Genomic DNA, 135,837 nt, shown 5'->3' with positions numbered 1-135,837 from the left:
ATTATAGTAGTATGACCTTTTTAGCCATTTTGGAGCTAAATTAACAAATTATTTTTAACAGAAAAATTCTTCACTGTTTGTGGCTGTCTTTGGGTAGAGCGTGTGTACCAGCCACTACAGAGGGCGGAGGTAGGTAGGCATTTAGCTCGTGCCAGTGAAAGGAAATCACGGAGGAGCAAAAGCTACTTGTCAAGAAAAGCCTGTCAATGACAAGGTGCTCAATGTTGTAAAGAAAATAAATAATTGTTAATTTCAGTGCTTTAGACTAATCTCAAGAGCATTGACAGTGAGAAACACCAAAGGTCCTGGCACTGCATGTAATAGCAGGGGTGCAGCGGGTGCCGGTGGGCAATGCAGAGGGAGGCTGGCACAGGCGTAGCAGAGGTGGGTGCCAGTTTCTTGTCTGGGTGCGAGTGCCAGAGCACCGGGGCGAAGCACACGGGTGGGAGCTGCCGGAGCAGAGCAGCCAGCTGCCAGAAGTGGATGGCTTCAGGTCTGGTGTGCCTTGGCGGTGGCTTGTGGTCTTGCTGCTGGAGAGTTGTGTGGACGTGCAGGATGACTGCTGGGCAGTGGCACTGCTGCCTCGCAGGGTCAGCAGGACTTAAAATCCAGACTTTCTCTCCACTGTACCTGGCCACTGGGATTTAACTACTGAGAAAGAAAAAGAAAAATGTGATCAGAGAAGGAGGAAAACAAGAAGCATGGATATGCGTCACTGAGCTATGCTACAGCGGTTAAATTTGATGCGAAGAAGTATTAAACCTGTTTAGGGTCTTCCTTAACCATGTGTGAAGGGTGATGCTGCCACACGGGATTGCCAACAAAACCAAGTTTGCCGTTGTACGGGATGGTGGCAGCAGCAGCAGCATGGGGGAGAGAAGCAGGGGAGGGGGCAGGGGAGGAGGAGAGGGTAAATCTGCCAGGGAGGCCTGAGACCAGCTGACGGGAAAAAGCAGGAAACCAAAATAATTTCCTGCTACCATAAAATAACATGGAAAAGGTCCGGGGAGAGCATGCTTCCAGCTTCCCTTGGCAGAAACAGCCAGGGGACGTTCCCCCCCAGCACCCAGGGCGGGGACATGGCCCCAGGCCCCAAGGCAGGCGGTGGGAGGGAGGGAGGCCATCTCTGTGGGGTGACACAGGCAGCACTGCGGGGCTGGTGCAGTGGTGAGACCAAGGGGTGGCTGAGGCCCAGGGGGTGGCCGCAGGAGAGGCAACGAGAGAGGCTGAGGCAGAGACCCAGGTGGGCAGCGAGTGCTGCTGGAGGGGCTCAGGGCCACCACGGTGCCACCGCCCCACGAGGCAACGGCCTCTGCCATCCCACCCAGCCGCCCCCCGCCGTGGATGGGCAAGGAGCACGCGGAGGCAGTGGGCTGCCCGGCGGGGCCGCGCTGGCTCCAGGGAGGCATTGCCGGAGCACCCCAAGGCGTGAAGCTCCGTGCTGGCTGCAAAATGGTGGCAGCTGTGTGGGGCGCGGAGGAGGCCAAGCGCTTGGGCCAGGCCTGGGGCAGCCCCGGGGCTTGGGGCAGTGCAGGGCATGTGCCTCCGGGACCAGAGAGTGAAACATGGCTTTGTCCTTCCGAGGTTCTTGTGGCTCATACGCTTTTTTTCCCCTCTGCCACATTGCTCACCTGAGCCTGAAACACTTTCTGTGGGGTTTTCATGACACTGTGATGCCACCATAGTGGTGGCCATTGTTGGCGTAGCCAGGTTAAACGGTTGTTCAGTCTTTTGAAAACTCTTGATCAGTGACAATGTTTAGTAGATTTAGTAGTGCATGAGCTCTGTCAACAAGTGTATTTTTTGTGCACGTGTGAGATGTGTTTGCTTTCCTCAAGGAAAAATGCAGCCATGGATAACCTGTTGCTGGATGAAATAGCAGAAACAGGGTTTCCTTGATCAGTATACCAGCATACAGCAATGGGAGATAAACCATGACTGGTTTTGTAATGAATTAGATCTGTGGAAATATTTCCTCCTGTTCTGACTCTCCATGAATAATGACAATAAATCAACGTTGCTTCTAGGGAACGGAACTCATGGGTTTTTAGTTAACTTCTTGAAAAGTTAAATCATTCTCTCAGATCGCTTATGAAGGTCACTTCATAATTTCTTTATTCACAAAACGTTTGTTTCTCATTAGCAGAATCTTTAGTAATTTATACACATTTTAGAGGTGCCCAGTATTAAGAACAACAAAACAAGTCTGATGAATCTCTTCAAACAACTTCTACTTACTCTATACCACAAACTAGTAACTTTAGATACTTTTTTCTGAAATGCAGTCATTTATGGATTGTGAGAATTACATCAACTGTTCTTGAAAGTTTCTTAAGTTCCCCTTCAAGGTATCACTTTTGGGTGGTGTCTATCTTGCTAACACGGGTGTGCAATGTACAATAGAATTCAGGTCACGCTTGACACAATTATACATGTGCTTAATGATCTGCCTTCGTGTTTGCATAGAATCATAGGTAAGTAATCAAATAGGTTGCACAGAAATACAAATGGCAAGGTGTCTGCACCGAGTTTCAGAAAACAAGGTGTTCTGAGCTTACACTGGATATCAGATCTGCAACATTCATTGATTATATTCATTAAAGTTACTGCTAGTACAACACCTGTTTGTCTAAAAACATATTTGAGACCAGCAATTAGAAATCCAAAGTGTGTCAAAACCACAAAACTCTGCATATAAGGGCATTGTGAAAAAAACTATTTTCAGGCTGCATCATGATGCTGGCTTTAGTGTTTCTAACTTTGAATTTACAGTTCAGTTATATATACTCCGTAACAATGCTGCTGTGTTAAAGTGCTTGTTCCAGATGAATGTGATCACTTCCATGAGGGCAATGTATCTCAGATTTAAACATAGAATTTTATGTTTTTCAAACAAGTTAGAATTTATGATGAAAAACTCTAAACTCTGGTTATTTTTAAAATGTTTCCTGCATCTATAGACTTTCCTAGATACCTACGGACAGACAGCTATGCATGTTATATAATCTTGTAGAAACTAAACAAAATATTTCCATTTGCCACATTTCCTTGAAGGATTAATTTTCCTCTTTGGTTTGCAAGCGAGCAAACTTTAAAACACTCTGTGTTGCCTGTAACAGGTGAAATGTAATATCAATACTTTTTAGCTCTAAGTAGGTGGAATAGATCTAGGATGCAACGTCTAAAACCTGGGGGGGGGGGGGAACCCATAACCAAATCCTTCTATGAATTATTAAGCACTTCTCCATTCAATATAATCAAGATGTGTAGAGCTGAAAGCAGTTTGTATAGAGTGTTTAGTGTGATACTGCTTTAATTAATTAGTTGCAGTGGAACACACCTGTCAGCAGTTCAGCAGCTTCTCACCAAGAAGGTTACACAGCACAGGACGACAACTAACAGAACTGGCAGCAGACTGCAGAACTTTGCAAGGCAACCAGTTTGGGGTTTGCAGAGGGCTGCAGCAAAAAAGCTAAGATTTCTCTCGTCATATTGTCCAAAACTTTGGGACTAAAATACAAATCTATACAGCTGAAAATTCAATAGTGGCTTGTCAGGGAGTAGCTGCAGTCTAGACCAAAGGGTTGGTTTTTTTCCATTCCTGACAGAAAACCCTGACTCCCTCAGGCCTTCTCTCATCACCTCCCGGAGGTCAGGCTGAGAGCTGGTGGGATGCTGCTGCGGACCTCGTGTCTATTAGTCTGCCACAAGTGGTACAGGTGAGAAGTGTCATTCGAAGGAGTGCCAAGCTGCATGCAGATGGTTGGTCATAGTGCTGCTGCAGAGGAGTCCCGGCACAGTGTTTGTTCCTACATGAACCTTCCTGCTGTCCCAGGGGTGCCCTGAGCTCTGCACTCCAGGTGGGGATATTCTTTTACTGAGACTTGCAAACATCACCATTTTCATGAATGCCAAGTTTATATGCACCTGTATTATGTTAGAGACATAGTGTGCTAAGAATGCGAACAAAAAGTTTGTAGGAAGATATCCTTTGTTAGAGTGGTTAGTGTAGCAGAAAAAGTTGGAAATTTTTCTGGCACTTAGCTCTTTCTTCATGTATCCTCAAAAGCACACCTCTTTTCTCCAACTATGGTAGTTGGTTTTATAGAAGTTATTTCTCCCCACATAAAATCCCCTGTTTGTTGAAACGCAGATTCAGCATTTTGGGGTATGTTGTTGAAAGCCAGATTCAGCTCACTGGAGCTAACAGATATACAGATAACAGAAATTTTCTAGAAAAAGACCAAAGAAAAAAAGTAAGTGATAATTGCTGAGAAGTGTTTTCGCATGCACTATATCCCAAATTGGTTTGTTCTTTATGCAGGACTCTTGCAGAATTCCAGCAGACCTATTGCTAGATTTGAGGTCATCTGAAAATATGGGTAGCGCAACAGAAGTGGACTTTGTTGGTCAAATAAATTAAGTATCCTGTTTTATTTCATATTCCTTGTGCTCATTCTGAAACATGTTTCTGATAGCAAAAGAAAACTGTTTTCCTTACTTTAGCTAACTCAAAATATCAGCAAAGAGTGTTTCATGCCTGGAAAGAAAACACATAATGAAGGCAATATTGCTGTGAGCAGGTAAAATAATGTTTTAATAATTATATCAATTTAAATTGAGTAGTTAATGTCATAACCAGCCAGCCAGGCTGAACAGGTGAGAGCAATGCATGCAAAGACATGTTAGCAGTCTGTGGAATTAAATCTCAACAGGTAATTTTCAGCTTATATAGTTCTAATTGAAGCACTCAAAGGGCTTTTATTAACTAATGTAGATTTATTTTCATTAAAGTTAAGGAAGGGCACCTGGGAGGTAACAAACAGTAGTTTCAAGTAAAAGCCTTTTGTCTTCTAGAAGATGTTATTTTGTATCATAGTTACACCCTAAGGATGCTTGTAGATATCTAAGCATACAATTCATTAACTCTATTATTAGCATAATTTCTTCAGTATATTCTCTGTATACTCTGATGTTTGTTTTCATTATTAAAGGAGTAGTGTACAGCAGAGAAGGAGATTTTTGTTCGGCTATTTTTGTTTTATTGGTACTAGGCTTTCTCTTCCACTTTAATTAAGACCCTAGAACTGTAAGAGCCACTTCAGTAGTTTTGATTACAAACAACATTTCTTATACACCACATGTTCTAATGCATAGGAAATACTTATGCAGACTGAAAACTTCAACCTGAACCTTGAATAATTCACTTACCTCATTTTCCCTAAATGTATCTGTAAAAAACATGATGGTATCTCCAGTTTGTATCCTTCACAATAGTATATGTTCACCTTAATCAACCTTTTGTGGTGTGTAGGGTTTCGTAATTTTCAGCCGGTAAAACATCTATTGCAGGTGTATTTTTTACCTGGCATTTTAGATAAAAGTAGTATAACTAATCTCACAGATATGAAACAAGGAAATCTTTACCTATGGATATGAAGGTTAGTTTAAAAAACTGTAAAAGATTTGCATAGATAAAAATAATTCAGAAATTAAAGTACTTACAGAAATTCCATGCCGTTTCTAACAGCATACCTAAAAGAAGATAAACAATCTGTAAGTTGTGACAAGTTGCATTGTTTGAAGGGATGTTTTTGCTGTCTCACAGCACTGCTAAATATTGTTCTATTTCTTTTTGACATTTAAAGTTATTAGATTTGAGTAATGTTTTAAAACTTTAAAAAGAAGTATCTAAGCAACAAGAGGCAGAAGCTAACTTCTGATCATGTTGTTCCATTAGCTCTGATCTTCTGAATATGTGTGATTTGAATGTGAGAAGAAAGCATTACATTATAAAATAGGTGGCTAACACCAGGTTTTAAGATCATCTTGGTGAGTTGGATTGTTCATAATCAACAGGCTGAATTTCAATAAAGAGAAGCACCTTTCCACTTCTACTACTACAGCTGAATTGTCTTTTGACAATTGTACTGATGACTAGATTATCTTCTAGTGATGCTGAAACTAGATACGCCAAGAACTGACATAATTGCTCTAAAATGGTTACCTCAGAACTATTTCAATAGTGATTATCTTATTTTAGCAAAACCTTAAGTATTTTCACTGATCTGCCCATAAAGGGTCAACAAATTCTGTCATATGATTCTGCTGACGATACAGAGCTGGGAGGAGCGGCTGATCCACCCGAAGGCTGCGCTGCCATTCAGCGAGGCCTGGGCAGGCCGGAGAGCTGGCGGAGAGGGACCTCATGGGGTTCAGCAAAGGCCCGTGCAGGGTCCTGCCCTGGGGAGGGACAGCCCCGCGCACCAGCACGGGCTGGGGCTGAGGGCTGGGAGGCAGCTCTGCGGGGAAGGGCCTGGCAGTGCTGGTGGGCAGCCAGTTGCCCGTGGGCCAGCAGTGTGCCCTGGTGGCCAAGAAGGCCCACGGGACCCTGGGGTGCGTGAGGAGGAGCGTGGCCAGCAGGTCGAGGGAGGTGATCCTGCCCCTCTGCTCGGCCCTGCTGAGGCCGCACCTGGAGTGCTGGGTCCAGTGCTGGGCTCCCCAGTTCAGGGGAGACTGGGAACTGCTGGGGAGGGGCCAGCGGAGGGCCATGGCGATGGTGAGGGGGCTAAGTGCTATGCGCAGAGCATAGTGGGGAATTGTCCCAGGTTTTGCTACTCTGTGCTGTAGCTAGCAGAGAGCACACTGGTGTGTGTTTGAATGGTTTCATATGCAAATGCATTTTTCTTGATCCCTTCGGCAGCAGAGTGCAGGCTACAGTTTGCCTTCACTTGGAAGGGCATCCAATACACCTGGAATCGACTGCCCCAGGGGTGGAAACACAGCCCTACCATCTGCCACGGACTGATCCAAGCTGTGCTGGAACAGGGTGAAGCTCCAGAACATCTGCAATACATTGATGACATCATTGTATGGGGTAATACAGCACAAGTTTTTGAGAAAGGGGAGAAAATAATCCAAATCCTTCTAAAAGCTGGTTTTGCCATTAAAAAAGCCAAGGGATTCACACAGGAGATCCAGTTTTGTGGAATAAAATGTCACAATGGACATTGTGAGATCCCAATGGATGCGATCAACAAAGTAACAGCTTTGTCCCCACCAACTAATGAGAAAACTCTGACTTCCTGAGGACTTTTGGAGAATGCACATTCCAAACCACAGTCACAGTGCCGGAGCCCTGGGACAGGCTGCCCAGAGAGCCTGTGGGGTCTCCTGCTCTGGGGACATTCAAACCCGCCTGGATGTGACTGTGCAGCCCTAGGAGACCCTGCTTCAGCAGGGGTTGGGTAGATGCTCTCCAGACCTTCCAACCCTGACTGTTCTGTTGATACAGGAAAGAATCCAAAATACATGCAAAACCCCTTCTGTTAAGCACTTCCCAAGCCCTCCACTTCCTTCATATTTTTTTTGTCTCTAAGAATGTGCTCTTCCTTTGTGCTTCTTGGAAAATAAAAGTGAGAATAATGGTGTAGAGTGGGGAATTGTCCCAGGTTTTGCTACTCTGTGCTGTAGCTAGCAGAGAGCACACTGGTGTGTGTTTGAATGGTTTTTCATATGCTTTTGTAAGTTTTTTGTAAACTAGGTACTTCAAAAGATTTAGGGAGAATCTCTGTGGGATTACACTTCCTGTTACAGGACATTCCTGTAGCAGTTGTGTCATCTGCCTCTATAGGAAGTTAGGGAAAAAATGAAGATATGCTTGATTGTCTCTGCTGGGAGCCAACTGGAAACTGGCTTCTGCCAATCTCTCTTTCCCTACTCCATAAAACCTTGTGGATGGTCAGTGGCTTAAGCAGTGCTCAGTGAAGGCAGTTAATACTTTACTTCTGTAATGGCTAGTAAACCAAGGAATGACTTAAACTTTTAAAAACAGCTTTCACTTGCATTTGGTGTGAAATCAGGTTGAAACAAACCAGTTTCCCTTGTGCCTTTCAAGCTTCATTTTCTTTTACCATTCCTATTGCAGATAAACACAGGGATACTGCTTTATTTTCTTCTTCTGGACAGTATCTAAATACAAGTATTCATCACATGGGCTTCTCCTGGTTATTGGGACAAAGGAGATTGGAGCTAGAATACTTTTTTAAACCAAACCCAGACTACTCTGTTTTTTGTTATTATTGCCCAGTATCTAGCTGCGTTAAGGCAGTTTTTGGGTAGTTTTCCATTCGTCATGTTGCAACACATACTCTGAACAAGGATGTGCTTTGCCACAGTAGGATTCCTTTCATGGAGGGTCAGCTGGAAAGAAGGAGGGAAGCCTAGAAGGTGGTACATTGGCGTAGTTTGGTACCTATGTTTGGATGTCTTGGTCTGTGCTAGTGTTCGCTTTGTTCTGTAACGGGTCTATTAGAAAAGCAAAAATACATACTGTGTTGTGAAGCCAGTAGGAACAGTACGTAAAAGGCCCTTTGCCTCCCCCAGCCTCCCCCCGGCCCGAGGAGCGTAAGGAGCTAAACTGGGGGTGCGCCGTCTTTGGGAGTCGGGAAGAAACTTGCAAGTCTGTTCCACAGGATCGGTTTCAGTCTCTGGGGCTGAACACCACTCATGCAGACTGCAAGAACGCATGTTCCTTTTGGGAGCGCCCGTTTTCATGTAGAAGATAAAGAACACAGGATTACTTTTTTAAAAATAAAAATTCACATTACATTTTTTGACAATAGAATGGATGAGTTGCAAGCTGAATATGTAATACCCTGAAGAGAAAAGCAGAAGACAGGGAACGCAGCAGGATGTTCAGCTTTTGATATTTTCATAAAAATAGCAACCTTGCATTTATCCTTGAGTGAGGGAAGTAGAGTTGGTTTTTAGTTGCTTGTAGGCATTGAAAAACAGTTTGAGCAGTTAGCCCACATTTATTATACGCTTAAATCAAAATAGCAGCAAATTCCAAATGAATCTAGTGGAGTACTGCTTTCCTCCTTGTGACACACACCCTTAGCATACAGAGTATAACGAAGGCCAAGGTCTTTACTGGATTCAGCAGTAAAAAAAACCACTATTGCAGTTCTAGTGTATTTTCCTCCTCTAAATGGAATCTCCAGTTTATTTTGGTCTTTTTTTCCTTCCTTGGACACACCCGTAAGCCTCCAGTGGAAACTCCAGCTCACATGATAACTTTTAAACTTCTTTGCTGCTAATCATGCAGTGGGAGGTAACGTGAATGAATATTTAACAGCATCTTACAACAATTTTCAGCAGACACCAATAGTAATCTGCTGGGCAAAAGGAGACTGGGATATTTTTTCAGTACTGGAACCGAAGCTGTTATTTCTGACTTTGAGCCTGCTGGTGAATGCAGTACTGAAGATCCCCTCTCTGTTTCCAAATGTAATTTTGGGTTACAAAATAGTTACACAGAGGACAGACTTTTTATGGAAGAAACTAGTGCATCTGAGAATGAAAAGACAAATGATGGTTTGCCTAAATATTTCAAAGGCATAAAGATAAAGCTATAAGCAATAGAAAACAACCAAGGAACTAATAGCCAGACATGAAAACAAAATATTCCTTTCTCTTCCCTTCCCTGCCATTCATTAGGCTTTACTAAAGGCAGTCTTTTCAAAATAGGATGACCACAAGTTAGGTTTTGATGTGTCCCTGGAAGGCTCTGATGTGACACTGTTCTCTCATCTTCTAAAATGGAAGGAATGAAGTCCTTGACTACATTCCAGGAGAAGACCAAGACCTCACAGCTTCTCCCTGATGGTTGTCAGCAATCGACCTATTTCTTCAAAGTCCATGCATCAGTCAGCCAGGGCTATTTCATTCTCCCTGTCTTCAGGCGGCTTTTGATCCAGAAAAAAATGCAGCTGCTCTACATGTGAGCAGAGCTGTTCCAGATGTGTTTGCCAGTGCTGTGGGCCAGGCAGGTGCAGAGTGGAACACCCGCCGCTGGGAGTTCGGCTGCGAAGGCAGTTAGAGCATCACGCAATTCTCCAGAGAGCTCTGAGACGCCCACCACGTTAAACTCAAACCATACACCGGTGAGATCTTCCTCTTGCTCTGTTGCTGAACCAAGCTCTCATTCGGCTGTTGTAGCGCTTTCAAAGTTCCAGCCACCAAATACAGCTGCCTCCAACCCTTTCTGTATCATTCTGCATGAGTAATACAGGACAAAATGTTCTTCAGAAAGAGCTCAGTAGCGAGTAAACTTTTGCCTCGTGAAAAAGGTAGAATCTCAAGCTTGCTGTGGCAAAACTGAAATACATTAGTACTGAAAAATATTAATTTCTTGGATTCCTACTTGTTGTGAGTGAGTCCCGTTCAGCACTGCTGGTTTAGCACGGTTTATAAATTAAGCCAGCAAGTGTTTTCTTACTGTTCAGAAGTGATGGGTAATACCTCATCAGAATTGAACACAACTGTGTTATTAAAAAAAAATAAAATCAAATTTAATTCATTTCATGTGCCAGAATCTTGAGACACTTTCTAAGACCTGTTTATAATACTGTCTTCCAAAGGGAGGATGCCTCGCTACAACTACAGCTTATTTCAAATATTTGTAAAACAGTAATAAAATGTAGCGTACAGACTGCATGTTAATTACAGATGTATTACTTAAATACATTGAAACAGTGTAAATGTGGTGATACGACTTAGATAGTCTCTGGGCCACATTCCAACTGCCTAAAACTGGTGTGGGCTGAAAGTGTTTCAGACTCCAGTGGAATTAATTACTTGTATTTACCTTGGTATGAATAGAATAATCTGTAAAATAGCTTACTGAGAGCTTGACTGTTGCCCGAGACCAAATAATGGGTGGCCTTGTAAATAAAATACATACGTGAGTTCTGTAAATACATTTACCCCCTCTCAGAATCTAGGACCAGAACATGTTCCTGTGCGCTCCTGGATTTTGGAAAACTATGATAATTATTCCAAGAAAACCACCTTCAACTTTGAAGAGTAAATTGCATACTTTGTTTCATCTTTTTTTTGCTATAAAAGAGTTATTGCCATTAAGTATGTGTTTAGACTGCATTCATTTCTCTGTCTGTGTACAGGAGCCTCCCACACATGAATTTTGCTAGTTTTTGTTACTTTACAATTCAGCTGTTTCTTCAGGTTTGCAGATCTTCTTTGAGATGTCTTAAATTGCTCTTAATCACATACATGCAATACTGTGTAATGTACTACATGGAAAGAGAATTTCTGCATTATTTTTAAAGAAGAAAAACCTTAAGAAAGAAGCATGTTGACCTAGGCATTACTTCAGACTCTCGTAAACATAGCTGAGTTTTTCACTAAGCCTTTATGAACAGAAATGGATCAATTACTTGCAAATAGGAACGGATTTACTATATTAGATTTAATGAGCTAGCAGAGCAATTTGAGACAGGTTGTGAAATCACCCATTTCCTATCCTGTCAGACTGCCTGGATGTTCTGTAAAAGAGGCAGGGAACTCTGCACCTAGATTTGTCCTGGCAGATTTATTTAATTTAAGCCTCCTAGGGGAGGAAAACAGATAGGCATTGTGCATGTGCACATTGCAGATTTAAGTTCCTTTAAAATTCCCCCAAGGAGTGGCTAAACTGCCATTTTCCCGTGTGCAGGAGACCGTTCAAAGGAGGAGTGATTGCTGGCACTCCTCCTGCTCAGCCGTGATGAACCATCTTCCTTCAAGAAGCTGAAGGGAACGGTGCCTTTACCTGCTTCAGCCAGCTGGCTTATTTTGTCCGGATATTAAATCCAGACTAAATTTTGTAAAATTGTTTATGGAGTTCTGTGCATTCCCTTTCAGATGTCTAGTAGATACACAAGTAAACAAGGTCATCTTGGTTTTAGTTGAGCAGAACTTTGTTCTTTCCCCTGGCAAGGCTGCAGCCCAAATGTAGAGCTGTTCTACACCGAGTATCTCATCCGGATAATGTTTTTAGGATGAGCTTTATTTTAACATAGGAGATAGATTTGTAGAATGTCAGAGCTCTAGGTGTATTTAGATAAGGTAAAGCTCCTTTTATAGGTAGCATGTGAGGTTCAGCTTCCTCATTTGAGAACAGGGTTTAAGGGCAGAAAGAATACAGATAAATTGAGACCGGTGAATGTGACAGCTCAAAGCCACTGTCAAGAGTATTTGCAGGAGAAAATTGTTCTTGTCACAAATCACAAACATTAGTTCTGCTGCTCCTGCTTGTAATGCGCTCAGCAGCATAATTGCTCTTTGCTGGAGTTCAGCTCACATTCAATCAACTGCAGGAAGAATATTCTCCCATTTATTCTGAGGTTTTTAAACACTGAGTGAGAATTGTGGTAACAGTGAGGTATAGGACTCATAAAAGGATAAGACTTCAACATTTGTGTTACTTTAGAACCAAAACCTCTGCAATTCATTGCAAGGAACTCAGCATAAAAATCAACGCTGCTAGTAAATAAACCTTTGCAAACGACAGAAAAAAAATCCCAAATCATAGCAGTCCTCTCTAAGCTGTAGGTCATTTGGTCTGGCCCCATGCTTGAAATAAGGCCAGCTGCAGAGGGAAATCACATTCCTCGGCACCACACCTTGTTCACTGCCGGCTTCCCATGACACCACCACAATTTCCAGCAGCCTACCAGGCAGGCTGCTTCCCTGAGTTACTTCCCCATCTGCAGCAGCAGCTGCACCATTTAGACCCTTATACTCCAGTCAGGATGCAAGTAACGAAGTGGCCAGGTTTCCAGCTTGTGCAAACTGAAAAACACCCACATGTAGCCAGGGTGGTTCGCAAGTGGTAGAGTTAAGAGTGGCCATGGACTGTTAGAAATGTGGACACGCAGAATGTCAACACCAGACAATTACCATTTATTCTGCTTAGACAGCAGATGACTTACAGTGGTTATGTCTTTCCATCAATGCAGAAATTCACCTGCATCCTCTCCTGAAGAAATTGTACTTCTGCCAGATAATCTACCAGATTCTGTGACAAATCTACCTACCCCAAGGAACAGGTCAGCTGCAGCTGCAGGTCTAAAGAGGCCTTCAAAGACTCATAGAACATGGCAGAGACAGTTTTACTATGAAAAGATCCATTTCCGGTAACAATACAGGATTAGTGGTTCTGACACGTTACTGAAACCACAGTGCTTACTTTTTGGAGGAGGAGGATTGGTTTGCCCCTTGTGAATGCAGCGAGGGCTGGGTATGGGGGTGCCACGGGCTCCAGGTGGGGCATTCTGTCCTTGCTCTTAACGGGACCTCCGAGAGAAAGCGGCCCCCCAGAAACACCAGGCACCCTGCACACACAGCGCGTGGCAGGGCAGATGAGTCAAGAGTTTTCTTCATTCTGCAGACTGCAGATTCCTGTGCCCAGTATCCTCCTTTACCAGCTCATGCTCGTTTTTAAAGCCATACAGACTTTCTTTGCTTATTATTCTTGATAGCAACTATCAGCCCGATTCTTATAATGGGGTGTATTGTGGTTGTCCCCAGTTACCCTCTCCCGTTTCTGTTTTACAAGAACACAAAGCCACATTTGTTGCATTCCCACTTGAAAAGTAACAGTTTTAAGACCAAACCAGGAACAGTTATAGACAGTGACTGTATCAGTATCCACCTTCCAGGTTATGACCTATTTATTTCTTATCTGTAGCTTTACATTATTTCTCATTAACTTAAACCGAACGCTTAATCTTTCTAAATATTCTCCCTGTGCTTTCACTATTTTATGAATAATTAGCTCATACCTACTTTATAGAAAGATCTGGGCCACAACCATCAAAATCGGTGTTTATAAGGGAATAATCGAGACAATGAAGAATTCAAAAGGTATAGCATGGAAGGAAGGGCCAAGTTTTTCATTTAGAGAAAGTAATTTAATTTGTTACAAGTTTATATTAAGTTTTAGTTATTTAAGTATTTGGATGAAAAAAACCCCAAGATGTGAAAGCCTAGGAGGTATATTTGGTAGTTTCACTTCTGTACCCACGTAATGAGTACAATGAAAATACACATTCCATCCCACTTTACCATGCTGCTTCTCCCATTTGATTAGCCTCAATTTTTTTCTTACAAAGATTAATCTATAAATACACATGGCTTCCCTTCACTGTAATACAATTAAATTCTTTCATCTCCCAACTCATACAGGGTGGTAGTACTTCCCTATAAAATATTAAAAAAAGGCGTGGGAAAATCAAAGTGAAATCCACATGAATTCTTTGGCACTGACAGGGCTTCCAAAAACCAGGAGATGAAGACAACAGCTCCATTCTACACACATTCAGGAAGACTTTTTCACAGATTCTGTAGTACCTCCGATACCTACGCAGACAACTCCGTTCAAAGAACTACACTGGTTTTAGTGTGTTTAAAAATTGTTCATATATTTAGCAGCTTTCCAGTATGACATTTGTAAACACAACAGAAGACAGGATGCAACTAAGTTTTAAGCATCCTTTATTAATTTCAAACAACTGCCACTTCCCAACACCTTCCACCCGAGTTACAATTTTACACGTACTGTAGAAGATTGCTCTATCTCCAGCAGTGTCACAGACTGGTCTGCCTTCTGTGTACAGGTCAATATACAGATAAAGGCTCTTCAGAGGTTTAAGGCCACTTACCCTATGTATGGAGATAAAGTATTATTAAAAAGGTTTTAAATGAATCATTCTATCAAAAACACTTAAACAGTTTTTAATTTTTAAATTATATCAGTATACACCAAGGTAATAAAAGCACATTCTAACTGCATAGGGCTGGTATCTTGTTTTTTTTCTGAATGCCTAGCAAACTAGGGATGTTAAATGCGAAGCTCCTTGTCACCATGAGGGAGAAGGGAACAGAAATCAGCACAGTAGATTTAGCCAAACTTTCTATTTGTAGGACCTCAGGTGAAGATACAAATTACATCTTCATGTACAGGAGAAAAAGAGCAATTATCCTCCCTCTCAGATCAGCTGAGAAACATTCAACATGAAAACTCTTGTTGCACAGCTCTTCTGTTTGCGCCAAGCTGCAACCATGGGAATTCAGCTGACTGCAGCAGCTCTACTCAGAGCACAGGCTACCGGGACAGGTACTGCCTAAAACTGGAGAGGTTCCTCAAGACTGTCAGTTAAGTCCTTGATTCCAGAGGCTTTTGAAGCCAGAACTAAAGATTTTCTATTATTGTGAACAAGAAGTATCAGCTGAAGCTGATACTGGACGGAGGACTGAAATCCACTTGTTTTGAATAACCCATCAGCTATTCTCTGTATCAACAGTAGTTGGAAAGAATTAAAATAAATAATGAACCTGCTGAAGTTAAAGAAGAAAGTGCATCACCTGTTTCAGTATTTACTAGTTAAAACAGACATATTTTAACCAAATATAATGGGAGATTTTTTCCTAAATTTCACAGGTTTTGTACTGATCATTCTACCATTTTAAGAAAACTACATTTAAACAGTAATACCTATTTACCTACATTTAATCACAATAAATAAATAAATCTCTTCAACCAGAAATGAAAAAACCCACATCTACATAGCAAATTCTAATACAGTAAACAGTCTATTTCAGGAATTATCAGTACTGCAGCAGTGTTAATCAATTCTACATTGGAATGCTGGAAACCAAAAGATTAAGACAGAACTACATGAAGAGTATTTTTCATATCTTATAGGACAGAAACCTTTGTTCATGTCTTCCGGTAGCCATCATCTTCTTTTGAGCTGCACCTACAACACAAAGAACAAGTAAACGAGCAACTTTATGCTTCTCCAGAATAGCTTAAAACAGTTCTGTAGGCATTAAGGGGCATCTTTTCTACTGCTTTGTTCCTGTATCACCACCTCATTTCATTGTTTTATACTCCTATTTTAAGAATAAGGTACAAAGCAACAGAAAGAATAAGCTACTACTACATCTGTGTAAAACTGCCCTCAGAGGTGCTGCCTACGTTTAAAAGTGCAAGGTACTTTCTGTATTTAGCTAGCAAGCAACTAGTGTTTCATTAAACGTGAAAGCTAATTTTTTTCATTTCCTGTATGAACAAGATACCTTAATATGTTGAAATAAGGAGAGATTATTTTTTATTAAATATTTTACAATATAAATTGAGAAGAGACAGGCTGAAGGTTCCAAATAGGCATACAAAACCACCCATCTCCTGCTTGTTTTCGTAGTTAGTTCATTACATCTCCTCGGTGGGGTATTCCCCACCAGCAGAATGACTGCTTTGTGTCATTTTTCCATTCTTGAGTGCACTAAGAGTGCATGATTGCTGCCATTATGTACCTAGATGGATACAAAAACCCTTCTTAGTTCAAAGAAGTATCATAAAGTACGTGAAACCAGTGGGGTTTTCACAGCTTGTCAGGATATGTTAATAAAAACGAAAAGGTGACTTCTTAACATTGTCAAACAGAACATTAGAACAGCAGTATAGACCTGAAAAGTTGGTTCTGTTTTCCTCACCCTGTATAACCAACTCAAATGTTTCAAGCTCTTTTAATTTGTTGCTAAATGTTTATCTACACATGCTGTCAGAAATAACCTTGTTAGGAAGGTGAAGTTGGTGTCTCAGCAAATCAGACCCATGGAGTAGGCGTTGAGTGGCCTGTGACTCGCTTTCCTTTTTCTCTTTCAGCACCATCAAAAGGAAAAGTGAGAAAAACAGCACAAACATTAGTTAAAGCCTGAATTTAATCCCATGTCCTACAGGAATAATTTCATTACAATGAAAGCAGACAGACAGTATCTGTAGGGCTTTTTGCTTTGTTTTCGTTTAAGCAGTGATAATTATATATCTAATTAACATAGCCTATAGCTCTCCCAAAGATCATAATGTTTAATAATCCCTTTAATTAAATGATTAATAGGAAATGCAGGGGTGGTTCTTACGGATTACCTGATTTACCATCACTGAAGACAGATTCTTTTAAAAATGGCTACAAATGCCTTGTTCACAAAAGACTTTATTATCTAATGATGCATACTGAAAACATACAGAAATCTGCATGGTCCACTTTACATGCAGCAGAACAATCTTCACTTTACAATAAGTAAGTGTCAACTGTTTTATGCAAGAGACAACACTTTAAAGTCACATTTCTTAAAGAAAAGCTTCATTTACAAAAGAAATAAAAGGTAAAGAAGCAATTACCGCTTTTAAAAAGCAGCTGCTTTGTTCAAGAGTGGAAGGTTTATGCCTGTATTGAAAGACAACATGATCACAAATAATGAAAACAATGAACAAATGAAACACTTTTAGCATAAAGCAGTACACTTTCAAAATGACATACAAATAGTTAAAAATTTCCTTATGTTGTCTATCTATCCTTTAGATATAAGGTCTTTCGAATGAGATCCCAACATACGTAATTACTAAATGAAAACTCTTCTGTAAGTATTGGTTCTATGTCATAGTGAACTGTATTTAACAAAATGTATACAAAGTCTATAGCAAGTTGATTAAAAAAATTAAAGTAATAAGAAACAGTACACTGAAGGCGCTCTATCCATCAAGTGCGCACTTTCAAAGTTTTAAATGTGATGAACAGAACAGAAGTTGTAACTATGCCACGGTTGCAATGCCAGAAAATAAAACAAGATCATTTATCAAACATGCAGGGAATTCTGCCACAATGCTATTGTCTCTCATTTGTCAGTTCTTCCAGTAAAATAACAGCTTAAACACCGGTGATGTTGATGGGTTAGCTTACCTTCAGTGTACTGAAAGTTGTACACAACCTGCTTTAAAAGAGGAGACCATCCCTGCGGGCAGGCTCAAGAAGGAACAGACCCCCTTCGGCACTGACTACACCAAGGGCATGCTGCTGTGGCCTGCACACACACACCTAGGAAAATGTGAATATAAACAGCATTTATGCTGGCCATTTTTTAAAGACAAAAATGAAGCCAAGTCTGCTAAAAACAAATCAACCACCCAGTATTACTGCTCTTTTTTTTTCTTCCTTTTTTTTTTTTTATAACAGATGCTTTTTTCTTTTTATAATATATACGAACTGCAACCATATACATTAGCATTGTACTTCTGTGCAGTCTTGGCAATTAAAAGAGTTCTACAGTGAAAATTTTCACATAAGACACAAAACAGAATTACTCTAACATTTCTAAAAGAAATATCAGCCTTGATGTTAATTCAAATGTATCATCTCTTCCTCAACTTTGCAGGGGAAATATTTATGTTTATATACATTAATAACTGCTGTGAAATTTCTTCAGTCTTTGTATCTTAATTACTCAAACCCTTTGAACTTCTTCATCTGGTTTAAATTTTTTCCTGGATGAAGGCGTGCTGCAGAGCCTGGTTGATGCTAATTCGTTTAGCTGGGTCTAACATTAGAATCTGGTCCAACAAGTCCTTTAGCTGGTGCACTTTTTTACGCTGGTCTTCAGGGAGTCGTTGGCACCCAATCAAGTCTGCTAACAGGTCCTTGGTTGGATTTATGGTGCTCATAACAGTAACTTTCTCCTACAAATACAAAAATGGCAACCTTGTAGAACGGAAGTAACACACAAAACCCCCTATCCCTGTTACAGAGCTTCAGCAGCAACTTCTCTGCAGGGTTCTCTCAGATCTGATTAGCAATGCCCTTCCTCATCATACGGCCTCATAAATCCCCATGTGGGCAAAGGAAAAGTAGAAATAATACTGTCAGGGGCAGGCCAGGCTGCATCCTTCACCAACAGCCAGTGCATACACGAACCTAACATCCCGGTTAATGGAAAACATCAAAATTTCATGTGGAAAAGTCCCCTAATTCTGTGATTCGCAATAAATATACTATGTTAAAATGATACAGAAAGTAATAGTGATCTTGTGAAATATCTGTGATTATGTGAAATCCCCTAATTCTGTGATTCGCAATAAATATACTATGTTAAAATGATACAGAAAGTAATAGTGATCTTCTACAACATAAGCACATCATACTGGAATTGGACGTCCTTCTCCAAAATAAAGGCAGAATTTCTTTTATTAGTAATTTAAGGTTAAGATTATGTGGAGGTACCCTGTGCACCTACCAAGATAAAACTCAGCTTTCTCTTAAACGTGTTCCTAAATAGTAGGGGGGGGAAATTAAAAATCTCTGTTGCCAGTTTACAACTATGTATCTTATCCATACCACCACGAAAGGACATTCTAACAGTTTGTAAAAATCTTATCTTTAATTAAGAGGACAAGATACATTTGAAAGGTCATAATAGTAAGAAAGCTTGGAAAAAATGAATGTTAGTCAACACATTAAGGACTTACCCTCTCTGTCACTTTATCTACTTCTATATACATAAAGTTGAGATTTTGATCAAAGTGCTGATCTTTGAACACACCTTTTCGAATCATCTGGAAAATGAGGGAAAGGCAAGAGTTTCAGGCAAGTTCTCTGTGTTTTACAAATTCCACAATTAGCATTGATGTCTACTAACTTATTGGAACATGAATAATTCGAAACTAATGAAAAATATATCAAAAGGACAGCAAGAAATATTTAGATTGAATTAAAGAAAAAATACAGTTCAAACCAGTTGAAAAAGACACAGTATCTTACATTGACTTACGTATTTTTTTTCAGGTCAGTGCTTAGAAGTTTTCTGCTTTCACTTTATACTTAGTCTATGAAAAAGAAGCTGTATACTTTCACTTCATAAGATTTTAAATCAATATAAATTATACAGTCAGAATGAAGTCTGATATTTACTTGCTGTTAAGAGAAGATGTACACGATAAGAAACAGAATGCAGATTGAAAAAAGGAAGTATGTTCTACTGTTCATTTTAGCAGTTTCAGATATTAATTAGAAATCATATACTTATTTTCCTTACCTTGTTTGGCATCTTTCCTTTGAGATCCATGGCTAGTTTCAACATATGGTTATTGGTTTTGCCAGGAAAGAGTATTTTTCCTGTATAAAGTTCATATAATGTGCAGCCTACAGACCACATATCTATACCATAGTCATAGATTTTTCCTATAACTGAAACAGAGCAATTCCAGTTAATTCCATAAAGGAGCCTTAAACAGTATAATATCACAAAACCAGACAGATGACCAGTTTCCAATTTGTAAATTATATTGGTGCTCCTCCTCTTAGGAATAAGAAGTTACCCTAAAAGGACGCAGACTTAACTTTTACAGTATCCCTATTTTAGAAAGGGAGGTGTTTACCTAACACCCAAACTAATCAGCATGAATTAAGTTAGTAAAAAAACAAGAAGTCAGAACAATACCTCTAAATTAAAACATAACTATAACCAATCAGAATGACTTCTCCCTGTCCTCACTGAGCTGACCACCAACATACATGAAGAGTCACACAAGCATGCTTTCAAAGTCTGAATTTTTGACTGCCATCATATTTCCAGAGTGGTGTTTTGCTAAGACCAAACAGAGAGTAAATTCAAGTCAAATTCTCATTTGCTAGTACTGGTATGGTATATAGCTACGTTAAGTATACTGCTTATGATACATGTAGCCAGTACAAAGGTACTTACTGATTTCTGGAGCGCGATAAAATCTACTAACTAGATACGGTGTGATGTCATTATCTGCGACATGTGAAGCTGATCCAAAATCACAAAGCTTTAATATCGTTTTAGACTCATTCACCTGAAAGTTAAATGTAAATATCCATTAGCACTATTTGTAGACAGAATTGCCAATAGCACTGTGAAAGTGACAATACATAAAGTCTGAGATAAGAAAAGCATTCAGCCTTTAAATTGGAAGTTCCTCCCATATTTTAATCCTTCCTCTCTGTATTCTGAGGAAATTGTGAAACTTTCTTAATTGAAAGTGACAGTTAATGTCTTGAGATCCTACAAAACACAAAAAGGTCAGTTTCACATACTTTTCCTTTACCAAAATATCCTTGGTGGATCCAGATTTCATTCAAGATACTGAAATTGTATCAGTTTAGACTTCTAATTCTAGTATCTGGAGTACCACTCATAAAACAGCATATTATTTACATAACCCATGCTTACATAGTAAATTTTACTGCTGTGGTGGCAAGAAGAGAACATTTTAAATCAAATAAAAATACGAGTTTGTCACAGGGATGACACCAAGAAAATCAAAGGAAATGTGTTTGATTCCTCTGTTGTAGATCTCACACCCTGCTAACCCGCAGAATGTTTAATGGAAACAGAAGAGGAAAAAGGCATCAAGGACTTTCTGCCATTATCTCATTCACACAAACAAAATCTCCATCCAGACTCAAACCACCTACTTCCATTTTACAGAAAGCAAGAACATTTTTCAACTACTGATGGAAAAAGTCCCAAGATTTCTCCTGAGAAAGAACACTGGAAGGTATGCTTTCTATAAAGAAATGCATGGATGCAGGTTTGTTTGAGAAAGACTGTATTGAATAAAAGATTTTATTTAGATGCTGTATACTTCTTTCTATTTATACCACAATAGCATCTTGTATCAAAACATGAATCCCTAACATTTTCAGATAAAGTGAAATTTGACTTCATCTAAATTAAAAGAATTATATTAATTGTAAATATTTAATTTTCCAATATAGACTCTGCAAAATAAGTTTCAATTATTTATTACTTACCAAAATATTATCTGGTTTAATATCTGCATGTAGGATATTGCATCTTTTAAGAAGTTTTAAAGCCAGGAACAACTGCTGGCTGTAGGAACGCACAGCTTTAATATGGAGGCCAACATCTTTCCCATACTTCTTCAACACCTCTCGTAAATTCATACTATTAAAAGAAAGGAAGAGAGAAAGAACAGAAAAGCTTACCAAAGACAAACATAGTGGCTTCCTGAACTGTAAGACAAACTTCCTATATTGTATAATTACTTACTAGACTGGACTGGCTTAATTCACAACACATTCTTAATCAAGACTAATTTGAGTGGATTTATTTGCACATGAACAGCATTTTCTTAATAACTGTAAAGCCTTTGTACTTGCTTTCTTCAGAAATAAATAAGGAAGGAAGTATGCAAAAGATACAAGTTGAGAAGGTGATTTTTTGGTGACTTAAACAGCAGATAAAAAGAGCATAATTCCAGGACAAAAACCATCACTGGATATAAATAATGTTCAAGTGTGTTATAAAGAGATAGTGCAGCACAAAAATAATAATTTGTTGTATGGCTTATTTATGAAAATATAATAGCAATTTCATAAAGTTTGCATTGCTTCAGCATACAACTTATCTTCACCTGAAATATGGCAAAAATTAAAATGACATACACAGAAAACTCAGGATAAGAACAACTGATGTCTCTAAGTGGGAATGGGAACTAAGGCAATTAATATATCCACATCTACCATAAAATAGTGTCTGCCATTAACCTGTCATAAGACCTTAATTATTTAAAGGAAAACTGAGCATGCAAAGAAACCACCGTAACAATTTTCTTCCTTAGAGCGTTGTTATATATGTACTCTTCACAGAATATACAGCGCTTGCTGAACTTCTCTGCGAATTAATTATGAAAACTAACAAGAATATTGTGACATACACACAAGCCCCCCTGTGCCCTGCAAACCAAAGAAAAAAAGAGCAGCATTGGTGAGATGCCCCATTTTTAATAATACATTATTTTATTTCAAATATTGTCCAGGCAGAAAATTCACAATGATGCTTTAAGTACATCAGCAATACTTCAGCATTCTGTTCGTCAATTTGTGCCTCCAGATAATATTTTTTTAAAGGTCCATGCGTTTTTGAATCTTGGCAATAGAACAAGGTATCAAAACAATAGCCAAAATCAAAAAGTAAAGATCACTCAATAGTACTTTACTTTTTACAGAGAACCCCAAACATTTGTCATCTTACCTGAGTGGCTCAAATACCAGACAGAGATGTTGTTTATGGTAGAAATGCCTGAACAACCGTAGACAATGAAACTTGTCATCAGGATCTGCATCATTGAGCTTCTTCAAAAATTCCAGTTCTTTTAGGCCAGTTTTTTGCCTGAAAACAAAGAAATATGATTATAAAGGAAAACCAGTGAAATTCTAATACCTTTTTAAAAATCCAGACATTCACTAGTGCGGTTATAATTATCCAGAAATGAGAAGTGTCTTGTCACTACTTAATGCACCACGTCTTGAAAAAAAATCACAACAGTCTTTTGCTGTCAGAGTCGACACATTGGGTAAGTTTGTTTAATTCCCTGATCCTCATTGTGCCTTTGTATTCTGGTTAACCTTTTCCTCCTCCCTCCTGGTTGCATGTAAAGCTAAAATTAAGATTTCCTCCTGTGATATGACATTTTAGTTTCAAACAGCACTCGCTCGAGAAGTTTAGTTTTTTAAAGAAGTACTTAACCACATACATTATTACAAAAAGTTTTCAGCTTAAGACTTTTAAGAGTCAAGTACACACCCAAACTTAATGATACAACACACCAAACTGAAATAGCTTATCACCCCCCTCCTTTTTTAAAACTTTTCCAGATACCTATTCATATAACTCAAAATAACACAGTTATACACACAGCAAGTCAACTTTTAAAACCTCCAAGGTAAAACGCATGGAAAATATTTTTATTTAAGTTGTCTTTAACGGAAGAGAACATAATATACAACTGCAGAAATACAGCAGCAGTTACTTAATACAGCATTATAGGTAAGTCCTCACATAAAGTATGATCTATTAAACTGTGTTATTCTGAAAGATCTCAAAAAAAATTTTTTGCCAACAGAGAGTCCCATTCCTTTTCATATATCTTATATACATGTAAACATATAGACTATACAAAAATAAATAATGTACACAGGTCTTTTTGTAAGTTACAGGTGATCAGTTAGGATCCAACCCATACGTCTGACAAATCGATTTGGTCCATCAAAACAAAGTTTTTTTTACAGTCCACAACTCCCATCTCAATAATTTTAGGGCTGGGCTGGCCTCGTATTGCTACCACTGTTCCCTGCAGTTTTGCAAATGAGAAAGTGCTTGATGAAAATGCAAGTACCCTTCTTCTTCCTGTGATAGCTGTAAAGAAGTGTGGATACATAGTCCTCAAGCGCTTCCCATTATCTGGCTCATATTAGCAGAAAAGGCAGGAAATCACAGCTGTAATCTGTTACTTCACTTGAAACAAAGGGAGATTCAAATCACAACATGGAAATCGTCCAACTGTTACATACACTGTATTATTATCAGTGAACAAAAACATTACTTACATAAGTTCATTGTTCCTGATGATTTTAACCGCTACTTCTTGGTTTGCTCTTGCCATGTCCCTGGCTCGCACTACGTTACTGAAGACTCCCTGACCAGTGTAACCATAGACATTGTAACGTTTATCTAGAACTTCACCTATATTAACACCTGAAGGATAAAATCAAGCAATTTAAAGTTAAGTGACATATATAATGAAATTTTAACACTCTCTAAATTTCAGAAGAAGAGGGTAATGGTATAATCACTTCATTTCATAATGTGCAATGTCTTCTATCACCTAGCTTTACGGAAATTATGGGGAACAAACTGATTCTGGAAGTCTGGAGTCTTTTTGTAAGCGAGGTTAAAACCTGCATGATCATTTCAGCCAGTACATTACACAGTCAGTCAGGGCACGCGTGGTACATCTACACTAGAGTAACATTTCAGTACTTTTACATGAGGACCTTTTCCATTCAGCATCCTCATTCTAGCTGTCCCTGCCAATCAACAGATAGAACTTACGGTAATAGCCTTCTGCATCAGTCCAGTTATCCCTGAGGTTGGGGTTTTCTTTGAAGTCTTTTCCAAACCCAGCAGCCCTTAGACGAGCACTCTGAAATAAACAGAAAAGTAACAGCTTTGCTTGTATGCTCTATGTTCTTCCTTGATGTTTACTTATCAAACCCCCTTTTTTCCTACTGAAACACTGTTCCTCTCCACAGCACAAACACACTTATCTTGTAGGAGAGAGAAACTACTGAACACAAAATGCTATTTACATACCAGTATCTATACACTGATACAAGGGAAGATGATGAGGTCCAACCAATAGAACTATTATTAAAAATTAATGGGCAAAGTTTCAGTTAGTACTCAGGAGGAATTTATACAAGTCATGTTAGAATGCACATTTTGGACCATCTGAAGAAGATTTTTTACTTACAGTATGTTTGTAGTAAAGAAGTTTAGCAATTTGCAAGGAAAATGTAACTGTTTAAGCCTTGAATTTCTGTTCATTCAATGCCACTTCACAGATTTCATACTATTACACTTACAATCATAATATTACTAAAATTGCTATTGACATCTCTGAACAAATTTAGCAATATATTATCACAAATTAAAATCTGTAAAGTAATGAAAATCTTCAACTGAACAACAGTTTCTGGAAGGGGGATTGCATACTTACAAGCCATATATATCTCTACTTGTAACTTTCAAATCTTTAAAATGACACACACACTCTTCACTATCCTTCAAGTATCTATCTTTTTCCAGGTCAAAGTGGTTTTGATTTATTTTATTATTATTACCAGTGTTACTAGAGTGCCACCATGGCAGCCTTTTGTCACCAATGCTTCTGCCATAGCAAATAGGTTTTACCTGTCATCACCGAAAAATAACTAGAGAATTTCTAACTTGAGGAAAGTTGTTGTCTTGAGACTGTTGTCTCAAGTGTTGTACATCAGCAACGATGAGGTAGATTTACAGAGAATGGCAAGAAAAGTCTCAAAACTGGTCACTGGACTGCCCATATTCACAGGCCACTTCAGCACATTTAGAGAAAAACTGGTGGAATAGGGCAAAGTAAAACCAGGAAATGTATCTCTTAAAAAACAGCCCCAACCAAAACCAACCAACCAACAAACCCCACCAAACAAATCACCACATTACTCCAACACAGCATCATCAGGAAATTAAGATACCTTACATACACTTTTTAATTAACCATACATGAATCTCTGAAAAAAAGCACCTATTTAGAACAGTGCAGCATGGTAATATTAACATAAAGCTTAACTTAGAAATAGGTTTATTACTGTTTGCCACTATAGGCCCTATCCAAACAGCAGGTGAATTCCCCAATTGCTTACTCTGGCCAAACTCCCACTAATTTCAGCAGGTTTTCTTTCACTGAAATACTAATTAAGAGCTACTTTGCCTTGGCTGATCAAAAGATTCAGAACATATTATCCACTCAGTTACACATCCTCTTACAAATCAAAGTTCCCACAAACCTCAAGTGACAGTAATTCTCTAATAAAAAATGAAGCAAAAAAGTCATATATTTCATCTCCAAGAATTACCTACATCAAAGTATGCAGCGAACATATCATCTGATTCTGTGAACATATCAGGAGCTAGCAGCTTCTTCTGCGCTGAACCTTAAAAATGAAATCTAGATTACTCAACATGAAAAAGATGACAAACCACTAACTCTGTTACCAGTATAATTCGTGACTTGGTATCTTTACAATATAATCTTAGGTCAGTATGTTGGCAAACAGGTGGCTCTACTAATGTTTCTAGCAAATACCATTTTACAGTCTAGAAATACAAAGCTCAAGATTGGTTAAGTTCTTCAAAGCACTCAAAAATTTGTATCTCCTTGAAAAATTAAGTACAATAGCTTTCAAATAATTCATGTAGTAGCAAAAGTAGTACATACTTATGTGATCCCTACAGATAATTACTATATCTATATAGTATATATTATAAATATACTCTCTCTATATATCTATTTATATATGTTTATGTATAAAAAGAAACCTAGAATGAATGTCTATGTATAAAAACCAATACAGACATGGTTTCAATATAAAATTTCAGGCTTTTCTGCTGACAAAGTATTTTACTCAAAAACAAAGCTGTAAAGCCCAAAAGATGTGTCTTTGGAAAATGTTTTCTTCAACCCTGCCAAAACGGACCTCACGCATAGCTTTTAGTCAAAGACAATGTTTACTCTTACATTTAAGAGAAACATTTTTAACGTGGGCAAGATAATCCCTTTCTCACCTTTTTATCATCTCTAAAGTTCCAAAGACATTTTACTTGGTTGATAAAAGCAGAGAAATATAGATTAAGTACACATTAGTGAAAACAAGTAAACTTCAAACTATCTCGTAACACGCATTATGGTAGCATCCCCTCATGACCATGGTAAATCACAGGCACTCCCTCGAGGGTATTAAGCAATGGAGAAAAATAAATGGTTAATCTCAGGTGCTTCAGGTCTCAGGATGTATATAGCCAACCACATGCATACAAAATAACCAGACTGAAATCTTTCAACAGCATCAAAAACTCTCATCCATCACACTGACACAGTTGTTTCAAGGTATAGACCTGTCACCTGACACTATGGGGAGACAGGTTACACCATCATTTCACAGACAGACCCTTCCAGCAACTTCCTCAAATGTCTTTTTTAGTTCCAGTTACTCACACTTGCACTGGGCTACAATGAGTTATTAACTAGTTCTGTAGGAACTTACTATCCTGGCTCTGTATGAGGTCAGGATAGAAATAAAAAATAGCTCGTACAAAGAAAGATGATCCACTGCTTCCATCTGTTATAGCCACCTCCAACCCCGAATCTTACCCATACGTGAAAATTGCCAGATTTTAGAGTAACTGCTCTGTTTTCAAAACCAACCCTTTTTCATATCTTAAAAATATCTACATAGTTAACAGCTATATTTTCATATGCTTTGGTGGACAAAATTATAAAGCAGTACATGCCTTGACAAAAAAGTAAAAAGACATACAAGAAGACTAAGTCTAAATTTGCAGTATGTAAATCAAGAAAAAGTGCGTAAGGTAGTTCCTTTCTACCTCCATTGCAGGAGAACAATCTGAACACACACTGCTCAAGGGTAGACCAGTACAAACTACAGGGCAGTACACCGGTCCCAAAGAGATGCAGCTTTATTACTTCGAAGAGAAGCATCCACTAGAGGATAGTGTATTGAGCCCCCAGGGATACATTTAGTGCATGACACGAAATACAAACCAACCGTCCAACTATTTCCTGAGGGGTTGGGCAGCTTTCACAGCCCTTGTTAAACAGCATGCTGTTGCAATTAAACTGCAAAAAGAAACTGATGTAGGGAAAACGAGCTCAAAGTACGACCACACAGCAACTAGGCACACCTTTGACTACTTTAAGATGTACAGTAATCCACTTTCAAAAGACAGTGAAAAAAAATAACCACCCCCCCTGATTTTCAGTATTACAGGCTGCACTGCAAGATGCTTTATGTTCCTTTTACCACAGCAGGCACAAGGCCAGTTTTGTATCAAGATGTATTTCATTTCAGTATTGCTGTGTAATAATATATAATGATCACGTGCAGGGAGGAAGAGGAGGAAATGTCCACTTCTCCAAGAAATTATGCCACCAAAATGGACTTACTAGCATTGACTCTCAAAAGCTTTAATCATTCTATAAATGACTACAGACCCACTTACACTTGTCCGACACCGTGGTTTTGACCAAAAAAAGGGACAAAAGGGGCACAGTTCCCAACCCACCCCGAAGTAAAGACTAGGACTATATTAAGCTTCTACGAAAAGAACATGCGTAAGTGAAAAGAAAAATTTGGAAGTTAAAAGGGTAATTCTTAATTATAAAGACAGACATCGTTATTTACTCTTCCAAATGTACAGCACACATTGTATTGTGTTAAGAGTTACTAGAAATACAAAGAACGTGTTCCGTTTGCATTCTCCTCCTCCTTACAAGCAAGCTGTATTTTAACGTTGTCAGTATGTAATATTTGTGGAAATTCTCAAATTCTGTCCAAAAAGTCAATCTACTGCCAAGTCCTGAAGTATAGTAAGGAAACTAAGCAAAATGTCTGAGCTTTCATAACCTGCACTATACAGTGAGATTTCAGATTCTTACCGTTGTTCTGTTCAACTGTCATGAGGTTGTGCTTGGCTTTTACTGACGCCTCAAATGTGTCCACGTTTTCTCGTTCGTACTCCTTAACATCAGCAGCTACTCTTTCTAGGATGTCATCTGGTGAGTTCGAGCGACTACGCGTACTGCTTTGAGGACTGCTTGGTTCAGATGGTACAGATATATTACTGTCTTCTGTCTGGCCTTTGTATTTCTAAAAAGAAATCTAATTATTAATCTCACCATCACAGCTTATCACAATTTAAACATTTTTACACTCACCTTTTCAACAGTTTGTGCTAAACCTTAATCTTTGCTTTCATAATCATCTACACCTCTAAAAGCAATGGATTATTTGCAGAATGGGATAGACCTTCTGAAAATTATTCTACCACAACACACTACAACCCAGAGCATAAAACAAGACTGAAAAATTCATGTGTCTCTATTTCCTTAAAAACTGATTTTTATTGAAGATTAACTATTTTGTTGTTCGTGACAAAATGTCAGTAGAGGTAAAATAAACCATTCTAACATGTGTTGAAGTCTTTAAGGACAAATTAATGATTTTACATCTTTCATCCTAGAATCTTTCCCATTTTTATTAGTGTTATGTTACAGAAAAGTAGTTTTTAGATTCAGGGGTTTTTATTTGAATTGGAAATCCTGTTTATTCATTCATTCTTGTTGAAAAAGTTCAGATGCATTAAAAAAGTTCAAGACAACACCTGTACAAATTATTTTTTTTTAAACTTTAAGTAATATGAAAGTATACAAATGTCATTTCCTCTCCCAAAAGTTAAAAATCAAAATGAACAAATGCTGAGACCACTCACTTATCAAGGTCGAACTATTCAATAATACAAACAGAGGTTTCCCATTGTTTTTGCTTCCTGCATGGACCAACAACAGGTGTAACCTGCCTTTAAAAATAATTTACTTTATATGGTTTTGCTCAGTCATAGTTCTGGAAGGATTTTACAATGGGCTTTGCATAGCAGTCAAATCATGAATGCTATTTTTAGTGCTGCTTAAAATAAGCAGCACATTATAAACAGTGGTTTTATAACTAAATACTAAGTAAATAAGCCACAGCATTTTGCTTACTATGTTGTAGCTGTGAGCCAAATAAAAAAAAGATACCCGATTCGAGCTGTAGAATTACATCCCCTTTTGCCACAGCTCCCTTTCAGGGGTCTCAATCACATTATTACAGTCATTACTATTACCTTCTTATCAGGAATACAAAGTTCATGGGAACTCACATGTGTAACTGAATATATCATCTATATTTATGAAGGGGGAACCCATGTTAGTGGCTTTACAAAGTTTTGGAAATGGAGAAGGATAAATTCTACTTGAAATAACTGACCATTTTGCTATATTGACAGAATGGTATCAATGATACAGCTATGAAGAAAACCTACAGATTAAAATAACTGAAGAACTTTTTTTAACATCATAGGACTGTCAGAGAACGTCCAACTGTAGCACAAAAATGGCTGACAGAAGAGCTGCTTCAGTTGTAAAAGCCATGCTGTTGCAATAGAAGTGTAAAGTTTAATGGAGACCAACATTTACAATAAATTAATTGGAAAAAATACAGTAATTACTAACATAATGTAGTAACGAGCAAAGAGCCTTCCTTTATCACAACATTCTACACTAAAAACATAAAATTACTTTCTGTAGCCCACGTGATAATATAACCAGGTACCTGAACAATTGCTTGCCGCTGTAATCTTCTTTGTCTTATCTCGGCTTCTTCATCCTCTTCTTCCAAATCAAAGTCTTCAAGACTATAAAAATACATTTATTTTATAATGTAACATCATAAACATAGAATTATCTACTGAATTTTACCAAATGTCATTCTTCTATGTAGAAAGCACACAATGTATTAAACAATAGCTGTTCAACTGACTCAGAAAGCAAAGGTGTATTAAAGCCCAGTGTGTGTATTTACATCTCCTTACAGAGAAAATTTATCTTCTGGTATCTCATTGGGACTTTGTGTATCTCATTTTTAACTGCAAACAATTAATAGTAACTGTTTTTAAAGAGAAGAAAAAAACCTTCTTCATTTTCATTCCATCATTCTTCCTTAGTAATTATTTGGTTAAGAATGCATACGCTTGAGCAATTTAATTAAGTAGATATTTAGCAAATATAAAACCGATTTGCAGATAGCAATTAACCCTTTCAGCTATTACCATTTTTCCTCAAGGAATAAGCTTCAGGAAACAGACCAAATATTTTCACAAGGTATTGATCAAGTTGAATTTAGAAACTTAACACCGTATCATCCCCTCAGGTCTGCCCACTAGCCAACAGGTCTTGGTGTTTCTTGCATACTCTAAAGTTTTTCAGATCATTCCAATAGTAATTTCACAAGATCACAAGTACTAAAACATGATTAAGGTTTTAGATGACAACCACCCAAAAAATATCAATTCATTCGCAGTATCAGTGGATCTGTATTTTCAGATAATCAGTGCAAGTTAGAAATTTATTCTTACTTTTCATCTGATGAAGACTCCTGTTCAGCTTTCATACCCTCAGAAAGACTACCTTTAAATTTGTCTTCTTTAGCTTTGCTTCTGCTCCTTCGTCTGTGGCCACCACGTGACCTGGACCTCCTTCGAAGGCGAGATCTACTTCTTCGGCCTCTATCCCTGGTAACAGTAAGGAGGGTTTGGATTTTGGTTTGGTTTGTTTTTTTGAAGAGAAGGAGAAAAATCTATTCATAAAACACCAAGGTACATAATGACTCCAAGTAATAAGACAAATAAATTCATGGAGAACAAAATTAATTCAACCATGCTAGCATATATAAATGTGGGCAAAAAAATGCATCACCTTTTTGCACAAAAGATAGCCATCTTTAATCTTTTAGTAGTATTTTACAAAATATATTAAAAAATGCAGTGTGCCTTTACCTCCTCCGAGGAGACCTACTCCGCCTTCTTGGAGATCGGCTGCGTCGAAGGGGTGAACGAGACCTCCTTCTAATGGGGGACCGAGACCTTCTTCTGGATGGAGACCATCTACTGGGGGGGCTAACATCTTTTGATCTTTCACGTCTAGATAAAATATCATCTCTGGTCCGCGTTCTTAAAACAGAGGAAGAGAATGGTGGTAAAATCAGGAGCAAGCTGAAAACAAAAATCCCAATTCCCTCTAAGGCTCACTTCAAAATCTTACTGCAAGTGAAAGGCCACTAGAGGGGCTTCTGAGGGAGGGATGGGTAAGTATGCTGCAGAGCTGGCTGCCCTTCTGCACCTCTCCCCCGTACATATGTGCCTATACATAGGTCTAGTTGAGGACAACCCTGAAAAAAGAGCTTGTTAATTGCTAACACAATGCTAAGACAGGTTTTAAAACAAAACCTGTGCTTAGGTCTTACATAAATATTGACCTGTTTTTGTGTTTACCAGAAACTGTATTTTAACAATAAATAAAACCCAAAAACTAATTATTGAGAATTTTCTCAGCAACTTTACAATTCGGTATTGAAATTTAGGGCCATGCTAATCCACAGCAACGACTTTAATGTCTAGTTCAATTTGGGCACTAGAACTGGACAGCTTTAACATTTTGAATATTCTAATAAGGCAGCTGAAAACTAAAATTCTTAATTAACATGTAAACTAATCCTTCTCAAATTAAAAAACAAGTCTGACACTATATACTATTCAAAATTTGCTCATTCCTGTCTATACACATTCACAAGTATTCAAGAAGAAAAACTGTTGATAGGACAACTACATTAAAAAGCTTAATCGCATTCCACAACAGCAAGTCTTCAACCGCAAACTGTAAAAGGATATAAGTTAAAAATATTTAACTACTATTCTAATGAGGCTGCCACAGAAACTCTTGGAAAATACTTCCACACCATGGTTTAAAGAAAACGTTGCCACTCTATTTCTCCCTCCTGCTACCCCCCCCCCCTTTTTTTTTTAAACCAAACTGGGCTAAGTTATTTCAGGTGGTGTATTTCATCAATGAACAAAACCTCTGGGGTCTGAAAGATTAATCCCACCCATTCTGTAATGTTTTTTTGTTTGTTTTGAGACTACTATATCAGCTTTAGTTACCTTAACTACGTATAATGACCAGGCATACAGAACTGATGCAATATACTAAAAGTGGGACAGAAGGAAACTTTATGCATATGCAGAAGTACTGGCAGTTTCTACAAGAAATTACTGTAGACTCAAATGCTGAAGCAGGCTGATGATCCCTCTAGTCCATCTAATTTACATTATGTTCTCGTAAACAATCTTGCAAAAAGTCACAGGATGAACTGACAGTTCCAGGTTTCCTGGCTAATGAAGTGGTTGTACTGCCAAAACCCAATCAAACTACCTAAAAAAATTAAATCACTTCAGGAATCACAGGTATGAGATAAAAAGTAGAAGCTGATTAAGAATGCCTAGTAACATCATATAACGAGTAAATTCAGTCAAAAGACCTGGGAAGAATCTTACATGATTAGAACTTGCATGCCTTAGAACACTAAGACAACAAACATGAGAAATAAAATTACTGGAAATTTTTTGCTAAAACTTCTAAAGCCCCTGAAATTATCTGGCAGCCTGAGTAATTACAGGTGTTAAAGCTCCAACACAGTGGAGGTAGTTCAGGATGTCCCACAAAGATTATTACTGCTGATCTGCAAACACTTCTAGCAAAAAAGAAATTAGCAGTCCCCCATTCACATGCTGCTCACCACAGTGTTACAACATAAATTTGATAGCAAAATTCTAGACACAAGCACCACTTGAAATAGCATCTAAACAACTAATTCAAACTGGCTGCCATGCAAGCTGTCATCGGAAATGAAAACTGAAAGATTCAAAATGCTATGGAAGAAAAGTCAAATAGTATGTCAAAGAAATATAGTGGTTGTGCCAATAATCTCCTGATTCACCAGAAAGCAGACAGATAAAACTGCTAGCATTTACAATACTTGCTTAACCTGGTTAACACCACTGGGGACACCCTCCAAAATATTACTAAGGAGCAGTACAGACAAATAAGCTGATAATGTGCCTGTAGAAGACACCCCATACCTGAAACCAGAGTAACCTTCAGCTGTACAGGCAGAGAGACTTTCACATTTATTAGGCACTTATTTACCAAGCTAGTCTTTGTGGTTCTAATCCACTGTTTTAAATGAATATTTCTTTGTTCTTAATTCTCAAGAGTGGGTGAAGCTAAACCCCGTAGTAAAAAGTTTTAAATTATTCATTATCCAGAAGTAATGCTGAACTCTTCTGCCGGTTGAGCTTCCTACATTTAATGAATTAACTTCCAAAAATGTATACACTTATATTGTTCTCTGCTTGGGAACTTAGCATCCAGGCTTTACAGCTTCAGAGTAATTATTAGTAATTATTGTCTCATGGTTTATATTAAATTTCAAGGTAACAGCTTTCATAGGCTAAATTGTCTTTTTTAAAAAAATCCCAGACTAAAAATAAATGAAAAAGATTTCAGCCTTTTTCCTTTAAGTGTATGCAAAACATGGTAAGGATATATACAGACCAACAATGAAGCAACACTACTATATCCGTAGCAAATAAAAAAAAAAGAATTTTTAACAAAAAAAGTGACTGTGAGGAGGACATCTTGATAAAGATTTGCTGACATTCACACATATTGCCTATTATTAGGGTTGTTGGGGTTTTGGTTTTTTTGTTGGTTTTTTTTGTGGGGAAAAAGAGGTTAATTACCCACTTTTAGCCAACACCAATATGTAAGAGAGGAGGCAACTCTCAGTCCACAAAAATTCCTGAAAGCAACAGGACTAAGAAACAAAATAGAAGTCAGACTCTGAATCCAACCAAGTGACAAAAAGACAACTCTGAGCTAGAAAACTTGTTCCCAGTAACGGTGTGAGCAGCAGATAACTCAGCACTTTAACAACCAAAGCTGAATTTGCATGTTTAACAGCTGTGGGGAGTATTTCTTTAAAACTGAACACATACAAAGTACGATCATAACACAATGCACAATCTGACTGTCTTTTTTAATAGCTATTTTCAGAATAAAACACTGAGCTAGGAGACAGTTCATCCTGTAACACATTTTTGCGATGGTTCATGACATCTTTTAAGTTACCTGGGAGAAGACAGACGCCTCCTTTCCGATTCTCTTCTTTTCCTTTCGGCAGATCTACTCCTCACTCTTCTAACTGGAGAACGGGTTCGAGAGGGGGATTTACTCTGTTTAGATCTACGATCATTAAAGAGAGGGGATCTGCTTCTTCTTGACTTTTCTCGTTGTTTGGGAGACAAGCTTCTTCCTTTTGGGCTACGGCCAGGTCGTCTAGGGGACCTGTTTTCTTTCCCTGAAGAAGCATCTTTAGAAGGAGATTTAAGTGGCTTTTTTTCTTTGTCAGTCTCTGATCTCCTAGGTTTTCTATCTTTGGACCGTGATCTTCTATCTTTGGATTTGCTTCTTAGTTCTGTTGGGGATTTAGATTTTCTGCCACGATCTCTGCTTTTGTTTTCATTTACAACTGGAGACTTCCTGCGATCTCTTGACTTACTTTTATCATCAGCTTTATTTCTATCCTCTGGGGGAGATTTAGACTTTCTGTTTTTCTCCTGTGATCGCCTTTTAAGCATTGGAGACCTAGATTTCCTTGTCTGATCTTGAGACTTACTCCTCTTATAAGGGCTTTTGGATTTCCTCCTTTCTTTTGACTTGCTTCTAGTTGTCTTCTCTTTGATTCCATCAACTCCTACCTTGCCTTTCTTTTTGTCAGATCTGTGCCTAGTCCTTTCTTTTGATTCACTCTTACTTCCTTTCTTGGAACTAGTTTTGTTGTCCACAGGTTCCAATTTCCCCTTAGTGTTTGACTTCACTGTAGGTCTCGTTCCATTTCGCACCTTTTCGTTAATCTCCCCCTCTTCTTCAGATCCTGACTCGTAACCTTGTAATATTAATCCCATCCCAGACTGGACTTTTCCTTCCATTAACTCATTTTCAAGTTCAGCTTTTAATAATGCTCTTTGTTTCTCCAAGTCTTCCAGAGGAGCTAAAAAATCAATTTTAGTTCTTTTGGCTGGTCCATCTTCTTTGTCAGAGGTATCAGCTACCTCTTTCCATTTATGTTTCTTATGTTTGTGTCTGTGTTTATGTTTTTTGTCCTTATCTTCTTCTGAAGAATGTTTATGTTTCTTGTGTTTACTTCGGTGTTTGTGTTTCTTTTTTTTATGTCGGCTGTGCTTGTTCTGAGGTTGGTCTGCCTCTGATACTTCCCCATTTTCTTCATTTACACTTTTCTCAGATGCTTCAGCATCCTCAACCCTGCAAAAAATAAAAACTACACATCAGTACTATCAACTCACTGCAGTCCTTAATCTTGCATTGACAGCCTTTTTAATGATAAGATACTAACTGGCATCTAATTACCTACCTCTGGGAGAATTAAAAATGTACAACTAACGTAACCAAGTTATAACAGCAGATACACTTCCTCAGGAACAGACAGCTATGACCGCAAAAAGCAACACTACGGAAGGAAGATACAGTAAATGCACTAACAAAACAAAATGTGTGGATGAAATCAATGCTTGTGCTTTTAGATTTAATACTGACAATATCTGTTAATAGTACACAGCAGTGTTGCAATTTTATGCACCCTGTCAGTCCACCATCTACCTTATTTACTGCCCCATTCCAATGCCTAACCCAAGTTAAGCCTTTTAAAAGTATTTTCAAATGGCAGAACACAGCTGACTCCAAACAAAACCTATTTCAAGGGATGATGCTGATCACCTAATGAAACCATCTTGCAAAATCTCACAGAGTCAACCGATTCTCTTAACTGCAATTTCTTTCTGTAAGTATATACATCTGTTAGAAAAATCAAGAACTCTTCTTATCATGTGTTTATTATTTATGCAATACAGGGAACACTTGATAAATTAAAGAAGCCTAATTTCAAAAAAACATTCTGTTAGTATACAGCAGACTATCAGCTTCCCAAGAAAAAAGTGGTAATCTTCAGACCTGTAAAGTGGCAATGGCTGAAAAAGCAGAAAATAAGTCTACAGCAAAATAATTTAGTGTTCCTTCTAAAGAAAAAACCAAACCCACTCCCATTAGCTAGTCACAGCAACAAGCAATTTAAATAGTATACTTCAAAAATGATAAAATTCAGTCTTGATGTTAATGCATTCACTTACATTATCTTCCTCAGATGCTAAAACTGGCTTATCAATAGGGTTTTTTTTATGGTGTTTAGCAAACACCTCCTGATCTCCTTCAGAACATCAATTAAGTTACTGCCTGTGGCAAGATGGACATTTGCTTTTTGAAATCTGTCACCCAATATTATAGGTGTCAAGAGTTCACCTTTCTACTAACTCATCCCATCTAAACTACAGTTTTGAAATTTACTAGTTTAACATTTTAATAACTTAAATGTAGCTCTTTCTGTATTCCAAGCTTCATTCAGAAGTATGAGAAAATTAATTGAAAAGAAATTCTCTAAACATGACAGTCGGGGGGATGGGGGTGGGGCAGAGGGGATGTACACAGAAATGTAGAGCAACTTTTGAACTCTACTAGTTTCATACGACTTTTGTTTCTGAAGAATAATATGATCAATGATCCAATAGAATAAATGTATCAGAGGTACTCTAAGCCAGGCCTAAAGGATGGCACTTCACTATAAATCAGATTAGTGTCTTCCTAATTAAGGACAGGATCTTCAAAGAGTGTACAGTTACTGACTCTCTCATGCTTCAGTTAATGCAAATTCTAGTACTAGTAAATAATCCAGGCTTTTCTGCAACATAGACTAAAATTATTTCCAAATACTATTAACACTACAGTGGTCTGAAATGTGAAATTTCCTAAGGGAACAGACTGATTTAAAAATATGCAACACTCAGAGACCTAACTCAGAATGCTGTATGCTTTTTCTTTTACATCTTTTACTTCTGCTTACTCAAAGCATATAGAAAGAAGAGTGTTTTTCTTAATTACTTCCTCCTGACACTCCACACCATTATGACAACAGAATGTCAGAAAGAAAGAGAACAAACATAGAGCTTGCTCTATGTTGCAATTTGCATAAAAAGACATGAAAAAAAAGGAAAAAATATTAAATGTATAACTTTTTAAACTTGGACTTGCAGTCCAGAGCAAGTATGTCAGTGACATAAGTTGACTAAAGAGCAGTGAAATATCACAAGGAGAATTTTTAAGGGAACTATGCATCTTTCAAGGTTTTAGTCTCATACAGAATACTGTATATGTCCCCAACTAACACATTAATGGTACTTCAATACATTATAAAAATATTACAGAACAACAAAAATCACATCCATTCAAGCTGCTCCAGATAAGTCTTCCTTCTCTTAAGAGTAGTAAGAGGCACTGAAATCTATAGGCAAGTTATCTTGTTATCATGTGTTTTAATGTTATGTAATAACCTCACCTTACATTCCATAAAAGCAGGCTGATAGCAGAGGCGCCAGATGAGAAACATCACCGCAGTTGCATCTCAGACCACTACAGACCACTAACACAACTGCCAGCTTTCTTTGTATCCGTGCCTCAGCTAGAAAATTGCTATTAACTTCATTAATATCCATGACATATTTCAGAGTTTCTTCATGCACAGGATTGTTTATTTCAGCTAATTCCATCAAAACATGGATAAACTTTTACTTCATTTAAATGCTTCAGAGTTGTAATGACAGGGATGAGAAACCTTTCAAGAAGATTGCAGGTGATGAAGCAGATACCCATCTACACGTTTAGGTGCTTTCAATAGAGAGAACTGTGACATGATCTTGTTATAGCTTTTTTGTTCTCCCCTCCTTATTTTTGAATTCAAGAAGAATGATAGGAAGTTCATGAAGGTTTGCAAAAAGATTTCACCTGTCTTTTTCTACATTCAGGCTTCCTATCATCAGTTTTTACCTTATCACCCTCAGTTACATTTCTTTATACAGTACTGAGCTCTCTTTGCCATGGGCTGATGTGTTTCACATAGTTCACATGTACATCCACTGACTGCTTCTCCTCATCCGTTTTCTATTCCCAGGAGTAACAAACAGAACCCAGAGCCTCAAGTCGCACCTTTTTAAGGTGGAAAAAATACAGGAAGCCGTTCATACGGCTAAAACACAGGGAAGAGGAGCGGCAGGTAAGCGTTAGGCTGTCAACACTGGGCAAAAGTTACAGGGAGGAAAGCGCCCGCCAGCCCCAGCACCTCAGCCAGCCCCCCCGGCTCACGGCGCTCAGCGGGCCGCCCGCAAAGCGCCCCCCGCAGCCCCGGGCCGGCGGGGAGGCGGCAGCTCGGTCTTCGCTTCCCAACGGGAGCCGGGAGTTGCCAGTCATTTCGAGGGCTGGAAGGAGGGGCTGGCGGCAACAAATCGCTTTCTGCTTCCACCAGCGCAGGCAGTTTTTATACCGCGAGAGAGCCCGGGACTCGGGGGAGGTGGGCTCGCCGCAGGGCGGGAGCGGCTCGGCGGAGGGACAACCCCGCGGCACCCGCCGCTCGCCCGGGGAGGCCTCGCCCGGACAGGGCCCCGCGGCGGGGCGGGACCAGACCCCGGCCCGGCCTCGCCCCGGGGATGCCCGAGCTCTGCGCGCCGCCGGGCCGCCGCCCGGCCCGGGAGGGCAGCGGCCTCGCAGCCACGCGGAGGATGAGGGACCCCCCCGCCCCTCCCCCCGCCGCGGCAAACCCGCTTCCCGGGGCGGCGGAGCGGGGAGGGCCGCGCCGGGCCGGAGCCCCCCCGAGGCGGGAAGGCGCACGCGGAACTGAGGACACGCGCCCGCAGGTCCCGGCTCCGCTTCCCCTCCCCCCGCCCCCAGCGGGCCGGCTCGCGCTCTCCCGGCCTCCCCACCCCCATCCCCCCACCACGGGCCTTCCCGGCTCCCACGTCCCGGCCCCGCCGGGCAGCCTCGCGGCGGGGCGAGCGGCTCCTATAGCAACCCCCGTCCCCCGGAGCGGCCGCCTTCCCCCGCCTTCCTCCCCCTCGCTCGCCACCTCCACCCGGGCCGCTTCCCGCCCTCTCCCCTTCCCCTCGCCCGTGCTTCTCCCCCCGCCTCCCTCCTCCCCGGGGCGCCATCGCGAGGAGCCTCCTAGCCGATCTCTTACTCGGGCGCTCGCAGCTCGGGCTCCGCCGCGGCGGCCATTTTGAACTTCCAAACTCCTTCGCTGCCGCTGGGGAGACGCGGGGCCGGGGCGCACGCGCGCGGAGGCGCCGCGGGGGGGGGGCGGGCTGAAGCAGGGGGTGGGCAGCCTGGCGCCGGAAGTGAACCGCGTCCCGGGCTGGGAGCGGGCCGGAAGCCCCGCCCCCTCGTCGCTCGGCGGCGGCTGAGGGGAGGCGGCGACTTGTAAGCGGCGGGAGCGGCCTGGTGGGCGGCACGGCCGGCGCTCCCGCTCTCGGCTGCGGTGGGGCGAAGGGAAGGTGGAGCGAAGGTCGGGAGGGCTTTGGAGGATGCGCTGTCCCGACGCCCGCGTTCGTAGCGGCGTCTCCTCCCGGGGTGGCCGGGCCGCGGCCCCGGGCGTCTCCTCAGGGAACCTGACGGGGACGAGGGTGCCGCTTCCAGCCCTTCGAGTGCGGAGCGGGGCAGGCGACGGGCGGGTGCTGCCGGACGTTTCGGTACGGGCTCTCCAGAGGTTCAGCGTAGTTTGCTTTTCCAGACCCCGTCTGACTGTACCGAGCTGCGCGGAGCGGTTGGCGGGCCTTCAGCGGCGCGGTGCTAGGCTGTGTTTGGGGTGCGCTTGTAAACGGCGGTTGGGCCAGAGGGCTCCGGGCATTAGCGGGGCGGATTCCTCCTTAATTTAAGATTAATACAGCCCGTCTCTTAACAGGAGCTGTTACAAACTTCATACAAAACCGCTGTAATATTATTAACCTCTAGTTCATATTTAATTTCAACAAGGGGGTTGAGTTGTCATTTATGGCATCATTTTTCTCACAGCAAAACCCTCACTTCTTTCAGATAGTCTTAAAATCCCTAGGACTGGAATATGAATCTGGATTTCTTTGTGGCCTAGAGTTTTGATAAATGATGCTTGAAATCATAAAGTGGGTTTTAACTGTTTTGTTTATTGTCTCTTGTAGATTTGCCAACGAGCAACTACAGAAAATGAATGAATTTAAATACAAATACCAATGTGCTCTGTTAATGAACCTGCGTTGCCCCGAGGAAATCACAACATCCCAGTTGTATGGAGTTCAGATGGCCAGGCTGGTGGAAATGTTTTTGGTGGAGGTATACAGGTGCAAGCTGTGCCAGTTCACAAGCAGCATCAAAAGCAAGATTAGGACACACCTGGCTTATACGTATGAAACGGATACGGCACATCAGATTTCAGGCTGTCCTGAAATGGGCTGAGACAAAAATTATTTGTGTAGCATAGGAGATGAAGCTAATCAAGAAAATAAAGAAAACTAAGACAATCTTGCAAAAAATGTCTGTCACATTTTGAAGCATCTGAAACACAGGTAATGAGTCCTGACTGTTGTGACGTGAGCCCAAGCAGTCAGAGCAATAATCCTTATGTCTCTCAGTCCTGTGAAGTGAACAACTTGTTTGGAGAAGCAGAAACTCATTTGCAGCTTGAGGATCCCTGTTCTGCAGTGCTCACTTCTCTTTCATATTCCAGGAGCAGAGATGAAGAACACCCATCTGTGCGTCTTTGCCTCTGTCGTGTTTCCAGTGTTAGAACTTGGACCTTAGCTAGGAAGATAAAAACCCTAAGAAAGCTAGATGGGACAGTAAAGGGCTACCTCATCCTGTGAAAGATGCTTGTGCCTTAAAGCTGGGTTCAGAGAGAAAGCAGCATTCCTGCAACGCATGTAATGTAGCACTGCAGTCAAAAGATGCTCATAAAATCCATGAAAAGGGTCATGATGTGGATTGTGGCTTTAAATGTGTTTATTGTTGCGTGACTGAGTGGGACTTAATCGGAAATTATTTAAAACCACAGAAGTGGATAAAAGAAACCTACCAGTACCTCATCTGTGAAAGTCTTTTTATGTCACAAAGTGCCTGGGAAGTGCACAGAAACAGCCATCGGAGGAAACATCATCTCTCTTTGTGGACAATATATTCATCATCCCTTGAAAATGAGTGGATAAGAAATCTTCATGTAGCTTGTCATTCTCAGGATATATTTGAATGTCCACACAGTGATTTTACCAGTAAGTCAAATTTTATTCTTTTGTTCTCGTGCAGGTGCCTCGGCTGTGAACTTTTCTGTGCACATAGCTTTATTTGGTCAGTGCAGAATTTATTAGTGTGTTCTAGTGTGACTTGTAAATGCTATCATGAGAAGCTACAGTAAAACATCTTCATGCTACTTTAAACACAGAAAACACAAGAATTTCAAAAATTCTAAAAGGTCGTGTAAATGTTCACTTCTTGATGATGTTCCTTCATTCTGCAAAATCCCGTCTCATATTGTGGACTCTGAATACTTCTAGGAGTAGTTGACATCGTATTCCAATAATCTCAAAATTATTAGCTTTTTAATGGCTTTGTAACATTACTGTAAAGGTACTTCTATCAAGGTTAATGCTTGTTATCTCTTTAAGTTTTGTGACACTACTAATAGCTAAATATTCTCTCCATTTATAAATGGAGGATGTTGGCAGAGTGACATGATCTCTGCCTCTTAAATCACAAAAGCACATAATTCCGGTGTTCTAATGCTGTTCTCATTTGTATTGACTACAAAAGTTGCTTTTGTACCAATTGTAATTTATGTAAGTAAGCAGGGAAAAATGTACAAATGTTTCTGTCACTAATGGCAAGTGTTTTGGCCCAATAAAGCCATGCATTTAGTGCTTACCTTCAAGTCTGTAGGTAGAATCTTGAAAGATTTATGTGCAAAGGTAGTCTGGTCATTTTTGTTTCACTATTAGGTGTTGCAGGTGATTGCAGTGATTGATTTTACCAAGGTTTCAATGGCTGCTACTGCTAATAATATAGAGCAAATCCTTGCTGTCTGGGTTGAACTACTGGTTTGGTTCTGATTGCTCAATAGGGCCAGGTAATTACCAAAACCAGGTAATTTATGTGAAATAAGATGATGGCTTATAGGAGTGCTCTGTAGTTTGAGGGGGTGGTCAGGTGAGAAAACAGGCAACGTTAGAAACATTGTGGAATAGCAGGGCTTCCTGTGATTGTAGCCAGGCTGGGCATTGTGTCTGTTGCCCTGTAGGTTTTGAAGAGTTTAGATTAGATTGTGTTGTGCAGTCTTAATCTTGAAGTAGTCTTTGTTTTTGGGATAGGATGGGTGGTTCTGAGGTTTTACTGTTTGAAAGGGCAAGAGAGAATTTCCATAGAAAGTTACTGCAGAATTTTTGCGTGGAAAAGTAACTAAAAAAGGCGTCCCCCTTTAGAACTAAAAGCAAAGTGAGTATCTTGGATCATAGCAACGAGCAGTGTCTCCCCCTAATTGTACATGACTGTAAGCCAACAACAAGGCTGCAGTCTGGTCTAACTTTTTCTCGAAGAGGTTGGGAAGGAAGGCATGTAGAAAGCTGAAATTCAGTACTTCAAAACAGACATGACTACAACAGTGAAAAGATTTATTGGTGCTTATACAAACAACGTTTTCTTAAGTGAAAGGTGAAGTGGTTTGTATTGACAAATTATAAATTGTCTCTTAAGTGAGTAATTTCCTTCTGGAGGGGTGTGTGTGTGTGCGTGTGTAAAAAATAAAATATCTCCCTTTCCTTCATGTTTGGGAGCAATGAATTTTGAAGATTATAACTTACCACTTACTGTTGTGTTAACATATGCAGAAAGCTTACTTAATTTTAACTTTCTGTTGAAAAATTTAGTAGGTTAAATACTTACAACTTTTTAAGCTATTGGTAGTATTAGAGAATTGTAAATATTTTATGTTTGTTTTGAATATCGTTTGCATTTTTGTGATAAACGTGAGCAGAGGAAGCCTTTCTAAATATCTATTTAACATTAAAAATATTTAATTTCTATACATTTTTGAGGTGGAGAAGAAACATTAAATTGTGAGAAGCTTGCTAGTATTTTTCAGATGTTTCGCTCCATTAAATGGAGTTTTATTGTAACATTACAAAGAACTGTCTGCCAATTTGTTAGGCTTGCGAAGCTGATTCAATAAGTATTGGAGCCTTCCTGCTTGCGGTGGGGATAGTTTGTGAAGTAAGTTTTAATTGTATTTTCTTGTCACCAAGTGTGTGTTTAACTTGGCGTCAAGGTTTAGCTGTAATTGCTAACGGTATTTGCTACAGTATACTTGTTAATAGCTTCTAACATACATGAAAGCCTAACTGGTTGGCAGAAAAAGATGTACAAATTGCTGAAATACTTTAGTGGAGTATACTGAATTTTCTTCTTAATTTCTTATTTAGGACAAAGTTATCAATTTTTCATGCTGAGAGATTCTTTAAGGTGATTAGGCAATGTTATTTGTTCTTCACTTGTCTAAATTAAGAGTTGTCAATATTTGTAGAGGCTGTATGGTGATAGTTTACCATCTGCATCAGGGATAAAGGGTCAAAAGACCTGAAAGACTAATTGTGCTACCTGTCATGATATTTGGTCTTTGAATCTTAAAACTTAGAGTCCAGAAGTTGCCACAAAGTTAAGTGATTTAATATTAAAACCTTTACCAAAAGGGGTTAGTGATCTTGATTGCATTTCCCATTAAACAGTGATCCTCTATGCAAAACCCACAACCTCCAACCAGTACATTCTCCAAACCAAATTTAGACTGTAAGCAGATGTTTAGAAGAAAACGGACAAAGTATATTGTATCTTGCCACTAAAAACAATCCTTTGAAGCTTGGGTATTTCCATGCTTCCTAAGTATCTGTTCCTTCAGTATTTTTCATATGCTCCATAATTCACATCGAAATAACTCCACTGCAAACATATATTTTTGAAATATATGTTTTGCTAACTCATTTTAAATTGTGGCTTGAAAATTTTGAGAACTGCTTGTTACCCTGTTTCTTTTTTTTCTGTTTTGACACTGGGGAAGAAGAGTAAATTGAGCATCCTTAAAGCTGAGCTAGCCTTGTTTTTGCTGCCAGAGCCCATATGGTTGAATTGTGTCTTCATAATAAATAATTGTTCTTTCTTCTGAAATACTGTGTCTCAGCCAAATTCAGCCTCATATTGCTTAAATAAGCACAAAACACTTTAAAACTACATAGGAGTTAAGCTGAACTTTTATGTTAATAGTTGTTTGATATGGAAAAATGTGTGTTCTATTTTAAATTAATGTATTTAATCTGTTTTTAACCTATTATAATAAACTTAGGTTTTTATTACAGCTAAGGAATGGATGAAGGTCTACAAAGGTGCACAAACCACGGTTACAGTTTCAGACTGCATCCTTGTACTGAATGTGAGATGAGAGAGGTTTTTTCCAAAGGTAGGTGGATTTTTTGTTATTTTATTTTTATTCCCCATTCCCTCCCTTCAACAGGTCTCTTTCTTTTACTTTTTTAAACTGCTTAGTTTATAAAGTGCAACGAATGCTTTGTAAATACTATGAACATGTACTGCATTTCTGATTACATGTTTTACTCTTGTCTCTTTTATAGAGTGGACTTGAATTTCTCGGTGCTGAATGTTTGCTCTATGCAAGTGCATGTACAGGCACATTCGTTTTAATTGGTGGAAGAAGGCTTTAAAATTCATTAAGCTAGATTGAAACTGGTTTGAAGAGGGGAAAAGAGTGCTAGGGAGTTCTTCTTATTAGTTTTCTTGAAGGTACTAAGTAAGGATCCCCATCTTCAAAGGCCAGTGGGTGGCGGTGGGATGTAACAGCTGTATTGAGCTTGCAGCTAGGCAGCTATTCAGTAGGTAGAGGAGAAAAGACAACAATGATGCTCAGTGCAGGGCATCTGGATGCAGGACGTGATGAGATGCTTGGGTTTTGGATACTTTCTGTGTTGAGTTTCTGGTAGGCTTATTTGGCAATTGATAATTGCTTGGCTGGATAATCACTTGTGTGTTATTTTAAAAGGAAATTCTTCAAGTTAGTAGCAGCAAGTTTTGTCTTCCTTCATCAGTCTTATTCCATGTATACTCGGTGAGAGCTTTATTTCCATCTACAGTAGGTAGAGATCCTTGCTTAATACAAGGAAGACTATATTACCTCACAATTATTTTTTTTTTTTGTTTTGTTGTTAAACTGGGCTCTTCACCCTGGGGGGTGGTGGTGTGTGTCTGTGTAATACTGTACTTAAAATGTCAAAGCTGTGAAGGATGCTTCATGTCTGAAGCTTTTCTGACTTTAGCTTTGTGTCAATGTGACTGGAGTAACACCAGGATTGTAATACTTTGAATGACAGTCAGCCAGTTTCAATCTGCAATTTAGGTCTTTTTTTGACCAGGAGTTTGGTTTCTTTCTCTTGTTTTTGGACATTTAATGATGCCAGGTGTGCATGTTGCAGTTCATGCTGTTAGCAGTTCCAGTTCCTCAGACCTTGACCCACAAAGTCCTAGAGCTGTGGTTAGAACAGAGCTATGTGGAAAACTTGTCCCTGCATGCCTGATTTCTGACTTTGTTTAATCTCATTAACTGAGGCAGGGTGTATCTGATGAGAAAATGTATAGCAGCCTATAAATTGGTATCTATTTCCTTTAGTTCCATCAAAAGAGCAATAATTAGGGCTAACCTCAAAGCTTCTTAAATCCTAACGCAACTTTCAAAGGATTCTGTCCAGCTTTGTCTCTTCCAGGATGAACAAAAGTTGGAGGGACCTGTGCATTTTTACACTTTAAAATTTGATTTTGTAATTTATATTTTATAATAGTTGTAGAGGCTATACATCCCTAGCAGCAGTTCTTCTATGTTAAAGAAACTCCCTTCCTCTAATTAATTTAATTTTTGTTTTCAGGACATATGCCTGCATCTCTCACATTTCTTCTGTATTTTAACTGCATACTTCATATTTAGTGTTATAAAACCGTACTGCATTTTTTTTACTACTCCAGATGCTCTGCTTTGTTACCAGGGGTGGTGTTTGCCTAAAAATTACTGTTTTCACCTGCTCTCCTGCCTTGCTTTTTTGTTTGTTCAAACTGTTGGCTGAAATTTCTCATGTTGTTCTTTGCCTCCAATTGATAATTTTCTTTTAAAAACAGACCAACCAAAAGGATTAAACTAATTTTCTAGAATGCGTAGGGGGGAGAACTTTCTGTTCATAATGTTTTCAAGTGGAACCAGTAGGACTGTGGGTACCTTTTATTTGTAAAGCCCTAATAGTCCATGGCTTGCAGGAAAGATGTAAGCATTTTTCAAATTATATCTTCCGTTAGAATAGATGAAAGGCACACTCCTGATGCAAAAGTCTTTCAAAATTTGGCCTCTTCACTGCCTCTGAAAAATGCAGCGCAGATACCTTTACTGCAGGAAGCTAATTGTGAAAGACTGTTTTAGGGAGACAGGGACAGGAACTAAGAAAACTTGACAGCCCTCTTTGGTACCTGGCTGCAAAGGTTTTTAATTCTTTCATAGAGAGTGTATAAAAAAATTTGGATGCTAAAGACCAGTGGGGCTGGAAAACTTGTGAGAAGTTGCTAGAGGTCATGATGAGATGAGAACAGGAACTCAAGCAGAATTTTGACATGCTAGGAAAACTGCTACTGGGACAGGGCGTAGTAGGCAGAGAATGACATAGTTGGGTATCTCAGAGAATGAAAATAACCTTAGCAAGAGGGTGGCTTGAGGTGGACTTAGTCTCAGGCTTGCTAATGAGCATTAAAATAACAGGGTACACAATCACTTCTACTTACTGTTGCTGTCATTCAAACTGCAGTTAGTTCAAGTGTCAGAGGTTTCTGGTATATCTAAGGGTTTCAGCAATGCCAGTCAACCTAAATTTAATTCCTCGTTGTGAGATCTGGAATTTGTTTTAACTTCTAAGGTACTTTGTTTCAAAAAATAAAGCCTGTAACTTGTTAAATGTTTTTAAAAACCCACAAAAAGTTCAAGAAAACTCGCAAAAAGGTTGCAAAGTCAAACACTCCTATGTGTGAGTGGGGTACACTTGTAAAATCTTCAATTGCCTGACTTGACTGTATAGAAATCCAACCATCCACCCACCCCCAATCCTTCCAAAATTCAGTGTGTGGAATGGGTAGTGCTTCATTAGCCTTGGTTTATTGTTAAGAGTATATACACAAAAAACCCCAATTAAATTAAGGTTACCAAGGCAACTTTAATTGTGGAAATTCCTGATTTTTATTTCTTGTCTTCAACCTTAGTGAGCTGAGCTTTTGTTTGTGTTTTAGTATAGGATTTATTATGTGTTGTGGGAGATACGCTGGCAGTCTACCTTAACATACTAAAATATGTTTTTAAAAATGCCATTATCTTTAGCAGTATGTACTGTATGCTCTTAGTTACTAGGCTGTGAGATTGTGCAGTACATTACTAGATAAAAGTTCACCTATTTCTTCCTTAGGTCCTGTGACATCTAGACCCTTCAGTGTTACTTGCTTCAGCTCCATTATGACATCCTAACACACATTGCGTGGTGGTCATGTATTGACCACTGAACCACAACTGGAGAAGCTGGTGTACACTGAATGGAGGGTCACAGAAGTGTTTATTCATTATGCTGTCTTGAATATACCATCTCAAAAATATTTAAAAAAAAATTTTTTTAATTTTGTCATAAAATCGGCAATTTGTCCTCCCTTCTCCCCCAGTCACTACAAGCTCCATAATCCAGCAGCATTTGTAATCTGGTGCTTGCTGTGCCATCACATTAAAAGGAATTGGCAATTTAATAAATAAGGCTGCATGACACTGGGTGAGGAAAAAAAAAAATTATTTTTTTTTTCTTCCTGTAAACAGCAGTGGGCTGAAGTGTCCTATATTACAAAGTTCTTGTGGGGAACATTTGATACATGCTGCTTAAGTTGATGGATTTTACAAGTCACCTTCAGAGTTGGTGCAACTATTTTGAGAGTGATTCATGTATAACAAATAACATCAGGGTTTTTTTCTCATTTGTAGGCTTTGGGGAGAGAGTTGAGATTCATTCATACTTGGTTGCTAAAATAATTAACTCATACAAAAGCGGTAATACGCAAACTGTCAGGACCAAAAATATTGAGTCAAATTAAGTGATTCTGTGCCAAATTATATTTTCTATGGATGAAAGTATTCCACTATACTCTGAGACAAATTCTGGCTATGTTCTCAATCATCTAACAGGCTTATTTATTTATTTTGTAAGATAAGGGAAAAAAATATGTTATATTTTTAAATGTGTATGCAGCACTGTGTTATACAGCTTATATTTTGAGGTTGGAAATGGCTGGCATTTCACTGATCTTGATATTAGTCTTAATGTAATTAGAATTTTATGCTAGTTTAACAACACTACAAGAAAGGAAACTTAATATTTGGTTATTCCTGACAATAAAAATAAATCAATTCCTTGCAAGATGATAACTATGTTATGTAAATAAGTTGCTTGTTCTGTGTAATGATCATTGGAAGTTTAGCTGAGGAAACTTAGACAACTATTTAAAATGTGTATTGTTAGAAAAAGCTTTTGTATGATAAATACATTGTAATCTGGTAAACCCAATGGATTCAGGTCAAATGAGATACCTGAAAATCATTTTCCTTCCTGCTTTGTCACTTCAAAAAATCCAAACCAACAGGGTTAGCTATTGTGGTGGCAAGTGTGAGAAACACAGTAGTGACTTTCCAAACGCTGTCATTTTTATCATTATAATTTGTATTTATCAAATTTTGGTTTTCTCTTTCTTTGTGCTGAGCAGCACTGTGGCAATTTTATAGTGAAAGTGTGGATCCAAGAATGATAATCTGTACTTCTAGGGGGTGTATGACTGGCAGTTAAACATTGCTGTAAGTAGTCTGCCTGCCTGCTTGTGTTTACAATACATGCAGAAGTCAAATAGAGCAGTTCTTTTCTTCAGCATTACCTATATGTAACAACTTGGATCAAATTCTGCCCTACAGTTGAAAAAACAACCAACACAAAACAAACAAAAAAACCCAACACAAACAAATGGCTTATCTAGCTTTTTTGAGAAGCTGTTTTTTTTCCCTTTGTGTGTGTTTCACAAACATAACACAGAACAATCAGCAAGGGTTTTTTTTTCCTCTGTTGGTGGACTGATTTATGAGGGTTACACTATTTCAAAAGTCCTTCTACAACTTTTACCTGAAAGTGTCTTAACTCAGATTCTAGAGTCTTTCAGTCATTGATGGCAATGTAAAATATTGGTTGATACTGTATTTTGGATTTCTTTTTTAATTAGTTTACTTAACATTTCTTAATTGGCAATCCAGGGAAGAGTTGAAAGAGCATATGGAAAGTCACAAAACTTCTGCAGCCCTTCTGTCTTCATTTTGAGATCAAATATTCAAAACCAGATGTCAGATGAACAGACATCAAACAAATCCATCAGAAAACAAACAAAACAAACCAACCAAAAAAAAAAAACAAATGAAAGAGGAAGAGAAGAAAGCAGGCTGAAGATAATCCTTTGTGCTCCAACATAAAAGCAAATAGAAGGATTCAAGTTAATTTACATGTGGTACCTACAGCAGGTGTGACCTGTGTTATAGCAAAGCTTGCCATTTTCTTTGTTACGCTTCAAGTACTTCTGTAGACCTTCACTGCAGAACAATTGATAATGTGGCACATTTATTTTAATAAGATAGTTACCCACAGATAGTCTAAATAAAAATAAGGTACCTTATTCACATAGCTGTCTTCTAATTGGTTTGCGATAGTACTGGTCTATTGCATAAAGTAAACAGGTGCTGATCAAAAGGTGCTTCTAAAGATTTTTCTCGTACATTTTGTTATAAGCAATAACAAAGGGGAGTCACTGAGATGTGCTCTTTGAAGAGCCAAGAGGTGTGCTGTGAGACTCCTTGGAATTCTGTGTGTAAACTAAATACAAAAAACTGTGACGATGTACAGCTTCTTTTGCAGCCATGGCTGCATTTCTAAGAGGGACATTTATAGAAGCACCAATTTTATCAGTTAATGCAAAATTCCACTTATCTGCAGTTTTAAGAGTTAACACTAAGACTTTGTCTGACCTCGGGTATATCCTCTTTTCCAAAGAGAACTTGAGAAGGCATTTGATGCTTTCCTGTTATTCAGAAAAGATCTTTTTTTTTTCTTTGATAGAGAAGATGGTAATCTCTGGTAGCCACTAGTCTGTGAGCTGACATCACACAATATTCTGATAGCTTTTCTGGAATTTAGGTAGAGAAGTTAGTGTACGTTTTGTTTCTCTAGGTTTCTTCTAACTATGTGAGTTTGGTTTTGGGGATTTTTTGTTGTTGTTGTTTATGGCCATACATCTGTATGTTACATTATTAGAAAATTTTCACAATGGGCACCTTCAGTTTAACTAAAGAACTTCCTGGCTTTTGAATTAATTAATTAACTATAACACACAACTGTAAACTGTCAGAGTTTTTTCCCTAAATGGTTTATCTCGCTGTTTTCTAGGACTGATAATTGTCTGTACTAGATCTAGATTTCCTGGTTTGATGTTGCTATTGCTCACATGGAAAGAAATAAATACATGGTTTAGTAGCTTGTTGAAATTGGTGTAATAGAAAGAAAGAAATTTGGGGTTGGATAGTTAAAGGCCTGGTTACTTGTAGTGAACTAGCAGCTTTGCTAGTAGGTAGGGAATGGACCAACGTGGTGGTGATGTTATCTTTCACATAGGCATTGTTGGGGTTTTTTTACGTGGGTGTTTTTTTTTTAAAGTAAATAGCAAGCCTTGTCATACTCAAAGCGCAGTTAAGTCATTACAAATACACAAAGTAGGTAGACAAGCTGCATCCATGTTCATAGTGAGATATTTTGAAATAACTTGTCTCAGCTTTAAAGAAGTTGGAGAAACATAAGGTTAAGCACTTAACTCTTGTAATGATATCATGATTTAATGTCTGAACCAGTGGAGTATGGCAATGCAAATTTAGTCTGAGGTTGTATATGAAATGTGTGATTATCAGATGAAAACATTACCTCTCTGTTTCTGAAGTAAGAAGCAGCATTTACAGACTGGGTCTCTGGAGCTCTCCCTGAACGATGCATGTGATTGCTGCCAACTTTAAGAATTGAACTTTTCATACCTAGTTCTGACTTGAGTTTTGCTGTGCTAGCTGTACAGCAAAACAAACTTTGTGTTAATACTGTTCCTTTCTTACAGCCTCTTTGAAGGGCAAACTAATTACAATAGCAATTAGCTATTGTACAATTACAATGTTGTACAATACAAGCCTTGGCTGTCTCTTACTACTTTTCACTGAAGGCCCTGACCCTGTGGCAGAACAGACTGCTGCAAATCGCAGCCAGTTCAGTGCTGTGTCCTGCAGCTTAGGCTGAATAGCTGATGGTAGGATGGCATAAAGATAATGCTGCTGTGCTGACTGTGACTCTGAGCGCGCAGTTTGTGCTGTTAGGCAGAACTCTAGAATGCCAGAGCAAGTAGCCTCATTTTCTCTTGTTCCTGGAATTATCTCTCATTAGCCTAGATTAACAGACTCATTTGGGAAATATATTTTAGAGTCTATTGATACTTTAACATTAAACACTTTTAAAAATGCCTTTACACTGGAAAACATCTGCTGTGATAAGGCTGAATTGTCAGGGGAGTGTAGGTAACTATGCAGGGAACAGCTATTTTCCTGGCCATCTTGTGGTGCTTTTTTGGTTTTGTTTTTCCCCAGAAGAGGGCAGCAAATGAACAACATCACACTGGCTTTTACTTTTCAAATGCCTTTTCAATGTTCCTCTTGGCCTATAATCCTCAGTGTAGGTTACCTACTGATGTTAAGCATTTAAAATGATGACGTCTACCTAATTTATTTGCTGTAAGGATAGCTGGAATGTATGAATTGGAAGTCTAAATTCTTTTCAGTATTAGGCAGTAGAACTTGTTTAGTAAAATTTGTTGCAAGTTTATAAAGAAGGCAGTTATATCTAAAGGTTTAAGATGTTTATGACTGCGGCATTAGGTGTATGTATATTTTAAAGGATAAAATAGCCAAACAACCACACCCCAGGACATTATTAGTTAATGTCACCTAAGTCTTGTTTAACATTTTTCAAATATTTCTTTTCTATATTTCAAGTTAAATTATTGTAACATTGCAATTGAAAATAATGCTCTCATAGCCATTTTTCTCCCATCAGAACATAAACCTGAGAATACACTAAATGTAGTGATGCTTTTAAATCACATATGATTCATGTGTTCATGTACAAGTATGGCTTGTGCATTCTTCTAACAGTGCATGTGAGCCGAAGGCCTCAATTCAGAGGGAGTACTAATCATACTAAACAATATAACCAGATTTTATTGTCTTATTTCAGCAACAAAGCACAGTTTTATAGTCTAAAACTTTATGGAGGTGTACTGTATTGCTGATATGGAGTATAGGTTTTTTTGATGACTGTATTGGGAAATGCTGATTAATACCTACCATTGTAAATTTCTTGAATGTGTGTGAGTGACCATAGTTCTGTTTAAGTTACAGATCAAGTAGTTAGCAAGAAGCCACAGAGAGAGGGCAGTCTAACCTTTTCAGTTGCTGAGTCCTACCCAATAGGTATGCAAAGAAGGGAGAATCTGGGAGAATCATAGTGGCATCTGTATCAGCTGCCTATAATCAGTGTTCAGAAGCTAACTGGGAAGAAGGAAACTGACACCTAACAAGACTGATTTGTTGATGACCTTGCCTGACTTTTTCATTAAAATCATGTTGTAATGCATGTGGGACCTTTATGAAGCCTAAAACTTGATCAAGACTACTGGAGACCCTTTGGTCTTAATGGGTCAGAATTTCACACTGTCTCAAATACACCTTATTTATATTTGAAGGATGAAAGGTTAAGTCATCCGTATTAGAATTCCAGGTTGCTTTGGACTTTCTTTTGCTTCTTAACCTTAGAAGATTGAACCAACTGTCTTAGTAACGCAGTATTCTTTCTTATTAAAGAAAAAAGGGCACATCAGTATTTGGTGAGAGTTTGCACCACATACACTACATAAGGTAGGCACTGCCAGCAACATTATGAAAATTCTGGAATCTGCGTTTAAAGCTATTAAGTATGTGGGAAATAGGCAGCTATGCCTACACTTTTCTTAAGGAGTAATTAAAATAGCTAGAAAATCCAAATAGCTCTACTTTTCTACAAAGTAATCTCTCAACAAAAGAAGGTTGTTCTGTTATGTCATTGTGAAAAAGTGTTGTTTAAATGCATAAAAAATACAGTTTTATTTCTGATTTCAATGAGTAGAAATGGTAACAAAACATTTTCCTAGTCTGTGAATTGGCATGTTATACCTTTGAACTACTGTTGTGTTGGATTCAAAAAGATATTACAGAAATTAGCCACTGCATTTTTGGTCCCTGCTTCATAGCTCTAAATTTCTCTCTGTCCTGTAGGAGTTCAGAATCTAGATCTTAAACAATTCTTTTGTGTGATGGTTTTTCCTCTTGAAAGATCATAAATGTTTAGGGAAGAGGGGAAAAGTTATTACAAATTGTTATTCAGAGTGGCGCAGCTTGCCTTTTAGAGTTGGCTTTCATCTTGAAGCTCACTGTCTAAATTCCAGATTTTTCTGTATAGCCCCTTGGTTCTACTAAGATCACTGGTTTAGCTTTCACACCTTCTATGCATCAAACGCTTCAACATCTCCCCTGTGTATTTAAGCTTCCTCATGCAAGTTAAGGGATTTTACTCTTTGAGCAGTGTCAGCTTTATTTCTCTGGTGCAAGAAAGTGTTAATCCACACAAATAACTGAGGAGTAATTCTCCTTTTGCATCTGTCTTGTTTTGAATACTGTTGCAAAATATAACAGCTGTATAGAATCATAGAGTCATTTAGGCTGGAAAAGACCTTTGAGATCATGATTCACTCTTAATTTAGAATTACCTGGAATACTTCTACCAGTAGAAGTCTTAAGTATAATATAAACTATTCATTGTTTTCTAAAATACTTTGTTTTCAAAATAGCAGGACTTTAATTACCTTCACAAATGTACCATGAACGTAGGCATGTTTTTGTTAGAATGTTTAAAGAGTGAGTAATCCTGTTTATTACATCTAACGTGAATGTAGTGCATGTATTTGGAAATAGTATTTACTTAGTAATTAATTATTTACAGGTAAGATTTGAAAAGACGTATCCTTTTGCTGAGTGCTGATCAATAATCTGGATAGAGATGTAAGCATCTTTTAAACCTGCTGTAGCTGACTTCCACAGGACAAGGATTTTAAACAACTTCTATGCTTTTATTTCTCCCTTTGAAATTACTGTGTGTTGAAGATGTGACTTCACAGCATTATAAACTTGTGTTTGAATTTTTGAACAGCCAGTGCTTCCTCTCTTGTTGCTGAGTTTTGAGGAACTTTTAAGTGCTTGAGACAGAGTTACATGGTTTTGAGGTATTCTCAGCATGGGGCAGGGAAGAATCTGGAAAAATTGAAGAATCTGGAACAGCAGATCTGTGATCTGTATAAGCCTTTTTCAAATGTTTTATGATTTTGTTTCCTAGGAATCCTCTCTTTGTATATAAGTGCACATATAATTCTCATACACATTATTTTCCCTTTTAAATAAAATCCACTTACAGGCCTGAAGGAGTAGCAGGTGGAATCTGTCTTTTCTGTCCAGACAAAAAAATTTCTAGAAAACTTACGTGGACCATTCAAACATCAAAATAAACAATCCTATATGACCATTTGCATTATGCAGTATTGGCTGGTAGTAAATTACTTTAACACAGCAAAGTATATATAATTCTGGGAATATAAATAAATAATTGAAAGATAGTAAAATAACTGAAGTATTTGATTATAGACAGGTCTGATAGGAATCTTTGTGCTCTCATCTCTCCCGCAGCGATATCTGTCTTTCCTGACTGATAGCCTTAAACGCTCATGATAAAAGGCATTAAAAGCCTGAACTAACACAGTAATTGAGAAATGTCATCCCTTTGGACCATTTACACAGGAAGAATAGCTGATGATTTTCCAGCTGTGACAAGGTTAGTTTCCTTTCTGACAGGAAGTGTTTGTATTGTTAGCTTTGCAGAAGGACATGGGAACATGTGCTGGCATCAAAGCTTTTCCACTGCCAGCACCATGAGTATGAGACAAAGCTCAAAGCCTCTCTGATACAGAAGGGGCAAATGCATACAGGTGGATTATACATGTATGTCGTCTTTATGTTACCACTTAGCTAAACTGCTTGGGGAGAGGGAAAAAAAAAAAGTATGGTACAGTTGAATATTGAATGCTGTGTAGGAGTGATGCCTTTGTGACATGAAAAGGATTTCTAGAGAAAAGGGATCTTTTTACCTATTGGTTGGTCTTCCTCTTACGCTGAATATACAAAACACAAACATTGTGATCCTGATGTAACAAAACAGGCAAATCTGTAATGGAAATGTTTTTTATTGTAGTTTACAGATATTGATCTTTAAGGTTGTGTTTGATCCTTGTTTAGGATTTATATTCAGAATACACCTATGTAAAGATGTAGATACTGCAAAGGCAAGGACAGCTTATGTCCCTGACTTGTTAACTGTAAAGGATGTGTTTGCTAGTTCAGGGGGATGTGGACTTCAATCAGTTCATAAATTTAGGGTTTTTCTGTACTGGTACTCCACGGCCAAGAAAGAATAGGAATGTCTTCTCAAAACTTTCTTAATCAACTTGCACGTGTTGGCATATTTCAGGATTTTTAGTATAATGGATTGTTGTTTATCTACCTTGGCTGTATTCCCTTTCTTTTTCTGGAAAGCTTCCTGCTTCAGTTTTCTGTTTTGAAGCTTCATGCTGAACCTCTATCAAAGGCCCAGCCTCTCTGTGACCGATGCTCTGGGGCTCTTTCTGTGTTCATCAAGTGATTTGTTTACATAGACTTTGTGTTGCCATGGTTCTGTTAAGTCCCTCGTTCTGCCAAAATAAGGCACAAAAAAGGCATTAGAATTTCTGATCTATGCAGAAGAATGTACTTTGTAGCACTGTCTGCTTGGACTGTTGGATCTGCTCCATCTTGTTGGTATTTAAAAAGTGAAGCCTTTCTACTTTCTTCTAAACTGAGTGTTTTGCAGGATTAGAAAATAAGTTTAACTGAACAACTAGGATGGGAACGTGCTATGTTGTGTTAATGGCCTTCTGAAACCTGCTACTTGATGCGTGCAGTGAGTGGGAGGACAGGACAGTGGGGAGCCAATTAGATGCTTTTGACAATATTTAAATAAATCGGCATGTGGAGAAGTTGTCCTGTAGGACCTGGCAGCTTAGTGAATAGGGAATTTCCACCTTTGTCCACACTGGCAAAATTAACTTTTCATCAAGTTGAAATTAAATACCTTGCACTGGCTTGGCAGGAGTGTGGTGCTCTGACACTGGAGTGACATGGGTGGTGCTTCATCCTGCAGCGTTGGAGCCATGGCATCACACATGGTGGCAGATGTCTGGCAGGAAACATAGGTGTGAAGGAGGCTGATAGACATCTTATGCTACTGGGACAGATGGCTCTCAATCTCTGTGGTAGCAAGTATGCCATGTCTTTAAAGACAGATGTTTGCTTTATTAAATATTCTTAGCTTATGTAGAAGGCAATTGACAGAGCTTCAAAAAGTACAGGGAAAGGAGAGTGATAGCCAAAGAAGAGATAACCGACTTCTCCTAGTAGACTGACTAGGCAGTGAGGCCAGGAACTGTTAATGATATTCAGGTGTGTATTGTAGGCAGGTGACCAAAACAATGCAGAATAAAAACTTTTGCAAAAACTGAAGATATTTTCAGTCACTGTCTAGAAGAAGGATTGCAAATCTGGAATTCTCTCCTGCTCCTTGTTCTGCTGCCGACTTGCTATGTGACCTACAAGCGAACACTTAATGAGTTTTAGGAAGCTGCTTATTACCTATGAAAATGTAATTTGTTTTCTAGATATCAAGACAGCTGCTCCTGAAAATGTCATCAGCCTCTTCCTGTTTGCTTCCCATTGACAACTGGGAGTAAACATAAAAAATGCTTTGATTTCCACATCATGCTGACTATGCAATGGTCATGCAATGTGATATCCCCTGCATTAATTCTCTAAAAATACCAGTAATAAAACTGGAGCTGGAGAGTTACTTGTAATAACATTGGTGTGAAGTGCTGTCTTGAGGAGAATTACTGCTATACCAGGGTTGGTGTTAGGGCTTAGATTCTTAAAATAAGTTAATTTTTCATTGGTTTTTAACTTAAATATACTTGTTTGGTTTGTGTTTTTACTTTTGGCTGGAAAAATGAAAATAAGTTTGCCTGTTTGGGAGTTGGACCAAATGACCTCCAGAGGTGCCATTCAATCTTGACTATTTTGTGATTCTTTTGCTTTATTTTTTCTTTTTTTCAGTCCGTGGTTTCTTTCTGGTCGGGTTCGTTTCAGGTTTTCTACTGTAAGGCTAGTATTTCAGAATTTTCATACATCAGAGAGGTATGAAGATAAATACTGTAAATTAGAAACTGTTAGTGGGAATGTAGATGAAGGGGGAGGCTAGTCCTTTAAGAATGTACCTCTCAATGTTTTTGTTATTGAAGTCATTGTTTTCCTTTCTACTTGTGACCTAAATGTTGTCCTTACTGTCTTTACAGAAAACTCTTTGTGTGTTTTCTTTATTAAATTAAAATTACTTACCCTTAATGTCATATCCTATTGCTTCTTGAAAATTTCCTGTTATGCTACATTTTCCCTTTCTGGGGGATTTTTTTGCTTGTTTTAGCATACTCTGTGTCACCAATTAAAAAGCTTGCCCTCTGAACTTTGATTCAGAAAAAAAGATCAAAACTAAATTTGGAAATGCTTCTGGCTGGTTTTTCTTGATAGACTTAGGGTAGAAGCCAAATTTAGATGCACTAGGTCTCCTACTAGTAAAACAGGCTATAACCTTTAACTGCCTAGGCCATTATCTAAGATCGTGGTTCATTAGCAACAAGATCGTGTGAAAGGTGAGGTGTGGCTTTGAGGATGTTCTGTAAATGCTAATCCACTGATACTTTTGAATTTCACACACACGCTTTTTGTTCCTGTAGAACTAGGTCCTTCATATTTGCTTTCCATTTGCTGGTAGGTGAGAAGCCGTTCAAATGTGAGATCTGCTCTTACACCTCCATTGATGTAAGCTCTCTGCAGCGACATTTCTGAACATGCACTAGTGAGAGGACCTACAAATGTTGACTCTGTTCATATAGTCGGTAAGTGTAAATAGTTGTGGTGTTGGATGGTGTTGGACAAATTCTGTAAATCTGTTGTGTTGTTTTTGTTTAAAAAAAAAAAAACAACAAAACCCCACACTTCAAGGTATGCACTCCTGCCAAAGTCAAGCGTTTAGATATATTCTTGTTTGGAGCTAGGCTCTATGAAGGTTTTTTCATTTAAGGAGATTGTTTTCTGTCCCCTCTTTACAACTCTTTCTCTATATAACTACTGCATAGACTGTGCTGGAAGACATATGGAACACTAATGTGATAAATACCAAAATACCTGGTAGAAGAAGGTGATTGTGCCTGTGTGTGAAGGGGCATTGGGACAAATGGTAGTGACTTGTATAAAAAAAAGAAAAAAAAAAAAGACATACAGTTAGTGAATGAACTTAATTTGCTGTTAGGTGTACCATGCTGCTTTTTCACACTGATTTTGCCTGCAGCTTTGCATGTACTGTTTTGATTCCACCCTCCCACCCCCACCGATTGAGGAAATGATCACATTTCTGACAGCGCTAACACATTTCATTTTGCAGTGTTGGCAGTGTGTGTCATGTGATGAGTGGGAGCATTAGCTAGTCTTAGTAAAGCCAAAGTACACGTTGAAAGCATGTACTTAGCAGCCTTAGACACTGTTTAAATGTTAAATTCTTGTGTGTTTAAACTGTACAGTAAATGATGTACTGTTTGCTTTCGTTTTTTTAACTCGAAAGGTATAAACTAAGGTAAGCTCGTGTCCTCAAGTCACTTCAGGTATGTGGTGGTTGATGGAGTGACAGCTTGATTAATTTTGGTTTGTTACTTATGTGGGAGAAAGCTTAATTTACTCAGTTTCTTTATCTGTCGGAACAAAGGTAATTCTGATTACAAAACTAGTGCTCCTTTTCCAGAGTCTTTTGATACCAGAATTAAAATCTGGACTTGCATTCATCAAATATGATAAGATACCTTGAGCTTACAATAAATTCATTCTTCACCAAGAAATTTGAAGGAAATGGTAGTGGTGAACTCCACCTGTTACTCTTTATGCATTACTGTAGTAGGCACAAGAAATCCAGTTTCCTGTCCTATCAGAAAGCTTTGGTTTATAGGATACAGCTGAGCACGACAGGGGACTGTCATTAAGTCCTGTACTACTAAATATCTGGGTTTTAATACACCATTATGTTATACCTGTCACAGTATTTTGTCTCTTTCTGCAGTATTACTTTGAAGTATATACTTTTTCCTTTATTTGTATTAAGTCAGTCCTACTTACAGGCATCAAAGATTTTCTTGCTTTCAAATTAACAACGTGCCTACTTTGCCCTGTTAGATGCACATTAGCCATCATGATGTAAACACTTGCAAGCTTAACTTTTGTTGAGGAAATAGTTCCCTTTGCAGTTAATAGAATTTTTCTTTAATGAGTTTGACTCTCATTACATAATAAGGTTTTTTTGAGATCAGGAGGTGAATGTTTGAACCAATGTCTGTAAGACTAAGTGATAACACTGTCTGAAAGTACCCTTCTCTTGTATGTAAAATCTCCACTTACAAAGTATTTAGTTCTTGTCTGCGTAGTGGTAACTGCAAATGCCTGCATAGTGTTCCAGAGCTAAATAGTTTGGATGTTTGAAATGGCCACTCAGTTTGCCTGAGTTGGGTAAATACAGTTAAGGTGTTTTTTCCTTAAGTGATCTATTTCAGGTCTGCAATAGTCTTACGAATGTTAAGCACACTAGAACATAATGCTCTCTATTTCTGAAATTGTATAAAAAATACAACAAAATGTAGGACTACAAAAGGAGGGGAAAAAAAAAAGAGGGGGAGAAAAGCCTTAAGAAACCCAACCCTTTTCCGGTTCCTAAGCATATACTTTACACCCACACAGAACCTATAGGCTGTTTCAGGGGGCTGTACTCAAAAATGAAATGTAAAGGGTAGAAATCACATGAAGATCTGAGTATAAGCAATACTAAGGATGGCATAACTGCAGTGATGAAATATACAGAAAAGTGTCATCTCTAAACTTTTTGAGTATTCTGATTTAGTTTGTGAATAAATGTAGTTTACTGCTAATCAGTTAGAAAACAGTTTCATTATTCAAGCTCTCACCTGTTAAAATTCTTTGTGCTTTGAGTTTACCAGATACATTGAATGGAAAACAATACAGTGAAATCTGCAGTGGCAACTGCTCATCAAATTTCAGGATTACAGTGAAATTTAATTTTAAAGTGCATTTCTGTGTATATTGATATGTGTGTATATATATTTGGGGGGTTTTGTGTATAGTGAACTCAAGACTTAAAATGTTTATGTAACTTATTACAATAGTTACAAAGGCTTTTGTCTTATCAAGAGCTTAGAGCTACGCAAAAGAAAAGATGTGAATATCTGCCTTAGTGACTTGGAACGGAGGTTTTGATTAGGATCAGATGATGATTCCAGTGTCTCAGGGGAAGATTTAGACCCATATTAAGTATGTACCAGACCTCACATTTTAACATAGAAATAATCCTTGACAGTATTTGTGTTAAATGATTAAGTTCTTGGTTTTGAGGTATGTCCCCCTGTCATAACGCAAAATAGGTAGTATGAAATTACAAATACAGGGTCAAAACTTAGCAGTATATTCAGACTGGTTTGCAGTTTTCCCTATGTTGAGCTGGAATTATATGCAGATGCACACACAAAAGTGTGCACCGCTGGTGTAATTGTAATCTAAGGATGTAAATGCATGTAAGTCCTATTAAGACTGAAAAGTAAATGGGGACACTTGTGCTTGTAGGAGTTTGGATTCTTATTATCTATACAGAGGTTTTATTTTCAAAGAACAGATATATTCACAGGTGCACAACTGACACTAAACCAGAAATACTGCTGAAAACATGGCACTAACTTGCTCCAGTGGTAGGAAAAAAAAAAGGTGAAAGGTGTCCTCTTGCTTGTGTAAAATGAGAGGTATTTTAGGACTAGGAACCCTCATTTGGGGACACAGCTAGCTGTAAGTGAAATCATTGAGGTGTGAGTCAGGAGAGCTGTGTTCTGGACTAGCTCTGCCACTGGACAGAGCTATGAGATCTTGCTAGGGGTGACTCATCCCCTGACCTACTGTATGGCCGCTTTGGATTTGTGAATGCTCCAGCTAGAGACTGACTGCCTGCATTTGTGCAGTGCTCACTGCTACTGGTGGTACTAATGACTGATACGTTTTTAATTTATTACAGCATTCAGAAGAAGAGCTTGGACCTTCAGATGCACTGACATCACACTTGTGAAGCATTTGGCTGTAGTTTTTGCTGCTATTCTTCCCATGACAAACAACTCCAGAAACACATTAAGAAATGTCACTTGGGTTCAGGAGCTGGTTCCCAGCCCACCTTTACCCTCAAATCACTTCCTGTGGAACATTAGGTCCTTCACTCTTAAACTTCACCAGAGCATCCCAGCAAATAAAGAAGCTGTTGGCATTGTCAGACTTTTGTGCTGAAAGCCAGGGGTTATCTGGAAGAAGAGAAGAAGTGATCCTTGTGTGCCGATTAAAAGCACTTAGGAATGGTCTTCCAAAGAACTGTGTGCGCATTATGGTGCAGGTGGTGACTCCAGTGTGCTGAGAGGAGTGTGGAGGTTTGGGTTGCGCAAAGGGTAGACATGTAGATTTGTTAGGGTTACCTCTTGCTCATACGTTCCGCTTGCTTACAAATGAAGGGTTTGACATTTCAAGGCAGAATCTGTTGAAATGTATGTACCAAAGCTGACAGTGACAAAGCTAACAGGTGGTTTCTGTACTAAGTCTCTCATTTTTAACACAGGTCTTTATATAAAACAGTAAATTACTGAAGAAAATCAACTGATGCAATAGCACTCACAATGGGGTAAAAAAAAAAATCAATTAAACTTCTTCATGGTTATTTTTTATAACAAAACGTGTTATCATAAGCTAATCCAATGTTGAAGTAAAAATACAAACTATTGAAATATGACATCAAATAAACTTGACTTGAAAATCCAGTGATTAAACACATCTGTACCTTATTTACCCCAATAGAAACTGCTTACTTTAAAAAAGATTAAATTAGAAGAATGGAATATTTTCTAATTTTAGGCTTAGAGGACTGGTTTTACTCTGACTGCACATTTATTTCTTGACTATGGTGGTTTTGTGGAGTCTGTTATTAGCTATGAATGTTACTCAAGAAATGTAACCCTTGCTAAAAATAGAAAACCTGTTATCACAACTTGCTACCAGACAGAAGCAAATAATGACTGAGCTGTGCCTACACTGTTCTCTTAAACATAATTGTAAAGAATATACTACTTCAACAGGATAAAAGTTTCCTTTCAGGTAAGTTGTGGTTTTCTTGATTTACAGTAAAATGTTAGTAAAAGAGTCATGGTGGAGAGTAGCTATTAGCAAACTGTAGTAATATCTTTATTAAAGAATTAAGGAGAAACCTTTTTCAGAAAAGAAAATTCTTACGTTCTTAGAAACTGATGAACATCACAGACCTCATCTTCCTGTTGTACAGTTGGAACAGAAAAGGTTTGAAATGCATACCAAACATAAACACTTGGTTCCTCTTTGTCTGGAAGTATAATAGTTGGACACTTGCAACTGAGCACATAATGTAATTACTAATGGGAAATATTTTCTTTCCTTAATACAATTTGTATGGCAGCATTTTAACTTGTTTGCGCAACAGTCTGTTCTTTTTAACTGGTAAGTTAAAAATGAGTGGTAAGTAGTCATTTAGGGTTCCATTGGCTTTTCACTAACTTTGCATTGGGGAAATATTTTGATCCTTGTTGATGTTAGGCCCAGGGGACGTTGACTTTAACAAGTTGGTTTTTAATAGCATTTAGCAGTAGCAAAAGATGTGAACTGCGGAGGGGATGTAGGTATGTGGAATTTAATTAACCAAACTGGAATTCAGCCAAAACTTGGATGAACAGTCCCAATCTTGCAAAAAGTGCAAGGGGACTTCTAATAGTTAGTAAGTGAACTGAGCTTTCATTTTGATGTCACCTTGACAATTGTGGTGTAAGCAATCTAGTACCTACTTTTCTAGGGAATTTTTTCAGTAATGTTGTGAACGATGGCCTATACCACTTACTAAATTACTAGTAATTACTGGAGATTACCTCTGGCAGCATTCTATCCTGTTTTCACATTTTTCATTTAAGCACCAAGCTCAACTTTAGCATTTGAGAACAGGCAAGAGTACAGCCTGGAGTAGCAGAGCTGCAGGCATAACATGGTGCAGTTGCTTGCCCACTAGAATTTTTAATGTGCTGGGTTTTTTTTTTTTTTTCTCCCATTTTTTTCCCCCACTGTTAGTGCAAGCTGTATAATAGGCTTGATAAGCTAATTAGGAATAGGATCTTGAATACAAAGTGCTTTTATTTCTTTTTTGTATATTTATTAGTCTATTTAAGTGGGCAGAAATATTCAGCATCAGCTAGTTTATTGAAAAGACTGACTATTGATAGCAGCTTTTGTATGTATAAGATATGATTCAAAGAGCCAAATTCTGATCTGTTCTTTATATCAGCCTCGGGCAGTACAGTTATTCTACAGTAAAGTGAAGAATTTTGGTATGTCCTTGTAAGTGGTCTTTCAATATGAATATGACATAGTCCATCAGAAATGCTTCCTTACTCTTTAGAAAAGGAACAAAATGTAGGTACAGAAACTAATAATCTTGACGTTTCTTTTTTGTTTTGTGAGACACCTTGGTATACTAGTCTCTTATCAAAAGTCCCTACGCCCTGGTCATTCAGAACTATCTGTTAATGGAAGACTAATGTGACTGTCATATAAAACTATAATTTATTAATATAAAATATTTTAAATGTAATTAGATCAGTAAACAGTTCTAGTTCAAATGTCACATATATTACAAATCTTCCAATCCTGCTCCCAGCTCCAAGCACAATTTTTCTAGGAATATTGAGTTATGCTTTATGTTCTTTTTGTGTAAACCAGCAGAGAGTGATGTGTCTGATTTTTTTTATTTTTTTTTTAATGTCAACTTAAGCGAGTCAGAGGGGAAACTGAGGTAGATTTTCTGTGTGACTGTTATAAAGCTGGTAACTGTGCTTCCTCTTGAGCAAACTCTCCCTTCCATTCCCTTTCCTCCTTTCTTCTACTTTGCACAGTAGTTTCCACAAAGTGCAGCCTCAGCATAGGTATGGGGCTGTAACAGAGTTGACAAAGGACTCTTTGTCTTGTTATATTCAGGCAAAGGTCCTACTGCTATAAATAATGCATGTTTTAATTGGAAACTGCAAATAGAAATATCAGTCTTTACAGGCTGGTTGATTTCAGTATAATCTCTTGGGGGCAGATTCTGCTTATATGCTGAACACGCAACACATTCCCAAAATTTGTGGTTGGTTGGTTTTATTGATAATACCTGTGCTAGTGAGTTCCTTTCTATAAATTAAGACAAATGTCATATCTAGATAATCATCTGGGAGTTTCTATCATCATATATTATGAAAGCTGCCTAAAACACTATTACAAGACTGGGTACCTGCTGATGTTAAGAGTTCTAGATTCCATTTGCCTTGGTCAATATTAATGTGATTGTGCACTATACCTACTGAAAGTAAATTCAAACTATTAGTACAGGGTGAGTTTAGAAGAAGATAGACATACTCATTTCTTGCCGGATTTCCCTGGGATTAATCACACTATGCCTGATGTTAGCCACAGGTTTAGGCTTGCATGCACAATTACTGTGGATAAGCTGATACCAGGCTAATTCATGAAGCTGGATTGCATCTAAGAGGATGAGCACAACTTCTTGTACTATTTTAATTAAATTGGTTTAAAACCACACCTTAAGGCCTCCTCTGAAAATAACTTCTACCAACTTCAGTAAAGGAGTATGACAGTTACCTAAGTGGTGCATAAGTGTGTGAAGGCTATTAGTTTGCTTTGGGCTAGGTTGGGTTTTCCTTTAATTTGGATCATTTCTGTTTGCACGCATTCATCAGTCTTTGTTTTAAATTAATTTAACATTGTCGAGATGAATTTTGCAAGGTTTTTTTTATCAGTTTGTATATACTAAAATAGATGACACACACCACAGCCCTGCAACTTGCAGAACTGTAGTAAAAAGGGGAGACAGGTTAGTGTGGCCCAATGTCATTGTATTGCTGTCCAGTTTGGGCACCCAAATCTGCTGTTTGTGAGCAGGCCTGAGAAACATATACCTAGAATCATAGAATGGCTTGTTTTGGAAGGGACCTGGAAGATCATCTGGTTCAAATCCCTTTGCCATGAATAGGGACACCTTCCACTAGACAAGGTTGCTCAAAGCCCCATCCAGCCTCGCCTTGAGCACTTTCAGGGATGGGGCAGCCACAGCTACACTGGGCAGCCTGTCCAGTGTCTCACCACCCTCATAGTGAAGAATTTCTCGCTAAAATCTAACCTAAATAACTTTCATTTTAAAGTCATTACCCCTTGTCCTATCGCCACATGCCCTTGCAAAAAGTCCCTCTCCAGCTTTCTTGTAGGCCCCGTTTAGGTACTGGAAGGCTTCCTGGAGCCTTCTCCAGGCAGAACAACCCTAACTCTCAGTCTGTCCTCATAGGAGAGGTGCTCCAGCCCTCTGATCATCCTTGTGGCCCTCCTCTGGACTTGCTCCAACAGGTCCATGTCCTCCTTATGTTGGGGGCCCCAGAGCTGAATGCGGTACTGTAGGTGGGGTCACGTGAGAGCAGAGTAGGAGGGTGAGAGTCACCTCCCTAGATCTGCTGCTCATGCATTTTTTTGATGCAGCCCAAGGTACGGTTGGCTTTCTGGGCTGTGAGTGCACATTGCTGCATCGTGCATGTTGAGCTTCTCATCAACCAAGAACCCCAAGTCTTTCTCTTTAGAGCTGCTCCCAATCCACTGTTCTGCCCAGCCTGTATCTGTGCTTGAGATTTCCCTGACCGACATGCAGGACTTTGCACTTGGCCTTGTTGGACTTGATGAGGTTTGCTTGGGCCTGCCTGTCAAGGTCCCTCTGGATGGCATCCCTTCCCTTCAGCGTGTCGACCACATGTCACAGCTTGGTGTCATTGGCAGACTCGCTGAGGATGCATTTGATCCCACTGTCCCTGTTGCTGACAAACAGTACTGGTCTCAGTACCAACCCCAAATGAACACCACTTGTCACCAGTCTTCACTTGGACATTGAGCCACTGACTACAACTCCTGAGTGTGACCATGCAGCCCAGTTCCTTATCCACTGAATGGTCTGTCCATGTGTCTCCAGTGTAGCGGCAAGGATGTCAAGTGGGACAGTGGTGAATGCTTTGCACGAGCCCAGATACGTGACATCAGTTGCTCTTCCCTCATCCACCAACACTAACTTCATTATAGAAGGCTGCCAGATTTGTCAGGCACAACTTGCCCTTAGTGAAGCAATGTTGGCTGTCACCAGTCACCTCTTTATTTTCCATGTGCCTTAGCATAGTTTCCAGGGGGATCTGCACCATGATCTTGCCAGTCACCAAGGTGAGACTGTCTGGCTTGTAGTTTTCTGGGTCATGTTATTTTCCTTTTTAAAAATGGAGGTTACAGTTTCCCTTTTTTTTAGTCAGCAGGAACTTTACTGGACTGCCATGACTTCTTAAATGCAATGGATAGTGGCTTAGCCGCTTCATCTGCCAGTTTCCTCGGGACCTGTGGATGCATCTCATGTCCCATGGACTCGTGCAGCTTCAGGTTCTTTAGATGGTGTCAAACCTGACTTTCTCCTGTAGCAGGTGGTTCTTCATTCTCCCAGTCCCTGCCTTTGCCTTCTGCAACTTGGGTGGTGTGGCTGGAGCACTTGTGGTGAATACTGAGGCAAAATAAGTCATTGAATACTTTGGCCTTCTCAGTGTCCCAGGTAACCAGGTCTCCTGTTTCCTTCTGGAGAGAGTCCATGTTTTCCCTAGTCTTCCTTTTATCACCAACATACATATAGAAGCTTTTTTTTTTGCCCTTCGTGTCCCTGGCCAGTTTTAGTTCTGTCAGAACTTTAGCTTTCCTGAACTGGTCCTTGGCTGCTCAGACAATTTCTCTGTATTCCTCCCAGGCTGCCTGCCCTTGCTTCCACCCTCTGTAGGCTTCCTTTTTGTGTTTGTCTGGGAGCACCTTCTTCACCTGTGCAGGCCTCCTGGCATTTTTGCCTGACTTGCTCTTTGCTGGGACGCATCACTCCTGAGGTTGGAGGAGGTGATCTTCCAAGAATGCTTCTAAGAAATAGAATTTAGGAATAAATTAGGATTCAAATGTATAGAACTCTCAAGTGATGTGGAATCCTTCCAGAAGGGCCTGAAGGCTGATTTCAGAAAATGCTGTAGGAGCACCAGATCCCAAGCCTTGGGTGCGTAGAGCAACCCAGTGTCCCAGCATGGGTATGTATTGAGTTACAGGTGAGCTAGGTGCCTCAGAGTCCAGTCCAGAAGGTGCTGGCATTGAGCAGGTAGCTTTCAAATTAAGAGGCAAGGCTGAATGTAGGATTGAGTCTCGCCCCTAATCTTCAGACTTAGGTACCTCTGGCTGGTCCTGATTCAGTCCTGAACTCTTACCTCCTTGTTTGATGGCTGGAGTTTGTTTTGACCAAACACAACCAGGGGAAAGTCGTGGGGCCCCTGCTTCAATTTACTTGCCTATGTGAAGATACCCCATGACAGTTCAGGTCACTCCTTTGCACAGGAGGACAGGGTTTCATATTCTGTGCTTCCCAAGAGTACAGAAGGGTAAAACCTTTTGGAAATGGGGTTTATAAAGTTCTCCTATTAAAGTGTTATTTTTGCATGGGGAGACTGGGCTTCTCATTTCAATTCCAGAGAATATTGAAATCTTCTGTATTAAATGGAACAGGCATAGTGTCTCATCATTCCAGGTAGCGTGTCTTAAATGCTATGTTGTATAGATACTCTCTTTTTCTGTTGGCTAATAATGAGTGAATTAGCCTGTGTGCGTAGCGGTGGCTTCAAATGTTCTGTTAGGAGTGGTGGGGCTGTGGGGTTGTCATCAGGCTGAAGGGTTTTGTTTGTTTTTTTTTTTATTTTTCCTTCATTGAGGTTACAAAACAAGCAGGGGGCAGAAGTTAGGCAAGGAAAAATAGTTTGGTCTCATGCATCAGTCTTTTCAAATGTGCCTGGCCTTTTTAGGACAGTAGTAAAAATAGGGAAGAAAGGTAACTTCATTCCCTTCTTCCCCTAGAAGATTCTTCTTGAAAACAAATTCAGGATAACTAATAAAACTAAAAAAGTAGGAAGGAGAAGTTTGATTTAGAAGGAATTGCTCAAACCTGATTTTTGTTGGGAGACTAATAGTTAAAGCATCAACTCTACATTTTGCAAGGCAGTGCATTGTGTTAGTAAGTTTTATTTTTTTTCTTGATCATGACTGAACAGGACTTAATGATATGTACATGACATACATTCTTGGATTGCTTTGCTTGAAAGCATCTTGAATAGTCTTTCAAGTTTGTTGAAAACCTAAATCAATGTTTTTAACTTGACATTCCTCTTTTCAAAGGTAATTCTCCATCTAACAGGACATGTAAAAGGCCAACAGAAATAAATTGGCTATGAACACAGCAGCAGTGTTGGCAGAAAATACCTCACAAACATCTATGGATTATGTTTCCTCATTTACAGTGTGTTGATTATCTTCACAATAATCAGCTGCCTCTGGACTCTTAGATACAGAAAACCTGTGCCGAGAGATGGCACGTGAAGATGAACCAACAGACATGGGGTAGGTGGAATGTTTCACGCTGAAAACTGATATTCAGCATTCTTTTGGGTTATTGCCTTCGTAACTCCACACCCAGTGAGTAATGCGGTCATACAGCAGTGACGAGCCACTGTAGCCCAGGGAGAAGGAAGCTCTTTCTGCGTTCCTAACCAGGTGTATTCAAAGGTATGCCTGTAAGCTGTTGCTGAAAGCGCTGACTGCATCTAATTGCTGTTGATTTATTCTGGTACTGAGCCGTACTGGTTAGTAGCTGTTAGTAGAGGAATTTTCCTCTTTATAGGTGGGGCTCAGAGCCTTGTCGATTCAAGTCTTGCTGGAGAACATCATGCTGCTATAATTATTGGTAATTCTTATCCCTAGGGAAAGGAATCTGTAGCACTCCTCTTTTGTGTCATGAGGAATACTTTGGCCAGAACTGTATTATTCTTGCCAGTATGGGTTGGCAAGAAATCATGGCTCCTTGTCCTGTCTGCCGCTCCAGTGGCCCTGCCGCTGAGGTTATGTGCACAAGCAGCTCTTGTCCAGAATGAGATTGCTCAGGAGGTTGTTCCCAGTTTTTTGTTACTGACGCACTTGCTGTGAGACAGTATCTCTCTTCAGCCTCTAGTTTTTAGGGATGGGTGTGTCCAGCATTAGAAAATGTCCTACAATGGTAAATTACTGCATTACTGTTGTTGTTATTGGTTCATATGCAAATACAAAGAAACAACAACCTAATATAATCCTTTTACGTACTAAGAAAACATCACTTCCTCAGTGATAGTGCAACTGGCTCAAGGCGTTTGTTGTCTGAATTTCGGAAATGATGTCTTGGTGATTGGAATGCCTTTTCTTCACTTGCCAGCTGCTGCATGGAGGTGCAGCAGTTCCATTTTTCATGTGGCAGCTTTAATTTCTGTTTCCTTAACAGAAAGTGAGCAATGCAGCACACCTTTCACAGGATGCAATTAAACCTGGCTTAGTCACTGCTGGAGGAACAGGCAGAAACAGGTCATGTAATAGAAACTGTCTCTAATAAAACTGAGACAAACATGTCCTGTTAAAGAATTGGGGAAATCTCTTCAGGCAAAAAAACTGTTTCCTAAGGATGGACTTTGCATGGCCTTCCTTCTATTGTACTTTCCTTCCTGTAGATGACATGCTGGTACCAGTCATGTTATTCAGAGTGAAGCCAGGATATCATGCACCATGTCTGCAGGCAATGGCTTTACTCCTCACCCTGCTAAAAGGGGTCATGCCGGCTACTACTGAACCTTTCTAACCTGATCTTGTATTAATTTTGAACTCTCCTGTAGCCAAATGTGTGATTACTCTTTCCAAACTTTAGTAGCCTAGGAAGTCATGCATTCCATCTAGAACTAGATTCCTTCTAGAGGCAGGATTTTTACCCTGGGAGTAATTAATCTCACCCTAATTGGGGTGGTGGAGTAGCAAGGTGGTTGCTTCCTAGGTATAGCCACAGCAGGAGGTGTTAGTCGTAGAATCACTTAGGTTGGGAAAGACCTTTGAGATCATCAAGTCTGACCGTTAACCCAGGACTGCCAAGTCCACCACTACAACATGTCCTAAGCACTGCATCTACGTGTTTTTTAAACACCTGCAAGGATGGTAATTCCATGATATCCCTGGACAGCCTGTTTCAATGCTTGACCACCCTTTCAGTGAAGAAATTTTTCCTATTATCCGATCTAAACCTCCCCTGGTGCAACTTGAGGCCGTTTCCTCTTGTCCTGTCAGTTGTTACCTGCAAAAAGAGACTGACACCCACCTGCCTACAGCCTCCTTTCAGGCAGCTGTAGAGAGCCATGAGGTTCCCCCTGAGCCTCCTTTTCTCCAGACTAAACACCCCCAGTTCCCTCAGCTTCCCCTCACAGGACTTGTGCTCCAGCCCCTTCCCCAGCTCCGTTGCCCGTCTCTGGACACGCTCCAGCACCTCAGTGTCTTTCTTATAGTGAGGGGCCCAAAACTGAACACAGTGTTCGAGCTGTAGCATCACCAGGGCCCAGCACAGGGGACAATCACTGCCCTAGTCCTGCTGGCCACACCGTTTGGATACAAGCCAGGATGCTGCTGGCCTCCTTGGCCACCTGGGCACACTCCGGCTCATGCCCAGCCGCCTGTCAGCCAGCACCCCCAGGCCCTTTCCCACCAGGCGGCTTTCAGCCACTCTGCCCCCAGCCCGCAGCGCTGCGTGGGGCTGGTGTGACCCACGTGCAGGACCCAGCACTGAGCCTGGTTGAACCTCACACCACTGGCCTCGGCCCATCGGTCCAGCCTGTTCTAACAGCCAGCACCTCTGCTGCCTGCAAACCTGATGTTGCAACAGGGTCTGCTGAGGGATCTTTTTCAGGTTATGAAATGCTGTCAATAGTCAAATTGGTTATTAAAACTCCTTTTCGGGACCTGTCTGAAAATTGCAATGGTATTTAAAAAAGACCAGTCCCTGCAGTCTAGTGCTGAATGTGGAATTCATATGAGTAAGAGAGGCAGTATTGTCCGTGGTGTTTTTCTGTACTATGTTTTAGAGACCTCCTTAGAGTAAGATCAGTGAAAGACCTCTATTATATGACAGATTTGAAGAAAAATTAATATACTAGGATAGAATTTAAGGCCAAAAAGATTATCAGAGCAAAATCTCCCAGATAACATAGAGACCATATTTGGCTCAGAAGATAAACTGTCAGTAGCCATAGCACATAGTTTTGTAATACTCTCCTGCAGTTCCATGAACAGCAAAACTAACGAAGGCTTGTTTCCAAAGCATGTGTATGCATGTCTTGCCTCTTCCCATTTAGATTCTCTGGTGTCTAACACTGTGGCCAGTTCCTCTGTGGCAACTACAAGATCCTCTCTTTTGTCTATTTTCACAAATTATTTAAGGGTTTAGTGTTTTAGAACCTCCCTACCTTTCTGTTAAAGTTGATTAAAATTTGCGACTGGGTTTCAGAATTACTAACAGGCGGTGGACAGACCCATGTCTATGTAGAGCACAAAGACGTGTTTTATTTTCACAGGAAACCTGGCTACAAATGTTAGGGTGAGGGGTGTGGTGATGTGTTAAAGAGTATTGAGAAATGACTGGTTTCAAAGTGTGGTTGGCCCCAGAACACACAGAAGCGTGCCTGTGTCAGATAACCTACCTCGCCTGTTCCCTGTATTCCATTCCATGGAACTTCTGTGTGCCAGCTCCCACTAGACAAGAGATGGCTTGTGTTTTATGAAACTACTATACCATTTAAAACCAAAAAAGAAATGTACTGCTGTAATTCTGTCTCGCAATGTCTCGCAGCTAAAATGTTGCTTATTTTATTTCTAAATTTGTGTTGTTATTTTTAGCTTGAACTTTTTACCATTGGTTCTTGCAATGCATTTCTCTGCTAGGTTAAACAACCCTATGAGACCAGGTATTTTTCACTATATGTGTGTGTGTGTGCTGTAATTGGATCATTCTTGATTTCGTTTTTGATAAATGAAGCATGTTGAACTCTTTAGTCCCCTATGGGTAGGGCATTTTCTCTAGCCTTCATATCATTCTGGCTCTTCACTCTGTAATTGCAATCAGTGTGGTCAAAAAACAATTTGTAAGTTACTTGTCAGATTCTGTCTATAGTATGCTTTCTGGCTGTCACAGAAACCTGCAGAAAGAGAGAGATCCTATGTCCTATCTGCTTTGCACAATAAAAACATGTGATAATGTAATGATGGCAACATCAACTGGATGTTTTTTCTTTTTTTCCAATGTGGCTATGAAGATGCTAGTTCAGTACAAGCTGTAAAACCAGCTAATTTATGAAGTTGCTTTTTTTTTTTTTTATATTTGTGTTTAGGTTTCCTTTTACAACTCTTGCATTCATTAGCAAGCATTTGTTGAACCACGCTGTTCCTTTGAGATCCTCAAATGCCCTGCTTAAAGCCAAGCAGCGTGTGCATTCGTGAAGATGGCCTATCGCAACATGTTTCCATTTTTCTCTCTATGAAGATCAATTTAAATTTAGTATTGCCAGCTGTTTCTTTCTGCGGTGTGTTTTTTCTCATGTGATTAGCAATCCTGATTGATTCAACTCCTTGCCCTGCACAGGGAAAGCATCAGGGCTGTTCCGTTATGTCAACTTGTGTGGGAAACTAGCATCACAAAAGATTTAAACCCGTAAGCAGAAAGAACATGTGTTCGACCAGGTTTTGCTCTTTTAAAAATGCCCTTTGAAGTGGTAATTTATTTTTTAATTAGAATAATAAATAAATGTGGTTAGGTTTACAGTTTGTCTCAGTTTTATCCAGAGTGGTGATCCTATTGTGGGGTTTTTTGGGTGAATACTTGCACCAGCTTTGTTTGCTCGTCTCTATCTGACGCATGAGAACATCATCTCATTGACTGCTGAACCCTCTTGCTCATGGAGCAGCGACTGTTCCACACAAACACAGTGATAACACTTAATCCTTAGTCTCTGAGGATGATCAATAGATTCAAGTTAACCATTTCACCTTATGGCTAAACATTAATTATGCAGAGTGTACTAATGCCCTTTTTTAACCTTATGCATTTAGTGATTAAGTGCTGGCAGGTCATTTTTTTCCTGTGCTGCTGCAGAGTAAAGTTAAACTTAGCTGGCTGCATCCATGCCTCTAGCTGGGTGACGAATTGTGTGGGTTTAAGTCGATGCTACTGACGGAATAGATGGGTTGAAAATCAGATTCTTTTGTTGTTACAAAACAGCCAGGCTAGAATGAAATGGCAGTGGTTCAAGCACATGCTAGACAGACCGTATGTTCCTTACAGTGAAGCAAAGTGGTGTTGTATATCTGTATTGCTAAGCATAAGGACAACAGCTCCAGCTTCCAGAACTGCTGGCAGGAGTCCTACATAGAAATGTACTCTTCCTCTATCCTTTAAAAGTCAATTAGGAGTGAAGCCAATGTCTGTTCCTGCCCACCTCATGCTAGAGCAAGATGTACTTGGAAAACATGCCTGATGTAAAGGAGTGGACATCGTTAATATATCTCAACTATATATACAACTAAGTTCTAAAATAGCTAAAATTGGCACAAAGCTATCACCTCTGAAATACAAGACTGCAGAGGATAACTTGGGTCATTGAGTCTCGTTCCTCTTCTCCCAAGAATTAAATGAATTCTGATTAATTTATCACATCCATTTTGAGAGATGTCATTTTCCCACCCTTTTGGAAAGCTGCTCCAGAGCTCTGATTCTCTCCTACCTTAAAGTCATTCTCTAATTCTCACCACAAATTGTAGACCTATTTTCTCTATTTTAATGTCTGTTTGCCTTTGCTCTGAGAACTCTTCCTTCTTTCTCTGGTGCTTCTTTTGAGAACACTTTTTTCTAAAGAGGGTACTCTTTTCTGCAGAGCTTGTAAGCAACCATGAGCAACAGGAACACTTCTCTGTGATGTCTGGTAAACCAGTGTTTTGAGCGAGACCTCCTTTATGAACTGTGCTTGACACCTTAAAGATGATACATTCAAGAAAAGCCCCCTCTTAAGAACATGTTTACATTAATTTTAAACACATTAGTCTGAATTGGAACTATGTGGTTTCCCTCTAGGGTTCTGAAATATTTAATTTTTTTTATATTGTCACTCTAATGGTGAGGGAAAATAGTAATGGCAACAGTCAAATCAAAAGTTGAGGATCTGCAAGAGATCTTTGGTGAAGAAGAAATGACAGATTTGTCACTGCGGGCTTATTATATCAGCCTGTGGGCTTCTGTTGGACTCTTGACTGAGTATAAACATGGGGACCAGGCCTAAGGCAGCTACTTGTAACCCTATATAAATTTAGATGCCATTAAGTGGCAGCTCATTTGGCACTTTTCTAGAACTATAAAGTCTGCACTAGAACATTTCTGGTAGTGCAGCGTCAGAAATACAGATACGACAGTTTGAGACAGCTGTTTTGAGTGCAGTGTAATTTGTTGAGGAAATTCTGGATGTAAGGTGCATTGTCTGTATCCCAGACTGTTCTTGGGTGAAACGCTGTCTGCCTGTGTTGCTGGACTTTGAAAACTTACTCTAGAAGGTGGAAACTGACCCCTGTTGTTTTACTTGAATGTTAACATTAAAACTAATGGGAGCTTAATTTTAGGCTACTCTTAAAACTGCATTTTGCTCTTTTCCAATTTAAGTCACTTAAATCTAACTCCTCAATCACGTGTTTGACCTGGGGTACAAGTATCTCAGGTGCTGTCCAGATTGCATGAGGAGGGTGAGGTGAAGTAATGTGCAATAGCAGAAGTCAAGGTGAAAAACACATTCCCTGTATTTTCTCGAGGTCAGAGATTCTGCAACGTGTTAGCTAAGGCTGAATCTTCTTCAGCATTTCTTCTTACTGTAGAGAAATCCTCAGTGAACAGCAAACGTCCTGCTGTCATCTGAGAGCTCCATTTCTGTACTTCACTGCTGGCTACTTGGGGGTGCCATTAACAGCATCTGAGATTTTTGAGGGAAATGCCCAATTACTTTGTGCCTGGGAGAGGAGTTTGAGATGACAAGTGGAGTTTGAGTAAAAGTGCGTGTTGAATACCTGGCTGTTGATGCTTTAGAGCTATGTAGTAGAAATAGTTTTCTAGTGTACAAGTGGTAAGTGAGCCAAATCATCCTCAGGTAGATTTGCTGGAAGGCTGTGGTTTTCCTCCTCATCAAGAAAAAACCCCAAATCTTTTAAAGGCATTTCGTTCTGTCTTTGCAATTTGCATGACCTTAATGAGTGGCTGTACACACCTGAATTGGTAAATTGGTGCATCTCCTTAGGAGGATAGTTGTATAATCTCACCCTTTTCACAAACCCCACTGTTTTGTATGTGATGCTCCAACTAAATCAGAACAGGGATAAAACCAAATAAGCCCTGCTGTGATTCAGGCATGGGTAAGACAATGACAATACAGTCATCTGCTGAAACAAATTGCTCAGACTGCAAGAAATGTAGCTCTACAGCCCTCAGCACTAACCCCCGCATCCCCACACCCCATCTTTCACCCTTGGGATCTTTCTCTGTTTGTTTCAGGTCATGATATTTTCAGCTCTGGTGCTGTGCTCCACATACTGCGTACTGGAATGAAGTGCATGTCCATGTCAGACGGTAAATTCACAGATTTGCTTTGGCTTTGCCTTCTGACTTACACACTCCCAGGTTTCGTCATGATGTCATTTGCTAAAAAGCAGAAAGGATTAAATCATTAGCAGTAAGTTTTTTCCTTCTTGGTTTTTTTTTTATTTTCTTTTCATGACATTTCTTTCACATTGTTAGGCAGAACATTGGCTCTGCATCAGCATTGCCTGAAATTGTGTGTTGTGCTGTCTGCCATCCAGGAAAGGAGAGGACAATTTAAACGCCTCTCCATGCAGTGACAACTGAAAAAAATTGGGAACTACAAAGCAACTGGGAAGTGTGAGGGGGAGGGGCATGTGGCTTGGTGGTTCCCTCAGTGCTGACAACAAACGTAAGGGACCAGTTTCATCCTAGCACTGTATGTATGCAGCAGAAGTAGTAGGAAGCCCGCAGAATCAGAAGAAACTAATATATACCCCAAACTTTGTCACTGCTGAGTCTCCCAAGAGAGTATGAGAAATACAGTGCTGCTACAAGGAGGCTTGGGACTGTGAGAAATGACATTGTGTTGTGCAGTTTGACTCATGCTATGTACATCAGTGTGGGTTTTTGAGGTCAGGTCTGCAGCTGGTATAAATCGTGACAGTGAAAAGAAATGTTAATGCAAATTTCCCTCATAATCTTTAATTCATTTTTCTAAATCATATGGCAACTGCAAAGCAATTTGTCTTCATTAGCATGAGGCAAAAATCCTAAACACTTGGATAATTTCAGTAAAAAAATGCAACACATCTTCAGATGAAGATATAACTTAGGTCCAGCTGCAAACCATGCAACCCAATTAGTGGAAGGTAGTTCAGAATTCAACATCACTAGCACTAAACGCTGCAGCAGCATTGGATTTAAAGCCAAGTTGTCTTCTGCTCTTGCACTGGTGTAAATTTCGGTTACATCCAAAGAAATCAGTGGGTTTGCGCTATTTCTGCAGTGCAGGTGTAAGTGAAGAGACTGATGGTCTCCGCTGGAGTGTCTGGGCCTCTTCTACAGAATCGCAATTCCCTCTCTAGTAAGGGATGGTGTCAGGTTAGGGTGGTTATTTATAAATCTCTTTATGTGCTGTAAACGTAGCCGTGCTGGTTAATATGAAGAAAGTCCCTTTGGAGAGCCACACAGCAGGGACATCTGCAGCCAAATCCATGTTGCAGACTTCTGTTGGCACAGCAGTATCAGCCAGGGATATGAAAGGGTGTGATCTCTGGCTAGCGGAGCCAGGCTACAAAAATCTCCCAATACCAATGCAGTTACACCAACGTAACAGTTATAGCTATAGGGTGACTCTCAGAAAGGTTGCCCAATGCAGTGGTTCTGCTGCTAAGTTACGTCCACGCCAGGGATGCTCTGCTGGCTGCATAGCCTGAAATAGTTACTCGAACAAAAAGTCCTATTAGTATAAATCAGATAACGTATCTTTTAAAACCTGCCTTCTTTATCATAGCAGTTAATAATTAGCAGGCTTTAGGCAAATGGGGGATCTGACTTTTTCAGCAAACTGTGGAAGACAGGTTAAAGCTGCCAAAAGCAGCTTGTGTGTCATGGCACTGGTGAAGTAGCAATTACAGTCTCCCTTTGCAAGCACAGCATGGAAGAAAAATTTGTGTTTTACTCATAAACCAGTAGGTTTCTTTTTCTTTTTCTTTTTCTTTTTTTTTTTTTTGGCTGGTGATTGTTGTCTAGTTACCAAAATACATGATATATAGTACCAAGGGAAGTAGAAATATTTTGTAGGGGTTTAAAAGCATAGCACAGTGTTTCATTTTCAGTGATGAAGGAGAAGCAATACTGCATCTTATCTGGATATAGATGATTACCCTGCAACCTAACTCCCAGTGTTTTTGGAGCTCATCTGTGAACCCGATCTCAAATCTACATACTTCCCTGGAAACAGCAGATGCTTCACATCTAACAAGAGTTCTCTTCTCCCTCCCCATTTTTATTTATGGAGCCTTTCTCCTGGTCTGGAAAAAGCACTGGTCATCTTTTGCCTAGTTAAAAATAAATAGGGTTCCAGAAATGAATAATAAACAGGACTAATAATAATATTAAATAAGCAAGCTGCTCTCTTAGAGAAAAAAAAAAAGAAAGAAAAATCTAACTTTTCCTAGCTGTTTGCTTTATTTTAGCACATGATTTGTAGTAATGCCTCCAGCACAGAGATCCTTAGTTATAACTCTTCCGCTCTGTAATTTGTTGTGGTTTTGGACAATCTAAGCACTGATACCAATGGCAGAATGGGGGGAGTGGGACAAATTTCTTCTTATGTGTACACTAGGACTTGCATTAATCTCTGATTCAATGTGCCTGGAAGGTTTCACATCCTTCCCCTCTGAGTGTGGCCTCTGTGTGTCTGGGCTTTGTTACATTCCAGTCAATGCAGCCTAAATCCATATTAGATAGGTCATAATGATTCTTACTATTCAGCTAGGGCATGTAAACGGCTACAGTCATCAGATACTAGTAGAATTTGAAACTGGATTCTACTGAAACCTGATATAAAGCAATCTTTGCATTTTTAATATTTCTTATTGCATAAGCTAGTTTTATTAATTCTGCTCTTTCACACTGACTTGTTAAGGAATCTCTCTGATTATGTTGCCGAATCAAGATACAGCAGAGAAAAATATCAGAAGAGAAGGGAAAAACCTCTAGAGCCAAAGGGCAAGAGAAAGAAGTTTCTGTATGTGTGATCTGAAATGGGGCTGAGAACTAGTGAAGCAAAGTACCACTAGGAAAACTGCTGCAGTCAACACTGCTGGGAAGAGCTGTGGTGGAACAGCTGGTTCTGGTAGGCAAATGCAGAAAACTTGAGGCTCTGTTGCTCTGCAACACATCTGGGACACTTAAACCCATTTTTAATGACATGAATGCAAAAGGATGGAAAATGAGGCTCAGCAGTTACTTTTAGTGTAATACAGTAAATGATCCTAGGGTCTGATCCAGCAATGTGGTGAGCATTCTCCAGTATCATCCAGGAAAAGTACACAAGAAAAGTAAACTTCTTCCAGATGGACTCCCACAGATCATCCACTGTGTATCCAAATATTTCTTAGGAAATCACACCAGCTAATAACATTTAGGGTAAGCAGTAGCAAGATTAGGAGTTCCTCTTACCGATCCAAAACTGTCATCTCTGCTATGGTTTAAAAAGAATCTTCTCTACAATTTCTACCATGCATCTCTTAAGGAGGTAACCTTTGGGGCAGGGGGTGAATTCTAGTTTTACCATTCAAGTTTTCTATTTGCTGTTACAGTGTCTCTTGTGAGAGCCAATGGAAAGTGATTTTGAAATTGTTCGATACAGGAGCTTGGAGCTTCCACTGTGGTTTGGCATCTGTTGTGCTGCTGATCAGATTAGCACCGCTGAACTGTTTTGCATGCTTATCACAGGAGATGAACAAGCAGGCTTCCAGAGAGTGAAGGAGATCTTTGTGCTTTAAAAAAAAACAAATTCTGATCATATGGGATGGGCTTTGTAGAAAATGTTGTAACTCCACACACTTACTGAGGAATGGGCTTTAGTATTTGAAAACTGCAGACTTTTCACCTGAATCTTACCAGTGGATCAGTGTGGCTGTCATGGTGCGTTTAGTAAGCCCTGAAGAAAAGAATGTAGTTTGGATAGCTGTTATGTGATTTGGCCTGCATCACAAATATGGGTTTGATTCCCAAGTTTACTCATAAACAACTGGAAACGTCTAAACATGCAAGATTGAATTTGCTTCCTTCCTGGCCTGAAAAACCAACTAACTGGCCCCTTGCCCCCACATAGCACTGATTTGTAGAGGAGTGAGCTTGGGAACTTAATCCTGCAAAGGAGAGGGGTGCTTTGATAGCCAAATAACTGTACGAGTTGCAGATCTCTGTATTTACTGTTGAAGTCTCTAAAATCTGATCTTCAGATGGCAGCCTAGTAAGTCCTCTTATCACCAAACTTATTCCCTCCTTTCTTATTGATGGAAGGACTTAAAACCAGATTCACTCTGAAAATTTAAAGTACAGAGGAGGAATAAATAGCTACCTGGAACAGACAGGGGAGTTTTATGTGAGGATGAGAAGATGAGAAGTTTTACTGCATCAAGCAAAAGAAGACATAGGATTTTAAAAATCCAGTAGCAGGAAAAGTTTTTTAAAAAGAACTGCCAAAGCTTGTGCTGATCTGACACAACGAAGAAACCTGACTGGCTCACCTGGAAATGGAAAGCACCCTTAAAGAAAGTTCAGGAGGCTGCTCCAGTTTACTGACTTTCAAGGTACAAGACCTGTCCAGATGTTTGAACTATTCTTGCAGTGTTTGGAAGTGCGTATTTTGTTAAGAGGTACAATGTAGTCCTGAATTACTCTGGTTGGAGGATCTCTGTCATTCTCATTAGCCTGAGAAACGGATAATGCAAGCCAGAGGCAGACACGACACAGCCCCCTCTCTGAAAGGCCCCTGATGGTTCATTCATAATGTTCAGTAGCCTTGGTATAATTGCTCTCCTGGGTTTCTCCTTGGAGGGCTACTTCTGGTGTGTTGTAACTCACCTAACCAGCTGCAGTAAGTATTTTGAGAGCACCCACTGTGGCTCTGCAGGCTGAATGGAAGACGTGTCTTGGAGGTTCTTGTTAGCTTTTGTAAGTTTGCAAAACTATATTCCTAGGTGTTCATGGTCACTCTAACAGGCCTGCTTCCAAACTCTGCCCTCAAAGTCAGTGAAGCAGGATGCAAACGTTCAATTCCATCAGGTTATGGCAGCAGGATAGGCTGCATCAGAGCACACACCGCGTGTATGTAGAGGCATTTGCTCTGGTACTGATACCCTGGCATAAGTATGGTGATGGACAGAAGGCCAGAATATATGCAACTCTGAGACCTTGCTGACCTGCATCTGTCATCATGTAAGCGGGTAATGTTCTACCAAGGCAAAACAGTGCAGCAGAAGACTCTGCAGCGTAGGGCAACAACAACCTGCTCTTCACTGTATTTGGTTTTCCCAATTCTCATTTTTGGTTAACTAGGATAGGTTGTATGAACAGCATTTCGCTGCATCTTCTCCTGACCTTAAGAAATTTTAAGTAGCCTGCAGCAACGAATTTACTCCCTGACCTGAAATGTGGTATGAATTATCACCCTGGAACAGTGCATTTAAAGTAGTTCAGTTTCAAGCTCAGTCTTTCTGATCCAGAGCTTTCTGGGAGCAAGACACACCTGCCTCTACAGACAGCAAAGCCTGGAGGGACCCAGAGAGATTAGAAGCTGCTGCAGCTTTGCTTCTGTTCTCTCTCAGCTTAGTTCACTGCCCATGTTGATGTTACAAGGAGGTGCAATGTAAGGTAGTTTTTAATATTTTGCATTTCATTTCCACTCAGTTCCTTTTTGCTTATTTGTGCTGAACGTGTAACTACTTGTCTGGATAAGAAACAATTCCAGAGTAAGCAGCGAACAGCTGCCGTGTGAGGTACGTGTGTGTCCACCATCAGTGGTAGGAGAACGGTGATGGTGCCTCTGTTGTCACACTGTTTGCTGCTTTGAAGGGGCCTTTGTCCCTTTGGTACCACACATAGCCACAGCACAGTTTGGGGACCCCACTGCGAGTAATACGTTTTCTAGAAAGAAAGCTGGTTTACAACTTACAGTAGTCAAAACTGAGGCACGCAGTATTAAATCCCAACCTCTGAAGTAAAGAGCGTGTCCACAAATACAAGAGTCCTCAGCTTCTCTTTAGAGCTCTTTCTGCCTTGCAGACATGTGCCCAATACTTAATGCATAGAATCATAGAATCATTTAGGCTGGAAAAGACCTTTGAGATCATCAGGTTTGACCATTAACCCAGGACTGCCAAGTCCACCACTACAACATGTCCCTAAGCACCATATCTATACATTTTTTTTAAACACCTCCAGGGATGGTGATTCCACAACCTCCCTGGGCAGCCTGTTCCAATGCTTCACCACCCTTTCAGTGAAGAAATTTTTCTTAGTATCCGATCTAAACCTCCCCTGGTGCAACTTGAGGCTGTTTCCTCTTGTCCTGTCAGTTGTTACCTGCAAAAAGAGACTGACACCCACCTGCCTACAGCCTCCTTTCAGGCAGCTGTAGAGTGAATAAGGTCTACCCTCAGCCTCCTTTTCTCCAGGCTAAACACCCCCAGTTCCTTCAGCTTCCCCTCACAGGACTTTTGCTCCAGCCCCTTCCCCAGCTCCGTTGCCCGTCTCTGGACACGCTCCAGCACCTCAGTGTCCCTCTTGAAGTGAGTGCCCTAACTGCTGCAGAGCAGAGTGATGGAACTGTGCTAAAACACCAGGTTACTCAAGATCCTTAGTACTATGCAGTATATACTAAATTATTTTCTCTGGGTTTAATACAGATTTTTTGCAATGTTTTTGCTCTTTGCTACTACTTACTTGTTTAAAAATATGGAGTGGAGAGGGAATGTAGAGTTTCCATTTGAAAACTAGGAATGGTAAAAGTGTTATTTGCTGAAATGTGGGAAATGGATATTCTGTTCTGAGCCAGTTTGGCATCTGGGAGGACGCAAGTCCTCAGCTGGTTGCTGAGCATCATTTCACACACTTCAGATAGTCTAATCCAGCATTTCCTTCTTTGGCTCATGCTTGTCCCACTTGTTCCTGGTATATCAACAGGTTGTGGTTTTTTCTTTCTAGAAGTTTAGCAGTTTTTCAAGAAGAAAAAAAAAAGTTTGTTTTTTCTTCTCCAGGAGAAAAAAATAAAGCCTTTGTACCATTTTTGTACTGATATTTGACCTTAGCAAGAGGCAATGGAAACATGTTTGACAGAAGCCAAGGCCCTCATTAAGGAAAACATTAAGTACCATCTGAATTTTTAGTTCTGATTGTAACTGGACTTGCAGCACATTGGCATAAGCGTGAAATTAAGCACAGGCTTGAATTTTTTACTGGACCTCTATGTCTAGGTAGCTGGTGTGTCTTTTGGTGCCAGGAAGAAACAAGTTCTCAGAGGACTGAATTAACAGTCTCTTTAAAATTGGTTTCTTTTGCATATACTGTTATTGGTCATACAATAAAACAAGTTGTCTCTGCATTTCATTAGCTTTGCCCATGCATGCGTACATAAGTAGTATGGCAGCGCCCATTGAAGAGACAATCACTCAGTACTCCATTGTGTTTGCACATGCATGCATAAGAATGTTGCATTTTAATATATAAAGGCTCTCGTTATGTGGTCTGTGATGATGTTTGTGGAAGCAAGCAAGCTTCCTGGAGCGTCCTGTCTCATGCTTCCAACAACCCTGTCTCACTGTTTATCTGCACTGGGCAAAGAGGTTTGGCTTTCCAGACCCAATACTTGTTTCACAATAATCTGCTCTCTTTCCTGGACTTTCCTACTTCCCTTGTTTAAAAAAATTTTTTTTTGCTCCCTTTGCAGAGTTTGTTATAGTTCAGTCTTTTTCACTTAAACCCATCATTTTAATTCTATAGAGAGAAGTGGTCAGGTGGGACAAAATGACAGAGATCTGTGCAGCAATTGTGTTTCAAGATAGTTTCAATGTGGCAGCCAGAACCACAAAGAAATTAAATTGTTTTAAAATGTTACATTTCCAGACAACATCTTTTCTTTGGAGGGAACAAGACCAGGTTCTTATGGATTAAACAACACATGATCAAATGATTAAGAAGTCTGTCGTAGTGTATAGTGTAGTGGAAACACGATTAAAAATCCTGTTGGGACTCTGTGGATTTCTGCGTAGGAAAAGAGACAGGTAGTACTTAGGAGTGTGAGCCAGTAATTAAAAGCTACACAATGTGTATGTGCTTGCATGTATATTAAAAAACTGTGTAGTGGAGAACATAGGTGATGCAGATAACCAGCAGAGCGAGGTTATGCTGAAAAAAAGTTTACAGCTTCCTATGAAGTGAATGTGCTTTGGCTGTGAATTAAATACCTCCCTCCTGTTCTAGTCCAGAGACAGCTGTGGAGCGGTGGTGACCTTCCTTGTGTGATAGTGTGAGGTGCTATCAGTGGAGAACTGGATTGGTGCTGCCTCATCCAGGTCAGGTTTTATTCGAATTCCAGTCTAAATACTAGTCACAGCAGAGGAAAGCATTTTACTGAACTGCTCAGCCTGAAATCTCTTCCTAGATGCCCTTGCAGGCCACCAATGCCACTCTCCTCCAGCTTTCCTCAGTATCTCCCTTCCCTGTGGGGTGATGCTCTTTCTCCCCTGGGGAGGCAGGTTATGCTGACTCCTCTGTAGGAGCAAACGCTGATGCCTTCTGAAATCAGTGGGCATCTGCTTATTTAATCAAATGATTATCAAAGCAACAAACCCTCATCTCAGGCAATTGCAGTGCTTCCTATAGCCAGTGGGGAAACATTAACTTCTGATCTTGCAGTTTTTGAGTACCATCTGCCCAGCCTGGTTCTCAGAAAGTGCAGCTCACTAACCTAGCTGGTATTGTTTGAGGATATAGCATGGATAAATATGAGTATAAGATGGGGGTTGCAGGTTGCTTCTCCATCCTCAGTTACTGCTCTAAAGCAGCCTTTCAGGAGGCTTCCAGCTGATGTGGAAAAATCTTAGAAACCAAAGTAAATACAGTAGGGAGTGGTGACTCTCATCACCCCCACCATTTTTATGACAACACTTCTCCTGGAGGGAAGCGACCAAGTAAATCCTGGCCTCTGATGGGAATGGCCAAATAAAATCCCAGGTACCATGGGCAGATACATAAGCTGACAGATAATGCTTGACTGACCAGACGTGAACTGATGCTTTGAAACGGAAAGCTACCATGACCAGTCATCAGTTTCCGCTGTCTGAAACAGAATCCTTGAAGCTGTTCGGATTTGAAGTGCTCAGAAAATTAGACTTCATCTGCCTGTAGAGAGAGATGGGGGGGCAGGGGGGAAGATCAACAGCTTTGATTATTTCTCTGCTTTTAGCGCCACAATTCGGTGTTATGTATTATTCATGGCATCAGTCTCTGGTACTGCTGACATTTGTCATTGCTGGTTTCATTATATGCAAATGTGCAAGCCCCTTTTGTAGACACTACATGAGACTTTTTTTTCATTATATGAAAGAGTTAATGTGTAATTAACAATGTACCAGTGAAACCAGCGCTTACTTGGCCTAACATAACAGGAATCTGTTCTTCTCTAATAGTATTTTCAGTTCATCACACCCACCGTATCTCCTTGGGATATGAGTAATAACCTTGCCTTTCTTGAGTCAGATTCAAATGGTGCTTTTTTTCCCTTACTGCTGTAAAATGAGTCTGAACACTGTTGTACGTGGTAATTTAAGCTACCCCTGTTCAGATATTGCTGGCCTCTGCTGGTACATAAACCTCTAAAACATCGGGCTTTCATTAGCCCTAAGTATGAAAATTAAGCTCTGAATGTGGTTATCCTGATATATATCTGGAATATGTCCATGGAGAACCACAGCCTGACTGCAGATGTTGGGTTGTACCTGGGGTGATGGAGAGAGCATGCCTTGTGAAATGAGTCAAGGCAACTGGTACCCTGTGAATAAGGCCCCTAGATTTATGTGTAAATAAGAAGGATTTTGGCTCCAGAATACCAAATGATACTCAGGGGATGGTGCTTTCATTGCATTTATTTTAAGAAAAATCTGCTGTTGGGGCAGCAGCAATTTAACTCTTTATTATGCTCATTTCTATGTGGCTCATTGAAATATTCCCTGCTGGAATATTATTCAGAGGCTTATTATCCTTAATATTATAAAGCTCTTCATTTATTTAAAATTTTTTAGGTTAAAACCTCACATACCAAAGAAACCATGATTACAGGTACTTTCTATTCTTCAAAGTTCACCCAGCCTTTCAAATAAACAAAAATAAATATTGCCCTTTTCCCCGCCCCCTTTTCTTTATGTCCATGTTTGCCCTTCCAACACAGTGCTTGGGTAAACAGGTTCTCTCTGCAGCTCTTTGCAGGAACAATGAGGGAGTAGAGAAAAAATTATTTAGACAAATTGTTGTCACTTCAGCATGGAGGAAAAAACACCATAGTGGTGTGCCTGAGAACCTTTCTGGAGCCACTGCAGTCTGTGCCAGGGACTGAGTGAGGAGATGTGGACTAAGCCAGCCTGTGAGGAGCACAAGACATGCTTTGCAGGAGTCTTTCTCCCCTCAGCCTGTTGTTCCTCAGTAGTGAAGGAAGTAAGAACAGGGAAATTTAACTGTATGCTTTTTAAAACATCCAGTGTATACTGTCTTCTAGCCTGCCATGGGCTGTACCAGAAGGCAAAGCTTCACCGGAATATTTGCAGAAGTTGTTCAAAACCTTCCCTCCCCACCCTCCCAGTTGCAGTTTAATTTTGGCCAAAACCAGATTCTTGAGTAAAAATGAAGATGTTTCATTCAATAGTCTTCACAGCAGAAAATCTTTTTGTTCGTTAAATTAAAACCAAACCATTTTACTTCCTTGCCTTGTTTAAAGTCTGCATGGAAAATAGTTTGGGGGTTTTGGTTGGCTTTTTTTTCCCCCCACCAGCTAAACTAATAAAATGTACTAGACTTTTAGAAATATTCTGTTGTTGTTAAAATATCTTAGCAAATGAAGCCTTCCCTAATCTGTGATTTCATCTCATTACCTCTGCACACATTAACCTCAGCAGTACTCAAAACCCATTCACTGTACTGAAACCAGACCGAACCCTGCTGCAAGTCCTGCAACTCAGTGGGTGAATTTGCCCTCTGAAATCTCCAAGGCAATTCAGCAAATCTCATTTGCAGGAGGGATCAGGTGAGAAATTGTTGCTGTTCTGTGTAATCTCATTCAATTTTCCAGATGAGAAGGGACTGTTGGTTCTCCAGTTCCCAGCAGGATTTTCAGTGCGTTGTGGAGATCAGGCATGTGAAGGTCACGCACACTCCACTTCAGCTTGTGGTTTTTACCTCCAGAAATGAGAACTTCTCCAAAAAGGCACAATTGTTATTGCTACTTATGTCTTGAAAGAACTGCCATTATGTAGTAAATTATAGTGTTTATATATGGGTTTGGGACCTTGATCAAAAATAGAGAGTTTTCTTAATCCTGTTTGTCAGAGGCAAAGATTAAGCATAGATGATCCACTAAAAGAAAAATTGCAAGAGTGTCTGGATTTGATCGTAGCTTGACAGAAGTGCTAAACTAAAGATTAAGCTGTTCACTCTTAAAGCTGAGCCAGCGATTCTCCTGGAAACCGTTATGGCTAACGATAAATTCTATAGAAATCCTTAATGTATGAAAATATAGTATGCGTGATATCCAGAGAGATATAAATGAAGCCAAGCAGAATTCCTAGATACTTCTGGCACTGTTGCACAGAGAAGTCTTTGTGGTGTTGTGAACAAAAAGTATTTAACCCCTGGCAAAAGCAGTTTGCAAGTACCGTACTTTTCAGAGTAGGTGATGGCTTTACAATGTGGCAAAGGGAGAAACCCTGACTTTCCACCCACTGTAACCCTGGATATTCTCCAGGGCTTGGGTAGTGCATCTGGAACTCCAGAAGCATCTTTTGCATCATAGCCTGATGCCATTGCTGGGAACAAGCTCCTGCCAGACATGGAGCCTGGGTTTACAAGGTGCAGCTAGAAGAATGAGTGCAGCGATGTTAGTTCTGCCTGTGATCGGGGAAAGGGTGGGCAGGGATTAGACGACATGAGTTCAGAGGTAACTGGGCTAAAGATCATAGGTCAGCTCACTGTCATTAGCAGTAGAAGTCTGGAACTGCTGTTGTGTATGTGCAAAATAATATGCAAATTTTATAAGTTAAAGAAACTCCCAAGAAATGTCTGGCCCCTGCACAGATTCTTTTTGCTTAATGCAAAAAGGAGATCTGTACTAGTACTCCTTGCCTTTAGTATGGCACCTCAGAAGGCAGCCATGAGCTAATCCATTTATTCCAAGGAGAAAAATGAGAGATGGAAAGGAGGCAAGATTTTTGTATTAAATTTTTCAGTGTAGAAATTTAAAAACCGGCACCGTTTAGATGTCTCTGAGCTCTTGCAGGCTGCTCAGGCTGAAGTGAAGGAAGCTTCATAAGATTAGTTCTAGTACAGAGTGGGTTTTGCCATGTCTGACTGTAGTGGAAATGTATCTCCCAAAATATATAGTGTCTGTCTAAGGATTCAGATCTGTGCTTGACATGTCAGAAGAGCCTGGACAGTTAAATGAGCCTTCAAAGGTAACAAGTATGTTGAGAGCTTTAAAGCTATTTGGATCAGCTGTAGAAGTATGGAAGTAAGTCTCTTGCTCAAATAATTTGAGAAATGGAACAGGAAAAGGTACATGAATAAGTGTTTATTAAGAGTTTACACTTGAATTCACATATCTATGACAGAAAAGAAAATATGTTGATTGCTTATGGCTGAAACTGTTAAAGCCTTATGGTCAGCAAATGCTGAAATGCAGTTTATTTTATTGCCTCTGGAAGTGATCACTGTGAGAAGTCATTGTGATCAGCAATATGTAGCCTTACTCCCAGCAGGAGAGGGAAAACGCATTTTCTTTTTTGAAAAATTCAAGAGGTGACTTCAAAACAAGTTGTTGTACACCTATTTCTATGCAGGAGTCAGAATTTGGCTACAACATGCTCTGTAAAAGCCCCAGATGAATTTTCTGTGATGCTCTAAAAATCTCTTCCTTTCCAAGTAAAATCTAGCAGTGAACAAAAGTGGAACAATACAGACAGGCCATATGTAACAGTGCTGCCAAAATAGTTCCCTGTTGTAGCCTGGGAGAGGAGCAGAAGGACAAAAGAGGCTGAAAATCCATGCAAAACTGTCCGCCAGCCCTGGATCGCTGCTGTTCCATACAGCGTAGTGCTCTCACCACCAGTTCTGCTCTGCCTTCCATGTTTCTTTCTGCCAAGTGTAGAAACAGACCCTTACTTACTCTTCCGTATCGGGGAATAGATGTATTAAGCAAACTGTAGTGATAACATGCCTGCTTTGATATGTACGGCCTTTGAAAAGGGACTTTCTTCTAGAAAAATGTTGTTCTGCCCTGTTCCCCAGATTTCCTTACCCCAAAAGTCAAGCTAAAAGTCTCCAAACAAAACCAAATTAATAAATAAGCCTCCTTCCTTGTGAAATGCCACTTCAAGCATGGTTCCTACCACTGAGAGAAGGGCACTGCTGTCATTCTTTAGTGGGCATTGACATGATCTGAATGTCTGAACAGCACTTTTGTATTTAATGCTCTTTTTTTCTGCTGCTGGGCTCTCTCATTATCTGTGGCTCATCTGCATTCAATTTATTTTGTGGTTTTGGGAACTGCAGTAGTTAACGCTGAAAGCCATGAAGGCAATAATGAATTACAAATCCTTTCAGTAAATTCTTCTGAAACATGTGCAGTGCTTGACAAAGGTCCTGAGCAGACAGGATCGAGACCCAAAGTTTCTTTCTGCCATACTTGTTTAGGAAGTTCTGCCACAGCGACGTTCCCCTTATTCTAGCGAGGTGCTCCCTCGCACGTGACTGACTCGATGGGACATCTGTGGCCACAGAGCTTGATGCACCTGGCTGCTGTTCTCGGCTCTGCCGGTGAGCTGCCGGCCAGCTGCACTACCTCCCTATGCCTCGTCTTCCTCTGGGACCGTGCTACTGGCCATCAGGTGCTACTAGCCATCGTGGTGTGCCTTTGGAAAGCACCCTGAAGGGAAGGGGAGGGCAGCTGGGCAATTAGTCTAGACCCACAGGCAAATAGTGGTTTGCGTGTGTGTGTACTGTCTCACTAGGGCTACTCAGCCCTCACTTAGACCACTTACAGCTCTAAGAATGTGTCTCTGACCATGCTGTATAATTCATTCAATATTCTATGTCATTCGCTAATAAATTTATTGATGTATTGTAGCATGGATACACCTGGCCAATACTGGACGCCATGAATGGAGCTGCTGCCTTTTGGTTACCCTAGAAATATGTGGCGAAATATCCTTTAAATGATAGGATATTGTTAAAATTAATCTTCCAGCATGCTTCAGTGTAAAGCTTGATTAGCTAGTAGCCAGAGCAGTGCAAGGCAGAACTGCTTCTGAGTGTCGCTATTAATTATGTATTATCATTTATTAATAATTGATACTGCTTTTTTAGATGGGCATGGGGGCTTGGAGCTAGTTAAATGTGCCCAAGAAAACGATCTCTGCAACGAGGAGTTGAAATTGGCAGGAGCTGCACTTGGGGATCAGCACAAATGCAGTCCCGCAGTTTGTTGTTGTTTCTGACAGTGAAGCTATTGTGGGGCAGGGAGGGAGGGAAGGGGAAACAACCGCAGCTGGAATTTTCCCTTCTGGGCTCTGCTGCCTCCCTCACCGTGCCTTGCAGCAAAGCTGCGACACTCTTTTGAGCTGGCACAGTTACTGCAGAAGTAAGTACTGGGTACAGTAGCATCCCCCAGATTGCTCTATGAGGGTGAATTTCACAGTCTGTCACAGCAACAGCTGAGCTGGGATGTGCCAGCAAGAGGGACCGTGAATTGCTGAGTGCTGGGCAAAGGCAGTGAGCACTGGCCGAACAGGGCAGCTCTGGGATAGGGAAAAGGGTAACCCTAGTGCTTTAGTTAACTCTGAATTATGGTCCTGACTTTTTAACTTGTGTTCATGTGAGCATTCATTTCTTTTTGTCTGACCCTTGTGGACTGGGGGAGAGCCCAAGCCAAAATTCCATTTACAAGCACTGTCTGCTCTTAGGGTCTGGATGGAAAGAGCCTGCATCTCAGCCGTCGCGGAAGTGATACCTCTAGAGCTCATTATGTTTTGGGACCATTTCTACATTGTTTTTAGCAGCCAGCAAATTTGCTGAGGGGCTGAGCTATAGGAAAACCAAGGTTATTGTAGTAATTTGAAATTTTAACACCGAGAATGAGAGTTAAATTCAGAGGTGTTCTTGTTGTGTCTTTATAACAATCATATAATAGTCCTCAGGAAATCCCACTCAGGCACAGAATTCAACCCTCTGAGCAGTTTCTCATGATCTTTTTGTTTGGGTGGTGACTTCTACCCATGTTCTAGTTTAGAGTTCCTTAACAGTTTAAGTTACCTGTTTCCTTCAAGAAACTTGATGGCTTTGTGAAACTATGTTAAGTGCATGACAACTCTTAAAGCTCCTGTTCCTCTTCCTCTGTAAAGGTTCGATGATTTTTAACAATACAAAATTCTAGAAGAGGTCACTGCAGACTTTACTAATCACATATATCAAATATTCAACATCCTTTCTTCCTGGAAGGAACTGGCTAGCACATCCTTCAAGTTAGACTTGGTAAATAATGAGGGTATTACTTCTATTTTTCATGAGTCAATATAATAACATGTCAAAAGATAAATATGCTCTCTATAAAAAGTTTTATTGCTTGTGCTACAGGGGATTTATTGCTTCTCTAATAATAATATCTAACGGATGTATATGCTATTTTATAATTGCATTAAATGAAATAAAATGGCAGTGCAATGAAGACAGTGTTTTGCAGGGCCACAACACAACTGTGGCATAAGAAGATTGGAGGTAACAGTATTATAATGAGACATCCATTAATGCATAGACCCCTACCAGAGTGGGGATTGGGGGCAGGAAACATGTATTACAAAAAAAAAACAACTGTTAAAGGATTACACAGTCTTAAGTTTCAGGCAGAACGTGAAGAAGCTAGCTTAGAATACAGATGTTACTTCTGGTTATATCCTTTCACGGAGCTGTGGAGGTGTTTTGATGAGTTATCACAGTGCCTTGTTACTCGAGTGAAAACTCCCACTCTATACAAAAGCATTTTATAATGCCAAAGAGGTGATCATACAGCCCTAATGGTTTGTGCTATAGCAACTTCAGCATGTCTGCAACCCTTCCCCTCTGATGACCACCCTGGCATCTCTTGAGGAAAAACATCATGGGTATTTGGCGGTTCACAAACCTCAGATTGAGAATTGCTGCTATAGGTGTTGTTGTATTTCTTGTGTTTGTCCATCACAGGTAATGATTTCAGAGGCAGTCGGGACAGAGAACAAAAAATGCAACCAAACAAAAAAAGATAGGATGTATTTTGAAATATTTGTGTTTTTTTAAATTTGGTTTCAGCACTGAGATGAAGATTTTTCTTTCTTTTTTTTTAATTAATATAAGCCCTGCAGACATTTTGCTGTAATTGGAAGCTGCAAATAACTGAGAAAGAAAACAACTTAAACAGGATAGAGAGCTGCCACAGGGAGCCAAAACTGTGGGTGGGCCTTCGACACAACTAAAGAAATGAAGAAAAAAATGGGAAAGTAGACTATCTCTGAGGGATTTTCCTCCCAAAAGCTTTTGTGAGATGGGAATTCAGCTACCAGTGGTTGAGGAGGCAATGATCTGAATGACAAGCATACTGGAAAAAAATCAGTGGCTCTGCACTGCTTTCTTCATGCTGGCTACTTCAGAGCTTGAATTCTGTAGTTTTAATTTTTGGTGGTGCTGGGTTTTGTTCACCTAATGTCCCAGAATGTGCAACTCATTTTGGAGCAGTAATGCTCATGTTGGTGTGGTACCATGCAGTAGCTGCCTGTACTGGCCTCAGCTGTTAGGGTTGTTGATTCACTGTTGCTGATAAAATCAAACAAATAAAAGGTATCAGCAGAACCCATGCAAAATAGGGAGCTCTTCAGAGAGGCTCTTGTTTACTCGTTAGTTGGATTATGGTTACTTCAATTATTACTACGTTTTTACTCTATTGTTTTCCTGTCTAGGGTAGCTATGCTTTTAAAACCAGATATCAAGAGTCTTTTAGATGCCATATTCCATGTCAGAGATTTTAAGACTTATGCAGTAATAAAGACCAATAAAACTCTGCAGTTTTATCGCTTAAGCGCTGAGCTTGTGGTTTGATCAGATTAGCATTATACATCTCTTTCTTTTAAAACACTGACAAATATGACAGCAGCGGCATATCACAACTGGGTTGTAACCCAGGGATCAGGACATACCCTCCAATATTTTTGCAGAACAGTTTGGACCAGTCTTAGGACCAAATGCTGGAATAGCTTCTTTTAAGTGTAATGTTTTATGTATGGGTCTCTGACAGATGCTTAAGGCTAGGCTTTTCCTGCTGTAGCTGGACTTTTAAATAAGTATCTCAAAGGTGCTGAGTTGCTTAGGGGACCCCCCGCACTTCATTTGAGCTGGTGGCATTCAGCTGCACTGATAGCACTAGAGGCATTTTGAAAGCGTGTTTGTATGATTTTCCCTAGCGCTGCTCTTTTCTGACACATCCAGATTTTACAATCTTAACTCATATGTATTTGCTAATCTCCAAGAGTTAATTGCTTCCTTGTGGAAATCCCAGAACAAAATGTACTCCCAACAGAATACACATTTCTTGGGGTACATTTCTTTTTCTGAGGCTTTTTATCACTGATGGTGTTATTTGATTCATTTTCTTCACTTCTCACTGATACGGGTGAATGAGGAAGGGGAAATGATCCCTCCTCAAACATGCCTTGGAAAATCTGCCCGTTTAATAAACCCATGAACTGGCAACCAGAAGGCACATTTGTGAAGTGGCCTCTACAGCTGTGGCCACAAACAACCCAAGCAGTTGGCTGCCTATGCCGGACATCCCACCTCTGGGCTAGTGGGGCTAGCATTGCCTCCAGAATAGACTTGTCACAGGCCAGCCACCTCCCAGGAAAGGTCCCTAGACCATTCTAGCTGCCAGACCATGTCTGATGATGGTTTGAGTAGAGTGTGCCTGGAGGTGGTAAATTTGTGACAGGGAAGATATTCAGGCACTTAACTCGTGGAAAGCAGCATGTTGGGGAGCTTGGGGATGCTTTTGGACATGGTTTGTCAACGGAGCCGAAATGGATAGTGTGTGCTGACACCCTCTTTCACATGGAAACCGTATTGTATGTGGCAAGAGCACTGGAACAGGAGTCAGAAAAGCTCATTTCTAACTGCCTCAAAAGCTGATCTATTGCTTGATCCTCATCAAGGTAGCTGTCCCTGTGCCTCTGGGGGGACAGGGGGGAAATATTTCTTACCTGACTTCTAAGCATATTACTGCTACTGCCATTACTACTACTTAAGAGCAGCTTATGGATCTACACAATCTGGCTGTAGCCACTACTGCTGCTGCAAACAAGGACTTTTACAATTTCAATGTCACCTGATGGGCAGGAAGCCAGTTTGACAATGTTAATTCTCAGAAGTTTGAGTACTCTTACCATTACATCAACACACGCGAATGTTAGTAGTGGTTGTAAAATTATGCAGCCTTAAAAAAAAAAAAAATCCAGACACATGCCAGTTCTATTATATACCCCATCTGTGCATCTACTGGTTCAAAATGGAAAAAAATCCCTTGCCTAGCATGTTGATCAACTAATTATTATAAACTACATCTCGCAGTAACATCCTGTTTCAATGGTGTACAGCTGTTTCTGTCTCTCTGTGTTTCTTTCTCCTTTTTGTGTCTTTTCCCAGGCTTCCTTCTCAATGCTTTCTAGCTAGCGGAAGAATTGATAAAGTCCTTAAAACATTTGATCTGAAGCCTTGATCCAAAACAGCGCATTCAGTAATAGTCTTTGAAATTAATTCAGTGGACTTTAGATCAGTATCTAATCATAAAATGCAAGGAGCAGTGAAACACGTCCTCTGCTTTTTCCCCCTGCAAAGCTACAGATTTTTTTATCTTCTTTTGAAGGCCCACAGGAATTTAAATCTGCTTCTCAGGCTGCCTTGTGGTGTGGCATGCTCAGACAGGTGCTGCAGCAGCAGTGGCGATGGCTTACAGAGCTCCTGTCCCTCTCGGGTCAGGTCAGGTCAGAGTGTCACAAGCCGTAGTGCTTGGCAGCGAGACTTACTCCATCTCTACCTGTCCTTATTTCCCTTTCTCCCTTCCAGGCTCACTACTCGGTTGGGCTAGTGCAGTGGCTGGTGGGATCCCACCCTAAATGGGCTTGGGGAACCAGTTTGGGTTATAACTCCCTTATTTCCCTGTTGTACCCCAAATTTCTGTGCTCTTTTTTTTTAAGCTGGACTCTTCCCCTTACTGGTTTTGACAGTTTGGCCATGCAGAGAGCCGTGCTGGCAGAGCTTGAAGATGAATTGGGTAGGGTGAGGAGCAGGGAGGTCAAGGGAGTAAGCCAGGAGCTATCTGAAGGGTGTTTTCTCCCAACCAGTTGATGTGGAAGCCAATGCAATGGAGTTAACCCAAAAGACTAAATTGTGAGGCTCCTCGTCAGGGTTCGGCTTTTACTCTGTGAGTATTTCTACTGGAATTGCTGCTGCTGCTGCCGGGTAGGAAGTGTGAGTGCAGTCTAGCTCTATCAGCCCTGGCTCCAAGGCAGGCCCATCTGGTGATGGATCCCTTTCAAACATGAAGTATATTTGGACTGATTTATGCTTCTACCTAAAAATCACGCAATACTACCAGAGCTGAATATTCAGTTGAATCTGAACCAGGCAGTGTTATAGCTGTGTTTATTTTAGTTGTTTGTCTTTGCAAATCAGCTCAGACTGAAGGCACAGAAAGATTTGCATGAATGATTGAAAACAAAAAACTGCTGATTTCCCCAAACTCCAGTTAATTGACCATCCACCAACTCTAGGAAAAACAGATGGAAACTGTGGCCAGAAAAATAATTTTTAAAATAAAATCTTTGAAACACCATCAAAGAACCTGCAGCACGAGTCTGTAGCAACAGCTGTCTTTGGGGGATCTTTAGTATCCATTCAGAGCAGGCAGCAGAGCAGGGCATAGATGACCCTTGGACCTCACCTCTTGTTGGCCAAGAGCCACCCAATTGTTGTATATTATAAACATTGCCTCCTCTCCCTTGGCACTGACAGGTTTTCCCACGGGGGCCACCAGCGCCAAAGGCTTTCTGAGGGTTTCTCAAAGAAAGAGGTCGTGCCTGAAAACTGGAGTCAAAGTGGCAAGCTGAGGAAAGGCCTGTGCAACAAGTCATCTAGAAAAGATAGAAAACCCTTTGTTCAAGGAGGAAGCTCTTTGCCCTGAGTTTCAAAGAATATCTCCGAGGAAATGCCTGTGGAGCCTATGAATATACGCAAGGAATTCTTCTCCTATGATATTATTATTACAATTCAGATTACAATTTTATTGCAGTGTATAAACCAAATCCAAGATCTGTGTCTCTGTTCCCTGTTGGTCTCTTGGCTGTTCACATAGGAGGGATGAGGAGAGAACATACAGATGTCCTCATTTTCACTTCTTGTTTGAAGTATGTTTTGTGCAGTCTAGACAATGGGGAAGAGTAGGATGCTTGAGAGAAGTTATATATTAAAGATCATATATTAAAGATAATTTCTGGGAGGTGGCTAGTCCTGTGGGAGAGATATGAAGCCTGCATCAATGCCGGACAAAGAGAGAGATGCTCAGTGTTTCACTGCAGGCTAACCCTTCACAGTCATCTGCTGGCTTTAATCTCCAGGCTGATGATATGACACGACACATGTTCCTCTTCAGCTGCTGGAAGAAAGAAGCAATTTTGTACAATGACTGTGCTGGGGTTGGAACTATTTCATAATTCAGTGAGAAAAATTGTTACAGAAAGTCATGGGATAGTATTTCTGAAACTCCTGCTGTCACCATTTCAGTAAGAGGATCCGAGGAGTTTGCCCTGTAAAGCGGGGCCTCTGAGGTGCACTTCAGCCTAGTGATTCTTTTTTTCCAAGACAGAAGTTATTTCAGATGCCCTGGAGGCCAGAGAACATATTATCTTCACTTGCCCTTATGTATCATAACTTACTGAAAACTTCCCTACAAATTAACGATGTGACACCAAACATCAAAAGCCATGACTGCCATATGTGCTTCAGGAAGAGGACATGAGACATCAGGGGATATCTCTTTGATTTGTTTCTTTTTCTTGGCAGTTTTAAATCACTCCACAGTTTCCAGCTGCAGGGGTATTCCTGCAATGACTGAAAATACACTAGGATACTTTATCTATGAAAATAGTGATATGTCTCCTCATCCTTTCAAGGCAGACTCAGATCTTCTCCCCCTCCAGTTCCATGAACAATTATAGCTGTCTCAGGTTTCACAGGGAACTTTTTTTCCACTGATATCTTAAGATATTTCTGTATTTGAGCTTCACAGGTGTGAGCTTCATAGTTTCACTGTCCGGAAGGTGTGTGTAGCACGTCCTTGCCACACCAGGCACTGATTAGAAATTAGACAGCTTGATCCTCAGCCGTGAGGCAACCAAATCATGGTGTGTATGAAAAAGAGGCATTACACGCTCCACCAAGGGGTCAGCCACTCAGAAAGTACACCACCTTACTTTGTGCGCCCTTTTTTCTACCTCAGGCTTTGCTGTTACCACATGCTCACCACACCTTTTTAAACCTTTCAGGTCATTGCATGAGTCGTGCCTCGGTTGAGGCCTCCCTTTTTGAAGGAGGATGCAGTTTCCCCATGGCTAAAGCCAGTCCAAATCCAACTGGCCACCAGTCCATGTGTGCTCCCACTCCAGGTAGTTCTGTTATCAGGCGATGGAGTGATTCAAGGAATTGATCTGCCTAAAAATTAGTTCAGAAAAAAAATATAAATTTTAAGCTCCTTGAAGTGGCACGTTTTCCAATTGCTATACTACTTATTAATTGCTGCCACAAATGGAAAAGTAGGGAGACAATCTATGAAGACAGAATGTGTGGGTCATTCAGCATCCTGCAATATGCAATATGTCAGGCTAGACACAGCCATGGTGATTCCTTGTTTGCTGCTGGGTAGCAGTTTTTCAAGAGTTGTGGACAGAGAGTTTATTTTGAACGATGGTAAAGAAGCAGAATTCTACGAGGAAGCAGAATTAAATGTCTTTATCCTTGCCTTCATCAATGAGTTCTGTAGGAATGTCATGGAGGTCTTGTGAAGGATGAAATGCAAGCAATGCTCTGCTTACAAAGGTCAGAGCAGAAATAGCCAGCCTAAGGATGCCAATTCAGATATTTTGTTTGACTTTGGGAGAGCTGAGGCTGTTCTAATGCACTTTTCTAGTTTACCGAGCCAGCGTGGTGTAAGGGGAAGCACGCTGCACAGACTGCCGCAAGACAAACAGGCTGAGAGTGGCTGGGGCTTGCTGACTCAGCCGTAGCAACTCCAGTGCTTCCCCACGTCCTGCTGCTTTGCATCCTCAGTGCTGGTGTCACCGCTTTCAATCACAGACGTGTCACCTCCTGCAGTCATGAAAGGCAGGCAAGGAGCCGAGTGCACACACACGTGCCCCCCTCCGTGCACACTTACGCCCGCAGCAGCAGCGAGCGGATCCTGGCAGTTGCGCAGCAGCAGTGCCCTTATGGCTCGCACAGCTGCTCTGCATCCGAGGCAAGGATGTCCCCTGTGCTGCAACAGCAGATGTCAGACACGGCAATTTAGGGGACAGGGTGCCACTGCAGCCCCAGCCAGGAGGCCATGAAAGAAGGGCACAAAGCAAGGTCACATCTGTTCTGGAACAAAGGACATCTGTCCCTGGCCCGAGCAGCTTTTTGGCATGATTTCACAAGGACAAAGGCTCAGGTTGACTGATACAAGACTGGTACTTCATAAAACAAGCCATAGGGTCTTAGGCTGACCAAATGTGTGCTGACAGTGAGATGGTGCTCTGGTGGGTGTGAGGTTTTATTCTTCCATCTAAGGGAAGAGTGTAGCACAGGATGGTCCCCATCCCGTGCACAGCATTTAACCATACATCTGCCCATTTCTTAGGATCTCTTTGTGCCATTCAAAACCTAGACTACTATCAGATTATAGGCAACAGATGTTCTCTTCAAGTGGTTTTGTGTGTGACGTCCTTGTAGCGGGAAAATTTCTTTTGCTCCTTTAGAAGCTGGGTTCATCTGTTGCTTTCTACAGGTTGTTAAATTGTAGTTGTGGCCAACCTATTTATTGAAAGGCTGCAAGCCACTGATGTACATCTGCCTTCTGCATGAATGTGAGTCTTATAGGAGAAAATCTTTTAGAAAGGACAGACTTCTAATGTGCCTTCTGTAAAGTGTTCTGGAATTAAGCTGACCATAGCAAATTCTGATAATTAGCTTGCTTAGCATCATTGTTAAAAAAATACGTTGTGCCTCCTTCCTTTCTCTGCTGGTGCCAGTAGTAGCTGTATAGCTTTTTAGCTGGAGGGATCAGAGCACAAAATTTTGTAGCAGAGTGTGTGTGCAAGTATGCACACAAGTATAATGTAGTGGAGGTTTAGGAGAACAATAGAAAACCAAACAGTCAGGAATATTCATTAGTAAGATTATAATAGCAAGATAAGTGTATTTAGTTGTTGTATACTGAAAAACAGAAGCAAATGACCATTAACATTTTAAGAGCTTGTAGCTTCTTCCTATGCATTCCTTTTTACGTTCAGCCCAAGCTGCCACATGCCTGTCTCTGAGGGTGTGGGGAACAGCGAGCAAAATCCTCACTGTGGGCTGCTGCACAAGTTCACCAATGCATGAAAACACCATAATGCATTTAGGCATTAAAAAACCCTGAAACCTATGGAAGTTTGTTACATGGTACCTCTTAATGACATGCCGGCTCCGTTGTGTTACTCTGCCCGGGCTTGATAGTGCTAAGACAGAACAATGAAGAAAGATTTTAGCGTGGTTTGTAAAGCTCTGGCAGGGGTGTTGCACCCACTGTCCTGCAGGTAAAAGCCTCTGACCTTGCTTTTGCAAGTTGCTTGCAACTGTCATAATGATAGTGGCTGAAACTGCTGGCTTTGCCCAGCTGCTTAAGAAGCTGATTTTCCTACTGCATCTTTGAATAAAAAGAAAATAAAATATATTACAGGAACCAAGGCTGGAGATATGTATCCTCACTCTACTCAATGAATGGGAAATATGACAGAAAGAAAGGAAGAACAATTTCAGAACTGTAACATTCTGCTAGATGGTCTGAAACTTAGCACCTGCTGATACATCTGATACATCTGCAGTCTTAACAGAGAGGTGTGAGGCACAAAATTCACACTGGGATCCAGATGAACTCTGTCTACCACAGAGTTAAAATAAAGAAGATGGAAATTGTTTTTGTATATACAGGCATGTCCAGATAGAATTTCAAAAGTCCAGCGACGGTAGGAGAAACTGCAATAAAAGAATGGATAAAAAAAGATCTAATTTTCAACTGCTGAAGATCTTCTTCTCCAGAACAATTTGTTATGTACTGCTGTTTGATGGCTTTTGCAAACATGTATCTGCAATGGCACTTTTGGGCTTTGAGCAGTCTGCAATGTTTGTGCCCCTGTTCATTTCCTTTAGCCCTCAAAGTGACAAGAGATGTGGTAAGTACAGAGACATAAATGGAGAGTTCAGATTGCCTAGCTTTATCTTCATATAGCTTGAGAGCCTAAAATAAAATTGCAGGCATCATATGCAACCAGTGGGACCTTCAGGAAGTGTCTAAATGATGCTTTCCTTGCTGCATTTGCTATACAGGCAGTCTAAGGTTGGGCAGTGTGAATTCTCCACTTGAACTGAGCTGATGTGCTGCATCCTGAAATGTGCTCTGGAGTGCTTCCTACCTTTTTCCTACTTTATCCAGTTCCTGGCCACCTCTGGCCAGAGGGGTGGCCCCGACTAGCACGTCCTGAGCACAGGAGGAGACAGAGCGCTCCACCAGATCATCACTGTTTTCATCTGAACCCAGTGTCGCTGGCAAAGGATGAACTCCTTGAATACTCTTCCTGGTTGTTGCTTGGGAAGCTGCTCTTAGGTTTAATTCATGGCCCACACAGATGTCGGTATGGTCCATCAGCAGGTGAGATAAAGCTGTCAATGTTGGCATAAAGCAGCTTGGTAGACACTTGTGGACACAGAAAGAGTGTTTAAGGTGTCTGTGGATACTCTTGATGCTAGTGCCACCTTCAGCACCACCAGTCTCCTCATTTTTGTTTCATTCTTCATTAGTTATAACAACAAATCAGATCAGGGAACTTATTTGGGTTAAAAACAGACTGATTTAAAACCTGGATCAGCTCCTTGATCAGTCCACCTTGTGATGTTTATAGCTGTTATATAGGATTATATAACCACATCCTGAATAAATGTTCCCCAATAACAAAGTGATACCACCTGAGGTTTGATCAGACACTAGTTTCTAATCAGTAAGTGTCCTGGCACCACTGAGGAGGTGGTGAAGTAGTGGAAATGAATAACTGTGAAGGGGATGGGAGCTTGTGGAGGTTCACATGGGCACTGCCACTAAAAGAGACATCCAGGAGCCGTGGTCTGGGTGGATTGTAGATGTAACATACTATACAGAGGCCAGCAATATAGATACTCCTGAATTATCATTAATTAGGAAATGCAGAGATAGGTCACAAGCTTCTACTACAGACCTATGCAAATTAATCTTCTGGAAATTTTTCTTTCCCCACATTCCTCAAGCACTCCAATAGTTATATATAGCCAAAGTTGTTGGAAGGCAGCCAGTAATGAAGGACAGTAGTTGGCACGTACTGCTACAATGACTGGCACACAGAGAAACTGTAATGATATGCAAAGTTGAAGAGGTGTTGTGTTTAAAGGTAATGAATTCTTTAAGCAGTCGTTATTATAAAGTGTTCACTCAAGCGGTTGAAACGACACTTATTTCATTAGTAAAATGAGGAAAGCTGGTCTTGATTTCTGGTTTTGAGCTGTGATTTGGCGACCCCCTCCAGCTATCTGAAACGAAACAAGAGACATTGTTTGTTTACTGGTTTAAAGCCAGTTTCTCGCACAAAACTCCTAAATCTGGTATTGTAACTATCAGTGCTTTGCAATGTGTATTTTAGTCTTTTAACATGTATTTTAGATCATGTTGTTTCAAAATCAATGACTGAGAGAAATTAAGAGGGCTCACCACTTGCAAAATGTCATTCCCACTCTTCTTAGTTAGCTTTAGACCTCAGCCAAAATTTATATCCCGATTATATACCACACCCCAAAGAAACAATAACATTTTCATAAGAGGAAAAGAATGCTTTGGGATTGCCAGAATAAAAGCTTTCAGAATTATCTTGGTGATTGGGTCGTAAACAAAGTCGCTCTGAAATGGAGGGATAAAAGTCATAGGGATTAATACCAGGTCTTGCATGTTCATAACTGTTAGTACTTCTCCAGTCCTGCTGTGGAGGTGAACGGATGCTCCAGATGCGAACCGTGGGCATGCTGAGTCCAGAGATGTCCAGGTTTAGCCTTGGCTTTGGTCCCTGTACTCTCTCCTGTCTTTACTGTTAGCCAAATCCGAGCTCTAGAGCCAAATACCTCAGTCCCTGGAATTGACACCAAGACCTGAACCACCCCGCTGGCTCCTGTAAAATCCTGTGCCTTAATAAAGAGTCAGGATGGGGTTGTAAGGAATGGAAGGAGCTTGATTATTAATGCTACATGTAGCAAACAGAATCCCACCATTTCTCCACGGGATTTAGCATCTGAGTTTTTTAAACACACTGTGAGTTGTCTGCTGTCACCAGAGAGCCCTCCCTGAGGCTGAATGAAGAACTTTGCATGTCCCTTGCTCATTTCTTGACAGTTTTTGACATTACAATGAGCTACAATGAGCCATTTATTTTCTGGTGGAAAGTTTAAAAACGAAGGCTGGAAATTCTTGGCTAAAACCATGCAATTTAAAAAATTTGAGTGCACTGTCCCTCTGTCCCAAATCCTTCATCACTTCCAGTTGCAGATGGATGGCAGTCAACAACATGCTATTGTTTCTGTGTTTTGTCTTTAATAGATCTTTCTCTCTGTGTTTTATTCTGAGATTTTCCTGATGGATGTGACAGAAATCTGAAAGCTGTAGGTTTTATTTATTTATTTACCCACCTACTTTGCCGTTAAGCTCTAGGAATGATAATTTGCTTTCTTCTGTGGCGTTGTTAATTGTCTAACATGAATTATCCATGGTTGTAGAGACATCAAACCGTCTGCTGGCACAATGGCCCCTGTGATAAAGGGTAGAGCAGCCTCATCATGGTACCCCTTAGCACTATTTTAGTTAAGAACCTGTCAGTCTCCATTAAACCCCCCATTATTCAGGATTTCTGAGCAATCTATAAATATTTGCTCTGGTACAAAAGAGCTCAGCTGAAGAGCTCCTATTTTTAGCTGGAGGTTAGGCCTGGTTTTTTGTTTTGTTTTTCATCTCCTTTTAAAAAGATGCTCTCAAGGTTAATGGAACCATAATTTGACCTCCCTTTTAATACGGTGCCTGTTTGCCCTATGCGTATATTTCTGTATATTTGAGTATTCCCCTGACAAATACGTGACAACATGAGTCACTGCGAAAGATGGGGACCAAACAATAAAGTTCCTTTGCTGTGTGTACAAGACTGAATTCAGTAGTAAGTCAGGGCACAGTGTATCTTCTGTCAGAAGGTTTTGAACCTTTGTTAGAAAAAAAGTCTTGTAATTAATCCTCGATGCCTCTCTTAGGGCCTAATCATGTGATGGGATGTGCCTACACTGGCCTAAATGCTCAGTGAATGGTGCCATCATTTCCTGCCCTGACCCAGCAAAGTGCTTTGGGGGTGTGTGTGTGCGGTTTTTGTGACACATAGGTCTGATGGGTTTGTCTTTTATTAAATGGTATAGAAGTTCTTCTAATGAAGGTAGTGGTGGGTTTTTTCCTGACTGTTCATAGCACAGCAAGCCTTCTACTGGAAGCGATCAGAATTATCATCAATTATAGTGAACCGAACTGAGCTCAGCTGTCCTTATTATGAAAGGCTCAGACCAATTACTTTAAAGGCCAAATCGTATCTCATAAAGCTCCTCTGGTAAAGAATACTGCATGTTTTGATTGGTGTTTATTGGTGTTCATCTACCATAACCAGCATCATATCGATAGATAGAAGCGCAATGAGGAAAAAATATGTTTGGGCCTTCCTCATCTGTCTCTGATTTGGGAGACAGAGTAAGTTGGTAGCTTTTAGCTGTCAAGCTTTTTGTATTCAATTTTGCTTTCTATAGTATATTACAAATACATACTAAATCCTGCACTGAAAAAAAATATTGCTAAAATCTTACCCTTGAGAACTGAGAAGACTACGAATTAAGGTCACAGCGCAATCTGAATTTGGCCCATTTGGGTACACAGAGTAGAATAAAGTCTTTGTTAACGCTTACAATTTCAGGGCACGTGACTGACCAAATATTTGTCTAAAAGGTACAAAACCCAAAATAATCTAATTTCATGCTTCCTGCTTCCCTGAGCCTTCTGGCATAGTCTGTGGGAATGCAAATCTTACTACTTTCTCTAGATACAGTAGGGAGTACTAAGCCAACCTGGACATACTAAAGCCCATGTGACCACATGGGATGCACCCAAGGGTGTGAAGGTCAACCTTGTAAGCCAACCGATGTCACGGTGAGGCTGCTCCCTATCTTTTTTGAAAGGTTATAGTGACTGAGGTTGGTTCCTGATGCCTCGGAAAAGGTATCACACCTGCATTCAAGATGAGGAAGGAGGATCCAGGGAGCTATGGGTTGTCCAGACTCACTTGAGTCCCTGGAAACATCATGGAAATGTGTGAGAAAGCATCTGGGGCACTATGTTCACTTTTGCACTCCTCAGTGCAAGAAAAGCATTGAGATACTGGAGTGAGTTCAGCCACCAAAATGTTTTAGAAGCCTGGACCAAAAGATGTGTGAAAACAGGCTGAGCAAGCTGGATGTGTCCCATCTGGAGAAAGGAAGGCTGAGGGGAGATCTTACTGCTGTCCTCAACTACTTAATGGGACAATAAAGGGAAGATTGGACCAGGCTGCTTGGGCGCACTATGGCAGGACAAGAAGAAAAACATGCTGGAACGTGGGAAATTCTGACTTCGTATAAGGAAATTTTTTTACTCTGAAGGTGGTCAAACACTGGAACATGTTCTTAGAGAAAAAGAAAGTCTCCACCCTTGGGGGTCTTCAAAACACAGTTGCACAAGCCCCTGAGCAACTTGCTTGAATTAGATCTGCTTTGAGCAGGAGGTTGGACTGGAGACCTCTGAAGTCCCTTCTGACTGAAATGACTGCATGCTGGTTTTGAAGGAGATAAAGTATTACAGTTTTTTCAGTAATTTAATGGGTCACCCTAGATCTTGTGGTTAGAGTTAAAAATAGAGTTTGGAATTTGCCAGACCTCCAATCGATCGCATCTGTGTTTCCAACTTTGCTCTCACAATAGGCAAGCGGTTGCCTTCTTGGACTTGTTTCAGATGCTGCCTGGCTGTGGGAGGCAATTGCAATGACACAGCAGAAAATTATCATGAGATTGCCACATATATGAAAGGTTTAGTGATAGCAACTTAGGTCATGGCCGAACTTGACCTTAGAAAGTCTTTTTTTTTAGCTTCTTCTACCCTTGTCTTTCTAAAGGAGCCGGTTCATCACAACCTTTCTGGAGTTCTACATCGCAGCAGCTCCACTGTTAGCTCTGGAAGTATATTAGTGTGTACAACTGGAGCATACTAGTAGCCTAGCAAACCCAGAAAATGCCAGACACTGGCAAAATAGTACACTATTACAACCCTATGTATAATAGCTTTTCAGTGATGGCTTAATTTGACTTTTTAATTTTGTTAAAGGACTTGGGCTGGATTTATACCACTACATTAAAGGTCCCTGGGAATGTTCCCAGCCATTGAGGCCAACTGGCATGGAACAGACTGCATCTACGACGGTGAACTGGGTTTGCATGCACTGAGTGGCTGTAAGCAAACTGCTGCTTGAGTGTGGTTCCTGGCACACTCCCACCACCAAAAAAGGTCCAGAAGTCGCTTGGGAAAGCACTAGATGGAACAGGCTCCATTCATGCCAGGGAACCCTCTCATGGTTTTATAGCATAGGTAACAGTGGTGGAGTGCATAGGCACATGGTGGGCATGCTTGAATTTACTAGTAGAGCTTTATACTCTAAAGCAGATGAGCTAGTAAGTTCTTGTGATGAGGACACCTGAGTACATAGGCATAAGCCATGAAGTACTGTTAGATGTCCTGGATCCTCTCCTGGTACTAGACTTCTATAGACTTCTTGGGGGAAGGGCTCAGCCTTTTGCATCGGCTTTCATCGCTTCACAAGAAATTCTGTATTTACAGCTACTTTAATGTTTTGCTGTCTGGCAGTTCCCAGTATGTTAGGCCTTAGGACAAGAAAATGTTAGTAAGCAAATTCAAAACTCAGTTAGATTTCTGTTTCTGTTACGGTTCTCTACCATGAATAAATATGTGTACAGGCGGAGTCTCCTGCAAGAAAACAGAGCAGGCATGAGAGCCAGGGCTTACCTGCCCAACTGCCTTTTGAGATTGCGACTCCTCTGTGACTTAACCAATGCTAGCAAAAGTGTGTTTCACTGATATCTGTGTGATACCCTGAAAAATCTTTTGTGCTACAACCAAGATGTATGTTTCAAATATCTCCAAATGAAAAGACCTAGAAACAAACGTTTCTTGCTCCCATTGCCACGTAAACCCAACTAAATGTGCACTACAGACCTTAGAAAGGCTGGAAGTTGAAAAAATTAAAAGCCACGGATGTTTTTCCTCTCTGTTGTATATGAGCAGAACACTAGCATATGTCTGCATAAATCTAATGTGCAAAAGATGTACAATTGGAATTCACCTAGTCCAATAAGGACAATAATTATTTTTGAGGACTGTGGAACAGTAAGTGCTGAAGTGGAGCAATTGCTTGAGGTAGCCATGAGATATTTTTCTGTTCTGAACTTTATTTCTGTTACGTATGGAAGAAATCTCTCTGTCTTTGATGGCTTCAGAAACAACCTACAGAGAAGGTCTGACCAATGTTCTGAGGATATTGCTGGCACTATGGCTCCGGTGCTTGCATATATTTCTTTTCTTTGTTCATAACAGACGTTTTCAAGGTGTGAAGGACAGAAAGCAGATGGCAGTGGGAATCTCTTGGTTTTCCCCGTTTCCCACTTAGAGAATGCACCCATGCAAGACAGAATGGTACCAGAAGATGACATGCTTTTTCCCTGGAAGAACTCCTAATGTGGCAAATTGACAGTGTCTGCTATGGTTGCATTGGGCTGCCTTCAGAACGGAAGGAATCCTTCCTGAGACTGCAGGAACAAAGTCACTGAAATGATTGCCGGGTAGAGCCATTTCGCTTTTCGTTATGAGAGTCTTTCTGTATCTGGCCTGAGAAAATATGTCCATGGTCTTTGATAAACTATCTTTGAAAGCTTCTGTCCCTGTCCAGGGATGCTCCTAGAGGAGCACTGTACAAACTGCTCCAGGGAAACCCTCCATGGTCAGAAGGCTACAGCAAATAGTTTTGTTTGGTTGCAGGGATTGCATAGGGTTTATGCAGGATGCATCCCAGTAAGCAGCAAACACTGGGGCTGCAAGGATGTACAGCGCCTTACAACTGTTCTGCAGGCCATGCAGCACACTCCGCGTGGCATAAAGAAGGGAAATTCTGTAGACTTGAAGTCCATTGGTTCAGCAGTATGAAAGTCATTCCTCTGCAGCTGATTTTCTGCCTGCTGAAACCAGCACTTAGGCTTTCACTTGAGTTTTCTGTCCTTGCTTCAAACCCTTACTCCCACGTTCAGGGACAGAAGCAATGTTGCCATGACACAGTCGACATCCCACAAACCCTGCAGTTTATTTTCTATCAACGTCTTTTTGAGTCTGGGATCAAATTATAACACAATTATACAAGATATCAGTTAGTGACGACCAACCGAGCCACACAGAGCTGTTCTTTCAGACTTTTTCCGCAGATAGGATTGAGAGAGTTTAGTTCTGAAGGATGCTACAGATGTTGGGGTTTTCTTTACAAGTTTTAAGCTGGTCTTTGAAAGTGATCCCTTTTCTCCCCATTTTGAGGTAGTTAATTTTAACTCCAATACCACATACAGTTCTGATCGCTTTCATTGCAGAAGGGTGGATTGGAACTAGCAGATGAAGAAAAGGTCAGTGAGAAAGATAAGCAGAACAGGGATCCTGCTTTACAGTAGGAAATTGAAGGGAAAGATTTGTTTAACCTTGCAAAACAAAAGCAAAAATGGGATATGTTTGCTGTCTGGAAATGCATCAGGCGGGTAAATACCAGAGAGGAGAAAAGGAGCCATAGATGCCTTAGAATACAAATGACCAGAAATAAATTTAAGCTTGAAATTAGAAAATGGTTTCTAGGCATTCAAACTGTAGCCCGACAAGTGGGATTTGTGACTGCTATTAAAATAGATCTTGCTGCAGTTATGAATGGGGAAGGGCAATGTGGGTGCGTGTATTAGCAGTGGGATAGACTGAATGACCTGGTAGGTGCTGGGTTTGTCTTGCTGCCGTTACTGTGCTGATAAATTGTCCTGGAGATAATACTGTGATGATAGCAAGATACAGATCCAGCAGATTTCTTCCTTTTTAGCTGGAGTTCCTCTTCCTAATTTTAAGTTCTCTTTTGCTATGAGTTACAACATTTCATGGTTTGAATGTTTGTCTTAGGGAAAAATTCCTAATACTTCTAGAGATGGGGCTGATGCATTTTGAGGACAAGTACGTACCTGCTGCAGGGCAGGAAAACCAGCAAGGACAAGCTGGGAAGGCTCTTTTGGCCCTGGCCCACCTCAGACATCCTACTGAAGTCAGATCCAGGACCTGCATCCCATAAAGCTTTTTGTGGGAGGGAAACCCACAAAACTTTTCAGTTCATCTTGCTTGGGATAGCTTCGCAGGGGCAGAGAATCTGCTCTGCCAAGGTGGCAGGTACAGTTGTAAAGGAGAACAGTTTATTCTGCAACAGGTTTCTTCACAATGTGAAGAATGTGAAATTCCTGGATATTTGAACAGATTTTTCTACCTGCTGTAACACTGTTATTTTTCTGCAGGGTTTTCAGCAAGCAGAATTTCTAGAGGTCCCAGGCAGCAGCATCCTCATGAGAGAATCTCTTCTGTGTACATGAAGATTTCTACACAAGGGAAATTTGGGATGACCTTTTCCCCTGCAGACCAAGCCATGCTGGCGAATTTCCAGCCATATATGAGGACAAGGCAGTTTATTTTGTGTTGTCAAAGAAAAACAGAGGTAAAAGGGTAAGCTGATACAGCTTGAAAGAAATGGAAAGAAAGCAGATCCCGTACACTGGAGACTTAGGCTGCCCTAAAAACAAGAAAAATGGGGTCCAATAAGTGACAGTCCAATTTCATTTAATGTTCCCAGAAGCTGTGGGAGGAAATTATCCTCTTAACATGGAGTCAAGGCTCATTGAAGTGGATGAGAAAATTGACTGAATCACACCCAGAGGGTGTCAGTGCCACATTTTGGCAGAAAAACTGACTTAGAAGATGAAAAGGATAGTGCCTTTCTGTGAAGAATGGAGCTGGTCTAACTCACAAGTAATGACCAAGCCATAAGCAGCTGGGGCACTGGAGACCTGTATGACAGATTCCCTGAACTGTGCAGGGTTGGAAGGGAAAGGAATGCCTGAAAACACTCAGTGGCAAAATAACTGAAGAATAGCTCTCAGTGATAAATGAATCCAAAAGGTAGAGAAATTTTTTTTCCCCTGCTCCATTATTATTTTGATATACTTTTCCTGTTTTTTCTTGTGACCACTTCAAGGAGAGCTCTTTCCTAGCAGAGATTTACTAAAGACACTCTGACATCAATTTCCATTTTGTTCCAGAACCTGTAATAACGGGCAACAGAGCTGCAATCGTGGATGAGTTAATGATCTCAGGGGTGGTTTGGAGGTGCTCACAAAGAAATGGGCACCTAAGGTACAGCTGCCCACAAACACAGAGGCTTTGCAGAGCATGCTCCCGCAGTGGCAATTCTGCTGTACAGATGCAGGCGTGCCAGTCTTGAAACTGTTTTCATGATTGCATGTATCATAAATGTGCCATGGGCCCTGGGTCAGCTAATCCAATTTGGCAACACAGAAACTAGTAAAAGAGCATAAATTCAGAATAGGTTATGATACATTCAGATATGAATTGCCCAGAAGAAACAGTGACCACCCATACTGGCCCATTTTGGGGTCTGCATGGAACATTATTGGTAAAACCTTCATGTCGTAAACGAGTTGAAGGTTGTTTGTGACAAAGCTCCCAGCCTGCCCTGACTATGTAGTAACTTCACATCTGTACTAATGCCTGCTGTGTAGATAGATCGGTCATGTGGAGGGGAAAATAGGCAAGCTGAATATCTCTCACAGGTCTAAATGATTCTTGTTTTGGAGTGCACTGTGTTAAGTAGTTGCTGAGAAATTTGGCCCTGAATGCCATTTGTTTCCTTGGTTGTTTGCTTCCTTGCAATGTCACTCCCACAATTTTTATAGTATGTGAAAACTCTGTGATAACTCTCCTTGTCCCTGGTGCTTAGATAACACAGTTTTATGTGTAGTTCATCCAATCCACCTAACCTTTTCAGTTGAGTACGCATCGTATGACAGATAAGAAAATGCAGTCCTTTTAGTCTGCTCATGTTTTCAGTGCAGACTTATTGGCTGTGTTGACATAAATATCTATTCTTGCCTTTGTCTTGTTGTCTTCTGTTTAAATAGAGGTAAGATAGATAAAGTTACTACTTCACAGGAGTGTTTGAATGTTAATGTAATTGATATTTGCTAAGGATGGACTGGGAGATGCTAGGGGAATTCAAGGTTTTATTGCTATTGCAAGTGAGGTATTTGGTGCCTAATGAATACCTGCAACAGCCCCAAATAAAGATGTCAGAGGAACTTTATTCCTCTGGCTTGCGTTCAGGCAAACCAGCTTGGAATCCTTTCATCCCAACTTCAGTATAAGGGTTTGAGGAATATATGAAGCTATATTGAAAAATACTTATCAGCCAGCTGCTGGTGGTGGCATCAGCTCGGCCCATTGCAGGGAGCAAAGCCTGAACTGCTAACTCCTGCTAAATAAAGCAGATGACTCTTCTTTCTTCCTTTTTAAAGAGTGGATTTCCTTATGGAAAAACAAAACAAAAAAGCCAACACCAAGGTAACCGATCTCATTCCAGCACTTTCAGGTTCTGTTTTTATTGCTCTCAGCTCCCTCCTACTTCCAGTTATTTATGGAACAAGCTGTGAGTCACATGGTGGAGCTGGAATGATTCAGGAGTTTGTGGAGTGAAGAGAAACAGGAAAAGAAGGGCCTGGCGGATCAGACAAATGACATCAGTGCTTCGGCATCTCATCCCAGACCTTGGAAAATGCAGCTCTTGCTGTGAGAAAGGTTGCAGAGTGATGCTCAGAGGCAGAAGTGATTCTTTTTTTTGGCCAGCATGCAAAATAACACTAGACATAGTCTCATAAGGTTTATTGGTAATGACAAGTCAAGTGGGAGATACGGATATATAAATTGTAGCAAAAGAAACAGCTGAAAGTATTGAAGAAAAATCCCATCCAAACAGCTGATTATGCATCTGTAAAAAGTACAGAAACTGCATGGAGTGTTTAATCTTCTTTACATTTCTTAGTTGATTGCCAATACAGGTTTGCTTGACTGGATTCTTTTTTTTTTACCTTCTTAAGAATAGGAATTATACCTATGTGACAATTCCTGTGAACTCTGCAAGCACAAAGCTAGTAAAGAATTTATCTGTTTTCCACGATAATGAAAAGGAAGCTGCCAGGCACTCATCACAACCTGATATCCTTTATCCATGGGTTCCTGAGACTGTGCTTGTGGTACCTCATAAGAGATTAGGTGGAAAATCTTGAGATGCTAAGGCAGCATGTTTGCATTAAGATATTTTTCTTTCAAAGTGGGGCTTTGGCTTAAGGACCACTCAGTGACAAAGCTGATAAGACTGAAATCCAGCACACTGCTATAGATCAGTAGACAGTGTCTAGGACAACAGTTGTCTCTGCAGCTGCTACAAGACAAGAATAAAATAAAAACTAGTGGCAGAGTGTGGCAAGAAGCATGTCCCAACGTAAAAGTGACAGAGATACGTGGGTGAGGAACAAAATCAAGTATGTACTGATTTCAAAATTGTTTTTTAAACTTGATTTGTATAAATTTATGAGCACCAGTACTGTTATTCCCATCTAATGTGTCCTGTTTTTAAGGAATGTACATACTTAATATTAGTAATGATGTTTTACTGACATAGGATAGTGATCTGAAAAGTCACACCTTATGGCAAGCTGGTGAAAAAACATTTTCTATTTCAATAGGCTCAAAACATAGTAAATATTTTATAAACCCACATTGATTCTGTTTCCTACGTTATGGCCTTCTTGCTGAAAGGACTGAAAAAGCCCAGTTCTGGCCTCTGCAGCATCACACGGGTGTTCAGATCTGCTCTGAAGACAGTGAAGCTGAAGCACGGACATCGTGCCAGTGCAGGGCAGAGGGTGTGCATGCGCCTGGGGTTGCTGCAACCACTTCTGCTGTAACGCCTGCCACTATTCCAGGCACTCTATGTTGAGCTGGGGGAATGTAGTGTAGGAAAAGACATAGAAAAAGGAGATGCAGCCAGTTAGACTGTCCCCCTGGCATGTGATTCCTCCCTAACTGTGCTCATTTGCAGTAGGCATGAGCAGTGGGTAAAGCAAAGCAACTGTTGGGCTGCTGGAAGGGAACCGGCCACAGTGGTGGGGCCAGGTAGGTCAGTTCGCAGTGTCATCAGCAGAGCCATGGGACCAACTCAGGAGGAAGGCAAAAGGACAGAAGCAGTCAGAGATAATCATAGCAGAGGTTAAAAAATAGCTCAGCAACAGGAAGGAGCAAGTGTCCCAGCCTTCTGGGTGCTGCACTTTTTGGTGTGAGGCTGTGACAGCTTGTGGATGGTGTGCAGTGGCTGCAGATTGCTAAAGTAAGCTTTCCTGGCAGCCGTGGCTGGCAGCAGGGCTCTGGCTGTTGCCTGTTGTGGCGGGTGAAGATGCTCAGAAGTGTGTTTATTTTGGCCAAGGGAGCTCTCCGGCCCTGCTTGCAAAAGGTGCTTTAGGAACCTGGTTGGTGCTGTGGACCTTCTGCAGGCGGTGGGTGCTCTGGCAGAAGGAAAGCCCCATGGGGAAGTGACTGTGGTTTACCCCTTTGCCTCCCACAGTGCCCACAGCAGCCAGCGCTGGTTTTCAGAGAAGCTCCTCCCTGGGTCAGCAGTGCCTGTGCCATATTCAGAGCCACAGCTGAGGGTCCCTCTCCGCCTGGTGCCAGCGAGCAGCCCCAGGCACCACCGCGTTTCCTTCTTTCGCCTTTGAGATGTGGTTTGACAAGAGGAAAAAAGGTGGCGCAAAAAGGGTAAATAATGCCATCTGTTTTGGAGGAAAGGAGATCATTCCCGCAAATTAGCAGCTCCGGTGCCACTGCAGCAGGCATGGCTGGCACAGGGGTATGAAAATAAACTTATGATTCCCTGGGAGGAAATCTCAGGAATGATGGGTGTTTAAAACCAGCTTAATTAAAGCCTTATATTTTGTTGCTGTAGGCACACGTTCAGATTACAGCAGTCTCAGTAGCGCAAGCATAAGGCTGAAGAGGGAAATGCAGCAGCAGTGGATGGCTCTATGCGTGGGAAGGAAGTTGTATTTTCCCTTGAGAGTTCAGGGAGTTTGTACTGGGGACTGGCAAGTGCTCCCACTGCAGCGGCAGCCAGTCAGAAACCACTAGACCTTATGTGGGTTAGTCACGTTAAGTCACAAGATGTGACATTGACTGGTGATTCTAGTGCATGCTGCAAATTGCTGATTTTCATATGCAGAAAGCACAAATCAAAGCAATTAATTCCCTATTTCCCTTTTCCTTGGGAAAATGAACAAAACAAAACTGTTTTGAATGGGCAAAATATTTTGGCAGCGTCCAAGTTTTGCTGAGGCATTTACATTTATTTGAACCTCTTTTAATTCCCTTTAAAAATCATAATCAGTCCATTTTCAAAATGGAAAAAAAATTATTTGAGGATGTCAAAATAATTGTTTTGGCTTTCTTAATTTTTCTCCTGTTGTTTTAACTTAAACTATTCTATAATCTTGTTCCAAATTTGTAGGTTGCTTCCCCCTTCCACAAAGCTTCATTTTTCAATGAAGTTTTATATTATATAATATATTGTATATCTTAATGTATTTTGCCTATTTTAGCCCTAAAGCATGCCCAGATCCAGGTGTGAGCAAGCAGCATTGTTGTTGCCCTGCTCTAGTCACTGTCTCCTGAATAGGAATTCGGCTTCCTACACATGCTTCCACATATAGTTTGTCTTCACCAAAATCATCCACTCTGAAATTCCTGGGAACGGCAGTCTTGCTTATTAATTTTAAAAAACTGACACTTTGCCTTCAAGTGACTGGATTTCCAGAGTCCCAGGCCTTTTTTCTTCTCCGTGAGGTATAATAAATAAGGCTACTTCTAATTAACTCTGTGGGCTTGCACTGATGCCAAACTTGAATTGTCTGCAAAATCTGTTTCAAAGGAAGTCCCTCAAAAGCAGAGTGGTGCCAGTTATTGTCACTATAAAATTTATGTGAAACTGCTTAGTTCTTACACGGGCTGAAGGTCCAACCTGTATTTAAGACTGTGGGTTGATGTGGTGTCTGGACATTTTCGGTGGTGTTACATGTTACAGCTTGGGGTTTTGTCTAACAGCACTCTGAAGGGAGAGGCATAACTATGGGGAAAAAAAGAAGCAAAGAGTTGCTTTTCATTTGAAGCCTGCCATCCAAAAGGAGCTGGATTTTGCCTTGAATGTGTACATTATTGGAGGAAATCTGCTCCAAGTTAAAGGAATAAAATGTCTTATGAGAACTGAAGAATATGTAGGTGTTTCTTGTATACCACAGTATGAAAGAGGAGGATAGAAGTTGAATAGTTCCTGTGTTTTCAGCCAGGACCCTGACAGCTGAGAAAATAAATGGCTGATTTAGTGAAGCTGAAGTTGGTTGCAATGGGAGAATAATTGTAATTACCAGTGGAAAACAGAGCTTCCACACAGGGCCAATTACAGATGTCCCATGACACCATGACTATTTTTAATTAGCTGCATATGTGGGAGAGGAAAAAAATCTTCTATTTAGGTATTTTGTCTTGCAGAAAAAATGCAAAAAAGCATTAGCTGCACAGTCTTTAAGCCAGATGAGAAAGTTGTGCCCCTGTCTCTCAAATGGTAGTGGGTGGCTGTAATGTATTTCCTCTGGTCTGGGTTTTTATTTTGTAAATGCATTATTGATTTTTGTTGCTGTTGTTAGCTATTAGTAGCTTCAGTTTCATTCCAACAGCTCTTTTAGATACAGATCCTGTATATTCCTAGAAAGCCCATTTTTGCTTCCTGCAGATGATGTGGGGCCTCAGGTTGAACCCGGAGAGTGGACAACCAGCTCAGATACGCCAGCCTTAAGATTCTTCTCTCTGATGGAAATGCCCATGTGAGAACCCAGGGAAATCTTCTGTGGGCAATCACTCAGATGTATTTTTCTTGGTTGCCTATTTCATTGGTTCATACTGCTTCTGCAATCTATTCCCAGGAACATTCAGAGGACAATTTTACTGCCCTGGGTGTCCATGCTGTAATGCTGTCAGCAGACACAGTCTGGGCCATGAATTAATAATAGAGGAATATGGGTGCCTCAAGATCTTTGCCTGAAATCCTGAAATAGTGGCCATTTAATGGTCTAGATGAAGATCTGTCTACAACCTTTCATCTTTGTTGACTGGGATGAGTTCATATATGCATCCATTTTGAACAGCTACATGAATGTAAAGAAACAGTTCTAAACAGTGTTTGAGGTCTTGTTATGGGACAACGATTCCCAGGAAGTGAGAAGAGGAATGCGATAAAATAATACTCTCACCATTCTGCTTTCAAAGTATTTCATAAACGTTAGCTTATTCTCAAACCAGTTCCGTGAGTTAGAGAAACTTCATCCACAGTTTACAAAAGAGGAATCTGAAAGGCAATGAACTGGAAAATTCAGTGAAGCTCCTGACTCCTACGTACTTTCCTTGGCTCAGTACAACTTGCTTTCCTTCTAGGCACCAAAACATTCAGTACTTCCTATAAAAACTACACTGTAGGCCTTCTGAGCCTACAAAACTGGTGTCCCCAGAGCACCCTTGACTATTATAACAATACTGACCTTTTATCAGGTGCTTGGCAGCTGCTTAAGTAATTTTTTTTTATTGGTGGTGATGACTGATGCTCTCTGCAGAGAGAATCTGGCATCTCTGTCATTCTGAAGCTTCCCCCAGAACCTTTTTGCCAGCTGTAAAAATAACCTCCGCATGGGCAGAGGCACCCTAGGTTATCTCCATCCCTTCTTGCCCAGCAAGGGGTTGTTCACAACAACTCCCGCCATGGATCTGTCATACCCTTGCATGCACTAGTCCACACAATCCACACAGTCACCAGGTATCCTTCAGCCTAGAGCCAGAAGTCTATCATTAAGAGAAAATACATTTGATTCACGTTACTGACATGTTTGGAGTTGGGTCTAAATTGTGAATCAGTCTTATCTGACCCCTAGAAATGTGTGGGTCATTTATCAGTGAATCAGTCTTATCTGACCCCTAGAAATGTCTGCAAATGAAGCCAACTGTGTGTGGAAGGCCTATATGGGAAAGTTCATACCCAGATTAACTTTGCCAGGATTTCTTCAGGACCAGAGCAGAATTATGTGACTGATCATTTTGGTCTAGTCCATGTGCCATATGGAAAATAGCTGTTGTGAGGCTGGGAAAATACATGGAACCTTCTAAGCTTCATGAAAAGTTCCTTTCCCAGGGAAATAAATTATATTCTGGTGGTTTCAGATTTTATGGGTATTGTTTGGCTTTTGCTGTCTATTTCCTGATAAAATTACTCCTTTCCAAGGCATATGGTACCTCTCCTCATGTCACTGCCATTACCAGGGTCTGCATCATTGCCTCAGATAGCCTTTATTCAGAACTCTGGGCATGTGCTAAAAGTAACAGTATGATTTGAAAAGGACCTGGGTCTTTACAGGAAACCAAAGCCACATCATATTACTCGGCTCTCATACTTTCCTGCAGTCCCACATTGCCTGTTTCCCCACATATGGCTCCATCACACACCCTGTGGTGCACGCTTGGTTGGGGGTGTCCCTCTTCAGCAACAGGCTCCGTCTTGCAGGGCCTGGCCTCAAAGGGTTTGTTTTTATGCTCTGCTTTAGCACGGGGTTCATACAAAACACCTTCAGGGGGTCCAGGCTTCCACTGGCACATGGTGAGCAGTTCTCCAGCATTTCATAGCATTATTGGGAAACCTGAGGAGGTCATTTGATCTTACTTCTTGCTCCTTCCTGATGCACAATCCACAGTACAACAGCCACGAAACTGCGACTCTCATGAAAGCAGTGCCTCTGAAAACTGGGACCAAATACCTCCACAGAGGCAGTAAATTCTCTGCAGACTGAGCTTTTCATTGAGATGCTTTCTCAAAACAGTTTTGAGATTCCTTCACTACAAATCACATGCTTTGGCCATATTTTGTTGTTCCTAGGAGTATTTTTTTTTTACCTACAACCATTTTCTTAAAACAGCTGTGCTTTCTTTATGTGGCAGAGCTCTCCTGACATCACCAAGGACTTCAAGTTCCGTTGAATAATCTGATTGCCTGAGTGACTGTGTTATTTCTCATGCACCCCTTGTTTCCAGACACATAAAGGAGTGCTCTCCAAGGGGTCTTTGGAGACAGTAGTGGTACTTAAAGCTATTTAAAGGATATATAAAGATAAATCACATTTCCTTTCCAAATAGTCGTAGCTCCAAAGTAAATATTTTGTATTATTAGTTGGCTCACTATTTGAAAAGACCACTCTGCCTATGTGTTTTGAAACTAGTTGGATCTGGTAGACCATCAGATAATTAACAGCAGTGTATCTGAAATACAGCCTGCACCCTTTAGCAGGTTTATTGCTTAATCTAATCAGTGGTTTTTTCCCTCTACTATGGAAGAGTAAAGGGGTGAATCCCTTAGAAAATAAAAAAAACCAATGTAGATTGCTAAGTTTAATAGTGTTGGCAATGAATGGGGGCCCAGGCTCACGTTTTATGGGTTATTGGGTGTCCTTCTGCTTTTTGCATGGGGACGGCTGAAGTTCACCTCAGCTGAAATCCCCTTCTTGTCATTGAGAGTAACCTAGGTTACTCTTGAAAATTACATTTAGGCCTCTTAATGCCATGGAAACACCACTGAATTACCTTTAAAAATTAAAGCTGTGGCACTTTTCTTTTGTGCCCATCCCTCCCTCCTGTAACTGGATCCACTAGAAGTTAATTACGTTCTCTGTGTAAATTATGAAGCTACCCCAAAGTCTGTATTAGGCTCACAAATAGAAGCAGGAGTAGGTAACACTGATGACTCCTCCTTTCTGCCAGAGGGGAAGACGTGTTTACTATAGGCTGGGAAGGCAGCTGAACCCCTCCAGGACGTAACATCACCCAGCACTGCTCACCAAACTTGGCTCTCCCACCCACCCTGAGCCATTCCTGTGGTTCCCTGCACAGGCTCCCTCACTGTGTGCTCGCTGTGATGCTAAGAGATGGTGATAACTGCAGCATTGTGAAATACTCGGAAGATTGGCTTGGCTGAAGGACATAAATCCAGGAGGGGAAGTGCTGGAAGGATGAATGATTCCACAGACCAAAGGCTTCCCACGTTGATGTGATAGCAATAAAACTTAACTCTGAGCACTGCAATCTCAAGTGAAAGGAAACCCTGGCAGTCTTTAATGAGTGACGCATCCAGACCTTGTTGTTTTCCCTTTGCTTTGCGGTCCATGCAGAGGATGGAGACTGGCAGTAACCTTCTTCCACATGAGTCAAAACAAGAGCTTGTGTGGCAGCCAAACCCATGAGATCATGGAAGGGTGCAGGAGCAGCTCTGGGTTATTATTTTATCAAGCTGGCAGATGCCAAGAAGATCACACGATACAATTATCTCAGCCTCCAGGTAAGAAGCAGACACTTTGACTCCCCGCTGTTGACTGTGCAGCAGTAATGCTCACTGGAGAAGGTCTTTTCTAAATATTTTTTTCTCCCTTAAACCTTATGGTGTGACTGCTGTATCCTCATGAACTTTCTGGACTAATTACTTGACACTGAATTACTGATGTCAGTTAAAACAGTGAGCAGAGAAAAATATTTAGAGAACAGAAGATCATTTTCTTAACTTGACAGCTGTTTCCCAAAGATGAGCAGCATCATTATGAGTTTTCTGCTCACCTGCAATCCTCCAGTGACGTTTGGGATTCTTTGAAACTTACATGAACTCTCAATGAGAGACACAGCAAGCACCAAAAAAATCGCAGAGGAGGTTTGAAGTGATCAGGTTTAAAAAAAAAATTGACTGTGCATCACATGGGTTTTTCAGCAGCTGTTAGTAGTGATTTAGTTGATTTCTGCGCAACATGTAGAGAAATTAAAACCAAGTATGTTTCAAAATTCTTTCTGTAATGTTTTTCAAAGCCCTTACAAGCTGAAAAAATTCAGCCTAGTTAATCCAGAGGTCCGTGCTGCCAGTTGTTATTACAGTTGTCCCTTGTGACTCTTTCAATTATAGGACTGCTGCCGCTACTCTAGAATTATATTCACCAACATTGTAAGATGCTCCATAGACACTGTGCTAAATAATATCATGGTAGCCAGCAAACTCCTTTCCTCATAGGTTAGCGTTTTTGAACAAGCAAACAAATTAACTAAATAAGTAAAAAATGAGGACATTTAAAGGTTCAACCAAGGCAACAGTCCCAAGCATAGCATTTACTCTCCCTTGCTATAATGCAAACAAGCAACTCACAGGCCTTCTGAGAAGATGCAGGGTACAGTCAATCATGTGTTTTTTGAATGAGATAACAATTCTTACTATGGTAGTGGCCATGGGAACCCTTTCTAGTCCTGTGCCTTTGCCGGTGTGCCTGGGTTAGGAGACTGGGGGTGGCAGAATGAGAGAATTCCGTAAGATTTCATTTCTTCCTGGAAAAACTTTGGATGTTATTTGTTGTTCGGTATCTTTGAGTATTAGGCAATGTATTAATATAGGCCATTATTTTCCTACCCTGTGGAAATATTGATCGATCTGTGTTGGAAAAGCAATGTTCAGGCTCTTGCAAGCTATTCAGGAGCAAGGAATTGGTTTTCCTATGAAGAAAGCGTGGGATTTTGGACTTGAATCTGGAGCTGCAGGGAAGGTGTCCTCAGAATTTAAAGATGTTGAAAGAGGAGAAAGAATGAAAATTGGGGGCTATGATACCTCACTTTTCCACCATGAAGACCATTCACTATGGAGAGGACAGCTCAAAACCAGTGTGACTGGACAATGCCGTGACTCTGAAAGCCATCACTGCCAGCCCTACCCCTGGGGTTCGCTTTGGGCAGAGTCACTGCTGAAAATACAGTGGCCCCTTGACTGCCGGAGGTGGCACCTGGCTCTGCAAAACTGAAAAACCCATGAGGCTGGAAGGCAGGAGTCAAGGGTGGGAATATTTCCAGGAAATAAGAAAGTTTTGAAACTGTGCAGAAGAGCAGGAGAGAAAGCAGAGAAGAATCCAAGGAAGGAAAAAAACAATAAAACTGAGGTTTCTCCAGAGCTGACTTCTCAGGTATCTGTTTCTTGATTTTGTTTGATCAAAAATCTGAATGTTGTGTAAAATTCTTTACACCAGTTCATACTAAACGTTAACTGTATTGATTTGAATGTGCTTATAAATGAATCATGAGGATGTCAACGGGCTGGTATCTGGCTCTTGTGGGAGACCCCACAAGACAGGAATCGCCTCAGCAAGCCCAAAGCACAGGATTTCAGAGGGGAATAATCCTGCCTGCCTCATGAATCAGAGGTTCATGACAGAGGGCACAGACTGTGAAATGCATGTTTCTTCTGGCTTTCTCTGTGGAACTTGGCTGGAGAGACACATTGCAGCTCTTGACCCAGAGGGTGATAATAGTGAAATTATCCGAGCAAGCTGGCTGCAAGCCAGAGGAGGGGAGGAAGGGAAAGAACCCTGCGGCAATGTAAAACCTTGTCCTGGTTTCAGCTGGATTAGAGTTAATTTTCTTTCTATTAGCTGGTAGAGTGCTATGTTTTGGATTTAGGGTGAGAATAATCTTGATAACACACTGATGATTTAGTTGTTGCTAAGTGGTGTTCACACCAAGTCAGGACTCTTCGGCTTCTCGGTGCCCTGCCAGCCAGGAGGCCTGGGGAGGGGCACAAGAACCTGGGAAGAGACACAGCCAGGACAGCTGGACAAAGGGACACGTCATGCTCAGTATATAATGTCATATATGTCATGCCATGTGATGTCATGCTCAGTTTATAAGAAAAGAGGAATAACTAGCGCAACAAAGACAAATGCTGGGGCAGGCACTAGTGCTGTTTCAGAGGCTCCAAACTAGGATCTCAAGTGACACATGGAAGTTTCTTTTTCCTTTCCTGCCTCAGTGCAGGAAAGCTCCCAGGGAGCTGTGCAAGACATGTTTTTCTGATGGAAGTTTATTAAAGAAATTACATTGCTTGGGGAGGGCTGAAAAGCTACTTTAGATCATGGAGGATCGAAATGGAATTGAGCCCAGAGACAGAGGGGAGGGCTTCTTCTGAACTTTGCAGGTTGTCTTGAAAGGCAACCCTTTTGGGTTGGAGATGTGAAGACAGAAAACAGTGGCTGACTTGCTCAAAAGACAGTAAGTATGCAGATCAGAAGAGAAATGGGATAGCAGCTGTGGGTGAAGAGGCATGGCACCAAAGAGGGTTTCAGAAGGGCAGTGGGACTGTAGCAATGGATGCTGCTTCCTTTTCTATAAGATTCCTTAAATTTGCTGTTTAAAAAAGCACAGAAAAAGAGCTGCATATTCTAGACGCAGGGAGCTGAGGCTTGAAATGAGCAGTTATTTTTGTAGTATCTATTGGGTTCTTTTTTGAGGGTTTCCACATCATGTAAATTTGACACGGGTTTGAGAGAGCAGCCATTCTAGATGTTAATGCCTGTGCCGTATTCGGTAAAATGTAGTTGTTCTAAAGAAATGTGTTTCCTTCGCCTTCTTTCCTGGAGTGCCGTGTCATAATGAATTTGACATAAGAGATGTTTGGAAATTAATCTTTAACAGAGACCTGAGATTTCCAGATAACACATTGCAGCAGGAGTAAACTCTGTGAGGGACTGCCAACACGAGCGAAACTTCCACCAAGGTTACCAAGCCAAAGTTGGCCCCGGTGTGAGTACTGTTCCAGCAGATGCAGGGGAAGTTACACAAAGGCTGTGATTTACCCTGGCCTATGCAAAGTCCTCATTGTGCTTTATTCAGTAAACTTGAAAATGTCTCAAGGGAGGGAAAGAGAGGAAATTCCATGCTTTCCTTTGCAGCTCAAGGAAATGAGCGTCGCTTGCCCTAAAGAAACCTGCAGCAAAGGCTTGGCTGCACTGAAATCAGTGGCAAAATTCACATGATTTTGTGAGCTGGTGCTTCACACCTGGTGTTTTTCTTCTTGGCAATTAACCTCTCTGGCTTTTTCTGTCACCTCATAATCTTGCTCATGACTGCACTTCTGTTACCTCCAAACTGGAAAGTGCTGTTCATGGGCTGATACATGTATTACGACCACCTTCTCCCTATTTTATACTTATTTTTCTTGCCTCCTGCTATTTTCTTTTCCCCTGGAGAGAAATTCAAGTTGTACATCATGCTTCTCCCCTGTTGCCTATATGCATGTATTTTCCAGATGTCAGTCCCCAGATGGTGGTTCTAGGTAGGATCTGAAACTCTAAGAAGATGACCCACCTCCCCTTGGAGCTGGGATCTGACCTGAGAGAAGCCTTGACACAGCCCTGGAAGTCTGCACAGTGGCTGTTGCCACCTCAGAAGAGTTTTCTGGAAGTTTTTGTCAAAACTGATCTAGAACCTTGTTCAGATTGGTTTCCACCTCTGCAGCTCTGTGGCTTTTGTGTGATTAGATGGAATGCAATGGTTTACCCTAAAAGCCTGTTAATCTAAACTTTATCTGAAACAAATGCATTATTTGGAAAAGGCTTGTCATTTTATATCCAGTCAGTGGTGCTGGCTCTTCTTTTGCACACAACTGTCTCATCGTGTTATGCATGCGTACATATATCTAAGAGGTCACCGACTAAGAACTAGCATAACTTTGTTTTGCATTTGAACCGCAAGGTGATGTTCTTTGTTGCTCCCATAGGCTGTGTTTTATGGCAGTTGGGAGGATTTTTGCACCACGGTACTTCTTGCAACTACAAACTTTGTGTGTGTCTTACCATCCTCCTTTTCAGAGCGTGTCTTGCAGCTGCCTGGCAGGGGCAAGTGCCTGAGTGCTGCCCTTTGCTGTAGAGCAGCTCCCTTTCTGCCCTCACTGTGGGGGACCGCATGTCTCTCTCGCTGCTGCTTTCCTCCCTTCCCTGCTCCGTCCTGCCAGGGGGTTCTGATGTGCCCCAGGCTGCCTGGTTCTCCCCTGTGCCATTTGGCTGGTCAGGGTGTCACCTTTTAAAGCGTGCCTGGGGTATTAACGTCTGCCATTGTGTGATCTGCACAGCTGCAGATGTGGCCCAGGCTGCCAACAAGGTACTGGCCATTCTTTCTCTCACCGTCTTGTTGGGAGGGGACCTTAAACCCCTTCCAACTGAGATCAGTAGGTTTCTGCCCATAGATACCTCCAGCTTTCCTTACAGTGTTGGGACTGATCACATTCAGTAGTGATGGAAGTTACTGAGTGCCCAAGAATGTCAGCTTGAACATGAAGACTGTTTCTGTGGGCCTTTCTGCATCTGTAGCTCTTACTCAGTCTCCATCACTTAAGGTATCCAGGGCCATCATGGAGACCCATTTGGTTTTAAATCAGCAATAAGAACTTAACGCATATGGGTCTCAAAAGGACACACTGGATTTATTAAAATAAATGCTTTGCTGTTAGTAAAGTTTTCAGAGAAGGCATTTCTATGGTCTTCCTCTTGTATCCTACCACTAAACTGCCCTGTTTATGTCTGCAATAAAAGTGTAGGTGAATGTTTAGGTACCAAAAATGCCTTTTCATTGGCTTGTGTTAACCTTCTGTATCTTGTGTTCTAGGAGTCCTCTCTTTCTTACACTGTAAGCTCTGATGTTCCCGTGCATTGCTAAATTCACCGAGGGCAGCTATGCAGTTCTGCAGCTTGCAGAACTCCCCCAAAGCAGTAGGCCAATATCCAGCAGTACAAAGATCTCTCTTATTTTTTCCCATGTTCCATTTCCCAAACATATACACCAGCAAGCCCAGTGCACGTATTGCCCAGTATTTCCTATTAAAAATAGCTTTAGCCTATAACTGCAAATGGTCTTTACATGATAGTATAGTGGTAATGTCCTCTGCCGTTAGACTTAGACTTTCAGAAGAACTGACCTGAAAATAAACTCTTTTTGGATCAAGCGTCCAGAGCTGAAAGCTAAGTCTGCCACTGTTGCAAGCCCCAGAGCACCAACTGTCTTTGGTGGCAGCAAGTTTGCGCTGAAATTGTGAAAGGTTGTTCTTAAAAACTCCGAACTTTTCACATTATTTTATTTTTATGCTGTTTTAAATTGTATGTTATGTGATGGCTGGCTAGAAATTGTCTGAGTTGTGAGTATGAGTTTGTCAAAAATCATCAATTCATCTTTTGCTAGACAAGAAGGAAGTGACATAGCAGCCGTCAAAAAAACTCCCAAACCTGTCCTTGTGAAGCGTCCTTAAAAGAACCCCTTTCAAATGATAAAAATTTGGGTTGTGTATATGCAAAGACTTTCCTTTTGCTCTCCTCCTCACAGAGGCATTAATTACGTTTCACTGTGCCCAGGCTGGTTCTGTGCTGAACTCCTGGTGTACCCATACACCTCGGTTGTCCCCAGTAACCAAGATTCAACTTGAAAATAGGTTTATTGATGTGCATGGACCAATTCCCATCATCCAGCACGGGATGTTAATGTAATTCCAGGGATAAATGGCGTTCCTCTGGATTTGCATCCATGAAGTAAAGGCTAAGCCTGCCTTTGAAGGTGTTCCAGGCTCCTTTCTGAAGTCAGCAACTATTGCTGGGCGAGAGTGGAGTTACCTCCTTGCTGCTGAAGGCAGAAGTCCCCTACTAGCCTTGGCTGAACACATACCAGCCCTTGAAATTCCAACCCTTCAGTTAATTTTATGGAATAAAGAAGTAACGGGCAAAGTCAGATTCACTTTCTTTATGGAGCTGCTTACAGAGCAGGGCTGGACTGTGCCGTGCTTGGGGATCGCATCTGAGTCCTGTGAAGAGGGGCAACTTCTGATAAGGTGTTCTGCTGAACAGGCTCTTAAAATGCTTATGCTGTTATGGAGTGCTGACTGAAAATAGACTTCATTTTCTGCAAACATTAATAAAATCATGAAGGAAAATGAGTAGGGTAGTAAAACAGTCTTAAATGTCCTAGATTTCTAATGTAGAAGATAGAAGTGTGTGTAGAGGCCATAATTTCCTGGTGGATTTTTTTTGTTTGGTTGGTTGGTTTTTTTAATTCCTGGTGAAGAGAAGAGAAGCAGGTATTGCTTTCTATGACTTTTTGTGTTCTTTTCACAGACAACATTTTGGATATAAAATGGAGAAGACAAAACTTTTGATGGATTTCAAAACAACCAACCAAATACAGAAACTTGTTTTTCAGCTCCTTTTTGTAATACATCTCAAAATGAAAACGTGGGCGAATGAAAGTGGGAAGAGTTTCAATGGAAACTCATTTTTAAACATTCTTCTTTGGGTCTACAAAGGGAGGGGAGGGCTACTTCTATGTGGGGAAAATACTGCTTTTATCCTCCTTTCAGTTTTGGAAGGGGAAGGTCTTTGTAGCATTTACCACACAGGAGGGTGTTACTGCCCAGAGCTAAGCACAACTGAGAAAATAATTTTGACCTGATACATAGAAGTAGTGTCTAGACAGAGAGCATTTGAAGTGCTTAAGGGGAAACTCAGAGTAGGAACCAGTTATGACAAACTGAGCTTTTGAAGTGACAAATAGAAGCAAACATGTATAAACTTAAGATCTGATAAAGTAAATGTGAGATTTTCTGCTGACTAAAATGAAACTAGAATACAGGACCAGCTAAATTTTAGCGTGGTTTGTTTCTGCTGCTCTCCTCTTCCAAACAGGAACCAGAGCAATTGCTTGTGGGGCCATGCTATGCAACCACGTGCAACCCCCCTGTTTGGTTTGGTTGGGTTTTTACAAACCCAAAGCTTTCTTCTTTCACCTGGTCTGGTTTGCAGTCTGGATTGGTCTCACAAGGATTTGCAGCAGAATGACCTAGAAGGTAATGAACTGCTGTGTGTGGGCAAGAAAGGACCATAATTTACTAAACTGGGCTCTGCTCTGCCGGCAGCTGAAGGCAGCTGTATTCATGGGGTCCTGAATATGCCATTTTCTGGGGCATTTTGCCTTAGCAAAGCTAAACACATGCTTCATGGTGTTGTGGGTTGTAAAGACACCAACAGAAATGTTGCCTGCATCTGGAGGAATCGAACACGACTGATTCCTGACTATCCGTACTTCTAAAATGTTAGAAGTGGAAATACGTTACTGCGATGAGAATGAGAAATTTGATTACAGAAGAGAATTATCAAAGGCAAAGTCCTATAGCCAAACTGGTCATTTGAACCCCTACAAAACATCCTGAAGTTTAGAAGATCACGTTTGAATTCTTGGTCTGTATCAAGGCATTCAGGCTAGACACAAACTAAGGAGAGTTGCTGAAATACTGCAGTTTCTTAGACTAGAGAAAACCATTTTGCAAGTAATGCTGATTAGAAGACACTCGTTAAAAGTTTCAGGAGAAACTTACGTTGCTGAGGCGAATTAGAGGTGGATCTCCTTGATCCTAGTGTGGTGTTTTGTTCTGAATTAACCTGTTAGAGTGTCTGTCTGTGCTGTACGTGAACTATGCAGCGAGTAGGAGCACTTGTCACTGCACAAATACATATGCTTTCCATGTATCTTCCATCATATTTAATCAGATGTGGTATAATACCTTGAATGAAGGGTTTTTTACAAGTACATAGCATGATTATAGTTGGTATATGTGTAATTGTTAACTATTATTTATCTATTTTCCTTCTGTCTGAATCAATAATATAATAACACTTATATGAAATCACAATCAATTATTGTGGCAGTGAGTCAGATGTCATCTTCCACTTCAGCACTTATGACTGACTGAGATAAGAAGGACAAATAAACTGACTAGACTCAATACTTGGGGTTAAGAAAAGCTCTCCTATTCCCATGATCTAAAAATACTGCTCCTAGTTGTATTTGCAGGGGGCACATCACAGTGGAGGTCCAAGGTGACATGAAGAAGGCTTTGGGGCTCCAGAGAGCCTTCAGCCTTGCTGCTCTCCTCTCCTTTTCTCTTGTTTCCTTAGCTGCTAAATGCTGATGATCCTGTCATTGTGTTTCAACCCTCACTTCTGCCTTCTGAACTGTTTAGGATAGTTCACTATCTTTGGTGATAGTTTCACCGATTAGGAAAGTGTTCTCGTCAGGCAGGATTTAAAAAGTGCATAAGCCAAAACCCAGTGATGTCAGAAAGATGAGAAAAGAGCAAGTGTAAGCAGGGGTTTTGTTTGTATGGAAACAGGCACACTAAATCAGAACTTTCTTCTCTTTCTTTCTTTAGGCACTGATGTTTTTATTAGTATTTTATTCTAGAGTGTCTAAACCTACAGTAAGACAAATAATAAGTCCTCAAAATCTTAATGAAAATGACAATATGGAGCATGCAGTAGATACTTTGGACCACATTTTTTCTGCCGCTGTGTGGTATAAGGACTATAAAATTTTGGCCTACAGTAAATTATTGAAGTTCTTGAGTTGTGATGCTTTGTCAAGTATCAGCTTAAAGACTATCCTACAAGTCTTAAAGATGTATTCTACATATTGGAAGATCTTTCAGCCAAGCTTTTTGGTCCCTTTACTTCTGAGGGGACTGGAGCAGCAAAGGGAGAGGTCAGCATGAGTCTGGAAGCATTAGGTGATCCGGTGCAACATGCTGTGATAATATTACATTGTGTTTGTCTGAAATAATTTGATCTCTCTTTTTGGGGGGAATAGATGTCAAGGAAAAATCTTACTTCATCTATTAGTCCAAATGACCCCAGAAGAGTTAACATCGTCCGAAACCAGGACTTATTGACTCTTAAAGGATTAATTTGTTACTCACAGTCAATGATCATAAGAATTATGTGTCATTTAAACCATGACAATAGTTAATAGAACCTGTTTCCTTCCGTACTGTCCCATCTTGGCTTTCAGGGGAATGACTCCATCCTGTATCACTGACCATGAACATGGCAGAAAAGAAGAAAATATTATAGGCTTTAGCATTTCTAGTATGTTTAATACTCTTTGGGTACAACAGGGACATTTGAGGCTTAATCCTTGAAAGTAGATAAAAATGAAGATAAAGTATGGGGCATGAGAACTACCCAAGGAGAATGTCTTTGAGAATAAATCTAAAATTGAAATGTTTACAATATCCTACCGAGATTTACTCGAAGCATAATCAAACACAACAACAACATAATGCTGCCTGTTGCAAAAGAGTACGTAAATTATGTGCCAAGTACAATGTACAGCATTAACAGGTGCTCTTGGGTTGTAGCTGAGTCTAGCACCAGAGGTGATGAGAGGTAAGAAGGAATGACCTGAGAGACTTCTAAAAAAGCTTTTCCAAAACTATTACTTCTGAGCAGGTCTTGGTGACAATCTATGGCAGATGATCTGATCCAACCAGAACTACAGGGTTATAGGCGTGATGCAAAACATAATTTGCAAGCAAGGTATGAATGCTTAACAAATATATGTGATAAGACTAGATAACAATAGCATTAAAATGTGCTTCCTTTTGAACCAAGTGGTAAATACTTATCACGTCTGACTTGTATCACTGATCTCTAATGTATCACTAGGCATGCCTATACAGCATGACACATGATGCTGCACAGGCATGACGTTACGCTGTCATGAGACAGTGTTCATGAAAGTTTTCCCTTCAAGTATAGTGAAGGTGAAATTGCTCCTAAATGCACACAGTTGAGAGCTGCTATTACCTCATGCTTCGGGATGCTATGCAAGAAGTTGCCAGCAAGTACACTGTAGGTTTCCTTCTGCTTCCCACCACAAGAGAAACCATCTCTTTCTCTTCTGACTTCCTTTGTCTTCCTTTGCCTCCAGTATGTTTTTTTGCAGACAAGCAAAACTGAGCAATGGAATTTCCCTTTTTAACTGTTATTTTCTGTTTCTCTTTCTGTCACTGATTGTTAATAGGAACCCCCAAAAATATATACTGGAAACATTACAAGAAAGGGAAGAATTAAATCCTCTGAGTGCTAACAGTACTCTCTTACATCTACTAGGATGTATATACGATGTAAAAATACTATTTTTAATCTTTGTTTTACATAATTGTTCATGGTCATTGGCCTTCTTCCCCTTTATAAACACAGGATCTGTTTCTGGAACATCTTTCCTTGTCTAGAGGGGTATGTTGGAGACACACAGCACCCTTCTAAAAAGAATGTAGTTTGTACACTTAATAAAACTCTTCATTAGCCTCATTTATAACTTTGGTTATAGTGAATGAGATCATATTTGCTCTGGAGGAAAACGTTTAACTATTCCTTGCATTTTGCAAGCAAAAACTTTGTAAACTTCTTCTCATTACATGCTGCTAAATATTACCTAGAATCAAAAATTGTTCTTTTTGAACATACAAAAGCTTAACTTCTGTTTATTGAAAGTTCCTGTACTATTTACTTACCTAAAGACTTGAAGGCTGCTTTTTGTGTGGGTGAGGCAAAGAAAAAGAAGAAACCTGCACCCAGGGGTTTTCCCTTTGAAATGTGGGAGTTGTGCATCTTTGCACACCAACATTGAAACAAGACCTACGCCAGCACAAGGCCAGGTTAAAACCCTTGGAGTGAAATCCTAAGCAGGAAACCTTATGGTAGAGCCCTTGTCAATTTCAGCAAAACTGGAATTTTATCCTGAGGCTTTACCATCTCCTTCTGGTCATGACCATTATAGCTGTAAGACTCAAAGAAGCATGTGCTTTTTATTCCCCCTTATTTTGAATGATGGAGTAGAATTACAGTCCCTATGCTCCAGATTCAATTTTTCCTATTTTGCAAAAGTGCTAAGACTTCAAACCAGAGAAGATGCATGGGCTTTCTACCACAGAACTGCCAAAGAAAATGCCACTTTTCGAAAGGCTGATTTCTGAAAAGGCATTATATGATTTTAGTATTTTATTCTGCACGCTGTGTAATCCTCCTACAAATTCTCCAAAGCGTTTTTCTTGCGAGGTGGAGGGCGTTCATTCTGGGATGCTTTTTAAAATACAGGTAGATATGAAGGAGTATTTAAACTTGCATTACACAAGCAGGAATGGGAGTTGATTTGAAAACGGTGTAGCATTTCAAAGCATGAATGAGGTAAGTTTTCAGCACAGAACTTACTCTCTAGCCTGTAAGTTGCCATACAGGCAATCTTTCCAGATCAAAACCCTGTAATACACCCAGGATCTAGTTAAAAACTCTTCTTTATGTGGAAACTGATGCTGCACATCTTTCTCAAGTTGGTCTTTGCCAGTCTAGGTCATTATGAAAAATTAAGCCAGGCCCATGGTTTTCAATGTTAAAAGAGCTAATGCAGTGGGATGAACTGCAAGTGGTTTCTGACTCCTTTCATTTCTGTGAGAAGGCAGCACCGTGTCTGGCCATTTGCATGCAACAGGCACTCTGAACATTTCACACATATCCTCATACAGCTGAGAGGACTTCAGAAGTCCCTGTGCAGATGGTGCAGAGCCACCTTCCTTGCTCAGGTCCCACAGGACCCTTCCTTGCGCAGGTCCCAACTTGTGTGGCATGTAAATTTAGGACCCGAGAGTGTTATGCATTTCCTACCTGTGCCAACAAAGGCTGATCCACACTGCTTTCTTTTGATGCTTTTTTCATTCTTCTTAAGCAATACCTAGCTTGATTAGGTTTTTTTCCTGTAGAGTCGTTTATGCTGAGATTCATGGGGTGCGCATTTCTCGGTTCCCCCGTGGTGTAGATCAAGAGGAATTTCTTTCTTGGGGAGTTGTTCAGACCTGGGCCAGTGTAAACAGGATAAGAATCTCCCTGGATGACACTGGTGGGTTTAGTCTGGTTTTATGTTTGTAGAGCGGGGGAGCAGGGATTTTCTTGGAAAAAAACAGGCAGAAGTCCTATTTCAAAAGCTTCAACAGCAGTTAAGATTTAATAATATACTCCCTTCTTTGCTTTGCTATGAATACCTGCCAGAAGAAAGGAAAGGATTTCTTTCTTCTGAATCCCAAATGCATTAATCTCTGAAGTGACTGGTCAGGACAAAGTTTAAATGTCAGATAATGATATCTGGAGTAGATTTTAGTACAATGGCTCAATATTACGTGTTGTTGAAGAAGGCGGGGGTGGTGTTGTTTGGTTTTGTGTTCATACATTGTGTCTGGAAAGTTCTGCTTCCTAGAATTTTGCAGTTCTACTGTGACAAGGGGTGGATTATTTTTTTTAACTTGTTTGTGTAGATATCTTGCAACTTCTATTGCTTTGTAATTTTTTATAAAACCATTTATGTTAGAAGGGACCTCAGGAGGTCTCTAGTCCAACCTCCTGCCCAAAGCAGGATTAGTGTTGAGATCAGATCAGGCTGCTCAAGGCTTTATCCAGTCAGGTCCTGAAATCTTCCAAGGATCACGGTTGCACAACCTCTCTCTCTGCAACCTGAGCCGCTGCCCAACTGTCCCAGTGGGGAGTTTTCTCCCTTTTATCCCTCTTTCACTCTGGCCGTTGTCTCTCTGCTATGCACCTCCCTCCTTACCTCTTCTCAAAGGTGCTAGACGTCTGCTGTCAGGTCCCCTAAGCTGTCCCATCTGGAGGCTGAACAAGCTTTGGTCCCTCCATGACTCCTCATAGACCTGTGTGCCAGCCCCTGGCCCTCCCCTGGACTTGTCCCATGCGACTGTCCTCATTCTTGCCCTGGGGCCAGAACTGGATGCTGTATTCTAGGTGCAGTCTCATGAATGCCAAGTAAGAGGAAATAATCGCTGGCCCTCGATCTGCTGCCTGTGATGCTGGTGGTACAGCCTGGGATGCTCCTGGCCTTCCTGGCTGCCAGGCAGGCTGTGGCTGGTGCCCAGGCTGCTGCTCACCACCACCCCGAGTCCTTCCCATGGTGCTGCTCCCCGGCCAAGCAGCCCCCAGCCAGCACTTAGGCAGCAGTTGTTCCTGAGGGTATTCCCCCCTGGCACAGAAACAAGCCCTTGAGCTTTCTGAAGACCATACCTTTGAGGAATGAGGAGCTCGGCGATCCTTTCTGAGCACAAGAAACCTGTGGCCTAATGTGATGAATCCCTACCAGGGCTCTTTCCTGTCCTTGGGAACAGAAAGGTGGTGACGATGCTGCTGTTAAATACGTGCACCCTGGCAAGGCGCACTCTCCGTGGGAGACTGAGATGCACAACAGGGGTTTCTAGTGCACACTGTGTTTCTTGAATCCTGTTAGGAAAAGCAAAGCAAAACATTACTTTTTCTAAAATGAGCATTAGTTGTTAAAGCCACTATTACTTTCCAAAAATACCATGGTACTATTAATAAGGCAAAAAGTACGGCAAAAAAATGCCATATCTAATGTTGTAACTAATCTAATTACTTACATAGAGAAGAACTCTTAATTCCATAACTGTCATCTACACTTTATTCTGATGGAGCAGGAGGGCTGTCTGGAAAGGAATGAAGAAGAATCAAAGTCTGAATTCTGACCTCAGTTATGCGAGCTAGTATGCAGGGCAGCTTGGATCCAAATCTGGTTTAGGAAGGACTTTAAGATTTAGCTTGTTAAATCTGTACAAAATGGATTACTGTAACGAAGGAAGAAAGCAAGCCTTGTAGTGACAGGACAATAAGGGCTTTATTCCTGTTTTTTCATAGGATTTCCTTGGTGATCTTGACATTTTTAGGCTGTGTGACTTGGTCAAGCTTGAGAGCCTGTGGGTAGGCACCAGACATTCATATGCAGAGATGCTTCTAGTAAGCAGTCTGATTTTGAGAGAGTTTGATCATCAAACCTCCCAGTTCTCAGCAGGACAGAGTTGTGCTCCACTTGGCCTCTTAATGATCTGATGTGCCGCGGTCTGACTGCATCTCCCCGAATAAGCCATTGACGCTTATGCAACCACATCTGTGCTTCGTGCTTTCTTGCAGAAAGAAGGACTGATTGAATGTGTGGTTCTGCCCTAAAGCCAGACAAACAGGATTTGGGCCTCCAGTCCTGTTTGCTGTTTTCAGAAGTGTTTTTTCAAGTTTCCAAATCAGTGGGAACAGCTGATATCTTGGATGATCCCAATGCTCAGTGGGAGACTCAACTGAGTGTCAGCTATGCAAGAGAAAAGTAAGAGATGACACTTCACCTTCTTCTCAAAGAAGTCAGCCACAAATCTACTCCTTTTCTTTGTCCCCTGCTGTCAGAGGAAATCTGAGCAGGATTTGAAGAGGAAGAGCTTTATAGGGGAGATCTTATCACATGTATTGAAGCAACCTGGAAAGCATTATGTATTTTTAATAGTTTTATGCTGACAATGGTGGGAAGTAAGCTGGAGACAATGGCAGCTTTATAGAAGGACATAAGTTGTTACGTATTCTGATATTTATTTCCCTCAGTCACGTGCTGGGGTCTCTTGTCTGGTAGTGGCAACTACGTGAAGGAGTACCTACTCGGGGTCTGTCTTCCATGCTGGACAATTTTGTCATTGCTCCAGGAGGCAAAGAAGGGTTGCTTTTTATGGGAAAATTAGGCCAACTCATTTGAGTACCAAATGTGGCTTTGGAAAACTGCTATGGGATAAACAGCTTTTGGACTCACACCAAAAGAAAGTTTTGAAGGTTGTGATATAGCATTGAGAAGGACATGGAGAACGATGCCTCTAGGGCCGTGCTGTTTCACCATCTCAGGTATTATGGCATCACCAATCCTTGGAACTGAAATCAAGATCAAAAATGATGACACTAGGGAAAATGAGCTCTTCTGTTTTTTAAACCACGTTGTGCCATGGTTTGCGTAGTGTGGTAAATTTCTTTGTGGACCTTTTTATTCCATCCATGTGGTTTTCTTTTTAAAGGGGGATAATCTCTGTAGTAATTGTCAGAGAAGCTAAAAGATAGGTTGGTTGGTGATTTTCAGCGCTAAGAATTACTAATACTTTTCTGCTGTTTAACTGTTCTGTGCTGGTATTATATACTGGCACTCCTCAGTAGAAGATAGCAACGCAAACATGTATTTTACAAGTCTCTGGTGCAGCACCATTGATTGCAGCCAGCTATTGTTCTCCCGACTCCTGCCTCACACAGGGAGTGAGAAGTTTCCTGGGATTTAGGTCCAGACCTTTTTGACAGGAAGCTGGGGAACAATTAGGAGGCAGCTGAATCTCTTCACACACACACACACACACACACACACACACACACGTGCTTTTTTAAAAGGAAAACAGTGGAAAAGAGGAAGTCAAAAGAGTTTCCCTTGTTGTACTCTGCTGCTGCGCAAGGGGCTGGCTGTATGTAAAATAGTTATGTTTTTAACTGCTTTGGAGACAGGGTTTTCTCTGGCATGTGGTGGAATCAAGCCACTCTGAAGAAAGAATCTGCTCAACTTCTTGCTTGAAAGAAGGTGGCATTTGTGAGTTGAGGCAAGGCAGGAACAAAAGCTTGCTTCTGCCCCACCTGCCAGAAGGAGAGGCTCGCATCCGTCCATCACCTATTGGAAACCATGTGAGTGGCAGCTCCTGCCAAGCAGATGGTTGATATTTATGCTGTTCTGCCTTTGTGATTCTTCTTTCCTTTCAGGATAGGGGGATACAAGGCCCTAGCATTGATTTTTCTGTGCAGCTAAAAAGACAAAGCTGCTGTGCTTTTGAAGGTTTAGGCTGTTGATTTTCTTATTCCCTGTAGGTCTCCCCAAGGTCTCTCATCTCTTTTTCATCTATGCAGATGCCTCTGTCTTCTCTAGATCCTTCCTGGTGACTCCTTTTAGGAAAGAAAACTGAAATTCTGGTCCCATTG

General features: G+C 40.7%; 1 protein-coding gene and 1 long non-coding RNA gene across 8 annotated transcripts; one reads left to right on the top strand and one right to left on the bottom strand.

The window, feature by feature from the left end:
- Positions 1-14,323: 14,323 nt before the first annotated feature.
- On the bottom strand, positions 14,324-40,000 carry PRPF4B (pre-mRNA processing factor 4B). Of its 7 annotated transcripts, XR_008820939.1 has the most exons (19): positions 39,861-39,981; positions 34,856-36,049; positions 31,666-31,839; positions 31,246-31,401; positions 30,444-30,525; positions 28,730-28,940; positions 26,134-26,207; positions 24,565-24,655; positions 24,060-24,207; positions 22,705-22,842; positions 21,462-21,615; positions 20,386-20,500; positions 19,717-19,868; positions 19,151-19,237; positions 17,592-18,364; positions 17,033-17,078; positions 16,424-16,507; positions 15,560-15,605; positions 14,324-14,508 (listed from the first exon to the last, which is right to left on the bottom strand). XR_008820939.1 is itself a non-coding variant. In XM_056332672.1 (15 exons), the coding sequence occupies exons 1-15, from the start codon at positions 39,896-39,898 to the stop codon at positions 18,161-18,163; spliced, it is 3,018 nt and encodes a 1,005-aa protein (XP_056188647.1). In that variant the 5' UTR covers positions 39,899-40,000; the 3' UTR covers positions 16,827-18,160. The 7 variants fall into 7 exon arrangements, 2 of the variants coding, with proteins under 2 accessions (XP_056188647.1, XP_056188649.1); XR_008820936.1 differs by having other exon boundaries at positions 16,424-16,509; positions 17,033-18,364; XR_008820935.1 differs by having other exon boundaries at positions 14,324-15,605; positions 16,424-16,509.
- LOC130146502 (uncharacterized) lies at positions 37,973-63,001 on the top strand. The gene is made up of 5 exons (XR_008820940.1): positions 37,973-39,540; positions 40,834-41,916; positions 45,043-45,143; positions 58,876-58,999; positions 62,218-63,001. It is a non-coding gene; the product is annotated as an uncharacterized LOC130146502 (long non-coding RNA).
- The last annotated feature ends 72,836 nt before the right edge of the window (positions 63,002-135,837 follow it).

The sequence above is a fragment of the Falco biarmicus genome, chromosome 3 (assembly GCF_023638135.1).
Source record: "Falco biarmicus isolate bFalBia1 chromosome 3, bFalBia1.pri, whole genome shotgun sequence".
Lineage (NCBI taxonomy): Eukaryota > Metazoa > Chordata > Aves > Falconiformes > Falconidae > Falco > Falco biarmicus.
This window is presented reverse-complemented; position numbering and strand designations above follow the sequence as displayed.

Excerpts from the sequence above, each read along its gene's own strand:
- PRPF4B (XM_056332672.1), bottom strand. The coding sequence starts at position 39,898 with ATGGCCGCCGCGGCGGAGCCCGAGCTGCGAGCGCCCGA. Across the intron at positions 31,840-34,855 it reads AGGCGTCTGTCTTCTCCCAG|AACGCGGACCAGAGATGATA; the intron begins GTAACTTAAAAG and ends CTCTGTTTTAAG. Across the intron at positions 31,402-31,665 it reads AGTAGGTCTCCTCGGAGGAG|GGATAGAGGCCGAAGAAGTA; the intron begins GTAAAGGCACAC and ends TACTGTTACCAG.